Below are 144,179 nucleotides of genomic sequence, written 5' to 3' on the forward strand. Positions count from 1 at the left end.
GCTTGTTTCTTATAGAACGCAGGACCACCAGCTCAGGGATGGCACCACCCACAATGGACTAGGCCCTTGCCCATCAATAATTTATTAAGACAATACTCTCCAGGCTGCATTCAGCCCTGACTTATGGTGGCATTTTCATAGTTGATGCTCCCTCCTCTCTGATGACTTTAGTTTGTGTCAGGTTGACATAAAGGCAGCTAGCACTCCTACTGCAGGGGCTTGTTTTGCTGCAATCCGGCTATTTGATGTACAAACCAATGTTTTTAAAAGCATTTTGATTTATGGTTTTGTTCTGTTACTATAAAAAGTTCATAAAATTGTTACCTCATTGGAACATGGTAATTGGAGCAACCTGAATCTGTATTCCCAAGCAAGGGCCTCTTATATTTGGTTCCAGAATAAAGTGTCTCTTACTCCCTTTGAGTTGACAACTGTTATTTATTTACTTCATCACCTTTTATTTCTGAGATTCTTTGGTCTCCAGACCAAAGTTTGGGGTTAAGAAATGATTTACGCTGCTTAAAGTTTTTGTTGTTGTTTTGTTTTGTTTTTGTTTTTTTTTAATGAATATTTGTATTGATCTGGGCCTGAAAAAGTTTCATCTGAAATAAAAACAAAGCTGTAAGTATATATAAATTTTTAAAAATGTAAATGTTTGGATTTTTTAATGAAAATAAAAGGGGCCTGGAGGTGTAGCTCAGTGGCTACATGTGTGATAATAACTGATTTGGTCAGATTGCTCTAGGCATGCAAACTTGTTGGCTGCTAAGGTCACCTTGAAGGTGAAGTTCCTGTACTTACAGGCCAGAGAGCGGTTGCCCTCTCCTGAGACTCGACATGAACTCCAAACTCCTTTTTCTTTTCACTTCAGCTAGGATGCTTTGAAAACACAAAGTATTCATGACCTTCCTTTATGAAGATGTTATGGCGGCAGGGTAGACAATAGAAAGCAATCAAGATTAGCCTATGAGAGAAGCCAGTTGGCAAAAACTGGGGAGCCATTCCCTGCCGAGCTTCATACAGCCAGTGGTGCGTGCCCAAGAGAAGCCTGAGATTGACAGATGTTTGGGAGCTGGGCGTCGTGAAGGTGACCTATAAACGACTGTTGGCTCATGGCCCAGTGCTCTTAGGGTAAATGTCTTTCCTTCAGCTCATTAGCTTTAAGGCTGGAGAGGTATCTCAGTGGTTATAGTGTGCAGCGCTTGCAGGGGACCTAAGGGGTTCTAACACTAATGGGGGGGGGGCGAATGGCGTCATTGTGACTGCCCATGTCCAGTTCCAGAGGATCTGATACCTTCTTCTGGACTTTGTGGATACCTACACTCAGGTGTGCACATACTAATACTCAGACATAAACATGTACACATAATTTAGCTGTTCTTACTGGATTTACACTTTTGGAAGAGAGAGATCCCATTTCATACAGTTACTAGGGAAGTATCATATTGTCCAATGCCAAGATTCGCTTTGAAGAGGATTTAGAATACTGTACATAACCATTTCAAGCCTTGCAGTGTCCGGAGAAGAGAATTATAAGTCCTAATGACGGTGACTACTCCCAGTTTAGGAAGCTAAAACTCTGGGTGCCAACTCCACCCCAGTCTCCAGTTCAGCTCTCCTTTCAGACACCAACTCTTTCCTTACAGCTGCCTGTGTAGAGCAATGGCCTTTTCCCCTTCAAAACAGACTATGTGCTGTTTTAAAGATATAGCCTCACTAGTGTGGGAGTCTAGCAGCAAGCAGTTGTAAAACTGCTTTATAACGGGACCCTCACTGGGCTCAACACTTTAGATCACAGTAGACAAGCCTCCGTGAGGCAGCTTTGAAATCCCAGGGCTGTGGTCAAAGTCCCGACCTCCTGGAAGGACAAAGTGTTCTGTGTCTGTACTACAAGGGTGTGGCGTTTGTAGCTAGTAAAATAATCTGAACACAAAGACCTCTCGGTCCTGCGGGGCTCACTGCTGGACTGAGTCAGCGGAAAGCGGTGGGAAAGGAAAGTGGCTCTTAGATTTCGGAACCTCTAACGCTGCACCACCCCTCTCAGTTCCGTTCCAGCAGACAGGAAGGGGCTCTCAGCAACTAACACGTACGCACGCTCACACACTCACACTAAACAGAAGATAAGATGAGGAACACGAGCCTCCTCTTCACCTCTGACTAGACTCCTGCTTTATCTCCGAATCCTCCTTTCCAGTAAAACCACCCATCTGTCACAAACAGGGATACGAAGCCTGCTATAAATAATGGTCAACACCAGAGCCTCTGCTCTTAACAGGACTGCAAAAATCCATGGTCCTCTTTAACACAGGCTAGGTTTCTGTATATCACGAAATAATCAGATGTTCAGGTTGCTAATGTCCAACTGAAGGCTAATGTTTTGGAAACAATATATTGCTTTGTTAGACATTTTATGTGTACAAATTAATTGGAGAATTAAAAAGCTACCAGAAATGACAACCACATCCCTAACACATTCTTCCACCACAATTTAAGCTTCTAAAAAGTGTACATTCTACAAACTGTTATTCTAAATACTCTGATTTCTGCAATTAAAAGCCTCAAAGGTATGGATTTTTCACAAACTGTCCACAATATTTATATCTCTTTCATAATTATGTGTGAGAGGTGGGGTTGTTGTCACTTCTGATAGCTTTTTAATTCTCCAATTAATTTGAACACATGAAATGTCTAACAAGGCATTGTTTTGTTTCTAAAACCTTAGCCTTCCGTTGGACATTAGCAACCTAAACATCTGATTATTTCACTTAGATAATTGTTTCCAAAGAATGTGTGGAAACATTTTAACAAGGTAAAAAAAAAAGATTCTATATAAATTTATGCTCTCTCATAAATCCGTGAGGTATGGAATTCAAATCCCAAGGATTCATAGTCAGGGAAATCAATGACCAGGACGAATCAGAAACACTGTATTGATTGCCTTCCTTTAAAATATCAGCAAGCCTAGGGTTACAGGCACACTCCTTTGTTTTCACTGTGTGTCCGATTGTACACAGCACTGTGTCACACAGGACATTTTCACAGCAGAGCAGACTTCTGCTCAGCCCGTTCAACACCATCCCTTCTACCTTCCCTCCCTCCTCTCCCTCCTCCCTCTCCCTCCTCCATCTCCCTCCTCCCTCATCTTCCTGTCCTCATCATTCCCCCCTGGGCAGTTTTGCTTTCAGTTTCATGTTGTATGCACATCCGTGGTTTTATGTAGTATATAAAATCTAGGAATCACAACTGAAAGCGCAATATTGGTCATTCTGAAACTAAACACACATAATTATCTCTAGTTGCATCCATATTTCACAAATATAATTTCATTCATTTTTATGGTTTTAAACATTTCTATCACATCTATGTAGCATATTTTCTTTATCCTTCTTCACTTGGGTTGTTCCCATAATAGCAATGACGACCACTACTGTGGTAAATACTGCTATGCATGCATCTCTGTGACCTGTCATCATGGAGTCCTTAAGTAAACACTAAGGAGTGTTGTAGGTGGCTCAGAGAGTAGATCCAGTTTTAGTTTAGAACGTTTCTTCAATTAATGAATTAATGAATAATGGAAAAACAGTTCAAAAACGTGTGGATAGTTAAAAAAAAAAGCTTTATTATGAGACTCTTTTCGAGAGTCTATGTTCTTAGATGATTTTATGTAATCTTTGGAAATGCTTAAAATATACTTAGCAAGATTAATGTTCCCAGAGTGATTCTGCTTAGTTTGCTTCATTTTTAATAATTTCAAAGCCTTGTTTTTACAACTGTATCACATGACACACTTCCCATTCTAAAGGGCTGCAAAGAAGCCAGGCATGGTAATTCAGGTGTATAATCCCAGTCCTTGGGAGGCAAGGCAGGAGAACAGCCAAGAGTTGTTTTCAGAGTTTCAGGTTAGCTTGAACTAACCTGCAGGACCGTTTCTTTTTCTGTTGCTTCCATGTCACAAAGTTGATGTGTTGTGGAAGAAAGGGTTTCTTTGAGCTCACAGTCCATCCTGACCTGGAAGCAACTGGTCACCCCAGCTCCACAATCTAACACAGAGCGGTGAGTGGTAGTGCCCAGCTTACCTTTTCTCTTTACACAGTCCAGGGTACTGCCCACAGTTAACACAGGGCTTCCCACATCAATCAACCTTGTGGAAGCAATAGTCCACAGACATCCCAAAAGCTAATACAATCTAGATAACCCCTCATGGGGTGCCCTGAGGCTTGTTTCAAGGTGAAACCAGCTGACACCACCAACCATCACAGGAACCTTGACTGGAAAATGCATATGCTCTCTCTCTCTCTCTCTCTCTCTCTCTCTCTCTCTCTCTCTGTGTGTGTGTGTGTGTGTGTGTGTGTGTGTGTGTGTGTGTGTGTGTGTGTGTGTGTGTGTTCTGAAGGACCTACCTTGGAGCAGGGAAGAGTGAGCTTTGCTGTCTGAGATTACATGATAAGAGGATGCCATGGAAGGCAAGACATCTACTCTGTCTTTCAGAAACTATGGGTTGGGGTGAGCTATTCTCAAGATCTTCAGTAATACATCAACAAATCCTCTGGTGGCCCTAGAATGTATGCTCTAGGAAATTCTCTAAATTTCTTAAGTGATAGAATCAAGTCTTCATGTGAGGGGGTTTAGATAAATGTATTTAAAGTATGGGTAAAAAGTAAAAACTCATTTTTCACTTGTAATTCATTTGTTTTTAAAAAATACAGCTTTATTGGGATAGAGCTTTATTAAGATGTAATTCATATCACTGTTTTTTTTTTTTTCAAAATAGAGTCCTCTATGTAGTCCTGGCTGTCCTAGAACTTGCTCTGTAGACCAGGCTGGCATCTATAGATCCAACTGCCTCTGCCTCCCAAGTGTTGGGGAAAAAAGGTGTGTGCTATTGAGTCCAGCTTCATGCTGCTAATTTCGAGTGTCCAACTCATTGGGTTTTGGTATAGATGTGGTCGCTGAATTACCATCATTCAACTTAGCCAAACTGTGAGCTGACCAGTGAGAATCCTCGGAGAGTGAATATACCTGCATAGCCATTCTATTTTCTATCTTTAAGTTACACAAAGCATCTGATACTTTACAGTAAAATAGATCTTGGGTTAGATGGTGTCTCAACTACTAGAAGTCACTGTCAGTGTTCTGAGTCAGCTTACCAGAGGCCAGGTTGAGCTATGGTGAAAGTGGACAACAGGCTGGATGAATTCAATATGCTGTGTACGCTGGGTACTGAACCCAGGGCTAGGGTCTAGCATATAAGTATATATAGTGTACCTTCTGCCTTGTTGCCACATCTCTGTCTCCTAATGCATTTTCTGAGCCAGCCTAATAGGTCAGGAAAGGAAAGAAAAAGGAATGCTTTCTCTGTGTGTGTGTGCATCTTAAGTTATTTTAGCATGAAATTTTTCTCAATATTTATTTGTATTCATTTCTATTTTAGACAAATATGACCTTCAAAGTAGGCTTAATCTTGTAGGATAATAGTTGCTAAAAGAACATTACAGATTTTTGCATATATTTTATATGTAATAAATTTAAAATAAAATATACTTGCTTATATAAATATCTCTGACAAGTGTCTTCAAATTTTTATCTGTACATTTTTAGTTCTACTAGAGAAATTCTTTCATGTGTGTGTGCATGTGTGTGTGTGTTTGTGCTATATGTATGTGTATATGTATATATGTGTGTGTGTACATTCATGTATGTGCTCGTGTGTGGAGGGCAGAGATCAATGTCAAGTCCTCTGTTGTGGTCCACCTTATTTTTTTGAGACATGGTCACTCACTGAACCTTGAGCTCACTGATCTAGCCTGACAGGATGGCCAGCAAGTCCCCAAGATCCTCCTGGCTCTACCTTACTAGAATTAGGATTTGTGGGAACATGCCACCAAGTGTGTGTGTGTGTGTGTGTGGGTGTGTGTGTGTGTGTGTGTGTGTGTGTTGGAGTTCCAGAAGAAGCTATGTGGTGGAAGGTATGTTTGTGATATGTTCACATATGTGTACATTTATACTCAAGTGTATATGGGTGAAGACATTAGAAAATAAGAATTTCTCATCCTCTGACTTGAAACTCATGATTCACACACAGCAGCAACAACTCCTAGCACATGATTGTGGCCCTGGCATTCCACCATGGATAAAGGAAGGGCCCACATAAGGCATCTCCTTGAGATGTAGCCACTGAGGAGGAAGATTTACACCACTCGATGGGCTATATGAATGACTTCTGCCCATTTGACCTTGAATAGGTGTCTCCCCTCTCTCTCCCTCTCCCCCTCCCCCTCCCTCTCTGTCTCCAATGCAGCCACTTGGAGACAGGAAGAAGACAAGGGAAATGAAGGGATGGATGAGAGTAATGAGGGTGAGTACAGAGCAATGTGAAGAAATCATGTATGAAACTGTCAAAAGCTAAAAAGGAAAAAAGGCCTCAGAATTCTCCTGCTGCTCCCAAGACCCGGATTACAGGAATACACAAACACAGCTAACTTCGTATGGATGAAATTCACATGCTTTTGCAACTTTTCTTTGAAGATTTCCAGTTTTCACCAATGTCTTAAAGCTGGTCCTAGGTCTGTGCATATCAGATCTATTGTATTCTTTGTAACTCCTTCCCAGTAAAACATCATACAGACTTGCTACCATTTAAACACTTCCCAATTCATGAACGTTTAAGTCAGTGCCAGCATTGTGCTTTGAGTGTTGTGAGGCTCAGAGTTCCTGTGATAGCTGGTTTCAGTTGTCAAGGTGGCTGAATTGAAGGATGCCCTGAGAACTGGTAAAGCAGACCTCTGGCTGTGTCTGTAAGGGTGTTACTACAGAAGATTGACATGTGGGTCAGCAAACTGAGTGAGGAACAATGCTGGCTAGGGGCCTGGATGGGAAGAAAAGGGGAAGACCCCTCCACTCACCTTCACTCCCTCAGCAGGTCTGGAGTCCTCTGCAGTGTTCTGGGGATATCAGACCCATGACTTAAAACCTTCCACTGGATGGGCAGTTGTGGCGCAGCTGTAATCCCAGCACTTGGGAGGTAGAGGCAGGTGGATCTATGAGCTCTAGGCCAGCCTGGTCTAAAGAACAGTTCCAGGACAACTAGTGCCACACAAAGAAATCCTGTCTCAAAACAACAACCACCACAACAACAAAAACAAAAAAAGAAACAAAACCACCACCACAACAACAAAACCCAACTGATAGACTTTCAATGTCTTTCTTCAGGGCTGGGAATCGAATTCAAAGTTCTCTGTGTATCACCTAAGCTCTGGGTCACTGTGCTTACTTTGTATGCTGAGCCCTTGTATGCTTGCTTTCTTACAAATTTCACAAGTGTCTCAGCAAGTCCTCAGAGAAACATACAGCCGTTAGCATTCATATGTACTGTCGCTATGACAATGCATCTCACAGAACTCCTCCTCCTCCAGCTTCTATGCCTTAGAGGGCTTGCTAGTTACTCTGCTCTCAGATAGACCACACACTGCTTTTGTTCTTGTTTTGAGACAAGGTCTTGTTACAGCTCAGGTTGGCCTGGAATTTACTATGTTGTCCCAGCTGTCTCAGTCACTGTTCATCCTAACTCAGCTTTCTAGATACTGGAACAACAGGTATACTACCATACCCAACTCATATTTTCACTTAAAAGTACATTTACTTCAGCTATTTCCTGACATAAAGAAATATTAAACACCTTTTATGTTTCTTGAGTGATGATGATTGATTAATTGATTGATTGATTTTTTTTTTTTTGAGACAGGAGTTCTGCTGTCCTGGAACTTACTTGTAGATCAGGTTGGCCTTGAACTCACAGAGATCCACCTGCTTCTGCTGCCTGAGTGCTGGGACTAAAGGTGTTTGCCACCACTGCCCAGCTGTTTCTTGATTTTTGTGTTTCAAGAAGTCAAGTAAATGGACTGACTTACCAACAACCCTCAACCTTGTTTCTACTATTCAGTATTTATGCCAGTAAAGTTTAGCAATTATTAACATATTTCAGTAGATAAGTTTGTGCAATTGCTGGATTTCAAAATAAAAGTCTGTTCTGGCATTTAATGTTATCTACTAAGAGACAGACCCACAGAGTGTCCCATTGTCAATAAAAATAGACTGGGAGTTTAGAAAAAAGATACTAGCTCTCAGTCTTCCATGAGGTTTCATAGCTTTACTGCATAGTCCCAAACATTTTAAAAACAATGATTCAATTGTCTGCCCAATAATTACAGAATCCATTAGTGAATAAACCTGAGGACAAAGGTCTCCTAAACCATGTTACAAGATATTCCTCTGTGGTTTCGGTGGTTTCTTAATTATGTCTTACACAAGAGTCATGAGCATTAGAGGCGAGGCCACTGCCATCCTATTATTGCTGTCATTGCACTCAGAGACTTTCAATGCATGTTTATCAAGTGGCTAGGTTAGCCATAGAGTAGTCATGGTTTGAAGCACTTCGGGTCACCAGCCCTGATATTTCCATCACTAAATATAAGTGTGTACCACTTACTGCCTATTTTCTGAGACCCTTAAAACAAACAGTATAATTTGACAGGTATTATATTTGGTGAAATGATTGTAAAATATATCACTTCAAGCATCTTGTTAGCATAATCCAGAAGATAAATCTCTGAGGACTGTCTTCTTTAGCATCTTCAAAACCAATTTTTCAAAAATTCTCATCTGCTCATGTGTCAGTTATGGTTTGAGCTAGAATTGTGGGTGAAAACAACTGGAAGAGAATAAATGATCTAAAACCACCGAGCAGGAGGTTTTAACTCCTGTCAGTGCCTTTTAGTTTTAAATTGTTAGTGGAGATATATCTCAAACAAAAGGAATGATAAGTAATTGTACTTTCTTAAGAATCCAGGGGGCTGACAGGGGTGGGGTTTCTAGATAACAAAGTGTTCAGCAGACATGACACCTACAAGTCGCCAAAGTGCAAATAGCTTTTTATGTGGCTACTTGAACATTTGAACTCTATGAACTCATAAAAGATAAGGGAAGTGTGACTATGTTCTTCATGTAGACTTTGCCCTAAGCTGTAGTCACCTTTCAATAGGCCTGAGAGTCCTGTCAAGAAAAGACCCAGTATCCATGTTTCTTATTCAATAAGGGGTTTCAGTGGGAACTAACAGTGGTGCCGAGTTTAAGGGGTATCTTTAAAAATGTAAAATATGCAACTAGGGGAGAGTGGTAAGCGCTTTAATATTTGAAGACTCACAACTATAATGAAGAAAGGTAGCTTATATGGATTTTGTGTTATATCTCTATTGCCTTCTTTACAATCTCAAATGGTATGTGTGTGTATTAAATTTGTCTTTGAAAACTGAACATCTAAAGTGTCGAGAGCTAAGGATAAGAAAATATGGCTTACTGAACTAGAATCTCAAACTCAGGCAATTTAGTGTGGCAGCCATGATGAGATTCATCAATGTGGAATTTATTTATTCTACTTACACTATGCAGTATGGGATCAGATTCTCCACGTGTCCTAACTTCCTTCCTTAAGCCATGAAGCAATAGCTTGTGATTGAAGAATGATAAACCCAGCCTACATTTTTGTATCATTGAGACACTTAATAAGCATACTTTAAAAACACTTTGCACAATGGAGAGTCTTTAACAAAAAGAGGGGCGTGTGTTTGAAATGAAATCATCCTCCTATTAAGCCCTTGGAGTATGCATAACTGACCTTAAAAAGATTCTAGAATATTAGCATTACTTGGTAATGTAACCATTTTATAAAATTCATTGAAAACATACAACAAAACTTCACACTCGCTGCACTTCCTGCACTTAGGACCGCTGCCTTCTCCTGTGCTGACCTTCCCCAGCCTACTACAGGAAGAGTCCCACAGAAAACCATTCAGAAAAAGGCAGGATTTGGGAAATGAAGCCTTTAGCCAGTCACACTCTCCAGCTGCCTATGTCAAAGCATTCGTTTTCCTTGCTCCTGAAACTCTTTGTGTTTTTCTTTGACTCTTTCTATGTGGTTAAAGAAGCTAGTGTATCTGTCTGCGTTATTATAGTCGGGTCTTTTTGTAGACTATATCTCATGCCTCTTCATACATCTAACTTCTGTGAGTGATAAAGTATTATAAATGAGTAAATAAAAAATGTTAGACTATAGATTCAAGATTTGAAAAAAGAAAAGGTGAACTTGGTTGAGCTTGCTCTGGTAGTACACACCTGTACTTCTAGCATTTGGAAGGTAAAGGCAGGACCAGGTCATCAGCTGTGCAGAGTTTAAATCCAGCATGGATACAGGGATCCTGCTGAATGAATGAATGAATGAATGAATGAATGAATGAATGAATACTTGATTCCTAGAATTTTAGTTTTATAATACCTACACATAGAAACATCTGTAAAAATCTATGAATTCTAACTCACATTTAAAATAATATGTTCCTTCCTTCTGTCTCCTTCCTAGTTCTATGTTCCTTACTATTTACTGAAAAGCAACGTACAGGTGCAAATGGATAGGAAGGGAGTCTGGCAAGACTGACAGATGGCCACATGTAGGGGAAATGAGCAATTAAATAGCAGGGGCCATTATCTCCTTACAGTCAGGGCAGGAGGACACTTTGACAAAGAGTGACACTATTATAAGTCATGAAGAGAAGACGCAGGAACCACGGATCTAGATATGTACTCATGGTCATACATAGATGTATATAGTGACACACACACATGTACATATAGAGAGAACATGTATGTAGGAGCAGTGTGTGTATAAATCAGTTTCTTCACTGAGAAATGCCTGAAGCAGCACTATCCAGCACGCAGCAGCTGGTTTCTAATGCCACTCTCCTCAAAGAAACAACTTCTTAGAGAAATGGCTAGTTTTAGTATAGGGACAAGGAAGTGAACCTGGATCATGCAACTGTGCTAGAAACTGAGGAGGCACTGAAAGAATGCTAGGGACACGTCAAAGGGACACAGAAGTCAACCTGAGCATGTCCCTCATGTCTGCAGTATCAACACTTAAGGGGCTGAGCAAGGCAAGTGACAGGCCGGCCTAGGCCTGTCTCAACCAAAATGCTAGCACTCAGAACACACAAGCAGAAGGTTCAAGAGACTCAAGGTTACCTCAGCAACACAGTGAGTTCCAATCAGCCCGCAGTCAGAGCTTCATGAGAGCCTACCTCAAAAATAAAATAAATAAGTTCAGTGGAGGTGCACACACCCACCTTTAGTCCTAGCACTCGGGTAGCATAGGCAGGTTGATCTCTGAGTTCGAGGCCAGCCTGGTCTACGGAGTTTCAGAACAACATGGCTACACAGAGAAACCATGTCTTTAAACAAACAAACAAACAAAATAAAAAACAAATAAATAAGAAAAGGAAAAACAAAAAATACACATAGCATCTACCTTGACAGAGCTCATTCCCACTACTCAAATCTCAATTTGACCACCAAAGTAAACCATGATAAACTAAATTAGAGCTTACTAGGCAATATATAATTTCAGGAAATCATAATGACATAAATAAATCAATTGATAATGACATAAGTAACATAAATAAGTGGGAGTTTAATATTAAGTAATATAGAAAGAACAAAAGCATTAAAAATTAGAATGTTTTTAACCAATATAATACTTAATCAGGTAATACACGCTAATAGTAATAGACAAAAGCAGGTTTAGCAGAAGGGTATTTTAGTCTCAAGATTTCTCTTTACAGAGTAATTCCTAACTACAAGTTGTTACAAAATAGCATGCTTCCAATGGAGGTACTTTGCAAACACAACCTGGTTTTATTTGTTTGTTGTTTTTGAGGTAGGGTCTTATGTAGCCTTGGAAACCCTAAACTCACAAAGATCCTCCTGCCTCTGCCTCTCCAGGTTCAGGGATTAAAGTGCCACTATGCCTAAACCACTAAAATAACTAATCCAGACATCACCAACACTGACACTGCCTGCCAATGATTGGATCTAAGAAAAATAGTGTAATTGTGAAAGTGTTGCCACAAAGGGGATTGGCTGGACAGAATTATGAAGAAACTATTAGATAAAGCCAAATTTAGTTCAAAGGCTATTTGTGTAACACCTGACCTGTAATATTCATAAACAATGTGGCATCAAAGTCAAGGAAGGGAGGAGGAACAGTCCTGAGGAAAATGACATTAGCTACCCCCTGAGCCTGGGCTGCATCCTTGTGTCATAAAGGACATTGTTGAACTGACTGGCCAGGAAGGTGCCTCTGGGTGAAAGGTTGCAGATATTTTTGTGTTACATTTGTAACTCTTAACCAAGTTTGAAACTGTTCCAAACTCAAAAGTGAAGGATACAGTCGCAACCACTCTGTCAACTCTCTGTGACTGTGACTCCAGTGAATGGGTAGCCATACTAAGAATACCGTCTTAACCTGTTAGCCTATGACTATGACTCCCACAGACAAACGTGCATTAAGAAAAGTGGTGTATTTGTAGATCCAAGTTTACTCACCAAGAAAACACAGTAAATGCCGAATCACCAGAGACCTGACCAGGGGATTAGCAGTTGTTGTTATCAGTGTTGAACAGTCATGCAGCACTCATGTTGTTATTCATAATTCAGCAAAAGTAATGGCCCCTTCAACTTACCCTTCAAAAAGACCAAAACTAACATATGTATCACATACATCCTAGCACCATGTTACATATGCTTACAAAGATAAGGAAACCTCTAGAGGGCAAATGCCAAGAAGGAAAAGAAAGTAAGAAAAAACTAGACTCACTATTCTTCTCCCTTTTATTTCAGGTTAGAGGCGGCACAAATCCAGGTGTGTACACATTACCAAATTACTGTTCCGTAGTCTGACAGGAATGACAATGACATCCTGTTTGTGCATGGCCAATTAAGTCACCTTAGAAACCCCAGGCCACTCACACTTCCACAAGGCTGTGCAATCAAAGTGATGATACTCATTACAGAGAATATTGGTGTCCTCCTGGGGACAATGCATAAGCTCTCTGTCCCTACTCTGGTTGGCTCACTTCTTCTCCCTTCACATCAGAGCCCTCTGAACATTCATGTTTGTGACCAAAAAAAAAAAAAAGATTTCTTTTTAATGCTTCTTCTTTAAAATCACTTTCCTCCTCCAGTGGTTCTTTATCCCAGCATCTCTGCGTCTCTCTTCAACACTGGGTTTGACATAAGCAATTGTTTGTTTCTATCCAGTATCATCCCAACCACATTTGCTACATAAAGAAATGACAATTCAGTCTCTTTTATGAAATGACAATACAAACAGTATCTCATTGAGAGAGGGAGCCATCCATATAGCTCATGTGCACTGGGAACAAACTCTGAAACTGGCATTACATGACAGAATGCCAGGGACTTCAGATAATGTACTCAAACCCACGGTGTCTATGGTACATCAGATAAAATTTCATTTGTAAGCTAAGAGTGATGCACTGAATGTAGAGTGGGAATACTTGACTACTAAACAGCATCAATTGACCCTGTAATTTTAACTTAATCCAGTATATGAGTATCCCATGCTGCAGTTGAGAGTAGTGTGGTCCAGAGAGGTTTAGTATGTTATTCAAAGTGGCTGGTAAGTAGCAATTATAAATAAATAGCATTTTTAGCATTCTAGCTTGAGAAACCAAGTCTTACTAATTAAAAACCTTTTCTCTCTCCATGAGGTCTTCTATGTCGTTGCCAACACTTGTGTTGCAAACTTTTTCCAACTTACATAGCAGCTCTCAAGTTACAGCACGTCAAATCTAAAATTTCTAGATAATCACTCCAGTAGACACAAGCTATTTACTGGCGAAAATTTATTAGGTAGCTCAGGAAAAGAACACTTGCCTACCATGCACAAACCTCTAAACTCAATTGCCAGCACCTGAAAAAAAATCCTACTAAGTACAAATCATATAAAAAAATGTAAGGTATACTTAAAATGGAACTTCCTAATTTAATAAGACAAGAGTCAACAACAGATACGGGGGCTTAGACTAATGGGTAAAATTAAGAGCAACTTTTAAATTTTATATATTATTTATTGTGGTGCTGGAGATTGACATGTATAATTCTATAGCTATTCTGTCAAAAGAATACAAAGAAAGGTATCCCTAGACTCACAATGCCAAAAAACAAAGACAACTATCACAAGTGGCCAGAGAATAAAAGAAAACCTACTTTTACCACAGCATATTCTTTTAGTAGCTCCCTTGCCAGCAAAAAGTATGGGAGCAAAAAGACAAACAGAATCACATGGTTTAGAGAGCTAATCAGGGCTCAGGCTGCTCGTGGCTGAAGATCATTCCCAGCCTGTGTCAGTTGGGTGACTCACATCCACTTGTAACTCTAGCTCCAAGAGACCTAACTCCTCCTATTGCCCTCCATGGGTATCCAAGTGCCCATATTTGAGTGGCGTCCACTCACACAAACACCAACACATACATATAAACAGAAATCTAAGCTGGGCAGTGCTGGTGCACGCCTTTAATCCCAGCACTTGGGAGGCAGAGGCAGGCGGTTTTCTGAATTCAAGGCCAGCCTGGCCTACAGAATGAGTTCCAGGACAGCCAGGGCTACACAGAGAAACCCTGTCTCAAAAAAACAAAAAATAAAAACAAAACAAAAAAATCTAGGAAAGATAAATCTTAAAATAGTACCAGACATAATGGTTCACACTTACAACCCTATAATTTAAGCACCTAGAAAGCAGACACAGAAAGTGCCCTGAAAATTTAAGGCTTGCTTAGACTAAGTAGTAAGTCTGAGTTCAGAAAGGAACATACAGAATTTTATTACACACTCAAATAGTACTAAAAGCCTCATAATAACTTTTGCAAAATATTACTGAATGCGCAGACTTGCTAGCCCTATCTAGTTTAGTGTTCTTTAGCCAAATGTGTTGTTACATGAATTTCTGTATAAATTTAAGCCATAATTTCTCACATATACAAGTCATATTTTCAGTACTGATTAGCTATACAAGGTTACAATATTTGACCATATAGAGAGTATATTCAGCACCATAAGCAGTTCCATTAACGTCATTAAAATCTGGACAACCTATAACTTAACATTACAAAGAGAACCAGGAAACTGAAAGTACAAACAAACCTGTTATTAATACACAGCACGACTGAGATGTGTTCAGCAAGGTCTAGAGCAAATAGCTCTGAAATGAGTTATTTTGAGTGTTAGTCATTGCTTTGGTTTAGACATGGAATAAAGACTCAGAGGCAGGACAGTGGGAAGGTGGTAGAGGTAAAGAGACCTCTTCCTCCTCTACATGTTCCTGGCATGATCAACGATGCCATCACAGGACCAGTGCAAGAGAGACAAGGATCATGGACCCAAAGCTCTGAAACCGTGAGCCAAAACAACAAACCTTTTGTCTCTTTTAAAGTTATCCCAAGTATTTTGTCACAGTACTGGAAAGCTGTCCAACACAATTATGCTGGTCTAACTTCTGAGTTTTATATTTGACATAAGATTCTACTATAAAATCTTACAATGGCATGTTTTAAATGAGTCTGCTTGAACATCCCCACCACCCATGCTATGCACACCTTAAGACACTCAGCTAGTTCAAAGGCAAAGCTGCTTCTTTTACATGTATGAATAAAGAGTAATTTATTGGATTTGACACTTAACAAAAGACTTGGTACTGATTCACTCAGGGTTTTGCTAAATGCTTACTATAAAGCAACCACTGTGTAGACGGGATGCTAACTCAAGTTCTTTAACCCTAAGAACTCAGAAAGCTGAGGCAGGAGGATCACCTGGGTTCAAAACCATCCTGAACTAACACAGCAAGTTCCGGTTCACCCCTGCAGAGTGGAACTCTGTCTCAAGAAATAATAAAATGAAGGCAAGCACTGTGCTCCTATAAAAATACTTTTTAAAAGGTCTGTAGAGGCTCATGCCTGGAACCCTAGTACTCAGTAAGGTGAGGCAAGATTGAGAGTTCAAGACCAACCTGGGCTAGAGAATTTTAGTCCAGCTTAGGCAACTGTCTTCAAAACCAAACAAAAATAAAAAAGGTCTAAATTATATAGTACTAACCTTTTTTTTTTTTTTGGTATTACAGTTTCTTCCAATGTTCTTTCCAATATTGGAGATTAAATGAAAGTCCTCAAATAGATACTCTACCAGAGTCATCTCCCCAGTGTCACTTTCTATCACAACTGGATTTTATGTTAATGCAATGGTTAACTTTAATGAGTACCAGAATCACCTAGATGTTGTAAGCACCAAGATTGCTGGGCCCAACCCTAGAGTTTCAAATTCCTAGGTATGGAGTGGAGGCTGAGGTTTTGTGCTTCTAATAGGTTCCTAGCTAATAATGCTTCCAGTCCATCACTGTGTTAGCCCAGTTGCTGTCATTTAGAAGCAGTATCACAGTAGTCTATTCATAGTCGCACCGTATGGGACAATCCTCTAGATAATTGTTTCAGTAACGCTTTAAACATTTTTTAATTTTTTAAATTATGTGTATGTGTGAGGGCAGATGCACAAGAATTCAGATACCTAAGGAGACCACAGATCCCCCAGAACTGGAGTTACAGGCAGCAATGAGCCTCCCAATGTGGGTGCTGGGAATTGAACTCTGGTCCTCCACAAGAGAACGAGTGCTTTTAACCGATAAGCCATCTCTCCAGACTTTCAGCAATGCTTTAATTCTCCCTTATAAAACTGGGGTAAAGATCCACCTCCCCCAAAATAGGGCTTACTCAGACAAATAATTTGAGATTTTTTTTAGCCCAACTTGCACATTATGGGTAAAACCAATTGCTACAAAAGAAACGGGAAAAAAAGCATGGCCAGAAGAGGTAGGGAGATAGCTCAGTGGTTGCATGAAAAGCTCTGGTTTCAATCTCCAGTATGGGATGGGAGGTAGAAAAGAACTCCAAATTGAAAGTAACTTAAAACCAAAAAGCATTTTGAAGATCTACATTTAGTTTGGGATTTTTAATTTCTGTGAAGCAAAGTAGTATTTTATCACTACCTAGAAAATAACCCAAACTTTTACTTTTGTTTCTGGGAAAAGTTAAGACTTTTATTATCCCCAAACGCTGTAAAAATGACTGAAACCTCAAAGAACTGGGGATGTTTAAACTCTCAGAAGTTCTATCACGCTGCCATTTTGTTCTATGGCACACAGATTCTAAGAAAATCATACTGTGAGCTTTCATCATTCCCATTCCATAATGTCTTTTCTTCAAATATATATGTGAGGAACATATTCTAACTAATGCACTCAATGTTTACTGTGTGCCAAGTCCCCTAACTACCAAAGTATTCAGTCCTTTTATTCAACAAAGCAATCCCCTACAGTAGATATGATCCTCAGCCTACAAACGAAGGAACTAAGAACGGATATTAAACTGACCCAGACAAGTCTAGTAAGCAGGTTCCATTATCAAGCAGGGGCTTGTGTGGCCATTATCAATGATACCATACTGCATCTGAACAAATCCCTACTCAGTAAGGACTTAAACACACCATTCCCCTTCTCAGGCTACGTGAGTCTACATGTCACTTAACATTAATGTCACTTAAACATTGGCAAGTTTCAAAGGATTTGCTCAAAGAGCTAATTGTCTAACAAAAATGCCAAGGTTTAGCACTAACTCTGAACCTCAAGAGTTATTTATTGATTGATTGATTGATTGGTTTTGAGACAGGTTTCTCTGTGTAGCCCTGGCTGTCCCGGAACTCACTTTGTAGACAAGGCTGGCCTTGAACTCAGAAATCTGCCTGCCTCTGCCTCCCAAGTGCTGGGATTAAAGGCACGTGTGCCACCACTGCCCTGCTGAATCTCATGTTTTTAGTAGTATGATTATTCTTCTCCAAATCTATCCTCTCCTTAAATACCTCTGTATTTTGAATTTGCACAAAATTGAAACATTCCCTGGCTGCAGTCTATTGGAAAAATCTTTGGTCTCCGAGTACTTTAATATTAATTTGTGAATTTTTGGTATCATTTGCTCATATGGAAGTCTCAGCTAAAAAAGAACTTGACTATTTTACATCAATACTATCCATTTCCAGAATGTCCTGCAAGAATGAAATTTTAATATGAAATCTTAATCTAAGTGTGATAGTATATGCTGATAATCTGAGGCAGCACCCAGAAGATGACATACATAGACCTTATTTCAGAAAAACAATAATAAAAAATTGAACTTCAAATGATAGTCTAACGCAAGACTCCAAGTTGCATTAATTTATTTTGAAGAAACATTTTGTGTTTTGTTACCGCTAAAATCATCGTTTATATGATAAAACCATTACATTAAATAGAACACTGATACACTATACCAGATTTCTCTCATGGCCACTATAAACAATTAAACTCTTCTAAACAAGCCATTCTGGTAAGTGATTTATTTTTCCTTTGCAGTGCTAGCACTCAAACCCAGAGCCCTGTACCTGATAGGCAAGCACCCATTGTACCCATAATCCCAACTCGTACCAAAACATTCTAATTATGTGCCCTTTACTCTCATTCTTAAGCTATCATCCAGTTACCTACAGACTAGTAGTCATTGACTTCCATCTACATATCCTAACACTGCAGTTTTTAGCTTCCTGTAAGGATTTTATGATTATTAATGAATTTATCTAGGCTAAACCATAACATTTATAATCTATTTTAGCATAAGTTTGGATATATGACTCTTTAAGTATCAAAGGATATTTTAAAACTTTGCTTGCTAGTAGTAATTTTAAATTAGAATGTTTAACCCAATTAATACTTTGTATAAACCAACTCATTTCCAATACAGTTAACTATTTTAGAAATACACTTTAGGTGTTGGGAGATGTAGTTCATTGATGACTGCTTCACATACAGGAGGCCCAGAGTTTGATCCCTGACACTTTAAAAAGACAAATATACTTTGAAAAAGGATACTTTTTAACTTAAAATTAAAAACCTACATAGATTCATTAGCTTATGTGATTAATAGCTTTAATAGGTGATATACATTTTGAACTTAAATTTTTAATTGAAGTGGCTCACATAAATACAATTTATGCAATGGCCATTTTGCTGTTCTATAAATAAGAACAACATGGACTTGATGGTCCAATTCTAAGGTACAGAACAAGGGTCAAGAGCTAGTGAACACAAACTTTTGTTTTGTTTTGTTTTGTTTGAGACAGGGTCTCTTTATGTATCCCTGGCTGTCCTTGAACTCAGAGATCTGCCTCCCAGTTAAAAGCAGAGTGAAAATTTACACTGATTTAGAATTGAGGAAAACCAGCTTTATGATCCCATCAAGACTAGGGATTTGGGGGAGAATACTGAACTCAGTAAAGGGTGGGGTGGGGGTGGGGTGAACCCCCAGAAACTAGCCTTCTGTGGAAACCTCACCAGAGAAAATCCACACTAGTATAAAACTAAACATTCCAGCTGATAAACGTTCTTCTTACACATCTAATTAAAAGCTACAGAAGTGGAAATACATATAAACTCCAAGTGAGATTGTTATCCTAATGCCTCCAGCTGTTTATTGGTAACTATTCTCCACAGCTCTACTCCTAACACAGGCACATTTGACATGGACGCTCCACTGGGTGCTACGTCATTTTGTAACAAGAATCAAAGTTCCAAAAATTCACCTGTGTCACTGAAAAGAAAAAAAAAAGTAAAAGCTCAAAAATCAAACCGAGTCCTGTTAGCAAAGTGCACTTCCTTTGGTGATTTCAGTACAAACAGCTGTTGGCTTCAAACATAGGAAACATGCTGATTTGCTGTATGTGATTTCTGGAAATAAGTCTTCCTGGAGAGAAAAATGAAAGCTCTCCCCTCCTTGTAATTTCATTTTGTTTTTATTACAGAAGAAACAGCACCAGTTAATTGTCTTAAAATGGCTTTGCTACTTCTCCCGTTCATTTTCTAGGCTCCTAATTGCTATCTGCACTACTGTACCATTTCTTCCTACAACCAGAGCTAGGAAGCTCTGGAAATACTGTTCAGCCAATTAACAAAAAAAATTAAAGCTCAGAGCACATACTGAAAGGTACCTTACATTTTCATTCCACGGTGTATCAAGTAATTATAAAGCTTTCATTTCTCCCAAAATGCTACAAAAATATATGAAAAAAATCCGTTTCCATCCGGTAAATAGTAACAAAACAAGTATCTTTTAACTAGATCATTTAGAGACTATGTATTACAGTAATTCCCTCTAACTGAATTCACCACCACTTTCTCTATAAATCCATTCATGTATTCAAGCATATGTATTTAGTCAACATACTCATATTTACATCAGTCATTTTTTAGGTTCAAGTAATAGTGCGCTTCTGACAATGAACTATTTCTACAATAGCTCCAAGACCCCAAAATGTTGTTTTAAACCTGTGTAGACAGATGCATAGCTATTTCTAAAAACTATACACCAAAACATGCTTGTCAGGAAAACTAACCCATGCACTTGAATATACCCCAAATATTTTAATTAATGCTAGACCAACTAAATTAAACATTTTCTAGAATTAAAGAGATAGCATTAAATTGTTTCCAGAATAACGTTAAAAACCACCTTGTCAAAACCTCCAGAAAAAATACTTCCTTCTTATCGCAGCGTGTTCAACTTAGCTGTGTGTGCATGTGTACACACTGATCTCCCTTAACATTTCCATTCATTAGCATTTTGTGTTTACAAAGCCTCGTTTGCAATTTCTTGGCAAAGGCTTCCCCCCAAAAGATACAAGCACAAAACACTAGGGCATACACTCTTCAAAGTTTTATTTCACTAACTTCAGGTCAAATTTCCACAAAATTGTTTTCTGGTCAATTACTAGCCTTTTTTGACTTCCCAAAATGGTAGTACCAAAAGATTTGTGGGTCAGGGAGAAGAGACCACTTTAAGAAGCATTGCATTGACTCATCTTCCACAAGGCAACAGAGTTGGGTATCTGACTGTTCAACAAAACAAAGCTTTAATAGCATCCATGAGGGCAGACAGGCAAACCAGGCTGTAGACACTCTTCAGCTTGTCAGAAATCAGACCCAGGAAAACCTATTCCACACCAATATAAAAGGTACTGCCATTCATCTCTTCTTTTTCTGTTGCCGCAACATTTTTCTCCTTTTAATTATCATATCATGTAGTTTCTCGAGTCCTTCCTTTAGCCCATCTCCTATGATTGCACAGGTGGGCTGCAAATGCCAAGGAGTCGATGAGCTCAGTTCCCCCATTGCTAACAACTTCTCAATCTCTGAGAGAGAGAGCGAGTTCCTCAGGTCTTGTTTATTAGCAACTATAAGCACAGGGACTCCCTGATTTTCGGATATCCTAGTTATTTTATGAAGTTCAGTTTTGGCTTCTTCCATTCTCTCAACATCGACAGAGTCCACCACAAACACAATACCATCTGTGCATCGGGTGTATGACTTCCACAGTGGTCTTAACTTCTCTTGACCACCTACATCCCAGAAGTGAAAAGTGACTGTTTTGGAATTGCCCAAGGTTACCTTAATTTTCTCAGTGTTAAATCCTTTGGTAGGTACGGTATTTACAAATTCGTTGAACTGCAGCCTGTATAAAACTGTTGTCTTTCCAGCACAGTCCAAACCCAGAATAACAATGTGAAAGGACTGAAAGGACGGCAGGCTGGACAGGATGGAAGTCTGGTCTGACAGTCCATTCCCCATTTCCAGCTGCAAATGGTGTCTCAAACTGAACGCGTTCTTCTTATCTGCTTACAATTTCTCTTCCTGGGTGATCGGGCTACGCGATTGCTGGGGAGGAAATGAGTAAGTTATTACTGTGAGCACATTAAAAATGGGGTTTCTCTACTTTCGCCAAAAATAAGCACATGAGGGACTTAATAAAACTTGCTGTGAGTAAACACACCAGATGAGGTAGTAGATGTATTCAATCCAAAACAAACGATGCCTAACTGTCACCCAAAGGCTTTCTTCGATCCACTCTAACTGCAGTAACGTGTACTTTTCTCTATTCTCTACGATCCCCGAACCTCAAAAGCTCATTCTGAAGACAACCCAGGCGCCACTATCTGGTGCCGGTCACCGTATCCACCACTAAAGTGCCTTTTCTTAGCAGAAAACTCAAAAAAAGCAGCCCTATCTGGGAGATCTAACCAGGCACGTCTCACCCGGCACCCAGGCTCACTTTCCTGGCTCCGTCCCCGCTACCAAAGCTCTCACCTCCCGGGCTGGAGTCGGGATTCCAATGGAGGGACATTGGCTGATGTGTCTCTCTCTCTCTCCCCGCGAGGAACACGCCACAGCTCCTCTCAACCGAGACCTCCGCGCCGCTCTGGCGGACGCCCCACAGGGAAGCCCAGACTCGGCCTCTGGCCACGCCCACCCTCACGGCCCACCCAGGCCCCGCGATCCCATTGGTCAGCGCGTCAGGGCCGCCCTGCCACTCCCGCCCCGGCGCCCTAATTGGCAAGGGTGCCTGCCACTCCCAGGGCGGCAGCGCCAGGGCTCGCTCTCGGCCCTCCGGCACCACCTGTTGCCCTGAGTGGGAAACGAGCAGGCATCGCAAAGGACGCCGAGCCCCTGCTGCAGGTCCGGTCGCTCGGCCGCCTCGCGCACCTGCAGCATGGGCCACGGTGACGCGGCCCTACGCGGCGGGAGCGGCCCACCGCGCCTCAGCTCGCCGTGCGCCCAGGCTCGCTGGGCCGCGCCAGCCCCTCTACACACCGAACGCCTCCGGCAATACTGCCTCCGCCCCGCCGCAGGCCTCTTCTCCAACATGACCCCGCGCCACTCACCTGGCTGACGGTCCTCCGTCGTCCCGCCTCCGCGGCTGTCAGCCGCCGGGGAGTCTGTCCCCGGGCAGCGGCGAGGCCTGACGGCGGCCGGGCCGACGCCGCGCGCCAGCCGGGCTAACGGTGCTCGCCAGCCTCGCTCCGGGCCGCGGCTCCGCCCCTCGCGCCGCGCCTGCCCGCGGGGGTCGCGCGCGCGCGTGCTGGCCGCGTCTCCTAGCAACGCCCAAACAAGGTCACGTTCCAACCCTTTCGGCGCCCGCCGCCGGCGCAGACGGGCGGGGCTTCGGCCGCGGGTTCTCGGTCTTTCTGCCGCCCCAGGCTGGGTGCGGGAGGGCGTCGCCGGTACCGCCCCTCTTCCTGTCACCCTAGGGCGGCCTCTGGGCGACCGCGGTGTTGATTCAGGGTCCTTGATGTTGGAGGACACTGGCCGGGTGGGTCCCTTACGTCACGTCACAAGGCAGCCTGGGGGAGTCTGCGCTGCCGCCCTCCCTAGCATGTGCTGGCTAGGATGGTAGCCTACCTTTTGTAAGCCAAGCGCTACCTCCTAAGTGAGTCTACGCCCCACAAGTTGGAACAGGAACCAATGCCCCTATTAAGGAGGAAGAAACGCACTTTGGAAACGCTAAATATTTCCAGTAGCCCAAGAAGAACGGGTGATGAAGCTGCAGCTGGTAACTTATGACTAGTGGTAAAGCACATTGGGCTCCATAGTGTAATTGTGTACCACTATGTTTGGCCTTAGGAGGCAAACTGTCGTTTTTGTGAATATTCCAGTCTTTGTAAAAACAGAATGAACCAAATTGGTCATGAACCAATTATAAAACGTGACCAGCAATCTTTTAAAGATGTTTAGAAAAACAAACAAAGGGCATTTTAAAGCTTGGTAGAACCTACAAGAAATTTTTATCTGGAAGGCTATAATAATAGTGCAATTTAAAAGTGTATTTTAAACTAGATTCTGGCCAAGCACTTGAGAGGCAGAGGCAGGCAGATCTGGATGCTTCAGGGCCAGCCTGGTCTACATAGAGAGTTGCAGGCCAGCCAAGGCTACGTAGTAAACCGTGACTCAATAGATACATAGATAGATAGATAGATAGATAGATAGATAGATAGATAGATAGATAGATTGTAACTTTCCTAAGAAATTTCCTGATCTTAAAATTACCATAGCCAGTAGTATTTATTTTATGAATAGTAGAAAGGATTGGGCTTCTTTCTGTTGTTTTTGTTTCTTTGTGGTTTAGTTTTTCTGTTGTTTTGTTGTTTTGGTTTTCGGGGCTTGTTTGTTTGGGTTTGGGGTTTTTTGTTTTGTTTTGGTTTGGTTTTTGGTTTTGTTTGTTTGATTTTTGGTTTTGGTTTTCAAGATAGGGTTTCTCTATGTAGCCCTGGACCAGGCTGGAATCAAACTCAGAAATTTGCCTGCCTCTGCCTCCCAAGTGCTGGGATTAAAGGCATGCACCACCCTCACCACTGCTCACCTTATTTCCATTGTTTTTAATAGCTGATATAAAAATCTAAGGAATAATAAGCACAGTGCCTAGCTTTAAGACAGCATCATTAATTTAGGAAGAAAAATCTCAAATGGCATATTCTATAAAGTTATTGAATGTAATCTGAACTAAAGATTGTAACTAAGTATGGGCTCTCATTAGCCAGTTACAGTTATTAACATAAAAAGGGAGAAAAGCTTTTGTTCAAGAACTGCTCTCCTTGGGAATTTTAACAGAGATTCTTTATTAAGCTTGAATTGCTTGCAAATCTCCTTAAATAATTTAAGGTAAAACTGCACCATTTATAGTATTTTTGAGATCAAGATCCTACAGGTATTTCATGCTCGGTTCCATTTTTGCAGTCATAGACACAAAGCAGGTGAGATCTGACAACAGTGAGACTCCATCCAGCCTTGCAGAAAACATCTTGCTGAGCTGCACTTCAGTGTGTTACTCTGAGCTTTTGACTAGAACGGCCACTAGCAGCCTGCAGCCTGTGAGTTCAATTTGAGAGATAAGTATTTTTCACGTGTCTTTAAGAACTCCAACGGAAAGAAAGACTATTTAATATAGACAGACCATCTGTGCCCCTAAAAAGCTTCAATTATTTGGCATCTACTGCTATACAGAAAAGTGTTTTGTATGCTTTATCTATAAGCAATAATATCCATATAAAAACAGCAGCAAATGATTAAAAAGCCACAAAATTTCTGAATCCCACTCTTCATTTTGCTGCACGGAGCCCATGTAGGTGTTTTACTTAGGTGCTCTTTGTTCCAGAAGGAGTTACCTTTGTGCTGCAGTTGAAGACCTGCACTGCTGCATCCTGAGGTGTCCTGGAGAACATCTGGAGGGTCTGTGGGAGATTTTATTTTTTGAGGGCAGCACTGCCATCTGTTGTAATGTGTTTGAAACTACAGCTGTTAAGTTTGCATCTACCTAAATATGGGCAAGTTTGAAACTCTCCTGAGACACTGACAAGGTTAGGCAGACACTAGGGCCTGACAACTTTCACTTTTTAGTTTCAGTTCTCCAGACTCAGCTCAAGACCTCTCCTGTCAGAACCATCAAAAGAGGAAGCAGGGATTGATGATCATATTTAAGAAGGTGTTCTGATTAACTAATGACAAGCCATCTTGAGCAACTATTTTTAAAATGTATAAGTTTTCCTTTCCAATAACTATGCTGGTGAACTGACACTGTTTCCATTTTTAACCACATCTCCAATATCAGAACAGTTCTGATGTTTGTTCTCCCTCTAAGACAGAAAGCGTGAGGGTCCATTGCTGTTGTTCTCAAAATTTCTCAATGTACCCCAAGATTTCCCCTCTCGTTCTGACAGAGCTAAGGAGAAGGTCAGTGTGCCTGCTGGATACTGGTAGGTTAAAAAGATCATAATGCAAGAAGACTCTCACCCTTCAGTTTCTCTGAATCTTGTTCTATATTTTCTCTCCAGGAAACCTGCTCCAAATTCTGGTGCAGATCTCAGTAAAAAGGTTTTTATTAACAGGCTGAAGTGTTTCAATTCACTGGAATTGGCACACTACACATTGGAGCCAAACTACCATGGTTCAAGTCATGCTCTGTCAATGTTGACTAGTCTCTGATCTCTATTATATTAAGAAAGGTGAGGGCTGGAGAGATGGCTCAGCAGTTAAGAACACTAACTGCTCTTTCAAAGGCCCTGAGTTCAATTCCCAGCAACCACATGGTGGCTCACAACCACCCATAATGAGATCTGACATCCTCTTCTGGTGGGTCTGAATTCAACTACAGTGTACTTATGTATAATAAATACATCTTTGGATCAGAGTGAGCAGGGACTGAGAAAGCAGAGTTGACTGGAGCAAGCTGGGCCAATCAGAGTGAGCAGAGGTCCTAAAAATTTCATTCCCAACAACCATATGAAGGCTCACAACCATCTGTACAGCTACATTGTACTCACATACATAAAATAAAAAAATAAATATTGAAGAAGAAAGAAAAGAAAGACAGACAGAAAGAGAAAAGGAAAGAAAGGTGACCTTTCTCAATGTAGTCCTAATTTTTTTTTTGCCCTACACAGTTTTGCAGAGAAATATGAGTCACAGTATTAATGTGTATTTAATTTCTTATTTTACTTTATTGTAGCACAATAATATATAGAAAAATACAGATATGCAATTATATGTAAGTGAATATGCTCTGGACTTGCTTGTGCTGTGTACTCAATGCTTAGTCTTCAGTGTGTTGGTGTGGAGACGATGAAAACCATAAGAGATTTACCTAATGAAGGTAATTAGATCATGATGGTACTGCCCTCAGACAGGACCATGTTGGCATCAAATAGCTAATCACTAGAGTGGGCTATTAGAAAGAAGGATGAGCTTGGTTTGTCCTCTATCTCTTACTTTCTCTTTCTCCATGTTTCCCCTTTTCTGAAGACCTCTGCCCTGAAGCCCTCCACCACAGCTGACGACATCTGCACCATACTCTTGAACTTCCAAGGCTATGAAGTACTTGAAACTCTTGTGTTTATAAATTACCTATTTTAAGCTGGGTGGTGGTAGTAGCACATGCCACTTTAATCTCAGCACTCAGGTAGCAGAGGCAGGTGGATCTATGAGTTTGAGGCCAGCCTGGTCTACAGGGTGAGTTCCAGAGCAGCTACACAAGACAGCTACACGCACACACTAAGGCTTGTGCTTGACTCAGTGCAGTAGGTCTATAAATGGCTCTTCAAGACACAGATAAGAGGATTTCCATCTGACTAAGCTAAGCATTCTCCATTGGAGTCAAGAGAAAGGAGGTTGACCCCTCCTGAGAGTGAGCTGCTGGGTCTTTCTGCCCTTCCTGTGTAAATATTGCACAGATATGCCAAAATGCTTTGAAAGAATGCCAGTGTGTCAGCTTGGGAATGCATTACCTTGTTTGAGAAGAGCCTTCTTCGCCTCTCTTGGTATTCACTCTAATACCTTTCACTTTAGATTATTACTTGTGTTTGACAGTTTAATGTTTTGTGTGTGTGTTTAAACAGAGACCACTCTGCAAGGATCAAAACCACCCCAGGATTCTTTAAAGAGTGGGCTGATAAATCTGAAACCACCCCTTAATGAGTCCTAATGCTTTTACATTTTAAAATTTGCCTTTTTCACAAATAGACAAAAAGATTCTTCTGCTATATGAATCTAATTAGGAGAAACTAATATTTCGTTATTTGTGTGGTCCTTTATTTATTGTGAATTATTTATATCCCTGTGCACATTATTTAATATGTCCCCGTGCACATAATTTAAATCATACTTTTATTTTAAGAATTTTGAAAATTGGATGTCAAAGAACTTAATAAATGCCTCATAGTATCTTAAAAACCAGACATAATCATGTCTAGGTGAGATGAAAAGGGTCTACTTATTGGCATAAAATCTTGATCCTGATCTGATCTCTTCTCTTCCCTTGTTGGGAAAGGGAAAAGCATAGATTCTCTTCACAGAACACTGCAGAAGCATGACGGCTAATTCATGTGACAAGCAGACAGGTGAGTTCACTGAGTGCCCTGACTGTAGTGACAAGAAAGCTGAATTGGGTATATGTTTTTGACCCACCTTTGTTTGACATTTTCCCAGTTTGGACAAGCTAAGCTGCCTTGCTTCAAGCTTTTTAAACCTTATAGAACCTAGAACAGTAGAGACCCTGTAATCTGACTTAGAAAGATTAGTCACAAGAAAGAATTATAGTGATTCTTCTCCTTCCCTCATTGTGACCAGTTATTCTAACTCAATCTTGGACTGGTCTAGTAATAATTCCAGTATTAGAGATTCCTAGAGAAGACAGCTAAAATCTTAATTACCTAGCAAAGTTAATTTGGAGCACAGCCTCCACTCCCATAGAAGCTGCAGCCACCTCCCCCACACCGGGAGCTCTAAGTCTAAGCTTGATCATTGCTAAATTGCTATTGAATGGAGTACCTGGACTTCCAAAGTACCAAAGAAGCTTTCATACTGTTACTTTTCACGGTCTTGACTTTGTCTTTCAAGCAGGTCGGTCAATGCCCTTCAACCTGACTGCAGCAGGTGTACAGCCTCACCTCCAACAGCGCAGGTGGCAGTTATTAATCTTCATCAAGAAGCATTCTAGTACATAGTGTGGCTTTGGTCTGAGTTGGGAATAAGGTGTGCTAATGAGGGCTGGACAGTCAATGACGGGCACTCAGATCTCGGAACCATACCAGTCTAAGACAGAGGTACATGCTGTGGCTGTTGATAACACACCACAGAGCCAAGTTTTGTGTCTAATATAACACAAACTAGCTGCACGTAGCCTCCAAGATGGAATTGCATGGTTTGGGAAGATCTAAGATTTCCTAAGACAGGCGCGGCCGCCAGCCACCATAACTCCCAGGCAGGACTATAGAGCATAAATAAATTTTATGCCTTAGTCCAGCTTTTTAAAAAAATATTAATAACAGGGAGGAAAATGTAACCTCCTCCAGCCTAGGCAGGCTGGTTCAGACCTTATACCCCTGAGGTGGGGCCACCTTCAGTGCAGCTCCTCAGACTCAGCTAGTTTCCTTTGATGCCTACCACCTGCCATGAGGCCAAACTGTTTTTCCTAGATTTTCTTGAGTTAACTGCAACCTGTGAATTTGGCAACTTACTGCTAAAAGGCTGTCCTGACAACTTGGCATCATGACAGCCAGAAACTTGGCATGGCAGGGAATGGGTTTCCCCCTTTATAAGCGCAGACTTTTATTAAACATTTGAGCCTTTGCCACGCATGCTCCAGTGAAGTCTGCTTGACAGGCTGAGAAGCCTGGGAGCACTTATGAGGCATAGATTTCAAAAGGAACTCACCTCTTGGAGTTTTGACGTTCTCATTAACCCATATACTCACACCCTATCCCCGAGTTAGTCTAGTATATGAATCCACGTGCTCTCTTTTAGTATTATTTTATTATAAGTGTCTTTTAAGGTTGAATTCTGACATAGCTAAGCCTCCCACCAGTGTTCCAATGTTCCAGAAGCCGATGAGCTTGGAATCCGCTAGGAATGCAGTAATGAAGTTACCTATTCAGTAACTAATTAAGCATTACAAAGGACGGAGCCAGCAGCTCAGGCCTGGTCTGCTGAGTGTTTACTAAGGACAGTAGCCAGTCTCATCCAAACAAGAGAATACCATGAAAGAGCTAGGGAATCCTACTGAGATAGAAATCTTCAGTACAGGCTACATTGCATATTAGAAGTAAGTTGGTGAAATCTTCTGACAAATGGAGATTCTCCACAGATACTTAAAAGTTACACTCATACAGAAATTTATCAAGGCCTAGGAAAGAGGGAGGTTGTGGTAATGGATTATTAGTGAGAAGGTCTGCTAGATCAGAGCCCTTGGTGGTGGGCTTAACAATAGACTAGCTTTACACCTGGCTCCCTTCCTAGTGGCAGCAGCCTGGTCCCTGCCTTCTTTTGATGTATGCATTCCTTTTGTATTGTGTCACTGTAATTTGGTGGATTGTATCTCGCCTGGTTTCTAGTTATTCTTCTGTATAAAAAGTTTGATGCTAGACCTGACAAAATACATTCAGATTCTACACAGTCTCCTGTGTACATCTGTCTGTCATTCTCACTGACTCCTTGCCCATCTGCACCCAGAGACCCGTCAACGCAGACAAAGGGACCCAGAGGGTCTGCGGCAAGCCTTGATCAGGAACCTTGTCTTGGCTCCATTTCTCTCTTGTCTGCCTAGTTTCCCTCTCTTTTCAGCCCCGTTTTGCCTCCCAGGTGAAACCCAGTTCATGTGAGCCACAGGCTGGCTTCCAACAAATTATATGCAAATTACTAGTTGGAAAAGAACAATGGTAAATATTCAGAGCCATTTGTCAAAATGCTGAAACCATTCTGAGTAAAAATTCCACAGTTTCTTCTCTGATAATTGGTAAGTTCATTGATAAATTTGTCCCTGTTACAGAAGAAAATGGCCTTGTCTTTCTACCCTTCTTTCTGATTTTTTGTTTCCCAGATTTTGTCCTTTGGTAAGTTATTCCCTTCCCATCATGCTCTGGGTCCCATCTGCATCATATTGGGAAGCAAACATCTCTTCTTCAGTAGATGTGGGGGGTGGAACAAGAATCTTGGGTTTTGAGCTCAATACAGCATGAGTTTCTCAGGTGATACAGAAGTTGGCTCTCAAAAGGTATTTAGTGGTCCAATAATCACAGGCATTTGTGGACCAAGCATTTCAATTTTTGGCAAAATAATTTGCTCAAAGACAGAAGACATTTGGTCTACTTGGTTCCAGAGTTGCATGTGACAGAAGCCATAGCCAAAGGTTTTGTCCGAATAGTATCCTGACTGTTATTAGCCCTTTCTGTTTTGAGTTAATAGCAGCTACATTCAACATGAAAACACCACCCTTAATCTGATTTTGTATCTGGCTTGGCTCACATTTCCGGAAAGCCCTTGAGCAAGGTCTGAGTGACATCCTTATCTACAGTTATTTTGTTTATAGACACTGGTGGCTTTTCCAAAATACTAATCCCCAGTCAATCCCGATTGTGTGCCACCTGATGACAGGAGAATGGTGTGGACCTCTCTTCATTTGTGTTCACCTCCTTAATCCTGCTCTTAAACCAGCAGCCCCTGATTTGGAACCTAAGGCTAAAGGCAGGAAAGAGCTGTTCATTCTCATTAGTATCCTAAATTTTCCTTTAGTCTCAGTCTTTTCCCAGGAGGAACATAACCTACCTTCTTAGTCACTGCTGGTAAAAGTTTTACTGAATGTTTTTAAACTCCCAGCCTATGACACGTTTCTGACCTCACAGTGGGTCCACCATTAAAAAGAGCCAAACACCATTTATAGCAAAACCCCACTTCTGACACCAGAGTTTTTGTTTTTGTTTTGTTTTTGTTTTTGTTTTTGTTTTGTTTTATTACAGTGTAAGATGGCCTGCTTTAGAAAGAGAGGGACTTCCAAATGCTATGGTTCAAATACCATGGGATCTTCTTTCTGTTTACCTGTCTTAAAATGAACAGAAGCTCTGCCATTTGCTACTGGCTTCTGTCTCTGACCTCAACAGGGGTATCCAAGTGTTCATCATTTGCCAGATGACGAAGAATGGAACAGAAGAATGGATGGCTAGAAGCTTTCTTTTGACGAGAGCATCAAGAAACATGCCCTCTTAGCTCAAAAAGCAGCATATTTTCCAGAACTGTCAAGTGACCACAATTTTGACTGGTAGAGGATCAGAAGATGAACACTACAAAAATATGCAAGTGGGGTTTCCGCTGTTGAATGGCAAGATAGAATACAAAATGAAGATATCAAACTAATCATATATTTTGTTGTCCTTTCGATTTTTATATCACTTTGGAGGGGAATAGCATGACTATTTAGTGTCTTAATTTGCCTTCTGTTGTTTCCATAAAGACTATAACTAAAAGTAACTTGAGGAGGAAAGGGTTTGTTGGTTTATATATTCCAAATCATAATCCATTCATTTGAAGCTCAAGGCAGGAACTAGAGGCAAGACTGAAACAGAGACCAAGAAGAAGTAACAGCATGCTTCTGATGGGTTAATCAGCCTGCATTCTTTGACTACCTAGGACTTCCTGCCCAGGGGAGTCCCCACTCATAATGGGGTAGGCCCTCCTACATCAGTCCTTACCTAAGAAAAATGCCCCTAAAGATTGTGTTACAGGTCAGTTTGATGGAGGCATTTTCTCAGCTGAGAAATGCCTTCTCAAACGAGCATAGCTTGTGTCAAGTTGGCAAAACTAACCAGAAAATTTAGAAACAATGTTTTTAGCTTTGTGAGTGACTCACAAAGTTATATATTTTCAGCAGAGATATGATTTTAAAAATTCAGACTTAATCAGCCCTAAGTTAGCAATCAGTAGGAACATTATAGCACATTTTGTTTCATTCTCTGTACCATTGACATTACTCTTGGGTATATTTTCAGTGCTGTGGAGAATACTCTAAATTTCTACCTTGTACTTCCTGAAGTGTTCCATAAAATTTGAATTTCCTACTAATGTGTCTGATGGTAGGAACTGTTTGTGGAAGATATAAAAAGTGGAATGGGAATGTAGCTAAGGTGGTAGCTTGCAGAACATTTGTAGAGCCCTGGGTTTGAGTCTCAGCTCTGTGTGTACCAGGTATAGTGTTATAAACACCAAGTCATCTTAGCACTATGGAGGTGAAGGCATGAGAAGTTCAAGGTCATCAGGTTACAGCATGGGATATTTAAGACACTTCAAAGAAATGAGAAAATAGTAAACAAGATAGTTAAATGTTTTTATAAAGTGGAGTTTTAGGGGAAAGGAGTGTGGTGTTTTGAATAGGAATGGCTCCCATAGGCTCATTTGAATACTTAGTCATCAGGGAATGGTGCTAAGGATTAGAAAGCATCATCTTATTGGAGGAATTATGTCAGTGGAAGTGGGCTTTGGGGTTTCAGAAAAAGCCTGAACCACCCAGAGGCGCTCTCATTTCCTGCTGAAATTTGGATCCATATATGGATCTCTCAGGTCCCATGTCTGCCTGCATGCCATCAAGGTCCCCACCATGAAGGTAAAGAACTAAATAAACCTCTGAAGCTATAAGCAAGCCCCAGGTAAGTGTTGCCTCTTACAAGAATTGCCATGGTCATGGTGTCTTCACAGCAATAGAACACTGGCGTAGACAAGGAGTTTTTCTTAACATCTACATGGGTGTTTTTCTCCTTAGTTTTTACTTCTCACCTCTGTGAATATATATCGCAAATGTTGCTAATCACCACTTAGTTGAGATTATAATAGCAATAGTTTCTGGCTTCAGCTTCTCCCTTCCCTGACTACCACACTTTTATTCATTCACTCAGTTACTGACCTTTTCCTAAGTTCACTTTTTTTCCCCTAAAAGCTTCTGAATAGTGAAATACGTGTATACCCAGTGGTGCGTCTCTGTGAGTGTGTGTGTGTGTGTGTGTGTGTGTGTGCATGTGGCTAAGGATGAAATGTGGAACACTGCCCTTCTACATACATGCTCTAACACTGAATTAATTTGGTCTTGTTCACTGAGGTCCTCTTATTTATTCCTTCTTTTCAATTGCCTTCCACCAAGTTCTGCTCCCCACACTTGTAGCAGATGCCGATATTTTCCCAATTTATACTCACCACTGAAAGTCTGTGATGTAAATAAGGAGGTAAAAACAAACTACACTATATATAAGCTGAAGCTGAAAAATCAATGTCATGATTTACCACGTGTACTCAGCCTAGCTAATGAGAGTATTAAGGTTTCCCTGAGGTCTTTTGAAGGACCTATCAAGATACGAGGCACTGTTCTATGCTGTTGCATTACCTCTGGAATCAACCACACTGCTTTCAGACCAACCAAAAGAAGCTGAGAAGCAGCAATCCTTAGTTAATTATATGTTGCAATTGTGTAATATGCTTGCTGACTTTACAGGGGATTACAAATAGATTGCCTGAGTTTCAAAAGATAGTTTGAACTTTTAAACTGTTGAGACTATAAAAGACTATAGGGATTTTTGAATTTGGACTCTTTATGTTTTGCACATAACAGTAAGTTACATGATTTACATCCTTTGGGTACCAGGGAGTGGAATATGATTGTTTAAGTAAGAATGCCCCCCCATGTATATATTTGCATGCTTGGTCCTAGTTGTTAGACTATTTAGGAAGGATGAGAAGGTAGGTCACCAGGGTTAGGCTTTGAGGTTTGTAAAGCCCACATCAGTCCCAGTCCTGCCTTCTCTGCCTCCTGCTTGTGGATCAGATGTAACTCCAAGGTCTTTTGAAGAACCTATCAAGATCCTACTCTTTGGCTACTATTCTGGCACCATGCTTACCTGCCTGACGGCACACAATCTACCATGATGGAAATGGACTAACCCACTGTAAGCAAGCCCCCCCCCACCCCCCAGTTGAATGCTCTTATAAGTTATCTTGGTCATTGTGTCTCTTCACAGCAACAGAATAGTAAAGATGAATATTACAAAGGAAACCAGTTCTACTAAGACTTAACTAGAATTGCTTATTTATCTGGTAGGAAAAGTGATTCCTAGATAATTGAAGGAAATTATACTCTTATGTTGGATAGCATTATGTCAACTTGACACAATTAAAAGTCATCTGAGAGGAAGGAACCTCAGTTTAGAAAATGTATCAGAAGATGGCCTAGTCGGCCATCAGTGGAAAGAGAGGCCCATTGGTCCTGCAAACTTTATCTGCCTCAGTACAGAGGAACGCCAGGGCCAAGAAGTGGGAGTGGGTGGGGGAGCGGGTGGGGGACTTTTGGGATAGCATTGGAAATGTAAATGAAATAAATACCTAATTAAAAACAAAATAAAAAAAAGGAAAATGTATTTATAAGACTGGGCTATACACAGGCCTGTAGGGCATCTTCTTAATTATTGATTGATGGAGAAGAGCCCAGTCCATTGTGGGTGGTATCACCTTGAGCTGGTAGTCCTGGGCTCTATAAGAAAGTAGGCTGAGCCAGCCATGTAAGCAACATTCCTCCATGGTTTCTGCATCAGCTCCTGCCTCCAGGTTCCTGCCCTGTTTGAGTTCCTGTCTTAACTTTCTTCAGCGATGAACAGTGATGTGGAAGTATGTCCCCAAGTTTCTTTGGTCATGCTGCTTCAGTTGTTGTAATAGCAACCCTAACTATGTAATCAAACCCTAATTAAAGTACCTTTAATTCTCATTAGGAAATTGGACATAATTCTATGTTTTTGTTATCAGCTTTTTCATTTAAATCTGAGGAATCGTTATTTTGTGGCCATCACTACCTATGTTCTTTCTTAGCTTAGAGCAGTTTTGGTTCTGGAATACAAAGTGGTGTCCCTGGGTTATTTATGCAGCTCATAAATGAGAAGTACTTGACTGCTGTGTTTGGCAGAAACTGTTCATATGAGGGAGAATTGTCATGAGTTTATTAAGAGGTAATGTGGATTCCCAAGGGCTATGCCCAGGTCAGCAATTCAGATTCACTCAGGAATTCATTCATTCATTCATTCATTCTCTCTCTCTCTCTCTCTCTCTCTCTCTCTCTCTCTCTCTCTCTCTCTCTCTCTCATGTGTGTGTGGGTATGTGTTTCATCTGATGCTCATGTAACTTCATATAAACCAAAATTTGCCCTTATAAAGCATACTTGGCCTTTTGTAAGCAATATTATATTTGGAAGTCAGCATCTCAGCACAATAGTTTTTCTTGTTTGAACCTGTACCATTAGAAGTCCATTGTCTACCTGAGGAACTGCTGATAACATTATTCTAGTAATGTCCTTACTGGATGTCTAAATTCAGAAAATCCTATGATCAAGAATAAGAAAATGCCACTCCAAAGCTAAGAGGAAATTGTGGGGGTTGGGAGAGTGGTGGCAGGTGTTTCAGCATTTTCTTATTAAATGAGATCATTAGTTTAAAGTATTTCTACTTTGGTTAAATACAGATGAAATCCCCCAACTCTCTGGTGTCCACAGATGCTCCCTTGTGCTCCCGATTTTCCTTCAGTGTTCCCAGAGTTCTTCAATCAGTAGGAGATGTCTGTGACCCCAGCAGAAGACGTTTCTTTTTACCTGGGTTTGTGAATTTCCAACTTGGAACAACAACAGCAGTTTCATAAGGATTGGGACAGAGGAGAAACACTATCCACATTCTCTCTTCCCCTAGTCACCATCTTTTTTTTTTTTTCTATTTTAGAAATAAATCTGTAGGTCAAGGTATGTTTAACAGAATATAGAAAAGTCTATCAGTTTTTCACTGCGTTTGCTCTTAATCAATACTCACTACTTAGAACACTAGCTTTATTGCATACCTTTCTATCAAGGCTGACTAATAAATTTCCCCATGCTCTAAAGCTATTCATAGACCATAGCAAAGATGTGTAGATTTTGTGTGTTTCCTCACACAATGAAAGAGGCTTCAGTGTGATTAAGAACCCTGAGATAAGAATACTCTCTTGGATCATTCTAGGACTGAATAATCCACTAGACCTAAACTAAACAAAAGGGTCCTTATCAATGAAGGACAGGGACAGGAGAATCAGAGTTTTAAAAAAGATATAACCAATAACAAAGAAGAGGAGGACAGATATGTGAGAGGTACCCAGGAAGAGCTGGATACAGAAAAAAGAATGGAGGTAAATGATGCAATTATATTTTAATAACAAAATAAAGACAGGACCAATAGAGAAAGAGGCTAGACAGAGACACAGATTTTTTAAAATACTATTTTGGTTGTTGGTAAGGTAAGAAAATAGCCACAAACCAACGACTGCAGATCACCTATAGAATCACAAAAATGAAGGAAATGGATTCTTTCCTAGAACTCCAGAATGCAACTCTGTTCACCTATTTTAGAATTCCTAATATCAAAAGTATTCCACAGTCTATGTGTATTGCTTTAGTTCACTGAGGTTCAAGTGGTTCTTATATGGCATTAGAAAAGAGATTCAATATGGGCATCACTAATTGAACTTAGGGGTTATTGATAACCCCATAACCAAAGGATGTTAATAATAACAAAAGACATGTGAGGTTGGGGGAAGTTGGAGAGATGTCATAAGTACATACCAATATACATTGTATAAATCTATGAAATGTCCAAAGAATAAATAAAAATGTTTTTAATGAAAAAGCTAAGATATCCAATTAGAAATTTGAATAGCTAATAAATAATGTCATATATAGAAGCATCAAATTTATAATGTTTGAAATCATTTTAAAGATAACCTAATGTATATAGCTCTATACATACACACAGGTCTTGGATGGAATATCTAATGAAGCTGGGATATGATAAGTTTAGCCAACTCTGTTTCTTATTTGGTCTTTTTTATGAGACACTATATTTTTAAACATGAAAACTGACACTTCATTTTAGCTTGTTTTCTTTAAAAATCCACTATAGTAACAGAATGTTGTGCTTCAACTTTAAGTCTAGAATTGTGGCTCTCAACCTTCCTAATGCTGCCACCATTTAATGCCACCTCATGATGTGGTGACCCCCAACCATAAAATTATTTCATTCCTACTTCATAACTACAATTTTGTTACTGTAATGAATTATAATGTAAATATCTGATGTGCAAGATATATAAGATCCCCAAATGGGTTGTAACCCAAAGGTTGAGAAGTACTGGTCCAGAGTATCATTTACAGATTCTTAGCTCTGTCACTGTTGGCATAATTCTTTGCTGTGGTGGGTGACAGTTATCTTGGGCATCAAAAGATGTTTAGAGTATCATCAGGCTCTGCTTATATGCCAGCAGCATTAGATGCTCACAGTTGTGAAAATCAAAAGTGGCACTAGGTACTTACAATTGTCTATTGGGAAACAAACAACCCTGTGGTGAAACCTAGTACCACAATTTGGTGGAAACCCTTTTACCATCAACAGGGATATTTAGATGTTTTGGGTAGGCAGATTATCAAAACAGCACAGATGGGTGTTTCCACGAAATTCACATTTATGTATAAAGAAAGTCAACAACTGTGGGCTGGAGAGATGGCTTAGCAGTAAAGAGCACTGACTGCTCTTGCAGAGGTCCCGAGTTCAATTCCCAGCAACCACATGGTGGCTCCCAAACATCTGTAATGGTATCTGATACCTTTTGGTGTGTCTGAAGACAGCAACAGTGTACTTATATAAATAAAATAAGTAAATAAATCTTAAAAAGATTTAAAATAAGTTGACAATCACATGAAAGCATTCTCTAGGATAACTGTTCTTCCTGCTGCTTCTTTGAGATTGCCGTCTAATTGATGGAACATTCCCAGGCTCAGCCCATGATTTATCATCTTTGGCTACATTCATTTCCCAGACTACCCACTTATGAATTGTTTGTGAGGCTTTCTTATTTGTTAGATATATTTCCTCTTCAAGAACTTTGTGTTTGTCACTCCTGCCTGAGTCTAACCGCCTGCATTCTTGCCTGAGTCTAACTGCCTGCACTCCTGCCTGAGTCTAACCACTTGGTTTTGATTTTCTCTCTAGTCTCTATTAAAATACCATCCAACCAACCATACCTACTCAAACTACTCTGGTAAAGCTACAGCCAAACTTTTCTGCCAAAGTCTGTCTACTGTCTATGTTACTGCAGTTCTAGATTGTTCCTCAAATTCTGGCTTCTGGAACCTGTGTTTTCTTTTTTTTTTTTTATACACTCTTGATATTTAAAATATGTTATAGCCCACAGTCTCCAGAGGAATCTCCACCCCACAGGTGCCCTAGCACAGCCAGGATCTTAGGATCACTGGTGAATGGAACACATCTGTTCCAACAGAAGCAAGGGTGCCCGGGGACAGCAGGCATACAGAAACAAGAACCCTGCCTGACCAGTAGATTGAGTTCCTTCCAGTTGGCGCTGGTCAACTTGATTTCAAACTTAGCAGACAGTCCAACGGCCCCCATAGGAGGTACCACTCCCAGGTGCTCTAACATGCCCACTATCTTAAGATCCCAGGATCCTGGGAAGGAGCTTGGTCACACCAGGATCTCAGGGTCTCAGAGGAAACTTGATTGCCAAGAACTCTAATGCATCCAGAATCTCATCATCACATCATCACAGGATCACAAAGAAAGTTGAACTCTGAGAAGTTCTGACTCAAATGGGATTACATGAAGGACAGGCTCCAATCAGGAGCAGGGCAGAGAACACTTGAGATAATCAGATGGTGGGAAGCAAGCATAAGTACAGAAGCAACAGAAACCAAGGTTACTTGCTTGGCATCATCAGAACACAACTCTCCCACCATAGCAAGTCCTGGATACACCATCACATCAGAAAAGCAAGATATGGATCTAAAGTCACTTCTCATGATGATGATGGAGGACTATAAGAAGGACATAAAGAAATACAGGAGAACACATCCAAACAGGTGAAAGAATTGAACAAAACCATCCAAGTTCTAAAAATGGAAGTAACAATAAAGAAATCACAAAGAGAAAACTCTGGAAATAGAAAACCTAGGAAAGAAGTCAGGACCCAATGATGCAATCATAACCAACAGAATACAAGAGATAGAAGAGAGAATCTCAGGTGCAGAAGATACCATAGAAAATGTTGACACAACAATCAAAACGCAATATGCAAAAAGATATCCGAAACATCCAGGAAATCCAGGACACAATGAGAAGACCAAACCTAAGGACAATAGGTTTAGACAAGAAGGAAGATTTCCAACTTAAAAGCCCAGCAAATATCTTCAACAAAATTACAGAAGAAAACTTCCCCAACCTAAAGAAAGAGATGCCCATGAACATACAAGAAGCCTATACAACTCCAAATAGTTTGAACCAGAAAAGAAATTCCTCTCGTCACATAATAATGAAAACTCCAAATGCAAAAAAACAAAAAAGAAAGAAAGAGAAAAGGAGATAGAAAGGAAGGAAGGAAGGAAGGAAGGAAAGAAGGAAGGAAGGAAGGAAGGAAGAATACAAAAGCAGCAATTGAAAAGGTCAAATAGCATACAAAGGCAGACCTATCAGAATTATAACTGACTTCTCCCCAGAGACTATGAAACCCAGAAAATCCTGGGCAGATGTCATACAAACCCTAAGAGAACACAAATGCCAGTCCAGGCTTCTATAACCAGCAAAACTTTCAGTTACCATAGATGGAGAAACCAAGATTTTCAATGAAAAAAACAAATTTACACAGTATCTTTCTACAAATCCAACCCTTCAAAGGATAACAAAGAAAACTCCAACACAAGGAGGGAAACTACGCTCTAGAAAAAGCAAGAAAGTAATCTTTCAACAAACCTAAAAGAAGATAGTCACATGAACAAAATTCCAACTCTAACAAAAAAATAACAGGAAGCAACAATGACTTTTCTTTAATATCTCTTAGTGTCAATGGACTCAATTCCCCAATAAAAAGACATTGACTTAACAGACTGGTTACAAAAACAGGACCCAACATTTTGCTGCATACAGGAAACCCACCTCAGGGACAAAGAAAGACAATACCTCAGAGTAAAAGGCTGGAAAATAATTTCTAAGCAAATGGTCCGAAGAAACAAGCTGGAGTGGCCATTCTAATATTGTATAAAATCAACTTCCAACCCAAAGTTATCAAAACAGATAAGGAGGAACACTTCATACACATCAAAGGTAAAATTTACCACAATGAACTCTCAATTCTGAACATCTATGCTCCAACTGCAAGGGCATCCGCATCCATTAAAGAAACTGTAGTAAAGCTCAAAATACACATTGCACCACACACAATAATAGTGGGAGACTTCAACACCCCACTCTCATCAATAGACAGATCCTGGAAACAGAAACTAAACAGAGACAAAGTGAAACTAACAGAAGTTATGAAACAAATGGATTTAACTGATATCTATAGAACATTTTATCCTAAAACAAAAGAATATACCTTTTTCTCAGCGCCTCATGATACCTTCTCCAAACTTACCATATAATCAGTCACCAAACAGGCCTCAACAGATAGAAAAATATTGAAGTAAGCCCATGCATCTTATCAGATCAACTCGGGCAAAGGCTGATCTTCAATAACAACACAAATAGTAGAAAGCCCACATACACGTGAAAGCCGAACAACACTCTACTCAACGATAACTTGGTCAAGGAGGAAATAAAGACTTTTTAGAGTTTAATGAAAATGAAGCCAAAGCATATCCAAACGTATGGAACATAATGAAAGCAGTTCTAAGAGGAAAACTTAGCTCTGCGTGCCTCCAAAAAGAATCTGGAGAGAGCATACACTAGCAGCTTGACAGCACACCTAAAAGCTCTAGAACAAAAGGAAGCAAATTCACCCAAGAGGAGTAGACATCATCAAACTCAGGGCTGAAAAAAACAAATAGAAAAAAAAAAAAAAAACTATACAAAGAGTCAACCAAACCAGGAGCTGGTTCTTTGAGAAAGTCAACAAGATAGATAAACCCTTAGCCAGACTAACTAGAGGGCACAGAGACAGTATCCTAATTAACAAAATCGGAAATGAAAAGGGAGGCATAACAACAGATTCTGAGGAAATCCAAAAAAAATCATCAGATCCTACTACAAAAGCCTATACTCAACACAACTGGAAAACCTTGATGAAATGAACAATTTTCTAGACAGAAACTAGGTACCAAAGTTAAATCAGGATCAGATTAACGATTTAGACAGTCCCATATCCTGTAAAGAAATAGAAACAGTCATTAATAATCTCCCAACCAAAAAAAGCCCAGGACCTTCAAAGAGCACCTAGTTCCAAAACTGTTCAAAATATTCCACAAAATAGAAACAGAAAGTACTCGACCCAATTCATTCTATGAAGCCACAATTACTCTGATACTTAAATCACAGAAAGACCCAACAAAGAAATAGAACTTTGGATGAATTTCCCTTATGAATATCAATGCAAAAATACTCAATAAAATTCTCGCAAACCGAATCCAAGAACACATCAAAACTATCATCCATCATGATCAAGTAGGCTTCATCCTAGGGATGCAGGGATGGTTGAATATGTGGAAATCCATCAACGTAATCCACTATATAAACAAACTCAAAAACAAAAACCACACGATCATCTCATTAGATGCTGAGAAAGCATTTGACAAAACCCAACACCCATTCATGATAAAAGTCTTGGAAAGATTAGGAATTCAAGGCTCATACCTAAACATAATAAAAGCAATATTTCCACAAACCAGTAGCCAACATCAAACTAAATGGAGAGAAACTTGAAGCAATAAAAAAAAAAAAAATCAGGGACTAGACAAGGCTGTCCACTCTCTATCTCGCTATTCAATGTAGTACTTTAAGTCCTAACCAGTGCAATTAGACAACAAAATGAGATCAAAGGAATACAAATTGGAAAGGAAGAAGTCAAAATATCACTATTTGCAGATGAAAATTCCACCAAAGAACTCCTAAACCTGATAACTTCAGTGAAGTAGCTGGATATGGAATTAACTCAAACAAATCCGTAGCCTTTCTCTACACAAAGAATAAACAAGCTGAGAAAGAAATTAGGGAAACAACAACCTTCACAATAGTCACAAATAATATAAAATACTTTGGGTGACTCTAACCAAACTAGTGAAAGATCTGTAGGACAAGAACTTCAAGTCTCTGAAGAAAGAAATTGAAGAAGATCTCAGAAGATGGAAAGATCTCCCATTATGGATTGGCAGGATTAATATAATAAAAATGGCTATCTTGCCAAAAGCAATCTACAGATTCAATGCAATTCCCATCAAAATTCCAACTCTATTCTTCACTGAGTTAGAAAGGGCAATTTTCAAATTCATCTGGAATAACAAAAAACCTAGGATAGCAAAAACTCTTCTCAATGATAAAAGAATCTCTGCTGGGATCACCATACCTGACCTAAAGCTTTACTACAGAGCAATTGTGATAAAAACTGCATGGTACTGGTATAATGACAGACAAGTAGACCAATGGAATAGAATTGAAGACCCAGAAATGAACCCACACACCTATGGTCACTTGATCTTTGACAAGGGAGCTAAAACCATCCAGTGGAAAAAAGAGCATTTTCAACAAATGACTCTGACTCAACTGGAGGTTATCATGTGGAAGAATGCGAATTGATCCATTCCTATCTCTTTGTACTAAGGTCAAATCTAAGTGGATCAAGGAACTCCACATAAAAGCAGAGACAGTGAAACTTATAGAGGAGAAAGTGGGGAAGAGCCTCGAAGAGATGGGCACAGGGGAAAAATTCCTGAACAGAACACCAATGGCTCATGCTGTAAGATCAAGAATCGACAAACAGGACCTCATAAAATTGCAAAGCTTCTGTAAGGCAAAAGACACCGTCAACAAGACAAAACGGCAACCAACTGACTGGGAAAAGATCTTTACCAATCCTAAATTAGATAGGGAACTAATATCCAATATATACAAAGATCTCAAGAAGTTGGACTCCAGAAAACCAAATAACCCTATTTTAAAATGGGGTACAGAGCTAAACAAAGAATTCTCAACTGAGCAATACTGAATTGCTGAGAAGCACCTAAAAAAATGTTCAACATCCTTAATCATCAGGGAAATGCAAATCAAAACAACCCTGAGATTCCACCTCACACCAGCCAGAATGGCTAAGATCAAAAACTAAGGTAACAGCAGATGCCAGCAAGGATGTGGAGAAAGAGGGATACTCCTCTACTGTTGGTGGGATTGCAAGCTCGTACAACCACTCTGGAAATCAGTTTGGCGGTTCCTCAGAAAATTGGACATAGTACTACTGGAAGATCCAGCAATACCACTCCTGTGCATATAACCAGAAGATGCTCCAACTTGTAATAAGGATGCATACTCCACTATGTTCATAACAGCCTTATTTATAATAGCCAGGAGCTGGAAAGAACCCAGATGTCCTTCAACAGAGAAATGGATACAGAAAATGTGGTACATTTACACAATGGAGTACTACTCAGCTATTAAAAACAATGAATTCATGAAATTCTTAGACAATGGATGGATCTGGAGCATATGATCCTAAGTGAAGTAACCCAGTCACAAAAGAACACACATGATATGCACTCACTGATAAGTGGATATTAGCCCAAATGCTCAGAATACCCAAGATACAATTTGCAAAACACAAGAAACTCAAGAAGGAAGACCAAAATTTGGACACTTTGATCCTTCTTATAAGGGGGAACAAAATACCTATGGATGGAGTTACAGAGACAAAGTTCGGAGCAGAGACTGAAGGCATGACCATCCAGAAACTGCCCCACCTGGGGATCCATCCCATAAACAACCACCAAACCCAGACACTATTGCAGATGCCAACAAGAGCTTGCTGTCAGGAGACTGATAAAGCTGTCTCCTGAGAGGCTCTACCAGCTCCTGACAAATGAGAAGTGGATGCTCATAGTCATCCATTAGACAGAGCACATTGTCCCCACTGAAGGAGCTAGAGAAAGTACCCAAGGAGCAGAAGAGGTTTGCAGCCCCCTAGGAGAAACAACAATGTGAACTAGGCAGTAACCCTTGAGCTCCCTGGGACTAAACCACCAATCAAAGAAAACACACAGAGTGACTCATGGCTCTAGCTGCATATGTAGCAGAGGATGGCCTAGTTGGTCATCAATGGGAGGAGAGACCCTTGGTCCTGTGAAGGTTCTATGCCCCAATGTAGGGGAATGTCTAGGCCAGGAAGTAGGAGTGGGTGGGTTGGGGAACAGGGTGAAGCGGGACAGGATAGGGGATTTTCAGAGGGGAAAATAGGAAAGGGAATAACATTTGAAATATAAATAAAGAAAATAATAAAAAAAGAAAAAGAAAGAAGAAGATGTCCATAAAATAATAAGATAAAATACATTATAATCTAACTATAGAAAAGTCATTTGACTACTAAATAGGAGTTAAGAAATATAAATGCATATCTACTTATACATAAAAATATCAAACTATAAAATTAACCCATCAAATTTGGCTAAAAAGTTACAATACAAGACATTTTCCAAAAGGATATATTTTAATTATGAAAAACATCATTCAATGCATATTCTTTATGCTATTGAGCATGTGCTATCAAATATATAAAGTTAAACTTATAGAAATAAAATGTGTTTTATCATAAAAGACATGATTTTAGTTTTCTAAAAAAGCTAAAGAAGTTCATCCTATGTAAGGACACTTGGGAGTGAATGGCATCCAAGTGGCATTGACTTGAGATGGGAAACAGCAAGGCATTGTTAAAGCCATACATAAAGTAAAGCTCACTGCAAACAGAGTAGCAGACGGGGAAATGCTTAGAAGCACTGTGGCTCTCCTTCCTCTCTATGGGAAAAGACAAGTTTGGCTAGCAGTGGCTGAATGACAAAATTACTTCCTCAGAGGTCCCCAGATTGCAAAATTGCTCGAAAACAAATGGTTGCTTTAGGTTATTTCAGTATAGTAACATACAGCAATTCCCTTTGAAAGAGAAGGAAAAGAGGAGCATATAGATAGATAGATAGATAGATAGATAGATAGATAGATAGATAGATAGATAGATAGATATAGATTAGATATAGATAGATATAGATATAGATATAGATATAGATATAGATATAGATATAGATATAGATATAGATATATATCCATTTGGCAGGAGTTTATCTTCAAAAGCCAATAACAAAAAGTAAACAATTCCCCAACAACAAAGTGGGGCAGCTGCCCCAATGCAGCCAGGATAGTTGCTGGTTTTACCACCTGCTGGAGTCCCAGCCCAGAAACCAGCCTGTGAATGTGGGGGGCTCGTGCCCTTGCTTGATGATGACAATCGGTGTCCTCTTGTCTCTTCCAGAAGGGTCTGTCTCCAGGTACATTTTGGCTAAAAAGAATTGAAAAGACAAAAAAAAGTTCAGCTAGTTTCAGTTTAACTGAAATAAATATACAATGAAAAAATTTTGGATACAAGTAAAAAATGAAATTCTTTTTGCCCCAAGTATTCAAATATGAAAAGTCTCCAGGTATTTCTCTCACCTGCCATGGAAGGTACCATTAAAAGTGTCATTGTTGCCTGAAAGAATTCTAAATTTAATGGAATTATCCTTGTGATATAGTTATTGTGACACTTCTGTAAATAGGAGAACCATGCTAAAAAGGACACAATGCTCAAACATTTCCAAAAATAAGCATATTGTGAATTTTATAGAGACTTATATTCTAAGACAACAGAACAATTTTCTTGTATCATGAAACTCTTTTGCTTTAAAAGATACCTTTATTCAAGTTCAGATGGACAGCTGGACATTTAAGATTTGATGTGTATTTTTTTGGAAGACAGGCTAAGAAAGGATAGCCAGGCTGGCCGGGTAACGCTGCTGAGTTACTGCTACAGTCCTCCCAGGACTACTTACCAGACTTCACTGATTCCTTTTTCTCAACTTCATTGGCATCTTTGCCAATCCAAATAAAGATCTGAAGTAAAAAATAAACCCTCAATGAGAGCAAGCACTGTATAGGGACAGCTGGCCTGGTGCTCCGCCCACACACCCACCTTCACCCCACACAGGGAGTGGGTAAAGGTGAGGCCTGTGGAAACGCTGTGGCTTTCTTAAGGCTCCCTCTCACCAGAAGATCCTTGTATTCATACCCAGCCTTTCTGACTACAGTTTACACTTGAGCATGTTTGCAGAGGGTATGCTAGTTACAAAGTGGTCTTGCTTTCTTTCTCTCACAAGATCAACAGCTTCTTGACTGCTTTTCCGTCCATCTGCTGAGCCTGCATGGCAGTCATCTCCATCCCAAGCTGTAGGTCTAAGCAGTAAAGCACTGCATGTGGGTGCAGGATTTGTTTGTGTATGTCTTCTTGAATCCCTGGATTCCATCTAATTCTTTCTTAGTGTCCTATAAGACTTTGACAAAATACTTTTAATATTCAGTATTTAAATATCAAGAGTTCGAAATTGTATTTAAAATGTTACATGTACAATCTTTATAAAATAAATATGTGAACCTGTGATCTGTATACATCCATTCCTTTACCAAATGTGTAATGCTGAAGGACTCCCCTGAATCACTTTAGACTTAAGTTATCCTATAGTCACTTGTCAGAGCAACTTTGGTCAAATTAAGTTTCCCTTGTGTTCTGACACACAATGTGTTGGAGCACAGGAGACACCGCAGCAGCATAGTATCTTGGATAAAAGATATAATTTATAAAGAAATGAAATGATGTTCTGGGAAGATATAGAATTGAATCCCCAATTCAAATATGCTCCTTAAAGACCCAAGGCCAGGGTATGATTTTCCTGAGAGCCTTAGCTGCCAGAAACCAATCTAAAGGCTTATGGGTTAAGAGCAGCTGTTCATGCAGACTATCTGAGTTTGGTTTCCAGCACCCACGTGGTGGTTCATGACCATTCATTAATTCAGTTCCAGAGGATCCAGTGTCCCATTATGACCTCTACAGACAAAACACTCATGCACATAAAATATAAACTTCTTTTAAAATATTTTCTATTCTTCTATTTATTTTTATTATTTATGTGTTTGAGTGTTTTCCCTTTGTATGCATCTCTGTATCACATGGCACACTTGGTGCCCAAGGAGATGGTGAGCCTCTGTGTGAGTAGTGAGTAGTGGGAATCAAACTGTGGTCCTTTAAAACAACAAGTGCCTTTAACCATTGAGCCAGTTCTGCAGCCCAAAATAATTTGTTTTAAAAAAAAAAAAAAAAAAAGGAAGGAAGGAAAGGAAAGAAGGAAAGGAGAGAGAGAGAGAGGGGTTTTGTAAATAAGTTTCTGGATTATTTTATAAGCGTAGGCCTTATTCAGTGTTTCACACATTCTTGTATATAATTTGATTCTTAACATATATGTTTGTCCTTTTCATGGTTGTTAATTTATGTAAAGATTTTAAAAGACTACCATGTGTATATGCGTGCGCGCGCACGTGTATATGTGTGTGTGTGTGTGCGCGCGCGCGTGCGTGTGTGTATCACCTAACAAGTCACCACTGATTTTCTTCTAAATTAAGACCTATAAAAGTAACATATTTTGCTATGTAGTTTCGAAACTATTGTGTGCCTGATATTTTTCACCAAGGAATGGGTTCCTCCTTGGGAATTTTGTTGAAATTCTCAATATTTTGGTCTATCCCACAGCATTGCACATATTCATGCACTTGTTAATGTAATGAATGCACAAATTAACAATGAGTATATATAGTTTATAAACAAATGAAAAGTTGAGGTGTTTGTCTAAAGCTATAAAAGGTGAAAGCTATAGAATGATTTGCATAGTAAGAAGTCAACTTACCCTATATACCGGTTTTATTGCTTAACTCTGTGAAATTTCTCTTGAGTACAGTCTAGTACAGCCCAGACCTATTTATTATTTGAATTGCCATTTCTCAAAGCAAGTACTGTCAGTTCCCAACAGTCTCCTGTTATAGACAAAATATAGCTGTACCTGTTCCCACGCATCAAGTAGCATGACATCATCTTCTGCCAGGTCATCCTGGGTGAACTCTCCCGGAACTTCTTCAATCTGAAATGTTTGAAGAGCTTTATGACCAAACAATACAGCAAGAAGTTTATAATACACAGGAGACAAGTCCTGTCCAGTACTGTGGATGACAGCAAAAAGCTTGATTGTCTTTTCTTTTTCTTAGTTAGGGTAAACAGATTTATCTTTGTGGTTGAGTATTACAAAATGATGGTAGAGTCTGGATAGGATAGTATTTAATATAAACATAGAATCTGAACACATTTAGAACAGACATGTACAGTCAGTGTGAACACAGCTCCTCTGGACTTGTAGTCTCTAATGACAAAAACTTTACAGGTTTTCTTGCCTGCCTAATCTCGAGATATTTGATAGAATGGTCCATGGTATGGGTATGGAGTTATCTTTCTTTTATAAGTCAAGACCGTTTTAGTTAAGAGTCAGTTAATCTGGTTATTCTAATAAATCAGCAAATTTATTTAGGCAGCATAATATATATGCAGTTTTGATTGTTTTTATTTCTAATAGAATAAATTTTGTTTTCTGCCATTAGATGGTAATTGAGTTACTCATTACCAATACAAGTAGACCATATTAACCTGAAGCTCAAAGTTTTAGAGATTTCTGCAATTCTTTCTGATTCTTAGGGATGTTTGACAGTTTAGATTTTGGTTCCTAATTCCTTTTACTTTCCCTTTAAGCAGTCACATGAATGGCATAGACCTTGGATTCTGCCAGTTTATATTAGCAAATGTGACTTGTCAAGGATTCCCTGTGCTCCTGACTCTGTCATGGGAAAATAGGCAGAAGCTCCAGACTAGAACAAGCTAACCAGACAGCTTCACCATCTTGCATGTTTTCTGTGCCCTAAGGAGATTCTAAAATCCTTAAAACAACAAAAACAGCAAAAGCAAAGCAAACCAGAAAGCAACATGATCAGAGAGGAAGAAATTGCTTCCTATTGTCATTTTGTCTTAAAGACTTGTCAGAAGCAATCTAGGAAAGGCTAAAGGCAAGCAAGGGAGTTTTCTGGAGCTGGCCCATCATTTTTCATGGCTTGCAATGGGTGAGCTCTAAGAATGCAGGGTCCTTAGAGACTATGTCCCAGGATTGCTTCTTTCTGTGGACATGCCTTTCCTGTCACTATTATCTAGCCTAGTGATTCCTAGGCATCAGCCCACCTTATTGGACGAATTCCCTGCAGATCAACATGAAGATGAACTTTCATAAATTAATGCTTTTTAGGTGAATTAATTACTTTATAGAATTCCTAACTTGATTTAAATACTTATAAGAAAAAGTTTAAGGAGATGGTGTTAGTTGTTTCAGAAAGACAAAATAAAGTTATAATCAAGAATAGAATGTGCCCCTTCCTCATAGAATAGTAAGTAAAGGCTGCATAATAAGGAGGAAAATGAGCTGTCACAATTACACTAAGAAGAGAAATAGGCTTGGGACAAATTTGTGATCAAGAGAAAACATTCATTCTAGGTCAGGTCCAAGGGTGAAGCCACAGGTGTGCACTATGATAAAGCAAGGCCATGGGGAACTGTTGCTTTGAATTTATAATAAACTTATAGAATGAAACACTGCTTTGAACTTACTATCACCATCCTTCTGCAACTCCCCTTTTGTGTAGCATTTTTATCCTTGTGGTATTTTTTTAAAAAACTTTTATCTAAGAAGGTATAAAAAGGCCAAAGAGAAGAAATTAAGTGGTAGCTTGTGGGGCTGTGACCAATCCACCAAACGTATATAAGTACATGTTTGTTTGTCTATGTGTATGTATATACATATGTATGTAGGTATATGTGTATGTATGTAGTATGAGTGAACACGTGTAGAGTTGATGAGACTGGAGGTTGGGCCGACTGGAATGTGTATATGTAGTTAAGCCTTTTTTCTTCTTAATCCCCTGAAGCTGCCAGCAAGAATTAATTACCAAACACCAGCAATGGTTGGCCTTAGAGTACCAAATAGTTAGAAACAGAATTGCCAAAAATAAAAACATTTGACCACAATCACTGACTCAATACCTCATTGCTGCCTTCTTCAGAGATCTGATGCCAGGCTGGTCACCATCAAAGATTATCTTTAAACATGTATATATGTGTCAGGGGTGTGTGTACTTGATGCATAAGGTCCTTGAAAGCCAAAAGAGAATGTCTTGGATTCTTTGCACCTGGAGTAACAAGTGGTTGCAAGCAAACCTACAAGAATGCTGGGAACTGAACTTGGGTCCTCTACAAGCTCAGTATATGCTTTTAACCACTGAGCCCTCTCCCCAATCCTGTACTGCCATCTTTCAGAATTTTTACCAATCATCTGATCATTTAAAAGACAAAACTTTAAATATCACTTCTCTGCTCTGTTTTGTTTTAATTTTTTTTTACGCAAATCACTAACTCAACAACCATATGAAGTAAATACTGACCTTTCCCACATTTAAAAAATGGGAGCATGTACACAGAGAGAGCAAAGAGACTGCTTAAGGTCACGGATCCAGCATGTAACATCATCAAGTGGGTGATGTTACATAGGAAGACTGTTTCTAAAAGCTATGTTTTCAGCAGTGGGCTCTGCTGCAATGTATATGCCTAAATCTATTTCCAGATGGTTATTGTAAACATCAAATGCATATTGGTAATAATTCTTTTTTTTTAACTGTGGAAGGAACAATAAAATTCCAAATATCACATAAGAGAAAGAGTAAATACAGAAGAAATGTGTATTTCTGATAATGGATAATATGAGCACGACCATGCCCCCCCCCAAAAAAAAATTTAAAAACTAATAGATACCAACAGATGGTTTTAAAATCTGACTGGGGATAAAGCCAGAGTACCTGCTTTCACAAAATATATCTTCCTGAGACTGTGGGGGTACCCAACTACAATTGTTAACCTACAATGCAACCTCTAAAAACTTAAGGTTCAGAGAACAGCACAAAAGAGAAGACAGAAATATTGTAAAAAGTCAGGTGACCAGGACCCCTGTGGTACCCTATAGGGTACTACAGACTAGTGGAAAATCACCTGCCAAGCCTTTCCCCAAACATAGGACTTAACCCTCCCCCCCCCAGTCCCATGACTCAGGGACTGTCATTCTGTGTTTGCCCCCCACTAAATCTCTTGTGTGAGGTGTGTTGCATGGTGTGACTTTGAAGTATTCCTTGACTCCTAATTGCCAAGATACCCTTGCATTGGAAAATTATTTCAGCCCCAACTTCTAGGTAGTGTCTTTTAGCTGAACCCATAAAATCTCACCAATATGGTTTCCTGAATGAGACCTGAGTAAGGACAGTACCATTCAACATGCCAACATGGATGGGGACATTTCAGAAGGCCTTGCCCCTATATGAAGAGCAACAGAAAACCAATGGCTGCTGGGAGATGGAAAATAGGATTTCTCCAAGGATGAGCCCCTTCATATCCAATCCCAAGCTGTCCAACTATAATACATGTACATAGGCCTAAATGTACAGCAATAAATGAACTGAATAGGGTGTGTGTGTGAGTATGTACATCCAAGAAGTGTTCATGAACTTGAGAGCGTGCGGGGAGAACATGAATGGCATTGGATGGGGAAGAGGGATAGATAGAAATGACATAGTACTTATGTATGAAAGTTATAAAATGAAATTCTTAAGAATCTAATTTACAGCAATATTAGCAAATAAAACAAATTACATAAGCATGTGTGAACCATGTGCAAAAGAGAAGCTGTTTGGATATGATATAATATTAATAATCAACAAAAGAGACTTTTCATATAGTAAACATAAAGTACAGCAAGTTCAAGGATTCTCTATGGTAGATGGGAAACTGTGGTCCCCAAAATTAATATTTATCACTACCCATCATTATATCTTAAAATTTCAAGTCAAATCATTTGTAAGCTCCAAGTATGTTTTTAATAAATGGACAGTTCCTTTAGCACTTTATTTCTAGTAATGAATCTGGTGAGCACTTAGTTTTGTGTGATGAAAATTAAGTTTTTATTTGCCAGGATGAGAAAGATCTCTCCTTCAACATTCTTCACACAAAAGTCTAGCATGTCTAAGATGGTCAGACTTTTCTGAATAAGTTGAGGTAAATGGCTGGAGCCCAGGATGAAATTTCAGAACCCATTACAAAATCATGTACTGATACAAACTGCATGTTTTTGTTCAGAATCAGGGGGTGGATGGAGGCTGATGCTCACAATGAGGTCACAAGGATAAGGCCCATTGACAACAGCAGTGTACTCAGAAGAGATATAGCAGCTCACTGGGCTATGTAAAGATGCTAGCTAGAAAGGCCCTCTCTAGACAACAGATATGCTGGTGCCTTGAACCTCCCAGGTTCAAGGATGTGAGAAAGCTGTGCTTACTGTTTAAACACTCCAGTCTGCTACATTCATGTAACAACAGCTTAAACTAAGACTTTGTTGTGCAACAATTTCCTCCAGATGAAACATCTCATCTCATTATGGGATGCTCATTATGACTCTGGATGTTGTAAAGGGAGGTGAAACAACCTCTCCTGCATTACATCCATGAAGTAAACATCTGAAAAGCTTCAGGAAGTCCTGAAACTGATTAGATGTGTTAGGCTCCCTCCCTCCCAAAGCATATCTAATCATAATGACTGCTGAGAAATACTCTCAGACTAAGACAAGCTGCTTGGAAGAGACAGTCTCCAATCCACTAAGCCACCTATAGGTTGTGCAGTGACGTCCAGGTTTCCAGTTTTCATGAGACATCACCCATGTAGGAGATGGCTTTTGATGATGCAGCTGCCTTTGAGTCATTCCTATTCCTGAAAGGAACACTAATAAAACTCATTGGTTCACCAAGTTGGACTTTGGTGGTTTCTGTTCATTGGCCTGTCATTGGTTTCCTATCTGGGGCAAGTAGACAGGTTATTCACATCTCCCTAGGAATGGTGTCACACAATAGATATTCACAGTCTCCTACTGTTACTTTTAATTGCCTGAACTATAAAGGACTAGAAAACAAAACATTACAGGCTGGGCTGTGGTGGCGCATGCCTTTAATCCCAGCACTTGGGAGGCAGAGGCAGGTGGCCAGCCTGGTCTACAGAGTGAGTTCCAGAAGAGCCAGGGCTACACAGAGAAACCCTGTCTCAAAAAAAAAAAAAATTACTCTTGGTGTTAGGTAATTTTCAGAGGTGCACAAAGTTCTCTGTGGCTTTGTTCAATGACCTTAATAACCCCGTGTGTGTGTGTGTGTGTGTGTGTGTGTGTGTGTGTGTGTGTGTGTGTGTGTTTATTTGTTTGTTTCATTCAGTCAGCCTGGGAAAAAATCTATTCTTCTGTTTACACTTAGATGAGAAATGATGGCTCTACTCCCCCCGCAACCGCCGCCCCCCCCCCCAGAAACTAAGTACTAAATGAGCAGAACCAGCCATCCGCATTTCACAAAGAAACACTAAATGCTGATACAGATGTGAGATAGATATTTTTAAGGACATTTTGATTTATATACTATAGAGTTTTCTAGATGTTTCTGCATCTGCCATATCATTAGGCCTTAAACTACTTGCACAGAGTAAAGATTGTCACCTACAGTATACAGAGAAGCCAAACCCAGTTGTCCCACATTTGAAAGTTCTTCAAACCAGGACAGGATGCTGTCATTAGGCTCTGTCTAGCTAAGACACTTACAATGAATCTTCCAGTTTTGTTGGAGCAACCATAAAGCCGAGGTGGATGGTCTTCAGCCCGAGTTTCTAGCAATGGTGAAGTCTGGTAGTCTCCCCTCCCTCCAAGAGAGTTCCAGAATTCCTCTACGGAATGCACAATGAGTTACTTAGTACATATTCAGGAGCATATATACTTCATAGGATTTCACATCAATGACAATATTATTTCATCCTAACTAAATGATACCAGATGCCATCAACACTTGCAATTAACAGAAGCATCCTTACACAACTCTAATGATAAGAAAAATGATTTTTTATTGAATGAAGTCAATTAGAACTATGAAAGTGGTGACCTTGGGCCCACAGCACACACCTGGTTCCTTGCCTTCTTGAATTCTTGAAGCTTTGCACTTGAGGACATCAGCCACATACTCTGCTCCTTTCTCCTCCTCCTGGCTAGCACCTTTTCCTATCCAGATGAAGCCATTGTTTCGTGGCAGTTTTAGGACAAAAGTGTCATTAGAATTTAATGAATTTGCATCAACGTCAACCTAGGGTATGAGGGAAAACAATACAATGATTCAAATTTACTACTGAGGCTGTGGGGAGCCATCCAGAGCCTTCTGCCTGGCCCTAATTCAAGGCATAGGTGCAATAGATGCCTAAAACATGTGAGTAAGCATGCCTTGGTCCATGACACATGTTCAGCTGCCCTCGGACAATAAAACACGGCTTTAAAATGTCACTAGTTTGGCAGCATGTGTTATCCCAAGCCATTAATCCTAGCACTCAAGAGACAGAAGCAGCCAGATCTCTGTGAATTTAAAGCCAGACTGGGCTACATAGAAATTTCAGGGCAGCAAAGACTGCATGGAGAGACTGTCTCAAAATTAATTAAAATAGCCAAGCAATTGGTCAAGAATTGAGGGTTTTGTCCAGGAGACCAGGAGATAGTTCACTCTTATAATTCTACCACTTGGGGGTTGAAACAGAAGATAGTAAAAAGTCCAGTCTATGTTATACAGATGACTCCATCTCAAAAACAAGACTGCTAAAGTGACAGCCCTCTTAAGAGCACACACTGGTCTTCTGGAGGACTTGAGTTGGGTCACCAGCACCTGCATCAGGCAGCTGTAAATGCTCTAACTCCATAGAGCTCCAGGAGATCCAACACCCTCTTGTAGTTCCCAAACATGGCAGGGAAACATGGCTGCCAACATAGTAGATCCTCACATGAACATACACTCACAAAAATGGGGGGGGGGAACAAAACCACCCAATTGATGACTTGACAAAGTGATAAAAATAATATTTAGAGATATTACATAGGCGCAAGACAAGCCACACCTGATGCCTGAACAAAGGGTACAGTATCAAATAGCAAACACAAAGATGGCACCTTTTTTTCCCCCACTAAAGAGAATGTGGTACTAATTAGAAGGAGCCCTGAAATCCATAAAACAGAGAGGGCAAAGAGATGACTTTCAGTTCACTACCAGTGTTTTCTAACTCAGATAAATGCCAGATTCAATTACAGATCTGTGTCTAGGATGAGAAACAGCTCCGGCACACACTCTTCTTGCAGCCAGGAGCTAGATACACAGCCTGGGGTCTGCCAACTGCAATTTGAGTTCTTGGGTCCACAGAGGAAAGAGCCCAGATGGGTTAGACACTGAGCTGTGAGTGTGGCCTATGGCAACATCAGGCATGGACAGGATCTTTGAAGTCTCTGGCCTGGTCATGATCATGAGCATCCTAGGATGGGCTTAGCCTAGGATTCTGTGGTTTGGTGACATCATACCACATCTGTGAAAACTGGTCTGAACACACAATCACATTATTGTGGAACTTAGTGTGAAATAATTCCCAGGGAGACCAGGAACAACCAGTAAGCCAGACCAAAACAACAACCAAGAGGAAAACAGGAGTGTGGCCAATCTGAGACTACAGAGAGAAAACATGTTTTAAAGACTGGCATGATCCTTTGTTCCAAATGATGTTGCTTAGCCCACTTCAACCGACTACCCAATTCAAAGCATCTGCTGCAGAAAAGATGGATCTTGCCAGTTTTTAAGGGCCTGACCCTGGAAAGAAAAATTAGAGGAAAAAAGAATGGCTGTTGGAGTTTAAAAGACAGTATCTGGGGATTGGTAGTATTTAGGAAAGTTATAATTGTCTTCTCTCACCAGGAATGAGGCCTCCTGGACCAAGTCCAAGGAAATCATTGTTTAATATGGTGAAGAATGCCAGTAGCCAGGTCTGATTTCAGAACTTCTGATTTCCAATCTGTATCTCTTTTATTGTAGAAGCATCATCCAAGAATATGAGCAAAGGTAACAAGAGGCCAGTGCTCAGATTAGGGTGAGCTTGGGAAAGGAGAACTGTCTGTTTACGAAGACCAGCTTGCTGGGAAACAAGACAGAAGGCCACGTAGAATCATCATAATTGATGTGTCAGAGAAAGTAAAGAAGGAAAGGCCAATTTGGGATGTTGGGTGATGCACTGAATTCAACTGATGACACCCCTAAAGAAATGTCAACTATGGGCGAGGTCAGGAATTCAACAGTGGAGCCTTGTGATTGACTCTTCCATATGAACTCAAATGAGTGTCCACAGGTAAAGACTCCACTGTTGATTTAATGGATTAAAAAAATTAGTTACAATTAAACACATGAGAATCTGTGCCTAGAATGTTATAAGATCAATATGGAGACCAGATTTAAATGATAAGACCACATGAGATCACCTTGGCCTGGAATACTCCAGTGCTTAGAGGCCAAGCAGAGTAAAGCCCTAACCTCTCTGGGAATGTGGAGACATCTAGCTCATCAGAAAAATATGCTCAACAAACAGTACAAGTTGACTGTGGTAAATGCCTGCCTGTGGCTGGTTAAGAAAAACAAGATCAGAGAAGTGATCTTTGAAAGCACTGTGCTCATTCACCCCGCTTACCATATTTAGGCTCACAAGAACATATGCTCTCAGAAGGACAGAAATGTGAAAACCCAGGAGAAGGCAAGACACAGTGTCTACAGAATTTGTTTTCAAGCACATCTCCTGGTTTCATATCTCCTGGTAAATGATCCAGGATACAAGAATAAATTTGTCATGTATATGAGGAAAAAGGAGATTACAGCCTGCAGTCAGAACAAACAGCGAGTATTGGAAGAACTGTGAGTCTATACAAGGGGATCTGAAACCAAAGAAAGTCTAAGCAAAACCAGAGAGGGGACCATGGGCAGAGGGGTAGACTGGGGGATGGAGCAATTTGGCTTTAGATAAGAGCCATACATTTTTATTCTATGTAATAAGTATTTATTATCAACTTAACAGATCACTACAAAATATATAATTTATGGGTGACATTGATATTAATTGATAAAACACCTCATCACTTTTGTATAAGTTACTAATATATGGATTATTCTTAAAAATATGAATCAGTTTATCTTTTTAAATTATTTCATAAGTCAGAGGAGAGGATAATATCTATGTACAGATGTAGCTAGTGAAATTACAGGAGTGCAGATGTGGTGATCTGTATGTGATTACATTTATGTTCTCTCTGAGAGAAGGAGGAGGTTGTTGAAAGGAACAGGGATAGAAGTGACAGAGATCATGGCTGTGGCCATCACAATGACAAGGCAGATGACAACAGAAGAGGGCTGTGGGTGGAGGGACTGCAGCAGGAAGGGGCAGCATTGGTGAGGAAGAGGCAGGGATGAACCATATAAAAAGAGAAGGCAGAGAGGCCTGGGTGAGCAAGGACAGCCCCATCCAGGGGGCCCCAGTGAAAGGAAACTGAGGAATTACAGCTCCACCAGGAGGCAGTCAGTCTTCAGAGGACAAGCAGAGATGAGGCAGGAGGAGACTCAGAGAGATTACTGGTAGATCAAGGCAAGACTGGTTGACATTTCAGATCTGGGCTGAGTGTCTCCTAAAATATAAATAGGTTTGGAAGCAGCTCCAGATCTGGAGAAACAGAGGGCAATGGAGTGGTGTAAGAGGCCTGGATTTCAGTGGTGGCTAGAACTCAAGGTGGGACAGATTACTCCAGTGTGGGCAGATGTTCGTACAAAGGCCTCCTTCTTAGATCTCCCCAGGTTTCACGATCATCTGATCACACCTCACAGTCTTTCTAGCCCAGACCTTTCAAGGTAGGGCTGTAGCAGCTTCCTGCCTCTTGCCAGTTTCACTGGAAATGATATTCTCAAAACTCATTTGTTTGGGTTCCGTGCAGTTGAAAAACCTGAGCTGCCCTCTCATTCAATGTTTCCTCTTCTAGTGTTTTACATTGTCGAAGTCCAGGGCATCTACTTGCCAGTATGTAGAGGCTAACATTGCTGATAGCCAGGCAAATTAGAAAATCCATGCCCAGGGCATATTCATGGAATGCATAGCCTTACCTCCACAATTCTGGTGATAGATGCCAGGTTCCTCCGGACTTGAAAAAGGCGTGTAGGGGGAGCCGGTGCCTGCCCTTCTTTCTTGGATGTCCCATTCTTATAAATAATGAGTGGTTTGTCTTTGAACAAACTCAGCAGGTGAGCAGGCTCTTTGCCTTGAGAGACACGGACCTGGGTGCACAGGGCAGGGAGACAGAAGTTTGAATTTGAGTTTCCAGAGGCCAGGCAAATGGGAACTCAGGGGCATTCTCAGCTATAGGGGCTTGGGGAATACTGAAAATGACTGACTTTATAAGCGTGGTTCAACAATTACACATCCAAATGGGTGAGCGGCTACCTGAGAAGTATCTTCTGGCATGGTAGCACAGTTTGGGAAGTGTAGGAAGGAGTGCTGAAAACAACCAATATGCTACATAACCTTCAAAAAAGGGCAATTGCCTATGAGAGGCTCAGGGGCACGTCTTAAGGTCGGTACTTTACTCCAAAGGAGAGTAGAGTGGAAAACGGGTGGATTGAATTGCTTAATAATTTGCTTAAGTGCTTCTAAGTTACTTCACCAAAAACACTTACAAGAGCAATGCGATTTAAAAATAATTATTGTGAACCACTGCCATCTAGTGATTCACAAAGAAACTAATATTTCATCAACTTTAGGATTCAGCTGGCTAATTCCTAGAAATTCGTTAGTTGTACATTATCTATCTGTGAAATTTCAAAACACAATGTATAGCTGTCAAAGATTTTGAATCATTTGTGAGGAACAGCTTTAAGCTCAACTACATAGGCTCTTCTTAGCTAATTAATATTCTATCCCAACAACTGAAATATTTGATTAGGAATGGAGTTGTGTGTACCCGAAGAACCCAACCATTTTATTAATCGAGTTCGTTTATCAGCATGGTTGATGACGCATATGTATCTATTAATGTATGTATCTGTGTGTATCTATGAATTCATACCAAGATGGAAAGAAGCCAGCTGGAGACCAAGTTCAGCCTCCACATCATCAATCTTACGTTGTAAAGTATCTGCCTCGCCTTTCTGCTTAATCATTACACTTGAAATCCAGAGCTCACATTTATAAAGGTTTGAAAACCAAACATCTTTTAGGTCATACAGAACCTGGGTTCACTTGACATCACACATGAGGTAGCTAAGCGACACCTCCTTGTGAAGAGAAAACTTCACACTTCATGATGCTGAATCAGAACTGTCATAAGCAGGCCAAGGCAGCTGTCTAGAAGGTGGGTTTTCTTAGCACAAGGGAACAAATGTCATTCCCCCCCAAGCCAGCCAGAGAATGCAGGTAGGTAGTAAGGCAACCAACCCCATTTATAACCCAGTTATAAAGTGAGAGGACATACAAAAGAGAGACAGAGACAGAGATCTCTAGCTAGGTGTAAGGCCAAGGAACACCTACCTCTCTGCCAATAGTAAGAGCAGACAGACATGCTGCAGATAGAGAGGAAGGAATTAAATAGGCAAAAAACATACATTTCTCGGAGATACTAGTAGCGGTCATGAAATGTGGTGGACACTCCAGCATAAGAGGAAAAGCTGACTTAAAGAAAGAATGTTGACACTGAAACTCACTGGAATTGGCCCCTTAGACACAGCGTAGACATGCCAACCTACTACTTATACTGTCTGCATATTGTCAAACATTCGTTGCTGTCCCCTCTCATAGAAACAAACTGTGTGCTTCTTGCCTACGCAGAAAATGCTCTGCCAATAAACGTGTTGCAGAAGGAAAAAAAAAAAGAAACTGTGTGTATGTGTGTACATGTGTGTGCACATGTGAGTGTGTGTATATGTGTGTGTACATATGTGTACATGTGGGTGTGTGCGTGTGTGTATATATATATATGTATATATACACACACATGTGTGTATGTGTGTGCATATGAATATATACACGTGTGTATGAATATATATGTGTGTATGCCTGCGTATGTACATGTGTGTGTGCATGCATGTGTGCATGTGTGTATGTGTATGTATGTATGTATGTATGTATGTATGTGAGTGTGTGATTTTTGACACAGGGTTCAGTCATTCTCAAGATTTGTTTTGATTTTTTTTAATTTTAGAAATACCAACTGATCCACTCCTTCCCCCGGCCCCCCTCACTGCACTTCTCTTCCTTTGTGTCTCTTTTCCTCTCCCCTGTGCCTCCCTTTCCTTCCTTCCTTTGTTCTATCCCCTCCCTGCTCACTTTTGTTTTCTTTTTCCTGCCTGATATTTCCATCACTTTTGGCCAATGGATTTTGTTTCAAGCAAGATTCTGATCCCTACGAGGGAAAATATGGATTCACGTGTCTATCAAGGTTGATTTTTTGGCTTGCCCATGTGAACCATAACTTAGGGATTTCTATGACTGGAAATGTATAAAATATTGTTCTATGTTTTTACTTATGTTTTACAGTTACCTATTGTTGTAGATGGCTGAAAATTGTCCAGTTGTGCTTGCTTTGTACTGTTGCTACTGTAGTAATTAGCATACAAAAATTCATCTTCTTACACTTCATAGTATTACCCTAATTTAGTCACTGGTTAAATCTACAGGAGTTCCCTCTCTGGGTTAGAAGCTGCTGAGCGCAGCATGATGACTGGAATGAGAGGGGGTCCCATACGCTTACATCTTTAAATGCTTGGCCCCCTGCTAGTGAAACTGTTTGGAAAGAATTAGGAGTTGTGGCCTAGTTAGAGAAGATAAGTTGGAAGGGGTCTTTGAGCTTTCAAAAGCCCATGCCAGGTCCAGTCTCACTCTCTCTGACTACTACCAGTGGATTAGGATGTTAACTCTTCACCCCTTCTCCAGCACCAAGCCTGCCTGCCTGCTACCATGCTTTCCATCATGATGGTCATGCCCTCATTCTTTGAACCTGTAAGCAAACATCTAGTTAAATGCTTCCTTTTATAAGTCACCTTGGTCATGCTGTCTCTTCCTCAACAAACTAACAGAACAGTAACTAAGATGCAGGGACTCACTGATGTATTCTTTCCCTTGCCGTTTTCAGCTCATCAAGGTTGCCTATATTCTTTTTTGCGTCCCTTTTTCCCCTAAAGCCAGCAGTGGTCCATGGAGTCTTCATCACCTTACATCACTCTCATTCTGCCCCTCTCCCTAGTTGACTCCTAAGGACACTGTTGAGTGCTTTGCATCACCCAGTAATCCCAGATCATCTCCCTAACTTGAGGTCAGCTGAGGAGCAACTACGGTTCTGTCTTCAATTTTCATTCTCCTTTGTTTTGTAATATAACATTTTCAAAGGGTCTCTGGGTAAGGATGTTCTCATATCAACACACAAGTCTGTCTATTAAAACCGTTCGCAGCTGGAAATGTCCAATAACTGTGGCTTATGGTGGGTTCTAAAGAGAAGAGCTCTCTTTGCTTTCTCCTTGGACTCTTCAATTATTAGTTTATTTATGTTTTTATTCTATTTTTCAGAGGCTTCCTCTTCTCCAGAATCTTGATGACGAGTGTGTTATAGAATATTGAATTTCGAAATAAAAAGAAATCAACCTTAAAATTCCAAGATCCCTTCTGGATGTGGGAAGTATGCTTTCATCAGGAAGAGGGCTGGGAAGATGGGGACCTGCATGAGTTGGGAAAGTAAGTAAAGTATACCCACCTGCACAGCCTGCCCTCCAAGGGACCGGTCCAACTGGACAGTCAGAAACGCGGACATGGTCAGTTCATCTCTGGTAGCATTTGCTCCTTGCCTAGAGGAGTGTCAACAAATCACACCGGCTTGTAGTTAAGTTTTAATACCCTCTCATGCAGCCATTTCAAAAAGAGACTTGATATTGTAATATAGCAAAAAGAAGCCAACAGTTCAGCATGACCAGAGCAATCAAAGCTACTGCTGTTTTCTAAATACTAATCCTGGACTGCCCTGTGTATTTTGAGAAATGCAGACATTGTACAGAACCTTTTCATCTCCATTTTAAAGAAACTGCGCCTTGGCTCCTTATATGACTTTGCTAAATAATCCATGTCTGTCTGATGCCTGCTGTTTTGGGAAATTCATCCCCACAGTGCACAGAATCTGAGTACTATCTGCACGCTGTACAGATAATCAAAGGATGGTTCCCCCTCACGCTGCATACAGTACAGTCATTTGTATGTGCATGGTCCATGGCACTTGTGCCCTGGAAAGACTCACCATGTGTAGATGATCTGTCCTCTGGGATAAGTGTAGAGGATAATGTAGCAGTCACCGCCATAGAACTCGCCATAGGAGCTTGGGTCAATCTGGACTCTACCACTGTTCTCTACACGCCAGATCTGAAAGAGACAGAGTAGACATAACCTGTTAAAAGTTCACTGACCGAAAATACTATTCACAAACTGTAGGTCATTTCCACTTTAGATTCATTATCCAACAATGTTTTAGTTATTTTTCTAAACAGTTTTTAATTGTAAAAAAGCAAGAAGGTTAACAAATTTCTTGACTTTTGAAATCTCTTTCTTTTGTTTCCTCCACAATATCTCATCAGTTCTGAGAATGTTGTTGATGGTTTTGTCCTTAAATTTTGTTGTTATTCTGTCTTGAGACAGGATTTCCCTATGTACTCCAGGCTGATCTTGAACCCATGATCCTTCTGCCTTAGTCTGTGAAGTGCTGAGAAGATGGGCATGTGCCATCTTGCCCAATAGTTTTGATACTATTGATGTGTGTATATCTGACTGTGTGGTTGTGTGTGTGCGCACGTGTGCACATGCACATGAGCACAAACACATGTGTATGAATTAATGAAAAGAATATGGTACTACTACAATAAAACTACAACAACTCAGCTCAGAAATATGCTTCAAATTTTTAGGAAAAACTGTTCATCATTTGTGAAGTGGCCAGTGAGCCACCAGGCACTGCAGTGTGTCCCTGTAAATGGCACCATTCCTCCCATATGGGTGCTGGGGGAAAGCAGGTCAGTATATGGCTTTGGAATTTGGAGTGAGCAATCCAGAGAACAGTGCAGGCTGTCTTGGGATAAGCATCCCTTCACCGTACCTTCTAGAGAACAGAGGGCTCAGCAACAGAGTCTCACCAACCTCAAGAGCCTAAACACAGACACCAGGTATTAGCAGTGCTGGTGTGCCCCAGGATGCCTTCTCAGAGAAGCTGTGGTCAGAAGCTAAGCCTGTGATGAGCTCAGTCTGCTCAGAATGTACTTTACAACACTTCATGTGCTGAGCTGCAGTGAGGATACTCAAGCAGGATAGGGATGCAGACCCAGAGGTTGATCCCCATCTGATGGTGGCATCTCAAAGCTGATGACCTTGTTCCCACATGCCAACAACTATGCCGCCTAGCATCATACTTCCAATATTTGAAAAGAAGAAAAATTATTCCCTAAATTTATCAATTATGCTTGGTTCTAGCATTGTGACAAAACCTAGAAATAAATATAGATGTAAAGGATTTAACTCTTGTCCTCAAGGACCTGATAAAAGATCTAGGAGAAATTCATGAATAAATAACAGGTTGTGGTACATTTGATAACAATTGTGTGATACATTTGGGGAAATCATCACCTATACATACATCACCAAGAAGACCCTTTTCAGGGCTGAGGGACAGCTCCTCAGAGAAGGATGTACCTGCTATTGGACTGAGTTGCTAGGAATGGAAACTGTTTGACATAGTGCATGGAGGAGTGGGAATACTTCAGATGTCAAGAGGAGACCAAGAGTCAAATCCTGAAGTTCCAGCAGGAGAGGAGCTTGAGGAAGGCTGGAGGGCCGTGCAGATATTTTAGAGGAAAGATGCTATTAACCAGTCCTCACTAAAACAGATGCCTGGAGAGTGGACTGGATCTGAAGCGGTTTGTGTTTAAGACAATTAAGGGACATTTAGCAATTTTGATCTAAACTGGAATAATAAATACACTCAAGTTGAACACTCAGGAAAAATCTGCTTTTAGCTCATTTTTCTTCATGAATGCTTTGGATATGTGTTGGGGAGGCAGTAGGTGGTAGGTGGCATGTTCTGAGTATATCCCTATACAACCACACACATAGTCTTTCTGATAGAAAAAGCTGCTGTGCCCACCACACCTTAAAGAGAATCAACACACACATACAAATGGACCTACGCCCAGCAGCAGCTCTTAACAGCAGCTGTAACTCCCATGACTCAGAATATAGTTTTAGGCATCTTTTCTTACTAAGTAAAACTCACCTTTTTAAAAGGTTTAAAGTTTGCCAAGGTGGTATTCCCCCCTCTCAGATACCACGGAGACGCCTGATAAAAACAAAAACAGCAAGAGAGAGAGATGGAAAAGTACCTCCACCCCGCCAGAGCCATCGTCCACCATGTTGTGCTGGGCTGCCATCTGCGGAGAACTGTGCAGTTTTGAGGCATCAAACGGAATCTGCTTTATCTGAGCCACTTTCTCCGTGATGTACACCTTCCCAAAGCCATCACTCTGGTCTTTATCCTTCCAGTCCTTAAAGAACTGTTTGAAAATTGGTGTTTCACCGCCTTCCGGAAGAACCTGAATCTGTAATTTAAAAACAAAAAAATTGTCAATGGGAAAGTAAGAGACCAAGAAGAATTGCTACAGTAGGGGAAAGAATGAGGTAATGAAATACAGCAATTCAACCTAAGTTTTTCTCACAGCTGAAGTCATTGCTGCTGAATTTGAATGATAAAGATGAGAAAAAGGTTTCGTGTGTTACCTCTGCATAAATATTTCTCTATGTTAGATTCACAAGAGACCAGGAAGAAATGATCCCACTGTATTATTTGTGCCAGAATACACACGCACACGCACACGCACACGCACACGCACACACAGAGGGCATCAATGAAATAAGAAATTCACAGAGAAAAAGAGTAGCTATTTGAGGCTGGAGAGATGGCTCAATGGTCAAGAGCACTGACTGCTCTTTCAGAGGTCCAGAATTCAAATCCCAGCAACCACATGGTGGCTCACAACCATCTGTAATGAGATCTGATGCCCTCTTCTGGTGTGTCTGAAGACAGCTACACTGTACTTATAATTAATTAATTAACTAGTTATTTAATTAATTATTTTTTTTAAAAAGTAGCTAGTCAATGACTGACTCGATTTGGAGGAAACCAAACATTGTAATGTTGTTGCTCGGGTTTTCATAATAGTCTAAAGCGTAGCTGATAGTCTTTATGGAAGTTATAAAACTTTTTGAGACAGGGTTTCATGCAATGCAGGCTAACTTCAAAGCTTCTAGGCTCCTGAGAATGGCCTTGAACCGATCCCGCTATTCACACCTACCAAGTGCTGGGATTACATGTGTGCACCACCACACACCCAGTTTTATGCAGTCTTTGAGATGGAGTCCGGGGCTTTATACATTCTAGACAAGCATTCTACCAAGGGCATGCTCAGCTCTGTGTAGCCCTATACACTGACCTCCACTTTTTGCAAAACTTTGTGTTTTCTCTCTCTCTCTCTCTCTCTCTCTCTCTCTCACACACACACACACACACACACACACACACACACACACACGCTATTATGGATTCTTGTGGAGAGAGAGAGAGAGAGAGAGCACTTTGAAGCAAACTTTTTGTGAGCTTTGTGGAGACTTCCTGACTCTCATGTTTTAATGATTCATCTAGTGACTTCTTTTCACACATACTTGAGTATTAGTAGAATACTTCATTTTCTGTAAAAACTCCTCAGCTGTCTTCATGGCAGTCTTCCTCTCCTGTGGGTTAGCATTTTTACCTGAAGAAAGATAAAGGTACATATAATTACAGAAGGGGATATACTGCATTGTATGTGGCCACACCACCCTGAGCATGCTTAAGCCTCGTCTAATCTCAGAATCTAAGTAAGGCCTAGATGGTTAGTCCCTGCATACCGAAATAATTTAATTTGAATATAGCAATGGGAGAATGGCAACATTCCCTGACATATTAAATGCATTTACTATCACAGTAATTGACAGTATATTTGACAATGTATATTTCTGATGCTCGAATACTTCCCCCCCCCACCCCCCACCCTGAGACAGGGTTTTCTCTGTGTAGCCCTGGCTGTCCTAGCACTCACTTTGTAGACCAGGTTTGCCCCAAACTCAGAAATCCACCTGCCTCTGTCTCCCAAGTGCTGGGATTAAAGGCGTGCGCCATGACCCACCACCGCCCTGCTTCAAATGCTTTCCTTAGCTCCCTAACCCTTGCTGAATGGTTCCAAACATTCGCCTACCAGCTGCACCAGCTGAGAGACTTACAAACCATTTCTCAGGAGAGATGCTTTTCTTTAAAATCAGGATGTTTTCTTTCACCTCCTAGGAAGAGAACATCAGATCTGAAATACCTCAACCATAGAAATGGCATCTCTTACCTTTCCATACAAAAATTTGTTTTGCAGCACCATGGTCCAAAATGAAGCATTCTTCAGAAAGCAACATTCCCATGGAGAACGGGTTTTCTTCAGCCACCAGTGTTACTTTCATGGACCCACTTGCATCTGAAACCTAACAGAAAAGACTTGAACTCCATGATTTCATTTTGGGAAGAATCACTCTAAAATTGCGTTACAGTGTTAGTTACACACTCTGCAGATGTAGGGAGACTATGCTTCGAGAACATGAGCCTCACAGAGTTTATATAGCAGAGCTGATTCAAGACAGAGGCAAAGCATCCCTGGGCCCAATTGCACCCCAAGCACTTTTGTAGAAAGATCTTTAAAGGCAGAAAACTGCTAATGGAAGGTTAAACTTTGACACTGTCTGTAATACATCAGAAAATCATGGTTATAATCGTACTGTGTAAGGGCTATCACAATGCTACTGTTTACTAAATTCTTTGAGTTCTTTATTCCATAATCATTTATTTTAAAATTTAGAGCAAACTTTTCAAGCAGGTGACAATCCTACACTCCTTATATGCACACAAAAGGCTGAGTGTAAGTTTGTTTAACTTCAGTCACTGGGTCCTTATCAAACGGCAGTCAGTACCCTGGAGAAAGCGTCTGTACAGTGTAGCTAATGGCTGCAAATAGTTTTCAATCTAAGTCCAGAAATTTAGCTCTATGTTGATCGACTATCAAGGTCAATTGTTTTCCGTCACAATGGAGATGGAGCTTTTAAGGAAATTTTGAAGGTGGTCATACAAAGTTGAAGGTGATTTTTATGCACCATCTCAATGCACTGGTTTCCAAAGGTCAGCTTGTGGGTTGCCAGCGGATCAGCTGCTTATTTGTTAAATATGAAGGTTCCAGACCCAACTCCAATCAGTAGCCCAGTTTTGCATCAACAAGGGAAGTTTGCACTCTATATATTCAGAAAGTGCCCACAGTGATTTGGCTTTCCAATCTTATTGGCCCCACATTGTACACTATACTACATCTCCACTAGAGGGAGCTGTGGTTTAAGATTAATATTTCCCTATGTTAAACTATTTCTTTCATACATAATGCTGTCCGAGAGAGAAAAGAGGTTTGATTGATTGTGGGGAATAAGTGACATTTGTTAGACTGTAAAGAGTAATGAAACCACACTATTTAGTTAACAATCTCTGGGAGAATTGTGTTAAAATTATCAGTATTTAGCAGATATGATAATCACATTTTCCTTTATCACCTAAGAAGAAAAGAAGCCACGTCATCATTATAAAAAGGAAGTTAATGTTACACAAATTAATAATCTATCTTCATTCAGAGCAATGAACTTGGTTCCTGAAAGGAGCCAGGTGTGGTGGTGCATGCCTTTAATCCTGGCACTCAGGAGGCAGTCAGGAAACTCTCTAAGTTCAAAGTCACTCTGGCCTGCGTAGTGAGTGTCAGGATATCCAGGACGACATAGACCATAGAGAAACCCTGTCTCAAAAGAAGAAGAGGCGGAGGAGGAGGAGGAGGAGGAGAAGGAGGAGGAGGAGGAGGAGGAGGAGGAGGAGGAGGAGGAGGAGGAGGAGGAGGAAGAGAAGGAGGGGAAGGGGGAGGAGAAAGAGGAAAAGGAGAAGGAAGTTCCCTAAAAGCCACCAAGTACAGTTTCTTCCTGTTGAAAAGAAGAAAGTCACTAAGTTGTTCAGGTAGATACTATCTGCTCCAAATCACTTCCTTAGAAAGTTGTAAGAGAAAGAGAAAGACATTTGGAGACTCTTGCCTTCAGTTTCCTCTGCTGTGTTGTGTGACTTTTGTTGCTTTCATGAGAGTAAATTCAAAATTCTGTCGCTGGAAGAAACTTGAATAATCACCTTGAATAAAACCACTTCCTCCCGTGTCTTTCCATACCTTCTTCCCTCCCTTTCAGAAAACAACGCCTCAGAGAAATGCACCATACCCAGTCATTCACAGCAGGAGCCACTGGGCGCTAGGTCAGCCAGCACCTGACCCAAGGCTGGCTCTACCCTGTTTCCTTCAAGCTGACTGATTTGAGAGTTCACCTTCCTGGAACAAAGAAAGCCCTTTTTGCACTAAAAGGATATTCTAAGGAAGATGAAGATTTTACAATCTTACCAAGAATTTATAAGAAAAAGCCCACAAAATGTTTTATTCCACAAAGGAAACGTTTTTATCAGGTGTACTATATCAAAATATAACAAACAGTAACTTTGTTTTTGTTTTTGCTTGATTTTTGGGGGGGGGGGGTTTGGTTTGTTGTTTTGTTTTGTTTTGTTTTTGTTTTTTGGGTTTTTTGGTTTTTTTGTTTTTGTTTTTTTTTTTGTTTTTTGGTTTTTTTCAAGACAGGGTTTCTCTGTATAGCCCTGGCTGTCCTGGAACTTACTTTTTAGACCAGGCTGGCCTTGAACTCAGAAATCCACCTGCCTCTACCTCCCAAGTGCTAGGATTAAAGGCCACCACCGCCCGGCAACAGTAACTTTGTAATCATTAATGAAAAGAATGAAAAGTTACAGACATGATTATTTTAATACATACATGTGAAAACTCACCTGCACATTTCTCTACAAGGGCAAGGAGAGCTCCCTCCTACAGTAAAGACAGTCCCTGCAGTGCCAAACTCAAAATTCCACCCCAGGAACTCACCATGTAGAGCTTCGCCATCTTCCTGTTACTTATGTCTGCTACGACATCGTCATCATTGTCCCCATCTGGAAGCTCAGGCTTTCTCCCTAAAACCTGGGAAAAGGGGAAGAGAGAATAAGAGTTGTGCAGAATCTTAAAAACGATGAACCATCTTACATTTATAAAGATATCAATTATAAAACCCATGCAATTAAAGGAGCAGAGTCATGAATTTCTCATCAATTCCTATATCACAGGCCTCTTCTCATAGGTCAAAGCAGCTGGTGGCATGAAGTAAACAAACCCTGTGCCTGTTGCTGACGCGCACTTCCAGGAAAGCCCATGAGAAAACCCAGGGGCCCCCACTTTTTTTTAGGCTAACAGGGATTGAGTAAAATGAGTTCTTCAGCTCAACTCCAAAGCAGGCAGGATTTCTTCTGAGGCCCATGCTTATAGAAATACTCTAATTTCTACTAATTTCATTCCTTAAATTAGGTTATTGTTTTGAGGTAAAATATGATGAGGGTTAATTAATCTTAGCCATCAACTTGATAGAATCTAAGGTATTCCCATAGATTCAGTAAATGGCTAAGGACAAGATGTGAGCTCTCAGCTGTTCCTCTCAACATGCCTTTACTGCACCAGCATGGACTCTAATCTTCTGAAGCCGTAAGCTCAATTTAAATACATTCTCCTATAAGATTCCTTGGCCATGGTGTTTCTGTTGCAGCAAAAGAAAAGCAGCTATGACACTGGTGTTGCAGGAAAATATCCACTACTGAATGTCAAATAATGAAAGTGTACATAAACCGTTTGTGAGCATGTGTACAATCTCATGTTTGGAAATTTACCTGCAGATGAATGCTCAGGGAACGTGACATCTTTTATTTACACAGTGAACAATAAAACATTTTAAATTATTAGTAATTATAAAATCGAAAAGGTTGCAATGGAGGGTTTTTGTTTGTTTGTTTTGCTAAAAGTTAAATTGTATCCCAAATTAAAATACTTGAAACCAAAAGCTCTCTTAAAAGGCATTTGTAGTTTATTAAAAGCAAGTGTGTCCGGGAAGGATCACCCAGCCTCCTCCTGAAGCCTCGGCAATTCTACCCCAACCGACATACAGTTGGGAAGAAACAGTTCTGATTAAGGGTATAACTAATCCTGGCAAGTCTCCCCTTGGGCCAACTGAGTCTGGGAACTGGGGTGTACTTTAAGTTTTAATTTCCAGACAGCAATTCTCATGTTAGCCAGGTGTCTTAATCAGCCTCTTGAAGGATGCTAGCACAGTTGGAAATTGAACCAACACAACTTACTGAGACCAGGCTAACTCCAGGATAGAGGTGGCATATGCTCGCATCTCTCTAAGGGTCACCTTCAATCTCAGTTCAACAACTAAGCATTTACCAAGCACCTCCCTGGGGAATGTAAGTAGGTTTCCAAACACCTTGAGTGTCCCTTAAGACTTCTACGCCCTGCCTAGAAAGAACAAAATAATTAAGTTACAGCAGTTTGTAGCTATCCCACACATTTTCGTCTTTGAAATACACTGCTCCTGCATCTTTTCTCTAGCTCCAGGCAAGATTGAACATTAAGTGTAAAGTGTCTTTCTTTTCAGTTCTGTGTGGCTGGCATCTGGCCCATGCGGCTTCTGTGTGTGGAATGATGTGTTCTGACAGCCATGAAACTCTCCTTGTTCCCACTCAGATCTGTCACTCAAGCTTCGAGCTTGCTTGTCTTTCTGCTCCTGAAAGCATCAGTTTGGAATATCTTCATCTTGCAAATTCCTGACTAGCCGTTCTCCATTCCCTTATTTGCATCAGGATATCTCCAACCCTCTCTTCTTGAGCTTTAAAAAGCCTGCTCTCTGCTGAGTCACTAAATTCTTCCCCTTATGGTCATGGTAAACTGTCCTTCATGTGGACTTAGTGAAGGCCCCATCCCTCCTGCATTGGTCACAGTTATGTTGCCAACTCCCTCCTGCCTTCCCCTTCCCCTCATTTTTTCCCCATAGGTGCCTAGCACATTAGCAACTGATCCTATTTTATACTCTCCCATGTTTTAAGAATATAACTTGGCTGGGGAAATCCTGTCATTTGAAACATTTATGAACCTGGAGGGCATTCTGCTAAGTGAAATAAGCCAGACATAGGAGGACAGCTATGGCAGGCCCTCACTCATATGTGGAACCTGAAGTATTTGAACTCATAGAAGCAGGAGTAGATAGTGGATTCCTAAGAGCAGGGCACGGCAGAAATAAAACTTTGGTCTTAGGGACCAAATTTCAGTAATAAGATAAAAAAAAAATCTAGAAACCTAATGAACATTACAGTAACTAGTTAAAGGGCTGCATACTTAACATTTTTCCAAGAGAGTGGATCCTAATTTTATACACATATGCACACTTACACACGCACACACACACACGAAAGAGAGAGAGAGAGCACAGTGATATTCTATTCTAATCATTTGATTATGATAGGTATTTCACAAACATACATGGATACCAAAACTAAATGCCACTTTGTCTACCTTCAATATGTATAACTACTTTTAGTCATACCACAAACGATGGAAAATTAAAAACAAGAGTATTTTTACTTATCCTGTAGCAATCATTTTAAAACCTGGGTGAGTTGACAAATACAGGCAGTCAACTGCCAGTAGCTAAGTCAACAGGTTCAGGCTAGAGCCTCTGGACCTGCACTTCAGCCCATTCAGACTTGGGTACTTAGTCTGTCAATCCAAGACTCTTCAGTAGGGATGTTGGAACTCTTGCAGATACTATGTGTGCATTACCAGCCTGGTGCTGTTTCTCAGTGCTCTCTCTCTAGCTCTTTTCTCTAATCAGGATGATATCCTCTGTGTCCCCTGTGGGAGTCATGCTCCACCCTTCCCCTGGGCTTTTCTTCTTGCTGGATGTAGCTTCTACCTGGGGCAATGGTGTGGCACTGAGCAATTACTCCTTACCTGGCTCAGTTAGATATAATTAAGTCCATAATAGTCCCTGTTCGTTGAATGGCTTTGAGTCACATCAGGAACTTTAGTCCTGTCATTTCATCCTTGTTAGAGCTCTGTTATCCTAATTCCACAGAAAAATGCAGATTCTCAAAGAACAGTTTCATAAGGTTAACTGATAAGTGTTGAGGCTAAGATTCCCACTCATGCTCTCTTAATGCCTTAGTTAATTTGAAATAATTTCTTACATGTTTCCTCTAAATCAGGGGAAACTTTTCAAGTTTTGAATGAGACACTAAGAATTACTTCACAGATAACGTTCAGGGACACATCGAGCAATCTGATGCTCCAGATGTCTGCGTCTTTCCTTTGATTTACGATTGAGTGCTGTAGAAAACAGAGGACATCAAGTGATTTTTGTTCACAGAGAAGCACAGAATTTTTGTCTGGTAGAAATAAAGATCAACTCTACACTGCACAAGAGGCCAGCATTGCACCTATGCAGAAGTTCACTTCCACACACATGCACACATCTGTCCTCTGAGGGTTTCCTTGTTATAATGTTTTTGCTTCTCTGATTAAGAAATGAGTTAAACACAATCTTTGACCTTAGTCTGTAGTCTTAATGAGAACGGCACATATATTTGAATACTTGATCAACAGTTGATGAAAATGTTTGGGATGGATTAGGAGGTGTGGCTTTGTTGGGGGTGTGGCTTTGTTGGGGGTGTGGGTTTGTTGGGGGAGGTGTGTCATAGCAGGTAGACGGTCAGGTTTCAAAATCCATGCCATTCCAGTTGGCTTTCTCTCTTTCTCATGGTTGTTTTCTCAACATTTCAGCTACTGATCCAGCACCATGCCTGCCTGCCTGTTGCTACACTCCCTGTCATAACGGTCTTAGACTCTAAGCTTCAAAAAACAGAGGTTCTCAACCTATGGTTTGGAACCCATATGGGGGCTGCATATCAGATACTTACATTATAATTTATAATAGTAGAAAAATTATAGTTATGAAGTAGCAATAAAATAATTTATGGTTGAGGTCACTACAACATGAAGAACTGTGTTTAAGCATCAGAACATGAGAAAGGTTGGGAACCACTGCTCTACAACCACAGTCCCCCAGCTAAAAGCTATCTTTTATAAGTTGCCTTTATTATGGTCTTTTGTCACTTCCACAGAAAGTAACTCAGTCATTGGACATTGCTATAAGACTTCATTCATTTGGTCTTACTTCTTTGAAAATTACTCTTAAACATCAGCACTCAACTTGCCTAAAGCACATGTATTAGACAGGGTCTGTGTATGTATGTTTCCCCTTACTAGTCATTATGTGTCTCAGACAGTACTTCTGAGTGTCATTGTATGCAATGCCAGATACTTTTAAAGGCTTGTTTAACAGATGCACCAGACACCTCTCTAAGCACTCTACTAAGTCACTTCACGTCACACCCTAGAAGCTAGCCCTGTTATTTATCCTTTTTTACAAGTGCACATTTATAAAAATGAGCAGAGGAAAGGCTGGGTACCTGGTTCGAGGTTACAGTGCTTTAAACAACAAATCAGTTTGAACTCTGGCTTCAAACTATGTATTCTTAACTAATGGACCACTCCTGCTTTGTGGATTCTTCCAAAGTTTCATCTCTGCACAGAGTGCACAGGAAGTGCTATTGGTTCTCCCATTGGGATTAGTCCATGGTGGTGGTGACACTCCAGCATACTCTCTATTCATGGGGGTTAGAGTGTGTAACTCCCTACTCTACAGAACTTGTTTCCACCTTTCTCCAATACCCGCCGTCTCTTTTCTTTCATCTTCTTGGGTCTGCCTATGCTGTGGCCATTAAATTCTGAAACAGAGAAACTCTTTCATCATATCAGAGTGTTGTATGGGTGAACAGAAGAACTTAAGAGAAGAAGTAGTGGGCAGGAATGGAGCTCAGTTGGTAAAGTGCTCGCCCAGGATGCATGAAACCCCAAGTTGGATCCGACATAAAGCTGGGCATGGTAGCACACACCTGTAATCCCAGAACTCAGGAGGTAGAGACAGGAGGTTTATAAATCCAAGGCCATCCTTGAGTTTGGGGGAAGTCTGGGACACCAGAGACCATTCCCCAAAATAAAAATAAGTAAAAATACTGCATAGCAAAGATCAACAATCTATGATGTGAAGGAAATGTGACCAACAGTCACTGTCTGACATGAAGGAAAATTTTAGAAGTGATCTGTAAGTAACTGAAAACACACCAATTACTTAGCTCAATCGTGTTATTGTGGCAGTTTACGAAAAAGAAAAAAATTAAGCCTGGCAATGCTGGCATTCACCTTAATGCCAGTGCTTGAGGCAGAAGTAGGCAGATCTCTGTGAGTTTGAGGCCAGTCTGGTCTACAGAGCAGGTTCTGGGAGAGCCAAAGCTACACAGAGAAATCCTATCTCAGAAGGAGAGAGATAAATAAAATATACATAAAAATAACTTGAATTTTTATTACAATGTTTTATATTAAAAAGAACAAACTATTGAATGCCTAATATGCAAGAGATTGAATACATTAAGGTGACTATAATCAAGTGGTAGAAAATTATGCAGACCCTAAAACTTATAGAACAGTTTATGGGAAGGAAAATATTATTATTTCAATTAAAGTTTTAAGCTATATTTCTTTAACAAATAAGACAGTAAAAAATTGTACTACACACACACACACACACACAATACTTCTTGCTTTGTTTTGTGTTTTTTTCTTCCTTCCAGAACAGAATATCTATGTCTGTACTTCACATACAGTAATTATCATTTCCTGTTTATTGAAGTCTTCTAGATTCATCACAGGCCACTCAAGTCATCAAAGCATAGGAAGTGTTCCCAACTCTCCTAAAGCATTGTATCACAGATGCAATACCCCAAAGATCTAGATGTGACCATGAGGACTCTCATGTCTTCAGGAAGAGTTAACTAGCACCTAAAAGAAAGGCTTTGAACAGGAAGTGGGTTAGCTTGCATTCTTCTCAGCTGTGTCATTAAACGTGCTGGAAACAATCTACAACCTGAGGTTCCTTTCTACATTCAAGAGGTTGACAATCTATGTAAATCTAGTTGGTTTTGTCGTTGTTGTTGGTTTGCTTTGCATTGCTTTTGGTTTTGTCCTCTATCAAAATTAACCGTTCTTTCTGCTGCTCTTCTATCTTCTGAAAGAACTCAGTTGTAAGTAAGTCAGATTTTGACATTACTTGATGGAGTAAATGAACCATCTCTGCTTCAGACACAGTCTCCTGCCTCAGACCTTCTGGTTATCATTGCCAGCACCATGACCACCACTGAAGGCCCGTGCATCATAAATGAGGCAGCCCACTCAGGTATTTGTCACTTTAATATGCATGGCTATCCTTCTGTTTCAACAATAAGCAGAGAAAGCTCCAAGGTTTCATGGGGGAACATTTTAATCCTCATTTAATTTTGAATCCATGTTCGTTTCCCCAAATGAAAATCAAGCACACAGAACATAGAAATCCATAATAAAAATGAAAGCAGGTTCTCTAATATATTCACTTGCTGCAGAGCACTTTGTGCCTTAGGTAAAACAAATATTTGATAATAGGGAAGATGCTGATAGAAATAAACACAAGGACTTCTGAGGAAGGGCTGTGACCTCCCATAGCAGCTGCCACTCCCTGGACATGAGAACCCAACACTTGCTCTCTAGTACGAGCTTTCCAGCTTCTTAAATACATGTATTGCCCCACTTTCTTATCAGATACAGGGGGATTAGCTGTATTGGGTTGTGAGTAGGGATGTTTCAGAGTACAGAAAGCCTGGAACATGTATTGACAAAAGGCAGGGGTCAGTGAAGCACCTGTGAGATGATCTAGCACAGGGCCAGCCACTAGCACTCACCACAGTGATGAAATGCCCCACAGCAGTGTTGCTGAACACAGGGCTCACTAGCCATTTGTCACTACTGATCCCAAGGAGTGTGGTTACTGTAACTAATTGAATAAAATATTATTTCATCTTAATGTTTTGATGTAATTAAAGGTAAATGATGCCATACATCCTGAAAAAAAAAAAACCCATACAGATATTAAGGCCTAGGTAAATTGTTAAGGCTTAGGTAACTGTTACCTCACCAGCCTACCATTGTATGCTGTTCCTAACGGTATAAGGAAAAATTTTCAAGTGCTATTACTAGGGTACTTTCTCATGCTTTAGTTGACTGTAGATTCTGTTATGCTCTGTGCTTTGGTGTTCTTGGAAACTGGTTACAACACAGGTCAGTTACAAGTGCTTTGTATAGTTATTCAGAATAAACTTGGATCTGAACTAACCACCTGTCAACACTTCTGAGCCTATGTATAAGCTTTTATGGTTTCTTACCTTTTCAAGTTGCTCCATGGATGGACCCCAACATAAGAGAGACAATTGCACCAACATAAGAAGCCATTTGGAATAAGACTTCCATTTTGAGGAGGGATCAAATAAAGTTTAAGTGCCCAAGACCTCCCTGGGAACCTATATCTTGCTTGGCAAAAAGAGACATGTATGTGTGTAACTGACATCTTGGTTAGTGAGTTAAGATATAAATGTTAGACAAGGCAAGACCCTCGCCATACTTGAATACCCCAACCAATGAAGACAAGGAAGGTGTACAACAAAGCTATGTTCCTAAGGAAATCCCCTATCTTTAAATCCTGATTGATGAAATAACTTGACACAGATGTTTGTGGTTTTCAAGACTTAAAAGATCTAGAGGATCCTGGCTTGGAGTCACAACCAGCTCCCAAGTTTGATCTGCAACCATGATCAATCAGTCCTGGGTGAATGTCCGATAAACTATCTGTCTGACCGAGATCGGTCTTTGAAAATAGATTCAGTTACTAAATGCTAACGAAAGTTAATACAGGAGCTACTATAATATAGAAAATACACTCATAGACTGTTACGATGTATAAGACAAAAATTGTACTTGCTGGCTTTATGTCAATTTGACACAACAAGCTGGAGTCATCGGAAAGAAGAAAGCCAACATTATTAGCTTTTGGCTTTCATATGTGTTCCCTTCTTGCCTTTTGAATGATCTTTCATTCAGCAGGATCAGGCAGGAAGGAGCTCTTGTAAGTTTCCCTGAACGTGCTTCAAATGGTGTGGTGATGGATGTCACTTAATTAATGTGATTAATCAAAAAGTGTATATGAAGTGATTGCTAATATTACTAGCACATTATGAGAGCAGAAGCTAAGTCCTCCGAAGGTGAACTGTTAACCTGGCCAAAGCATTTCTCTTTTAAAAGGTCCTGCATAGTCCTACTTGACAGTGTCTTCTTAATACAGGGTCTTCACCGTGTGGCACTGAATAACTTACAGTTATGCGCAGGCCTTAATGTCCCAAGTACTGGTGTCCCACGTACTCAGTGTCCCAATTGCCACAGCCACCTGGAACCCTTTTCATAATGGTTTAATAATGAGCTTATATCTCCTTGTGAACTTATACTTTATTGTTTTTTCATATCTTCGTTTAATGATTTTGCCAAGAAGACTATGTCAAGACAATATATCTTGTTGATTTATAAATTAATTAAAGACAAGGTCTCTTTCATATATCCCAGGCTGGTCTCAAATTCACTATTTAGCAGAAAATGAGCTTTGAGCTTCTGATTCTTTTCCTTCTGCCTTCTAAGAGCTGGAATTACAAGTGTGCACCACTATGTTCAGTTTATATGATGTTGGGGGCTCAAACTCAAGGCTTTGAGAACACTAGGAAAGCACTCTACCAACTTAGCTATATCCTAACACATGCATGCCTGTGTGTGTGTGTGTGTGTGTGTGTGTGTGTGTGTGTGTGTGTGTGTGTGAGAGAGAGAGAGAGAGAGAGAGAGAGAGAGAGAGAGAGAGACCTAGTCAAATCTTCTATTTTAGACTTAGACTACAAAGTGAAGATGGACCTGTTTATATCCGCTCTAAGCAAAACAGAGAACCTGTGTGGTCACCATGGCAGTGGTTGGCAGTGGTTGGCAGTGGTTGGCAGTGGTTGGCAATGCCCCAAAGAAAGGACAGAACAGTCACTTTTTCTTGTTTGTTTGTTTTTGGTTTTTTTGAGACAGGGTTTCTCTGTGTAGCCCTGGCTATCCTGGACCTCACTCTGTAGACCAGGCTGGCCTCAAACTCAGAAATCCACCTGCCTCTGCTTTCCAAGTGCTGGGATTAAAGACATTAAATCGTATGTCCTCCAATAGTCTTGCACATAGGACTTTATTTTAGTGAGGCAAGAGATATGAGTTAGGCAAGATTTGCTCCAGGAGTGTCTGAGGTGTACCAATACCATGGAAGACAGCAGGGGCTATAACCCTTAACAAGTTAGCTTTTGGCCTATGTTCAGTTAGCTTTCAATCCAGGGATGTATGTGGGCTTCCCTGGTCCTTGACAAGTATCTGTGTGGGCAGGGACCACTAGATGAATCTGCAGAAGACAATTAACATGGTCAGGCAGTTACTTCACATCTGAGCAAATAGGAGAAAGGAATGAACACACGTCTGCTTATTGTCAGTGTTTTGAGTTACACAGATGAAAGAGAGAGACACTGCAGGATGTGTTAAGTGGGCAGCAGGGCAGCCCAGTCTCTGATGGACTGAACTCTGGACCACCTTGCAGAAGCACTTTTATTATCGTTGCACAAAAGGCCTTCCAGCAAGTCAATTACAGTATACCCAAATCTCTCCTGACCTAGGTTCTTAGGGAACCACTACGTAAGCAAGCACAGCCATTTTAAGAATTCTAGGTTTGCCAGGAAAGTCTTAATGACTGGGATCATACTAAGGTTCTGAAATTCCCAAAGAAAAACAACCCCATATGTTAAGAAAACAATCACAGAATATTTGCAAGATATTACTTCAGGCTGAGTGACCATCACTCCAGAGTAAATACCAGGTGCAATTGCTCTTCTCAAAATCTGCTACAACTTATTTTTATGTCCAGATATATTTAAAGAGCCTATGAGGGTTCTGAGATTCAGTTTCTGTTGTTGTTGTTGTTGTTGTTGGTGGTGGTGGTGGTGGTGGTGGTGGTGGTGGTGGTGGTGGTGGTGTTTAAGACAGAGTTTCTCTGTGTAGCCCTGGCTGTCCTGGAGCTCACTGTAGACCAGGCTTACATGGAACTCACAGAGATCCACTGCCCCGGCTTAAAGGTGTGTGCTACCACCACCCAGCTACATAATTTCTTTTTTTAAAAAAGCATCTGGTCTTCAAAAGACCAATGGCCTATCCATCCCCAAACTGTTTTTCTCTTTCATAACATCTCTGAGCCTCTTCCCCCAGTAACTAACCTCTTTTTTATTTTCACCACACTCGGAGAAGGTTTCCAGAGGAGAACCATCAAGCTTGATGAGGAGGGGTGCAGAAGAGACCATCTTTTCCCTCCACTTTCTTTCTATGAGACAGAGAAAAATCTACACACGTCTCCCTCAGGAGAATCATCAGTTATGCCTCCATGGCCATTGCTTTATCTCGTTTCATGTATGTAAGTAGTTTCATCCTCCACACACCCCCTTCAAAAGAAGGCAAAGAACCCCAGCTTACAAGTCATATTTAGCTACATTGGGCCAGCTTCAGTTTTAATGACAAAACCTCCTTTATTGACATCATCCAGAAAAATTCTAAGCACCAAAATTTAACTTAGCACACTGGACATACCTTCCATATACTCAGATAGGTTGGAAAGCATCTGCACACCTTTTGCATTAGACTAAAAAGAATGTATTTTTTCCCTAAAACAATGCCTTCCGCAGTGACCCTAAATCTAATGCCTCAAGGGAGAAGGAACAGCTGGACACTGATGAAGGATGCAGCTTTTCCACCAACGGCAAGCATCCTGCTAGTGAGACTGCAAATGATGATAGAGAAGATACAAAACGCGGCAAACTTATCCAAGCTGTCTAGCAAAGTACTTCAGGTTATAGGACACCCTAGGTGTTCTGAGGTCCTGGACAGTGAAGAACATAGCCCTACGCTGGGCACAGGGATCTCAGGTCTCTAGCATTTGAGAGGCTAGGGCAAGAGGACTGCTGCCAAGTTTGAGGCCAGTCTGAGTACTGTGTCAGCCTGAAGTCTTACCAGAAACTAATAAGTTAATTAAACAGGGAAGAATGCTTGCTATGGAAGGATACCCCAGTGCCTTATTCTCGTTCTCATACAGGCTAGTCCCAAAGCCTCTTGAGGACTCGTTTTTTTCTCATCTAAAAGAGAAGACATGGCAGGAGCGCCTGTGACTCTGCCATCCTTGTCCTGCCTCAGGAGATTGTACCTGAAATGTGAAAGAAAGCCTTCTCTCTTCCAAATCAGCAGCTACAGAGCTGTACATGTTCACACATAAGCTTGCTGGTGGTTCCCAGCAATGAACCTCCACAGAGTGACCCTGAATTCCTGAGACATAGGCTTGCAGGTCGAACCTTGTAGTCACCTCAGCCTTCCATGGGCCAGCTCCCAAACATGTTCTGCAACACCTCTGGAACTGAGGCCCAGCAACTGCTCCATGAATCACTAACATGTGGCTGTCACATTTGACCCTTACCTATGTTATCAGGAGCATCTTCCAGATCACAACAGTCCTGTCTCTGAGTCAGGTTTCGGGGGGGACACAGTCCAAAGGAGAGGGTAATAAATGGATCCATGTCATAGAAGCAGCTCCTTCTATAAAGCCCATGGAAGGTGCCACTCACAGGGAAAGAGCTACCATGATGGCAGTTATTATTCTTTCAGAGCAAATAAAATAATCTATTTAATTATGTAGTTTCTAAATAAATAAAAATTTATGCTACCAAGATAATTGCATTGAGGATGATTGAGAACTAAGAGGAAAGTTCATCCTATGATGAGCAGGCTCTGCCTTACAGACCATTGTCTGCAGAGTTCCAAGGCAGACAGTGAGCATTGCAAGTCAACTGTAGGGCACTGGCTACTCTCTTCAGTCCCAAAGTATCATATTTTACTCACATACATGCATGCTACCATCAAAATTTTTATTTTCATTAGTAGTAAACATTTTAGTTTATTCAGGATAACAAACACTAGTATTTAATTTCTAGAGTATCAACAGCCTAGAACTTTTAACAGTGTATATGGACAGAGCTTGTCCTCTACAGATATGAGCACATTTTCATTTTCATTTATGGTAGTATCTTTTTCATGATTAATAGAAAATATGGGCTCTCTAAAGCCTGAGTAATCTTAATTGCACTCCCTCCCTTTATAGATGGCATAATATTCTGTTAACATGAAAAGTGATTTCTTTATAAGGTCAATTAAAATTTTACTTTTATAAATATTTATAATTTTTCAAACAACATAACTCTAAATTTGAGGTGCATTAGATACCCATGTGACCGTGACTACAATAACACCGAGCTGTACAAATCCTGTTAACATAACCCAGATATGACTCATTGGGATGGTTAGCTCTGCATCAAGTGTTAACTCCATAGTTCAGACATCTTCCTCTTCAGGGATATCTTTATGCTACAGAAGCAGATTTCTTCACGGCATTAAACAAATGCTACTCATAAAATAAATGCTACAGGGATATGAGTTGATGGATCATGGGACTTTTTTTTTACTATCCAGGCTCAGAACATTCTTAGCACAAGATATAACAGGAAGCTGACATAAACTTACTGTTACTGTTCATTGTTTTATACTTCAAAATTATGTTATTTATAAAACCAATGGAAAGGAGCATAAACAAATAAATAAGAAATTTGATCATTAATATCTGGGGTTGGTTAATCTTTAGCACAAGAGACTAAAGAGGAATTGGCTTCCTATTAGTTCTTTATTAGTGTTGATAACATATAATCAGTGTTGCGATAACATAAGGAACACTAAGCTGACAGAGCTAAAGCCCAGCATTCTAGTTCAGTATTTACAGTAGTTTATCTAGACTAATATTTACATGAGCTTATTGGCTCAACTGTATCATCCAGAGGTCATGTTTCACCGGTCCCCGAGCTACTCACTGAGTCTACTTGTCTTGGAATGGTATCATCCCATTGGCAGGCTCTACTGTTAGTCTCTCACTTCCAGGGCAAAATAAAGAGAAAAGTTTCTCATTCAGAAGTGATTGCCAGGTGGTATCAGGTCACGCTGACCTTATAAAAGCGATATCTTATCAGCAAGGTCACAAGTCTCCATACTGAACTTTGGTGAGACAACAATTACCTATGATATTGTCACTTTATTGCAGCATATGGTTGACTATGCTATTACCTCTACATCCCTTATCTTGGTTCAGAATATTGAAATTCCTCCCATCAGAAGAATTTGATAAGGAGTAAAATGCATATCTGACTTAAATAAATAACAAAAATTCAAATAACAGATTCACCGAATTAGCCGACTGAGTCAAGTCTGATGGTGCGGGCCTGTAATCCCAGGTACTCTGAAGACTAAGGCAGGAAGATTGAATGCTGAAAGCTTGACTGGGCTACAGAGTGATGTCAATGTCAGCCTGGGCAACTTCATAAGGCCCAGGGGGAAAAAAGAGGGAAGGGGTATAATGCAGTGGGAGATCGATGGTTTAATATGATTAAGACCCTGGATTTAATCCTCAATACTGACAAAAGTAAAACAATTAAGTTAATGTTGCTTTGAACAGTGCTTGGCCATAAATTCCATGTAAATAGCTACAACAGCTATTATGTAAAGTTTGCCACTGCGCTTGGCTTGGCTATCGATTATTCAGAGTATCATTGCTTTAAGGGAAAATGGGAGAAAATATCTCCTCACAATGGGCCAGTGAGGAGAAAGGGGAAGGCACTTGTTTTCTGGTACCTTTAGCACTCCATTTATTCTATACATGTAATGAAACCTCAAAAGCCATCCAGACAGAGTGACAAATATTTGATCCCTTTAACTAAACTATTTTGAACAATAAACTGTAAATGAGAAAGTCCTCTCCCACCCAACTCTCATAATAACATCAGTTCAATCAGATAATAAACTCTGGTGACCATGGACCAGGTCCCATGCTATAGAAATGGAAGATTTCAAAATATTTAATACTCTGCTCAGTTTCTCAAGGACTTACAAAAAAGTCCCAGAGAGTAGAGGAAGAATCAACGCAGAGCACAGCACTACTACAACAGCACACAAAAAACAACATAGCTGTGCCTGTTGGCCACATAAAACTTCTCAGGCAACTCACATTTCTATTCCTACAAAGCACAGTTTTAACTAACAATGAAATAAATGAGATAGCTACAGAAAACAGTTTAAGGAGTGTGGGTTTTTGATTCTTCTCTTACACAATGCATATTTACTGCATTCTCCCCTCCCTCCACTCAGCCTTCCCTCCCTCCACTCAGCCTCCTCTCCCTCCTCTTGTGATTTTTCTCACATGTGTCTTATAGACACAGAACAGACTTAGGTCTTTCTTATATTTATGAAACTCAAAACGCCCATGTTTGTTCTCTGATGAAAAGAAGCAATATGGCTTCTCTTCTTATTAGTAGTATTTACCCAGGAAGCTTTCAAGAGTTTTTTAAAAACTGTATACATTGTTGCAAAATGATTGCAAAAACTTTCACACCAGCACCCTGGTTTTATTATTACACTTCTTTGGTTGACTTCATTCTGACTCTACAAAGAAAAATGGTTCATCTAATTGAAAGTATTCCCTAGGAAATAATGCCCCATCTCTATAGAGGACATTTAAGAAACTATCTGTTTGAGTTAAGTGAATAGTTATGTTTTAGTTAAAAGATTAAAACCTAAATCCTGGGGCCAGAAGGATGGGTAAGTGGTTAAGAGCACATACTGCTCTTGCAGAGAACCGAGTTTGGTTCCCGGCACCTATGTCAGGTTTGACCATATCCTACACCTCCATATTGCAGTCTGATCTTTCCTAGTACCTTATATGCGGAAATGTGCAGTACAGATGGACGATATATACAACTGTCCCAAAACTGCAATCATCAAGTTCAAAATCGTCCCAACTTCTATCAACTGAAGCTATGTGAGACCCGCAGAGAGACCAAAAATGTACGTAGACCTTTACTGTTTAGTTGGAAGAAGGACAAGACATAAACTAGATGATTGAAAAAAGCAAACTGAAGCTCTAGAGCTGTGCAGTTCTGTGGGGTTCTAGCATTCTGCTTAAGTCAGAGTGGTAGGCAGTATACTAACAGATCTTGAAGGAGTCATACTAGAGCAATAGCCAGGCCAAGTGGCCAAGACCAGTGGACAGCAGTGTTGTAGCTTATAGAAAGAGGTAAATCAGACTATTATGGCTGATGAACAATATAGAGGAAACTGACCTGACCTAAGAAGGAAATTTTTACAGAAGGGGAACTATGCCTTGTTATCAAAGGAACAGCCAGCTTTAGACAGCAGCTGTATACACTCCAGCACTCAGGACTTCATCTAGGACGCATGCTGTTTTCTGGGAGTGTAGATTGCTCTATCAGTCACAATGATTATCTCGTTACTTTCTGTAACCATCTACCCAAAAAAAACCACTAGCCAACTATGTAAAGTGTTCTCATCAAAATGCTAGTTACTCCTATATAAATGTAGTTGATCTTACAATGTATTTCAATCAAGAATATGGCTTTGTTCATATATTTGCCAACACTGTCATCTCAACCTTAGAAGAAGGGAAAACTGACTCGGTCTCTGGTATATGTGCTTCATACTATCACAACATTAATAAGCAATACATTAGAGCTGTGAGAGGTACTCACATATGATAGCAATGCCTGACCTCAAGGAATGCAAAGTGGCATGCATAAGATACACATTTAATTTGACAGTATACTTTGGGTAAATACCACTAAAATTTTGCTCTTTGCCTAAATAGGAAAGTTGGGAAAATTGACTTTAAAACCATCTAAACTAGTCAACTCCCGTCTTTAGTTACCAGATTCCCAGATCTGTACATATTAAATATCCAATCAGCTTACAAAGAGACTGGATAAGCTATTTTATTAGTATTATTTGTGCTAAGAAAAACAATAGCACCCCAATTCACTGACTTGGAGAGGCTTTAAGGTTGATATAAACTATGTGTGACTATCAGAGATCCTGAAATACGAAACTCATAAGCCTTCCAACAGACATGACACCCTGCCCTGGGAAGTGTGTGATCCTTACACCCATCCTTACCTTTCCCTTTTTTGGTGCTTACCTCCTCTGCTAGACAATAGAATAAGCTTTATTGGGAACAACAAGGCTTTGGTGGTTTGAATGAGCATGGCCCCCATAGGTTTATGTATTTGAAGGTTTAGTTTCCAGCGGATGAACTGTTTAGGAAAGATTAGGAAGTGTGGCCATGTTGGAGGAGATGTGTCACTGGGCATAGGCTTTAAGGTTTCAAAAGCCCAAAACAGGCCCAGTCTCCACCTCTCTCTGCCTCCAATTTGAGGATCAGATGTAATCTCTCAGCTACTTCCCTAGTACCAGGTCTGCCTGCCTGTCTGCCAGCCACCATGTTTCCCACTGTGATGATCATGGACTAAACCTCTGAAACCATAAGCAGGCCTCCAATTAAATGGTTTCTTTTGTAAGTTGCCTTGGTCATGGTGTCTTGTCATAGCAATAGAACCGTAACTAAGATAAAGCCCTAATGCTCAACAAACACCGTGAGACACAACAGGGTTTTCCTCCCCAATTTTCTTTTTCTATATAGAGAATCCAAAACAATGTTTGAACATGTAACTTTGTAAAGAGCTTTCCAGTTAATTTTATAAAAACAAGAGGGGAGCCAGCTCCGTCCCTCAGCAGCTACCTGCATCTCCTGTACTGTTTGTTTTTACAGCTAATATTTGCCATGAGTATTTATAATGATTATATAGTCAAGTTTATTACACTATATTTACATAGAATCTTTCTGAAATAGAAAACAATTTGCCCCACCTTTAGTCTCTCATCCTACCAGATACTGTCTTTAAAAAAAAAAAAAAAGTACATAATCAGATAGAGAAATTATCTTCTCCTTGGGCCATCTTTCAGCTTCCTTCCTAATGTTTAAAGAAGAATACAGACAAGGAATAACTGTTGGGGCCTTAGAGCTAGTGAGATATTTAATTTCCCTTCATGTTCGTTGGTTATTTTAAATATGAAAAGAAGAAAGACCAAGAAGAACCTTTACATAATTTATGTGCAGCTTTTTATGATAAATACTGGAAGGTGAGGGGCGAGCACAGAGCAAAATGTGAGTAGCAAGAGTTTTAGTGGCTTCCTCACATAGGATTGCTCTGACCATTAGGCATATGGGATGTTAGACATGCTAAACACAGCAGAGAATAGAATAACCACACATCCTGTATCCCCAGACAGTTTTGTGACTTTACCATGTCCTTCCTGCCCTGTAATTTTGTTCTAGAAGGTGCTTTGGTCTGAAATAAGGCATATTTAAATTGTGTGAAATAATGGACCAACAGACAAATAACCCAGTGGCTATTGGCATGTTCCGAACATGCCCAAGCCCTGAGCGTTAAGTACATAGTCATGAACACTGGGTCATTCAGTGATTGGAAAAGCCTTGATTTTGAGGCTTTCTCGTGTAGACATTTAAAGTTTCCAGAGTTAAGTAACTTAAAACACCCTCTGCACACATGAATGAGGGTGAAATGTAAAGGGTATTTTGATAGATGTTTAGATTTTTCAGACCCCTTCTAAAAAGATCACTACTGCATTAGAGTCCCAGAAGAAGAAATGACATTAAATTGACTTACACTAGGAGACTAGGGTACAAACTATGAACCATTTCTGGGTTGTATGTCATAGAGAACTTGGGATCCCTCTAAGAAAATTTATTTTAATGCATAAAATAAGATACAAAAAATTACAATAAAAACAATTATATTGTAATACAACTATCAATCAATCTATCATGTACCTACTGGTCATGTTGTTTTGTTTTGAGACAGAGTGTCACATGGCCCAGGGTGGACTTGAACTTGACATGTGACCAAGAACACCCTTGAGTTCTTGATCTCTTCCCTTCATCTCCCAAGAGCAGAGATTCAATTTACTGTGCTATTCCTAGGTCATAAATATATTTTTAAGAAGCCAGTTAATATATGAGCTTCTTCCGATGTAATGGAGCACACCCACAATCCTAGCATATGGGGGGGGCAGAGGCAGGATGATCTCTGTGAGTTGGAGGCCAACCTGGTCTACATGGTAAAAACCAAGGCTGCCAGGGATAGGTAGAAAGACTCTGTCTCAAAAGAAAAACACAAAACAAAAGAAAAAAAAAATCCACCATCTTCTCCATTAGCTCATTAAACAACATTACTGAACAACAGATATCAAAAATAACCACCAAATTGTGATGAAGCTAACTGCTATTTTGAGGTTATCCACAATAACTGAATTGTGGTCTGAACAGACACAGGAACAGTCACGCTACTCTGGCTTGCCGCATTCACAATTTGAGGAAATGCCATATTCACAAGTGCATGAAAATAAAGTTGTAAGTTTTCCAACCAAGTTGAGGGCTTAGATTCAATTGTCACAATTATCAACTCTCAAAACTCTAGGAGTTAAACTAGTTTCACATAGGTATGTAGTCAGTTCATCTAACGAGCCCTACTGTAATCAGGCTGCAAAGCAGCCATGACAGAAAGCCCACTGTCTGCTTCCTTTTACTTAAGGAAGGCCCTTACTGAAGGTTCACTTCCATTCACTGTGCCCTTATGAGTTGTGAGAGAGGTTGCAGCATGAACAGTGACCATACCGGGTAGAGCCACAGTGCACATATTTTTAGAAATTAAAAAACAAAAAACAAAAAACCAAGAAGTCTCTGAAATGCAAACAGCATCTTGGGAGTTGGAACTCTTTTTCTGTTCTCTAGGATTTCAAAATTCAATTTGTATTTTTAGGTTTTATTTGCCTTCCATTGGCATTTTCATATTTTAACAGTACAATGTAATGTATTGAAAGTTCACATTTTCTTCTTCAGTTTTTTTGAAAGAAACACAATAAGCAAAGACCCCAAGTGTGAGCATGCCCAGCTGTGCCACTGTGACACAGTAATTGTCAGAGGTTACTGTGATAGTAAAGTACATTGTCTCAGTTGGGGTTTCTATTGTCTTGATAAAACACCATGGCTAAAAGCAACTTGGGAAGGAAAGGGTTTCTTTCAGCACACATGTTCTAATCCCAATCCATCATGAAAGGGAGTCAGGGCAGAAATGCAAGGCAGGAACCTGAAGGCAGGAACTGAAGCAACAATTGTGGAGAATCATTCCATGTGAGCTTGCTCCCCATGGCCTGCTTTTTCATATCATCCAGGACCACCTACCCAGGTGTGATACCTCCCGCTGTGGGATGGGCTTGCCCACATCAACCATCAATTAAGAATATATGCATCACAGACTTGCCCATAGGCTGCTACCCTGATAGGACCATTTTCTCAGCTGAGGTTCCTTTTTCCCAAATGATTCTTACTTGTGTTATTTTGACATAAAAACTGGCACATAAAGGGTTAGTTCTGTAGAGCTATGGATATTTAACTTCCATATTCACTTAAAAACTACAGTAAAATAAAAATTACTCTATTTATAAGACAAGGTTTTTTAGCTTGGTTAAAATATATAAAAAATTTGAGATATTTAACAGTTTGGCACAAGAGTTTCCATCCTTTTTAAAACTTATTTTGAGGGTTGAAGAGATGGCTCAGTGGTTAAGAGCCCTGATTGTTCTTCCAGAGGTCCTGAGTTAATTTATAGCAACCACATATGGTGGCTCACAACCATTTGTAATAGGATTCAACTCCCTCTTCCATTGTGTTTGAAGATAGCTACAATGTACTCATATACATTAAAAAATAAAGTTGTCCTCCTGTGTCCCCCCACACAAATAATAAATTAAAATGTAAACTTATTATTATTTTATTATTTTTGTCTGTTTCCGTGTTTTACCTGCCTGTATGTCTGTGTATCACATGCATGCCTGGCCTGGAGAGGCTACAAAAGCTCATTGGATCTACTGAACTGCCATTCCCAGTCATGTATCTTGGGAATTGAACCTGAGTCCCCTAGAAGAGCAGCCAGTGCTCTTAACTGGTGAGCTATTTGTCCAGACCCAGATTTTTCATTCTTTAATGAAGTAGTTATAACATTTTATATTAAAGAAAATCAGTACAACTAAAAAAGGAATTAAATCTAGATGATTAAACTATTGGAAATGTCAAAATATATAATGACGAGCTGCTCAGTGGCTGACAACTTATTTGCCTGACACACTCTGGGCACCAATATTGATAAAAGGAAAAAGAAAGATACGTATGATCAACAGAACCTTGAGAGAAAGGAGGAGAGACTGAATTCCCATGGCACCATGACTTGTATAACATCGGTGCTTTTAAAAAACTAATTATAACCCAAGCTCATTTGATAATATGTTTGATCCCACCCCCTTCCCCTAGCCCACCCACCCCCTCTCTCTTTCTTTCTCTCTCTCTCTCTCTCTCTCTCTCTCTCTCTCTCTCTCTCTCTCTCTCTCTCTCCTGTAACTTGGTCTCTCTCTGTCTCTCTTCTCAGTCTCTCTGTCTGTCTCTGTCTTTCTCTCTGTGTGTCTCTCTAACTTTGTGTGTGTGTGTGTGTGTGTGTGTGTCTTAGTGCCTTATCTCTCACACACACATACACACACACACACACACACACACACACACACACACACACTTGTGTATGACTCAGACTTTAACAGACAAATGCCAATACCTTCATGAGCTCTGATGGTTCACTTCCTTCTTCCACCACAATGAGTTGAGATCTTCCTTTCCTCTCATTGTCCCGGATGCCAATGGCCACCTGGCTTGCTTTCAGACGCTCATATTTGTTGCAGGAGGAACCACACCACTGGTAAATTTCCTAAAAGAAAGCAGGCAGATCACTTAACCTGAAATATACACAGAGGACTTTCAGCCTTAGTATGAACCTTCTGGTGATTAATATTGTTTCATAAAGATACAGAGGCTTAATAATAATATAAAATATACACTGAAACTTATAGAGCAGAAAGTGGGGAAAAAGCCTCAAAGATATGGGCACATGGGGAAAATTCCTGAATAGAACAGCAATGGCTTGTGTTGTAAGATCGAGAATGGACAATGGGACCTCATAAAATTGGAAAGTTTCTGTAAGGCATAAGACACTGTCAATAAGACAAAAAGGCCACCAACAGACTGGGAAAGGATTTTTATCAATCCTAAATCAGATAGGGAACTAATATCCAATATATATAAAGAACTGAAGAAGGTGAACTCCAGAATATCAAATAACCCCATTAAAAATGGGGCACAGAGCTAAACAAAGAATTCTCAACTGAGGAATACCAAATGGCTAAGAAGCACCTGAAAAAAATGGTCAACATCCTTAATCATCAGGGAAATGCAAATCAAAACAACCCTGAGATTCTACCTCACATCAGTCAGAGTGGCTAAGATCAAAAATTCAGGTGACAGCAGATGCTGGCAAGGATATGGAGAAAGAGGAACACTCCTCCATTGTTGGTGGGATTGCAAGCTTGTACAACCACTCTGGAAGTCAGTCTGGTGGTTCCTCAGAAAATTGGACATAGTACTCCTGGAGGATCCAGCAATACCTCTCCTGAGAATATATCCAGAAGATGTCCCAACTGGTAAGAAGGACACATGCTCCACTATGTTCATAGCAGCCTTATTTATAATAGCCAGAAGCTGGAAAGAACCCAGATGCCCCTCAACAGAGGAATGGATACAGAAAATGTGGTACATTTACACAATGGAGTACTACTCAGCTATTAAAAACAATGAATTTATGAAATTCCTAGGCAAATCGATAGATCTGGAGGGCATCCTGAGTGAGTTAACCCAATCACAAAGGAACTCACATGATATGCACTCACTGATAAGTGGATATTAGCCCAGAAACTTATATTACCCAAGATACAATTTGCAAAACACATGAAACTCAAGAAGACTGAAGACCAAAGTGTGGACACTTTGCCCCTTCTTAGAATAGGGAACAAAACACCCATGGAAGGAGTTACAGAGACAAAGTTTGGAGCTGAGATGAAAGGATGGACCATCCAGAAATCCATCCCATAATCAGCCATCAAACCCAGACACCATTGCATATGCCAGCAAGATTTTGCTGAAAGGATCCTCATATAGCTGTCTCTTGTGAGGCTATGCTGGTGCCTGGCAAACACAGAAGTGGATGCTCACAGTCAGCTATTGGATGGAACACAGGGCCCCCAATGGAGGAGCTAGAGAAAGTACCCAAGGAGCCGAAGGGGTCTGCAACCCTATAGGTGGAACAACAATATGAACTAACCAATACCCCCAGAGCTTGTGTCTCTAACTGCATATGTAGCAGAAGATGGCCTAGTCGGCCATCATTGGGAAGAGAGGCCCCTTGGTCTTGAAAACTTTATATGCCCCAGTACAGGGGAACACCAGGGTGAAGAAGCGGGAGTGGGTGGGTGGGTATAGGGGACTTTCGGGATAGCATTTGAAATGTAAATGAAGAAAATATCTAATAAAAAATTGGAAAAGGAAACAAAATAATATAAAATATATATAATAAAATAAACAAAGGATGATAGTAGAAACTCAAAGTACAAAGAATAAGTGTCTTCAGAATTCTCAACCCTGAATCAAACACCAATATCACACACCCTTTGCCACAGCTCAGAGAACATCAAGGAAGAAGGGGGTGGAAAGAACTTGAGAGCCAGAGGTCAGGGAGAGCTGGGGGTCAGGGAGAGCTGGGGTGAAACTGTCCGCTGGACACGTGGGAAGACTAAACGCATGAACTCACAGCCGCTGTGCTTATTTACACAAGGTCTGCACAAGATAACACAGTCAAAACTCCAGCATGGACTCAGGAGGGCTGCCCAGCCCCACACCTCACTAAGGAATCACTGACAGTTGGTAGCTGTGAGCAGAGAAATCAGTTTTCTTTAGGGGTGTGCCCACTGGGTGGCCCCACACCCATGTGTATAAGAGCAGCACTAATTAGATTCAGTGAAATTGGGAGGGGACCATGGGAGTGGTCCAGGAGCAGTTCGGGGAGGAAAATGAGAATGGTCAAAGTGCCTTGGGTTATGTATGGAACTCTAAAAGAGTAAATATAAAGATTATATCGTTTAAGAAGAAAATTAAAATCAGATACTATTAAGGTATGCAAATTTTTATATACTTATCTACATCTTACTGACTTGATAGCATTATAAAGAAAGCATTAAAATGAAAAATATATATCATCACTCTTTGTGTGTATCTATTAACTATAGTTCATGAAAGTAAATGTACATAGATTACCTAAATTAAAATTTATGAGTACCTTATTTCAGAAGCATGGTCAAAATCTGTTAAAGTATTAACATTCTCATAAAATAATTTATTTATCTGTTTATTTTTAAAATTAGCCAATACAATTTATATAGAACAACACAGTTAAATAGTCAAAAAGATGCATACAACATGAAACCTTAATATATATGCACATACATACATATATATATATATATATATATATGTATTATTAAATAATTAAATTTAAGAAACTAAGATAACTAAAATCACCCAACAGTTTTATCAAGAACCATAAAAGGAGTTAATGACCTTTGACTCGGTAGTGATTCATTTTAATAATTATTCACAAAAAGAAGAAAAACCTACATGCACATGAATTGTAATTATTATGTGATCTTAGTGAGGCATAACAAAGCTATTAAATACTCAATTATAGGAAAAGCTGTTTAAATTAAGATGCATAGAAAGAAATGGAACTACTAAAATTACTCTTAACAGAAAAACAGGAAAAGTCATTTGTAATAACACAGAGATTATATTATGTGTCATCTGGGTTGAAACATTACCAATTGAACTTTGGTAACAGCAATCATAATATATACAGCTGCAATCATAAAATAAAGACATTTGAAAATTATATTTTGTGATTGTAATATAATTGCTTCAAGTTTCTCCTGCCCTTTCCTCCCTCCAAGTCCTCCCATAAGTCCATGCTCTCTAAGAAGATATTTTATCAAAAAGAATGTGGTTTAACAAATGAAAGAAGTTAGTTTTTTCCCAGGCACCCAGCCAAACACAGGGGTCTGAATTATCTACCACACACCATCTGAGTGGTAGAAACTTCCTGTGTGGGAAGCAGCAGACCAAATCACGAAGAATGCTTCTAATATCAAGAGGCCCCATGGTTCTGTACTACAGAAAGGTCAGAGCATGAGTTACAATAGGAAAGAAAGAGCATCAACAGAAGGATGGCTATGCAACTGGTGTACAGGATGCTCAGAGATGAAACAGAGGTACGTGTTCTAATATGGTGTGGAAACCATTCAGACAAACTATGAAGAATAAAACAAAGCCACAGAGCAACACAGTTAAGTATGGCCAAAAACATTCTTTGGCTACAAAGAAAGGTATTTGAGGAGGCATAGCTTTAATTATAGAGGCATGACTAGTTAGAGAGAATCCATTCACTGCCCCATTCATTTATACAGAACTCTCTGAGAGGGCAATTCTGGAGAAAGGGAGTTAAATATGACAAAGCCACTGGGAGATTCTACATAGAGAGACAGCTGCTCTAACATTTGCACCAGGGTTGTTTTACAACTTCCATGAATCTCACCTGGTGAGCTGTGGAGACTAGGTAGCATGGCAGCTAAATGTGAGGGAGAGGATGTGTGAGCGAGGAGGGCCGGGGCAGCCACTGCTTGGTAGGACAATGTATTTGCATGTTTTGAATGTGTTCAAGCATATAATATCTAATATGTTGTGCATAGTATATTACACATAATATGTATTAAAATCAAAATGAAAGTACACTCACTGAAAGATATCTTCATCCCAGAGTCATTTCATCACTCAAAGGCAATGCACAAAAATGGAACAAGCTTTCTTGGGGGTACTGGGGCAAGCTTTGAACAACAGAGGCTTGCAATTGTTCTTCAAGCCTTCCTCTTTCTCATGGTCCCACCTGACTTAACCTGAAGTCCTCTTTAAGAACAAAGTATATCTATTGGTAAACTCAAACTTTGGTAAGAAATACTAAGAACTGTCTTGGATTCCATTTTATTCTGTAGTATGATGTCATTCCTCAGGATCATCAAGGCACATCTCTTTCCTGTTTCTAACAGAGTATATTCCTACTGTTTCCTTTCTAGCCCCATTTCTGAATCTGCACATTGGAATTTGAGGCACACATGTAGAACCACTTGAATTCCACTCCAAGGTCAGCAATTACAATGCATGAAAACACATGGTTTCCAATGACTGTTAGTCACTGAGACTTAAGATCAATGGAGCAGAAAGGGCATTTAAAAAAAAAATACAGCGATATATACACAGATGGAAGTTTCTGTTGCTATCACACTTCATGTTCAAACCATTCTGTAGTACAAAAACACAGAAATCCTGATATGAGAGAAGCATGTTTAATTATTTGGCCTGCCACAAGACTGCCTTCACAAAAAGCCCTAATCTGAGAGACTTCCTGAGAAACTGCGTATTGAAGTTCTCTGGGAGATTCCAGCACTCACTAGCATCAAAACCATTGCCAGTCACCTTGGGCACACAGTTCTTACATGGAGCCCAGGTCACCCTTCAGGCAAAATCAGCACAGAGTCTTAGCACATAATCCTTTCCCTACCCCAGTTAATGACAGTTTGCAAATAATTCCCTTCATAGTAGATGCAAGAAAGTAAACTTTAGTGTTGATATTTTATATTACAGAAAATAGAGAACGTAGATCAGAATTAACTATCTAGGTTCCTCAGATTAATTAGTAACTCTCATAACAGATTTTCTCCAGTTACATAATCATCTAACTTATGTTTATATTGCATATCAAATTAATTATATTAAACAGGCTAAGCTTTAATTAAGATGACTCTTCAAACTCTTCTGACATTTGACTTTTTACCATTGAAAACCAAGTCTAGTAAGAAAATACATCACTTGTCTATCAATAACATATGATGAAAAGAATACATATATATATATATATATATATATACACACACATATATATGTATGTATATGTATGTGTGTGTGTGTTGTGTGTCATTATATATCTCCTTTGTATAAATGGCCTCTCATCTATTTCAGAGAGTTATATAAAATCAGAATTGTATTATCATCTCTAGAGCCTTATGGAAACTTAGTAAAATGTATGTAGATTGTCTGATAGATAATGATAATTTCACAAACATTATTTATAATAAAATTTTATAATAGTCTACAGATTCCAAAATCTTTTTATACATTATTATTAGATATTTTCTTCATTTACATTTTAAATGTTATTCCCAAAGTCCCCTATACCCTCCCCCTGCCCTGCTCCCCAACCCACCCACTCCCACTTCCTAGCCCTGGCATTCCCCTGTATATGCATCCAAAATCTTAATTATATTTTTAGATGAAGCTTTTAATGTGTGTACCAATTTACAAATAAAATCAGTTATCAGTTGTATAAAATATTACTCACTATTGCTTAAAGGGAAAGACTAGTTTCTATTTAGTTCCAATAATAAAAAAAAAAGAACCAACTCCTCGTTTGGTTGATTCTTTGAATAGTTCTTCTTGTTTCCACTTGGTTGATTTCACCCCTGAGTTTGATTATTTCCTGCCTTCTACTCCTCTTGGGTGAATTTGCTTCCTTTTCTTCTAGACATTTTAGGTGTGTTGTCAAGCTGCTAATGTGTGCTCTCTCTAGTTTCTTTTTGGAGGCACTCAGAGCTATGAGTTTTCCTCTTAGGAATGCTTTCATTGTGTCCCATAAGTTTGGGTATGTTGTGGCTTCATTTTCATTAAACTCCAAAAAGTCCTTAATTTCTTTCTTTATTCCTTCCTTGACCAAGGTATCATTGAGAAGAGTGTTGTTCAGTTTCCACGTGAATGTTGGCTTTCTATTATTTATTTTGTTATTGAAGATCAGCCTTAGTCCATGGTGATCTGATAGGATGCATGGGACAATTTCAATATTTTTGTATATGTTGAGGCTTGTTTTGTGACCAATTATGTGGTCAATTTTAGAGAAGGTACCATGAGGTGCTGAGAAGAAGGTATATCCTTTTGTTTGGGAAAGGATCTTTACCTATCCCAAATTGGATAGGGGACTAATATCCAATATATATAAAGAACTCAAGAAGGTGGACTCCAGAAAATCAAATAACCCCATTAAAAAATGGGGCTCAGAGCTGAACAAAGAATTCTCACCTGAGGAATACCGAATGGCAGAGAAGCACCTGAAAAAATGTTCAACGTCCTTAATCATCAGGGAAATGCAAATCAACACAACCCTGAGATTCTACCTCACATCAGTCAGAATGGCTAAGATCAAAAATTCAGGTGACAGCAGATGCTGGCAAGGATATGGAGAAAGAGGAACACTCCTCCATTGTTGGTGGGATTGCAAGCTTGTACAACCACTCTGGAAATCAGTCTGGCGGTTCCTCAGAAAATTGGACATAGTACTACCGGAGGATCCAGCAATACCTCTCCTGGGCATATATCCAGAAGATGTCCCAACCAGTAAGAAGAACACATGCTCCACTATGTTCATAGCAGCCTTGTTTATAATAGCCAGAAGCTGGAAAGAACCCAGATGCCCCTCAACAGAGGAATGGATACAGAAAATGTGGTACATTTACACAATGGAGTACTACTCAGCTATTAAAAAAAAATGAATTTATGAAATTCCTAGGCAAATGGATGGACCTGGAGGGTATCATCCTGAGTGAAGTAACCCAATCACAAAGGAACTCGCACAATATGTACTCACTGATAAGTGGATAATAGCCCAGAAACTTAGGATACCCAAGATATAAGATACAACTTGCCAAACGCATGAAATTCAAGAAGAACGAAGACCAAAGTGTGGACACTTTACCCTTTCTTAGAAATGGGAACAAAACACCCATAGAAGGAGTTACAGAGACAAAATTTGGAGCTGTGACGAAAGGATGGACCATCTAGTGATTGCCATATGCAGGGATCCATCCCATAATCAGCTTCCAAATGCTGACACCATTGCATACACTAGCAAGATTTTGCTGAAAGGACCCAGATATAGCTCTCTCTTGTGAGACTTTGCCGGGGCCTAGCAAACACAGAAGTGGATGCTCACAGTCAGCTATTGGATGGGTCACACGGCCCCTAATGGAGGAGCTAGAGAAATTACCCAAGGAGCTAAAGAGAACTGCAACCCTATAGGTGGAACAACAATATGAACTAACCAGTACCCGGGAGCTCTTGTCTTTAGCTGCATATGTATCAAAAGATGGCCTAGTTGGCCATCACTGCAAAGAGAGGCCCATTGGACTTGCAAACTTTATATGCCCCAGTACAGGGAAACGCCAGGGCCAAAAAGGGGGAGTGGGTGGGTAGGGGAGTGGGGGGTGGGTATGGGGGACCTTTGGGATAGCATTGAAAATGTAAACAAGGAAAATACCTAATTAAAAAATAAATAAATAAAATAAAAAAAACAGGTAAGAATTACTCATGTTTAAAACAGTAAAAGTTTTAAGTGAAATTTTCCTTTGAACTTCAAGATGACTAAACAACTACAGTTTTAAAAAATAACAGTCTTATTTTTGCATGTATGTGTATGACTCATGTTTTGCTTACTATGTATTCTTTTCATCATATTTATAGACAATTACTAGATTTGGTTTTCAGTGGTAAAAAGTCAAAAGTAAAATTCACAAGAGTTTGAAGAGTCATTTTAATTAAAGCTTAGTCTGTTTAATCTAGTTAATTTGATATGCAAATAGCTGACTGACTTCTGGCAGTAATGTATAAAAGCTTGCTTTAGCAGTATAAACAGAATTGTAGCAATCTCTTCCATTTACACAGTTTATACTTCACTACATGACGCTGTGTCTATGGTGTTTTCATTTTAACAGAGCTCTGCTTTGTGAAAACAGTGTAGACGGTGCTATTAATAAACTACACTGCCCAACACTCATTCTATTCAGAGGTAGATGGTAAGACTGCTTAGCCTTTCCACACAAGGACACTTTGTATTCAATTGGCACCATGCTTTAATAAACTCTCCTATAACTCAACTTGGTCTGTTTTCTAGATTTTCTTTAAAAAGCAATTCTGTGTAGAACTATAATAAAAAACAAGAGCAGTCTGGATGGACATGATAGTTTAGAAAAAGTGCCATTATAGAAAAAGTTCTGCTATAATCTTTATTACTTTGTTTATAATACTACCAGATAATTTAACTGAAAAACTTCCATCAGTCTGGGTATATGAGGCACTCAAAATTATAAAGTAAACATGGTTTCAGAGGCATCTCTTTTACCTTCTAAGCTACTAAGGCATTTAGCAAATACTACATGTGGTATTTGTTTGGGCACAGAATATTAAAAAAAGAAACTGTAAATCTGGACACATCCACACAGTTTGGGATGAAGTTTACTTACCTCTTTGGCTGTTGATATATATATGTGTGTGTGTGTATATGCATATACTAACAAAGTGTTTGGCAAATCAAAGAAGGTTTACAGTCAGGCTTTATCAAAAGCCTTTTCCAGTATCCATATACGTGGTGACTCAGCCATTCAAATGACTTGCACAGTCTTCCTGCCTACAACCCTGAACTGTCCAACACTGTTAGATAGCCCCTATCCTGAAGTGGTTGTCAACATGCACAATACCTCAGAAGAAACAACCCAGGGAGAAGGAGCTTAAAACACGCCAAGGTGTCACCCCAAGCTTTAAATTCAAAATCCTTTGGGATCTAGTGATAAGTTCAGCATTTAAAAAAAAAAATTCCAAAATAAACAGAAAGGCACAAGTAAGACTTAAATTAGAAATTCTACCATCCTCAGTCTTTCTTAGGGCCCTTACCCATTCATCAGCTCTAATGAGTCTGTACCTTGTCCAGCGTGCTCTCCTTCCATTCTGTCACACTGCACACCTCATAGCTAGAGGTCAAAAGTTACCTGCTCCTTGCCCTTCCTCCACTCACTATGTGCATATGCAATATCATTGGCCCCTGCTTTCACTGCAGAGCGTTGCGTAAGGATTTAGAATGACTTAATGTTTCTTCTTATCTTTTCTTCTTCCCACAAGGCTCTCCTCTTATGAAACTTAGTCTTAGGCATTACAGTGGAGAAAGGACAAATCTATTCAGAACAAAGAACACTTGTTTGTCCTGTCTATTTTATTTTTAAACCAAGATTTTTTTTTATATAAAGCAAAGATAAAATTCTAAAAACTCACTTTTAATTTTTAAAATATTTGATTTTTTTCCAGAAAACAAAAACCCTCCTTTTTTGTCAACAGATAGGTTGAATGTAGGGCATCATGTGTAAGAGGCAGGTCCTCTCCCACCAAACCACAGCCTCCACTGACGGAGTCCTTCTTCAGAGAAGAGAATGATGGTTGGAAAGATGGTTTGTATACCAAGAAGCGTGGTCTTCCCCTTAAGTGCTAGAATGTACTAGGAACCACAGTTTGTAATTCTTCGGCAGGAGTATAATATGACATATATATATATATATATATATATATATATCAAGTATATAACATGGCATAATGGAAGTAAAAGAAGAAGAAACTGGACAGGAAGCAATGACCCAGGACACTTGCCCTCAGTGCACTTGACATCAGCATGGTTTAGATAAGTACCACAGCCCAGGATGCAATTGGGAAGTACCAGGGCCTTTAAGAGATGGGCCCTACCTAGGAGTCTAGAGGTGAGAGGCATATGCCCTTAAAGCCCATTGAGATCCCAGCCCCTCTTCTTCCACTCTGCTTTTCAGATGTAAGAGGTAAGTTATCCCTCCCCAAGACATTCTCACTGTGATACTCTCAAAGAGGACCCAAAGCAATGGGGTCGAGCAACCAGGAACTGAAACCACAAGCCAAAACAGGCCTTTACTCCTCTCAAGTTAACTACCTGAGGTACTTTTGTTAAAAGTACACAAAGATGACTAAATCCATCAGTCGCATAGCCATTCATCCTTGAGCCTGATTATCAGAGCAGAAATGACCGTGGGACACAGTCCAGACAATCAGGCCACCGGTGGAATGTGGGCAGAGTGGCTCAGCCCTCTATCATGGCATAGAACTAACTAAGCAGCAATCCTGTGATGAGTGAAGCAGTAGCTGAAAGAGGCAGGGAAAGTCTTACAGCTGAGGTGAGAACAAGGTATCAGGTGGCCAAGTTGAGCCCACTACATAGCAAAAGTTATAAGAAAAGAAGCCAAACCACAGAGCTGGGCACAGGGGTACCCAACCATAATTCCAGCATTGGAAGGTGAAGGAAAGAGGATCGGAAATTCAAGGTCAACCTTGGCTTCATGAGTTTGAGTCCAGTGTGAGTTACAATAAGATCATGTCTCAAAGATTTTTTTTTTCCAAAAAAAAATAGTAGAAAATCACATACTAACTTTTCCCCAACATTTGGGGTGAGAGCTTGAGGTAAACCTGAGCTACACAGATAAATTCCAGGTCAACTTAAACTACAGAAATAGCCCATGACTGAAAAATAGAGACAGACAAACATATATACACATGGAGAGAGAGAGAGAGAGAGAGAGAGAGAGAGAGAGAGAGAGAGAGAGAGAGAGACCAAAATGATAAATAGAACCACACTGCTACAGTGAAGCTTCTATGTAAGTTAAGGTTGGTTAGTCTCATACTACCAGGCCCAACCTCACCCCTACCCAAGGCCACAATATCGTGTGTGTGTGTGTGTGTGTGTGTGTGTGTGTGTGTGTGTGTTATTTAGATTTTAGATCCTCCCATGAGAAGAGAAGTCAGACTGAGTTGTAGTCAGAAGTGAACAAGCTCCCATAGATACGTATTTGTAGCAGTTTCTGCTGAATGGCTGTAAGTCCCGGGTTTTATGCTAAGAACAAATCAATCCAGTGAATCCGGTGAGTGAGTGGAGAGGAACTGTGAGAACTGCCTTGAGAGGCAAGTTCTGTGTGGTGACAAGAGAGGGATAAACAAAGACCTGACACTCCACGTGAGACAGGGAAGCAGAAAAGAAGGATGTCGGAGGGCAACCGGTGAAGAAGGCCACATCTGGGCTATGAACATGAATCTGGTGGGTGTTTGCTGGAGAAAGGTGTCACCGAAGAGGAAAATATTCTAGGCCATCTGGAAGTATTCAGGAAGGTGTCTGGAGGGGGCGTGTCACACAGTGTCTTGTACACACACAGTAGCAATGGTGATATAAGGATGGCAGTACTAGAATAGACCTGGAGAATGATTAACTGTAAGGGGCACCATGGGCGAAGTTATCAGCATGGCTCCTGGCTTTGGAGTTTGGCAGCCCAGGTGCAAAGTGGCTCCATTCTTAAGGACAAAAAGGAGAAGAAATTATTTGAAATGAGGGTGAAGTTGATGGCCTTCTTTTCTTATTTAATTAATTAATTTAATTTGTTTATTTACATGTTTTTAACTTATTTAGTTTAAGGGTCCTTATATGATACATATAAGAACCTTATAAGGTCCATCTACGTTTAGTTTCAACTTATATGATACATATAAGTTGAAATTGAAATATCTAGGCAAGTTGAACATACCTGGAGCTCAGGGCTAGACTATGAAATTTGGAATTGCCAGTGTATGACAGTTAAATTACCATGGGAGTGAGTGTGATCCAAATGAATGTGTGATAACAATAAAATAATTAAAAGTGGTGTCACTTTTTGAAATGCCCGGTGGTAGGTGGACACACAGATCATGCAACAAGAGATGAGAAAGGGTAGCCTGAAAGGAAGATGAGCAAGCCAGGCAAGGAGGGGAGCCAAAGGCAAGAGAAATGCACAGTGCCCACCTCAGCCCAGAGACGGAGGGAAAAGTTGATGGTGGATGCTCAAAGGCCATGCAAGAAATGATGGGATTATAAATCCGATACTGTGCACAGTGACTGGTGAATATGGAAGTAGAGACTGCTCTTTCAAAGCCAGGTGGCTGGATGTTGGGGGAGGGTGACAGGTCACAGTCAGCAGAGTAGGGCAAAGCTCTGTAGCTGATCCAGTGAGTTAGCAGGGAAATAGAAAAGGCAGAATGACAAGGTTAGTAACTCAGCACAGGAATTCCCCTCCGGTGCGGCTTCATTCTCCACCTGTGGCTGACTCGGAGGTATTTGTGAAAGTCAGCCTCATATCCCGAACCTTGAGAACACCGACCCTCAAAGCATGTTTGCATTCCATAGTTACTGGTGCTTTGCTGTGATGGTTGCTTGTTTGGTTTTGACACAGGGTCTCTTGTAGCTAACTTTGAACTTACTATGTAATTAAGTGTGGCTTCAAACCCCTGACCCTCATGCCTCTATCTCTCATGTATTGGATCTGGTGAAGATCCAACCACATCTCATTTTATTTTCCAATGGCATACCACGATAACACAAATATAATATACCATTCTCTAAAATATTCATGATTTTCTTTACTTTCATACTGACTGACTAAACTTATTACCTTACAATCTCTTGTCTCATGCTCAGCAATTGACATGATAAGCCTAGGAAATGACTCCACAGCCCAAACACTATAAAAGAGCAAGTGTTGCTAAGGCACATAGAATTCATGTTAGTAATTTGGCTTATCACAAAAACTGCATTTCTCAAACACTATTAAAAACAGGATTTGGGTTGCACATATAAGGTAAGTTTTGTCCAGCTGGCTCTGGTTCAGTGACAGCTGTGGGTATTTAACTGGAGTTTGTCATACATGGGTGGTAAAACAAACCTAAGCTGCAATGGCTTTGTGTCTGTACCCTCTAATGAAGATACTGGTCTGAATAGTTAGCTACCATTGAAATATTCATATGATATTTTGAAATATATGGTTCAGAAAAATTTTGTCCAATCTTCTTCTTTGTTCACTACGTCATACCCCACAATAAAGTTATCAAGATAATCACAAGAGCTTATCACAATGAGAAACGTTTAGCAACGTCAACGGGATTAAGGTTAGTAACTCAGACATTGATCTTCTGAGTATTTTCTCTAGAGTCTGGAGGATTCCTGCCTTAGTATTCCTTCACAGTGTAGGAAAGGTCCATGCTATGAAAAATAGCTAAGCACACTGCCTTCACACGGTATCTATGAGGCCCTGAGGCAGGAAAACTTGAAGATGATTAACTAATAAGGCTAATTTGAGAGTTGGAGAAATTGCTAACAGTTAATACAGTTCCCAACACCCATATTGGGTGGCCCATAATCAACTGTAACTATAGTTCTAGGGGACTCAATACCTCCTGATCTCAATACCTGTGCACATACTCACATATAAACATACAATTAAAAGCAAAAGTGTGTCTCCAAAATAAAGATAATTTATTGCTAAACAGACATATATCTTTGAGCTATGCATACCCTAATCCTTTGAGGTTTTATGGGTCTGGCATTGCCTATGAGAAAAAACATATGTCACTGGGACCTCAACCTGTCTACCTCATGTAACTATCTAGCCCATTGTAGAACTTGATGATTGTTCTATAAAATAATAATTTCATAAAACCAACTTTCAGGAGAACCCCAGTCAGATAGACTTGGGTGTTTTTTTGTTTTGGTTTGGTTTGGTTTGGGTTTTTTTTTGTTTTGTTTTGGGTTTTTTTTTTTTTTTGGCTTTTTGAGTCAGGGTTTCTCTGTGTAGCCCTGGCTGTCCTGGAACTCACTTTGTAGACCAGGCTGGCCTCGAACTCAGAAATCCACCTGCCTCTGCCTCCCAAGTGCTGGGATTAAAGGTGTGCACCACCATGTCTGGCCAGATAGACTTGTTTTATCAGCTCTGAACTCAGCAGACTCAAATGTTTCAAGCCATTTAGCCCTATGCTATCTCACTCAACACATTAGCTTTGGCAAGTGACAAGACTGTGATGTAGAGATAGAAGCCCCAAGTCCCCTCTGTGGTCATCATGCACACACATTCGAGGACTTTTGTTCCTTCAGAGAACTAAAATGTTGACAGCTATTTCTCAGCTGTAAGTCTGACAGGTAGGAGTGAACCCCTGTCAGCTAACCTAGAGAGGGGACCAGAAGCCTGGTCAGGATGTGGGAATAAGAGAAAACCAAGGTTCCAGAGGTTAATTGTTTACCAAAGGTCAAAGAGCAGATAGTCAGAAAGCTGAATTGGAAGCTATTCATGATAATTAAATGGATCACAGCATTTGTGCAATTGCATAATACATCAAATTTAGAAAACAAAAACTTGTGAACATGATGAAGCATAGCTCTGGTGGGTGCCTCTTGTTTAAGGTCTCAATACATCCCCTAATCAAAAACCGACCTTCACAGATGAGAACCTGAGATCATCAAAACCCAAACTAGAACTGAGACCTTTTCTTTTTGGTGGGGGAGGGGGGGTGGATATTCTCTTTATTTACATTTCAAATGTTATCCCCCTTCCTAGTTCCCCTCCCCTCTTAGGAAACTCCCATCCATCTGCTCTCCCCTGTTTCTATGAGGGTATTTCCACATCCACCCACCCACTCTCACCTCCTTACCCTGCCTGGCATTCCCCTACACTGGGGCATCAAGCCTTCCCAGGACTAACGGTCTCTCCTCCCACTGATGCCCGACAAGGCCATCCTCTGCTACATATGCGGCTGGAGCCATGGGACCCTCTTTATGTCTTTAAATTATCATATGCAAAACACTTGTAAAGGACTTTTAAAATATGTGTTAGAAAGCTAAGTGCTGTTAAAACAACATCGAACAAGTTTGAGGGCCATTGCAGGTGGCTTTTGGGACTGTGTGGCTTAATAATGCCCCTGGGCTTTTACTCCCAATAAGTGTTTGTTTATTTTTGGTGATAATAAAGGTATGGTCATCCTACTCAAAGCAATCTACAGATTCAATGCAATCCCCACAAAAGTTTCCACACAATTCTTTACAAAGATTAAAAGGACAATTTTCAACTTCATATGGAAACACACACACACATAACCCACCGCCAACAACAAGAACAAAACCAGGATAGTTAAAACAAACATGAAAAATAAAAGAACTTCTGGAGGTATCACATAAATTCACACATCTACTGGTGCCTGATTTTTTGACAAAGCAGCCAGAAATATACACTGGAAAGAAGAAAGCATCTTCAAAAAATGGTGCTGGTCTAACTGGATGTCTGTACGTAGAAGAATACAAATAAATGCATTCTTATCATCCTGCACAAAACTCAAGTCCAAGTGGATCAAAGACCTCAACATAACCCTATAGGCAGAACAACAATATGAACTAAGCAGTACCCCGGAGCTCTGGACTCTAGCTGCATATGTATCAAAAGATGGCCTAGTCGGCCATCACTGCAAAGAGAGGCCCATTGGACTTGCAAACTTTATATGCCCCAGTACAGGGGAATGCCAGGGCCAAAAAGGGGGAGTGGGTGGGTAGGGGAGTGGGGGGGGGGTATGGGGGACTTTTGGTATAGCATTGGAAATGTAAATGAGCTAAATACCTAATAAAAAATGGAAAAAAAAAAGCTCACTTTGAGAAAGGCTTGCAGCTACACTGGGATTCTGAACACCCAGTATAGTTGCTGGCCAGTTTAAACCCATGTCCAAGTAGTCTTTGGTGGATACTTCAAAGCACTCAAGGCAATCCTTTCAGCTACTCTTTCTCATTTAAGAAAAAAAAAAAAAACCAGACACACTGAATCTGATGGACGAGAAAGTGGGGAATAATCTTCAACTCATTGGTATAGAAGACTTTCTGAACAGGGCACGATTAGCATAGACACTAAGATCAATAATTAATAAATGAGGCTCATTAAACTAAAGAGCTTATTAAAGTACCGGATACTACCCTCCAGACAAAGTAACAGCCTACAGAACAGAAAAAATATAATTACCAACTCTACATCTGATAGAGAATTAATATCCAAAATATATAAAGAACTCAAGAAACTAAATATCAAAAAACTAAATAAACCAATTTTAAAATGAGGCACAGATCTAAACAAAGACTTCTCAATAGAGGAAATTCAAATGGCACAAAAACAAAGAAATGTTCTGCATCCTGAGTCATCAGGGAAATGCAAAATGAAACTACTTACATATGTCAGAATGGCTAAGTTCAATAATATAAGTGATAGCTCATGCTGGCAAGGATATGGAATAAAGAGAACACTCATCCATTGCTGGTGGGATTGTAAACTTGTACAGCCAATATGGAAATCAGTGTTGCAGTTCCTCAGAAAACTACCTCAAGATCCAGCTATACCACTCTTGGGCATATACCCAAAGGATGCTATCCTACAACAGGGATACTTGCTCAAACATGTTCATTGCTGATCTATTTAAAATTGCCAGAAGCACACTATATGTCCCTCCGTTGAAGAACAGATAAATACAATGCAGTACATTTACTCAGTGGATTATTACTCGGCTGTTTTTTTAAGAATGGCATCATGAAAATTGCAGGAAAATGGATAGGACTAGAAAAAAATTATCCTGAGTCAGGTAACCCAGACTCAAAAGTATAAATATGGTATGTATTTACTTGTATGGATATTAGTCATTAAGTAAATCATAACCATGCTACAATCCCTAGACACAGAGAAATTAGGAATAGAGGAAGGGACTGGGGGTGGGGGGACACATGTATCTTCCAAGGAGAGAGAAATAGAGTAGATATTTTGTGGATGGACTGGGGAGGAGGGACAAGAATGGGAGAATTGGGTAGTGAGGGAAAAAGGAGATAGAGAGGAAATAAAGGGAGAAATAGCTAGAATTGAGAGGCATATGAAGGGTGATATAAAAACCTAGTGTGGTGGAAACTTCCTTAAATATATGAAGTCAATACTAATGAAGTCTCCAAATAATGAAGAAGATGGAGTCCCAGCTGGCCATGTCTTGTCACCAAGTGTCCAAGCGTCCAGTACTAGGACTAGGTTACATCCAGTTGAGTTGTTGGCCATAGGGGCCTCATGAAAATCCCCAAACAACCCAAGTTGTTGTCAAGAGATGGGTTGTTCTCCACAAACTGACAGCAAGGCCCCACTGCTGAAGACAACTCCCAAACAACCCATGGAACACAGATAGGTTAAGATCATCCTTACATAGAACCTTTGCTCCTATGTTCTAGTGTCTAGGTACAGGAAGATGCTCAGCAGGCTACCAAAGGAGAAAGATAAACACCAACTGAGCCACAAACCCTTTGATCTACAATGCTGTACTGCCTTCAAAATAAACTACAGCAGTGGTGGCCCAAAGCTTGTGAGAGTATCCAACCAATATCTGATTTGACTCAAGGCCCACCCCACAAGATGGAAACCATTCCTGCCACTGCTTAGATGATCAAGAACCAGAAACCCAAGGTAAAAACTGGTCTTTAAAAACCAGAAGAAGTAGTGATAAAATCACTCCTAATGATATCCTGTTGTACTTCTTCAGTCATCAGAGAAACTTCCTCCTGCAGCAGATGGGAACAAATACAGAGATCTATAGACAGACATCAGAGGGGGGCAGTGAGGATGACAGACAGAACTTAGAACACCCAGCTATAAATGTGATGTCTACATCAAATCCTTCTCTTCAGATCTCAGGAAACCCTTGAGGGTACATACAGAGTGAAAGAGCCAGTGGGGATACAGGCTCCCAGGAGAACAAGGCCTCCAAATCAACAGATCAATGTTTATATAAACTCATAGAAACTTCACAGGTCTGCACCAGGTCCTCTGCATATATATTATAGCTTTGAGTTTAGCATGTTTATGGGACTCCTGAATGAGTTGCCCTGTGATTTTTGTGCTTTCTCTTGGGCTTTTTTCCTTCTGTTGGTTTGCCCTGTTCAACTTTGATATGATGGGTTTTGTTCTATCTTATTATACTTTATTTTGTTATGTTTCAAAAAAGGAAAATATGGTTAAAATTAAAGCTGAGACAAATAATTGTGCACAGGCCTTGAGAGACAGTTGCAGTTGATTTTTAGAACTGTGTGACTTAAATATGCCTCTGGGCTTTTATTTCCAATACATATTTCTTTATTTTGGGTCTAGGATAATGATGGAGTGGTCTCATAGTTGGTTTGTGCCTAGATGTGGAGGCCAGATCTCAAATCTGGTTAGCAGAGTGGATTGGGTTTTGAAGTTGGAAGGGATTGCTCATGAAAGTGACCATGAGACTCAAAATAAGAGAATGGGACTGGGAACTGTATTTTAAGTATTGGTATTGTTTGAATCTCAGTTGTACATCCTAGCTGCTATGAACCAAAACAATCAAATACAGACTAACTGTATTGAAGCGATAGACACACGCTGACTTAGAGGAACTGGTAGCACTTATGTTTTCAGGCCATTCTTTAACCCTTAACACATTTCATGCCTTTGTTGTTGCCAAATTAATATTACTCAGACACAACTAACCACATAGCTCCACGTTTAGAACCCTACTGCTCCCTTCTCTGTGAATGAAGAATAAACCCTTCTGGAATCTCTCTGATGCTTTATCTCAAAATGCTGAGAGGAGAATCACATAAACTTGGAGTCTAACTCTGGCTTCACCATTTATTGGCTATGCTTCTTTGAACGGGGTCTAGGCAACTCAAACCGCATTCTACCTGAAGCAATGGACTCTGCATAAAAAATAACTATCAGAACATGGCTATGAAACACATGGTAAGAGTGAGGGTCATGAGGAAGAGCGGAAAAGAAAACCTGATCAAGAGCCATCTTGCCTGTCTTTTTATACTATGGCACATGGTTCTTCAATAGCTCTCTGCTTTGACTTTGAAAGTCTAGAAGACACAATATCAACCCTACCTATGAGGTTGTAACATAGGCCTTACAAGTCTTTGTCTTAATGATAATGATTAAGAAATGTGTGCCTGATATCAGAGGAGCCTATTTCTTGAGAAAAAAAAAGTAAGTTAGATACAATATGCCACACCCCACTAAGATGATATATAATATTTGTATTTCTGTTTCTCTATCTAATAACCCTAAGATCATTGAAAAACATGAAGTGTTAAGGTATGTGCACACATACACACACACACACATTTATGTATGCTTATGTGTTAAAATATTTTCTTCTTTAGACAAATATACCCAGCTTAAATTCTGGAAACTTTGGTTGCCTGGAGAATCACTTCCCTGCTCCAAGCCCCATTTTCTCACATACAACCAAAGATAAAAAATAATCAGCGGAAACTCTGTCCAGAGTCATGAGGAAATCCACTGAAAAGTGTTCAATTTCTGTTCTATGGTAGGAAGAACTAAATCACTCTTCTATTCTAAACCTATCAAAGAACAAAGAACCTTTGAAGTAGTCCCATTTTATGTGTCATTTAAATAACTGTCAAGTGTGTGGAAGTGCTGTGCATATCTTATTTGATGCAGCAAATTCCACAGATCTCCATGTGCCTATGAAACTTACGGTGCCAAGGTCAATGATGAAGCAGTCGCCCTTGTTGAAGCTCTCCCAGCTGAGGGGAACTTCAGTGGCTCTGACCACTCTCCGACCCTTCACGTGCAGAAGTCTTTTCGCAGTCAGATCATTGGTGAGGACATGGTTTAGTCCAGAAGCCACACCTCCAGCCTGGCCAGGGGGAGCAAAACACAACACAAAACAGAGAGAGGTGAGACTGCTACCCAGACACAAGGCACAAGCTGCAAGGCTCAGGATAAACTCACCACCTCAGCACAGGTGGAAAGTGAACTGAGGAATGAGTAAATGGTAAAATCAACAGGTGAGTTGGTTACTCTTTTTTCCCCATCATAAAAATTTAATAGAAAATTAAAAATATTTCCCAAGGCCCCTCAGCAAGGAATACCCTGCTGCATAAAAAGAAAAGTCAATATTGATTCGATCGCCCATATGTTTCCCAGATGACTCATGTCTTACAGATGGTTGGCAAGAACACAACTGGAGGCTGGAAAAACTGGACATGAGGAAGCTCAACTACAGTAGTTCAGAGTTGGTACCCAATCTCTCCATTGTTACTCACAGAAAAGAGGACCCCCAACCTTCCCACTGTCACCATAGAGACAAGATTCCTAACCTTCCCTCTGTCACAGAGCAGAGAAGGAAATAGGGGAAAGGTGAGCCGTTCCTATGAAGAGTACAAAAACAAAAAAGCTAGGGCTAAGTATTAAGTACTTTTACCTTAAGTTAAGCATCATACAGAATCTTTATTCTACATGCCCAAGCACAACAAAACAAAGAGCACTGATTGAGTTTCTAAAGAGAAAACTATGACTGTACTGGCTGGTTTTGTGTATCAACTTGACGCAAGCTGGAGTTATCACAGAGAAAGGAGCCTTCCTTGAGGAAGTGCCTCCATGAGATCCAGCTGGGGGGCATTTTCTCAATTAATGATCAAGGATGGGAGGGCCCATTGTGGGTGGTGCCATCCCTAGGGTGGTGGTCCTGGGTTCTATAAGAAAGCAAGCTGAGCAAGCCAGGGGAAGCAAGCCAGTAAGTAAAACCCCTTTGTGGCCTCTGCATCAGCTCCTGCTTCCTGACCTGCTTGAGTTCCAGTCCTGACTTCCTTTGGTGATGAACAGCAATAGGAAAGTGTAAGCTGAATAAACCCATCCCTCCCCAATTTGCTTCTTGGTCATGATATTTTGTTCAGGAACAGAAACCCTGACTAAGACAGACTGATACCTACTACATCTTCTTGTAGTACTGCAATCATCTTTTCCATTTCCTCTTTTCCTAATTAAATTAGGAACTGTATCTATCCTCATAATCATCAAGAAGATAATTTTGACAGACTTGCCGATGATAGGCACTGTCAAAATGAACTGCTTCCCAGTTTATTTTGTCTTGACATATGAATCACTTATTTAAGTAAAGAGAAGCAGGAAGTGGTAATTACCAGCTTCACCCCTGGGGTGAGACAGTCACACAGTCACTTCTATGAGAGACCCATCAAAAATCGCATAGACTCAGTCTTGTTTTATTCATCTGAACAGAGCAGTAACCGTGGAAAAATGCACCAATTGGGGGTTTATACTAAGTGAGGTTGTGTATATGCCATGATTATCATAATCTATAAAAGTGGGTGAAAGGGCATCGCATGGTCATCTAGGCCATTCTTGGTGACTAGTGATCTCTGAAGCCATTCACACCAGCATTGTGACGCTGATTAGGGAGTCTTGATGATCTATAGGACCTCCATTTACAAAACATCCCCTTTGTGAAAAACGCTGATTTGTGCCAGCATAAATGTTGGTAGTTATAAGACTACAACAACTACGTTACTTTTTATTATGTCCACTTTTGCATATGTATCCAAGATTTTGGTTCCCAAGAGTCTGTTAATAGACAAGTTAATCCTGAGTATTTAGTATATTAGAATTTTATTGTTTACCACCACCCCTCCCCCCCCCCGAGCTCGTGTCTCTAGCTGCATATGAATCAGAAGACGGCCTAGTCAGTCATCAGTGGAAAGAGAGGCCCATTGGTCGTGCAAACTTTATATGCCTCAGTACATGGGACCGCCAGGGCCAAGAAGTGGGAGTGGGAGGGTGGGGGAGTGGGTGGGGGAGCGTGTGGGGGACTTTGGGGATAGCATTGGAAATGTAAAAGAAATAAATACCCCCCCTCAAAAAATAAAAATAAAATACCTAGAAAAAAAAAGAATTTTATTGTTTATTGTAATGCTTAATCCCCATACTATACCTGTATGGGGAAATTGTGTAAACTACATTGTACACTCCAGAAAACCAAGGGTTTCAAAAAGCTTATGCACTTCCCTGAGGCAAGCCAGTCATCTGTGGATAAAATGGTTACTAACAAGGTGACTTTACCTCACTTGCTTTGAACAATGAAAGCTTAAAGTTCTTCAAACTTAGCTTCATTGACATGAAGGAAACTTCAGGATCTTTTGACACAAACCAGAGGAACTCATGGGAATTCAACAAAACAAGAGGTAGCAGTCTCATGTTTGAAGTGGTTTGCATCCTAGTGTGAAATAATGATTTCAAGAGATAGATGAAAATTCGTGATTCTTTTACTCTGATCTCATAGTATTGCATATATTCATCCAAGGATATAATCAGATAAAAAAAGACATAAACCTGATGCCTTTTGGTCATTATTTTGGTATTTGTTTGTTTGGTTGGTTGGTTAGTTTTTGTTTGTTTTCAACTTTGATATAGAGTGTGACTCTACAGCTCACACTATGGCCTTGAACCCATGATCCTATTGCCTCAACCTTCCAAATATTGGGAATATGTGTATGCACCCCCCAAGCCTGACTTAAATCTGCCATTTTAAAGGGCAAATTAGTATAAAATCAGGAATCTTAGTTAGCTCTAAAGTCTTAGGCACACAGCAGAAGAGAGGCAGTGGCTGTGCAGGGTTTCTGAGGCACATGTCTTCTTCCTTCCTTCATGTTTTAACTGAATATGTGGACAGGGAGGCAAGGGGTAGGAAAGGATGATCCAACTAAAAAGCTCCCGGAAGAATTAGGGTGAGGGACAAGGTCTAGCTGGTACTATGCATTGCCTTGGACAAGGTCTATCCTTTACTGTGTACTGTCTAACTAGTAACACATACACTTTTTTATTATAAAGGAGCTGAGAATGCATCTCAGTTGGTAGAGTGCTAGTTCGGCATTTGGACATCTCTGGGCTCCATCCCGAATACAGCATGAACCAGGTGTGGCAGCACATACCATGATCTGGAAGAGAAACTGGCTGAAAATGTCACAATGGAAAGTGCCGATGAGAAGTGCTTACCTTGTACTTCAGACCGCCTTTGAAATAGCCCACAAAATCAGTCGACTCATAGCCTTGAAGCTCTCTGCTCTGGACTGGCTTGCCACCCAAATAGTCGTCCATCTGGACCGTAAAGATGGCAGCCGCTGTGCTCTCATCCTGGGAACACTCCTTTCCTGAAACCAACACAGACCCTCAGCTGCTTGGGGAAAACAACAGGGCAGACAAGCTGAGGAGAAGGACACTAGAAGCTCTCTTTTCTTTTAATTTTTTTATTAATTTATTAATAAACTTTAATTAAAGTGTAATCATACTACTTCCTCCTTTCCTTTCCCTTCTCAAACTGATAAATATGTATATATTCATATATGTTAAAAGAATTTGAATGTGTATGAATATGCATATACATGCATACATATATGCATATCCCATATATATATATACATATACATATATATATATATATGTGTGTGTGTGTGTGTGTGTGTGTGTGTATACATGCATATGTATAGGCATATGTATGGGATATGTACAAATACATTGATACAACCTACTGAGTCCATTTTTGTTATTTGTGTATCTCTGTATTGGGTAAGCAGTTAGGGAGCGCATCCCTAAGAGAGGCTAACTCTCCCTCTGCCAGCCGAGCATGTCAGTGTCCATGGGTGTTTAACATGGAGAAGGTTTTGTTTTGTTTTGTTTTGTTTTGTTTTGTTTTGTTTTGTTTTGTTTTGTTTTGTTTTGTTTTTCACTGATGTTTCAGGACAGGAGTCTGAGCTGAAAGATCCCTTATCAAAAGCCACACATGACATGTTGTTCATCTCAGAACCAAAAGCTTTTCATGTTCCTGCTTTTTCTGGTTCCTTTAAAAATATTTTAAAAGAAACACGGCCACGCAGATCTGCTTGTGGAAAAATCAATATATTCTTGCAAGACTGGGGTGAGTACTCCATGTAGTTAATAAGATCCTGCCAGGAAAATGTTTCAGAAGTGCCTTATCGTCACCCTGCAGGCTTACAGGGTGCCAGTGAGGAATACTAACTTCGTGGGCCACAATTAAATAACTGCATCATTTTTAAGACAGAAAAATGAATAAAACTGCACCTGTCCCCTACTTTTGAAGCTGTTTCCCCGATTCACCATCCACTTCCTCTTGTTGTATTAAACAATCACTGATAGGAAGGCAGTAAAGGAAATAAGGTGCTGACATGTCTTTAATGCTACATATCTTATAGAATTTGAGACAGTATATAAGTAATTCTCACGGTTACGAAGTAAAATCAACCCAAGCAGAAGTCAAGTTCCTGAGCATCAATTTCTACAGGCTTGAGGAAGACTCACAGTTCATTAAAAAAAAAGTTGCAACCATAAGCCTTCAAAACCCTCACTACATCTGAGATGTACAAAAAAATTATAATTGCTAATAATGCAAATTCCAACACATTTATACTACTTTTGCCATAGGCCACATGGTACTAGTATTTTGTACGAATGGCATCCCAGTAGCCCCAGGACAGGCCTGTTTTATACTGTGGTACTGTGGAGGTCATGAATACACTGAGGGAGACTGAGTAATTCTTGAGGTTATAAAAGACTTTCAAAACAAGTTTATAGACCTCTAAAGGGTAGGCTCTTAGGAAGGACAATACATGTGTTTTTAAAGAGACTTCTTAAAACTACGTATATGCTTGTCTGTGTCCTGGGAGCCAGAAGGAGGCATGGAACCCTCTGAGTTGGAGTTACAGGCAGTGTGAGCCACCCAGTGTGGGTTCTGGGAGCCGAATTCATGTCCTCTGCAAGAACAGTAAGCACTCCCAACCACTGAGCCATCTCTCCAGCCCCTCATGAATTTATTACAATTCTTATTAGTAGTAAATTCTTAGGTGATCCCAATATGTAGCTTTCCCCTAATGAGCCATAAGTTTAGAAGCAGTAGCAGTACTTCCCTGAATGATACCAGTTGAAACTTATCAAAATTGAGGAAAGGAAAACAGTTACCTAGACTAGGGAAACAGCCAACTTCCTTTACAGTTCCCCATCCCTGTTCACGGGTGACCGTACATAGCAAAGATCTTCTCCAACAAAATTTCAGTAGCCAGAACAGTACTTGATCCTGTGAGTTTTATAAACTTTCTATGGCCAAATGTATTTGCACATCGAATTCTGCAACGTGAAAAGATGCTGGTGCCATTCTTTGCCTGTTTTCCCAACGCTCACAATAGCAGAACTTGATGTCAATTTCATGCAAAGATGCTTTAAGAGAGACTCTTAAGTCAAGGTTGGTATCAAAGATATTAAAGATAATGTATTTGGCAGAAACCTTGTTATCTGACAAGTTAAAGCATGACTCTTTCGAGGTAGGTATGAATGGTGGGCATGAAGTTAATGAATGAGGTGGAAACAAGTGAATTAGGTCATGATGTTTATGTACTGTGCTGGGCCAGACAAGATCAGAATAAATAAGCCAAAGTCCTTGCCTGCAAAAGTTGAAAAGACTTAATGAAGCTAATATAAACTTTTTAAATGTATTGTACTGAGTGAATGTCTACTGAATCATGATGAAATTCTAGCAGCTACTCAAAAATGTTTATGTACGAATTCTGCTTCTGACTCCATTTGATTTCCCATGGGAATTGTGCCTGTGACGTCATCCCTCGCTTTCCTAAACTAGTTCTTCTGACGCCTGCTAGGCTGCGCTGGGCTGAGCTGCTTTGCAGTCTGGTGTGTGGTGTTACACTTGCATGTATGATGTGGACCTCCTAGAACTAGGAGACGGGATGTTATAAACACAACACAGATTTAAAGAGAGGGCTCACAAATAGACTTATCTAGCGCTCGTTCCTGATTTTAGAATCGCATCCTCACCATGGTGAGAAGCATCTACTTCAAACACATAGAAGCTGAGAGCAGTTTTGTAAAACTTGAGCGCGGCTCCATATTGCATAATATTATGAAGTACAAGTGAGCACAGACTTTTGCAAGGGAGCGCACTGGGATCCCCACAGAGACACAGTCCACCTTATTGATTCAGCCTCAGGGTTACTAGTTCCCCACTGATGTATCTAAATGAAGTTAGTTTTATAACTGTGTAGTTTTATCACATATGTGAATTCACATGTCTGCCTTCAGAATCCAGATACCAAAAACCTCCGGTGCCAAAAAGGCCCTCATGTTGTTTTCCTTAAATTTTTTTTCTACATTGATTTACTTAGTTTAGGAAAGGCATGTTCATGCCATAGCACATGTGTGAAGATCAGAAAACAACATTCAGGGGTTTCTTCTCTCCTTCTAAAACCTAAGGATAGAACTTGGGTAGTAAGAGTCAGCCCTGGCAGAAAGCTCCTTTAAACATTAAGCCATCTTGTTGGCCCAGTGATCAGTTCCTTGGTATTGGCACTAGCCTTTTGTAAAATATGAGAGCTTTATATTGTATATTATATATTATATGTTATAATCTAATCCTGTAGTGTCCCAGTGCCCTGTGTAAGGCCACACAGACACAAGTTATGACATAAATGGTGTTTTTTTAAATGGACTGATCTAAAGCTGTCGAGAAGGAAGGCTGAGGGAAGGTGTTTATAATATAGGTTGGAGGCACAATAGCACCTTTAAACTAACTGCTGCCCACAGACTGGATGCTGTGAGAGACCAGAGGCAAAAGGTAGATACAGTTTAACTGCTAGGTATGAAACCAACCGAAACATTTGCTAAGAAGGAGCAATACAAAACATTTGAAGTTACATCAACAACTTCTTACTTTCCCTGCATCTAGACATGAAATATGACCACAGTTATCAGAGCTATGCCCTCGTGTCATAGAAACAGTGAGTGGACAGACCTAAATTATCCCCTCATCTGAGACCTGACTTCCTCCTGTTGGTTCTACCCCGCCCCCATCTGTAGACCGTGTACAGCCTTTCTCATGCAACCTCTCCTTAACTTCATCCCTGCACTTGGGGTCTTGCTCCTAGAACTTGCTTCAGTCATTCCCTCTAACTAATCCTCATGAACTCTACCCTATTCGGATCTCAGAATAAACCCTTTCAGACAGAGTTTCCTTTGCCTGAAGAACTGAAATAGCAAAGGCTGCTGGGAAACTCTGTAGGTGTCCTGACTCCTCTTCTGCTGTCGGTTATGCCTTGGCACAGGAACCTCTCCCTCTTACCTTCATTCCCTATGTCCACCAAGGCTACTTGCCCTTGTAGCAAATAACCTATAGAGCTCTCATGTCACAAATCACATTCTACCAATGTTTTATCTCTTTTATTCTTATTGCTTCTTTGGAGTGATAAATTCTCTGGATAGTTTCATAAATATCTATCTTAAGTGACTTACAGGTTCCTGGGCATCTTGAAAGGTTATAGGTGAATTAGATTTTAATTAATATACTATTAACTTTAGGGAGTTTTTTTTTCCAGATTTTTAAGATCATAGGATGTTTCTGCCCAGATTATATCCTATTATAATTGAGAAATTAGTTAGCACTAAATAGAAAATTAAGTTTAAGTGAGCCAGGCACTTAGGATCTGGAAGCAGGAGGAGAAAGAAAGAGGGGCCAATTTGGGCTACACTTAAGTTCCAGAGAGTTCTGGACCATCCTAACTATAAGCCCCTGTCTCTCTAAATCTGCCAAAGCACCATGCTTAAGGAACCTGCTTGGATGAGGAGAAATTTACTGAATTAAACAATTGGTCTTCTTTGAGCAGACTTCTAATGAAGGCAAATATAGCTGCTGTTAACCGCAAGCTGAATTTTCACCCATTTAAACTCACCCAACTGTCACCTGAGACATTCATCCTTTCTAGACCCCATATTTAGGGTGGGAATGCTGTTCTCCCCAGGGTCACTGTTCTATGAAGAGAGCATATATTACTGTCGTTTGTATTATGACTGCAATGGCATTACAAGGGGAAAAACAGCAATGGACACTCAACCACTGCAAGCAAGCACCCAGCACTGTAATTAAAGACACTACCTTTCCCTATGTGTCTTCTGTCTCAGGCGCCTGCTCCCGGTGTCTGCTAAGGCTTGGGAAATCACGTCTAAATGTTTTCACTTCTTTCTTAAATTTTTCAGATGTTAAATATTAAAATGCAATGGCAGCATTCAAAGTCTGTGGTTTTGAGTGTTTTCCCTCCTGAGCTCAAGAATAAATATACTGAAAGAAACACTGGTATAGGAGAGACGCTAGCTTGAAAAGGAGGCTCAGATAAAGCGCACGTTGTCAGACTGGGAGTGCCGACTGGCGCAAGACCTCACAGAGAAAGGTTCAACATTCACGATGTTTACGGGTAAAAGTAGAAGGTGGAGAAAGTGGAACACAGGGCCAGTGTCCTCCTGAAAGCCTGGCACCAAGGCAGCTCAAAATAATTACGACCGCTGAAGAAGCTGGTTCTGGTCCACACTGTGTCCTTCTTAAAACAGATGAATAATAAATGAATAATTTGAAACAAAGCAGCCTATCTAAACAAATACACCAGCCAGATAGAGCAATTGGAAAAAAAAAATGATTGCCGTATCTTTTCCCAAACAGGCAAGCCCTGTTGTGCGAGGATAATCTTGGTTTTGGAGCTACGTACGTAAGTAGTCACCGATAGCAGGGAAATCTAAGCCGGAGCCCCAAGGCAACAAATACAAATAAATAAAAGTTTGCTGCTGGGAGCGGGAGTTTTCGCTCCAAGCTGAGGCAGATATCCACAAACAAGTTTGATTTCATCCCCACCCTGCCTGAAAAACCAGGACTGAACTTGCCGGAGGGTGCTCAGTATTTGGCCAGCACCCGGGTTTCTCACAGGCAGGCAGTCGCCCAGGAACGCACTGGGGTTTGAGTTAAAGTGGAAAACCCCGGAGGAATGAGTATGACCCTCCAAGAAGTGGTTTGGTCAAGACTGATGAGTCCTGGATGACTCGCATCTCCGGAGTTTACAGCTCGCCAGGAGCTGACCTGGGGTTAGGAGAGGGTGCTGGCTGTGTGTCACCTAGCCCGCCCAGGTGACAGGATGGTGTACAGACCTTGGGCCCACCGCTGCCCTGTGCTGCTCACTGCTTACCCAGCCAGAAATGCAGGCGGTAGGAGAAGCCCCTGCTGGACTTGGTGGTGTGCAGCACCAGGTAGGCGTCTCCGACGTAAAAGTCACCATAGGCACCCTGGGGCACCGGTACCAGTTCCAGCTTCTCGACCCTCCACACCTGCAGCCCAGCCTGCTGGCCTGCGCGCGCGAACTCGGGGTGCTGCAGCTCCTGCGCCATGGTGCCGCGATGCTGGCCGAGCGAGCCGAGGACTTGATCCGTGCCCTGAGCCCAAGGAAGAGCCCGATGACCGGTGACCGCGAACCTGCTCTCCCGGCTTTAAAGCGGCTCGCCAGAAGCGGAGGCGGGGCTGGAAGGGAAGCCAACAGCCACGCCCGAACCCGGGCGGGAACCTGAATCCCAGTTTGGACCAAGTTAACCAAAACTCTAGTAAATGCCTCCCTCCAAAAAAAAAAAAAATGTAAATAAATATTATAATTGTTATTTTACGTTGCAACAGATAGATTTTGCTCGGATCAACTCGGGCGGGTCCACACTGGTCCCTGTCACCCCAGTTCCTTCCCTGCTGGTGTTCACCCTCTGATGCCAGGGTGAGGAGAAAGAGCATTAAGAACTAGAATCATCCACTCGCAAAACACGTCTGGCTTTGAGGACCACAGCACGTCGGAGTAACTGGCTGTATCACTTTCCCATGCGCGGTCCTCTAAAAGTCGAGCATAGTTGGCTTCCCTAACAGCCTCCCACTCCTGGTGGCCACAAGGTTTCTCTTTAGATAAGTTTGGAAACTCCATGTACAAAGGTACGTCAGGTTTTCTAGAAAAGATAAAAATCAGACAAATTCTCTGGCTACTAGCGTCAGAGATCGGCAAGTCCCCTGGCGCCTGGGAACTGTGGTAAGGTGCCACCTGCCTGCCTTAGCCAAGAAAATCTCTGCAAAAACACATCAGCCGCCCTCCAGGGACGCTCTGTACTGGGCTGTCCATGACTGTGATTTTAAACTGACCTGCATTTTTTTTTTTTAAAGATTTATTTATTTATTATATCTAAGTACACTGTAGCTGTCTTCAGACACTCCAGAAGAGGGCGCCAGATCTCGTTACGGATGGTTGTGAGCCACCATGTGGTTGCTGGGATTTGAACTCCAGACCTTCGGAAGAGCAGTCGGGTGCTCTTACCCACTGAGCCATCTCACCAGCCCCCTGACCTGCATTTTTAATTATCTGATTTTAAGGCACTCACTTCTCATTGGTTCACTCATATTTCTTTGTTTTGCTCACTAAAGAACGATTTGCATTCACTTCATTGCATTCAGAAACTGATGTGGTAAGGAGTTCTGTTATTGAAAACGCAAATCAGAAACTGCACATTAGAAACATTAGAGAGTTGTTCCACTTGGTCCCCAAATTGCAGAACTCCCTAGCAAGCCATTAATAGTAAAGGCACACTTAGATGCTCTCTTTAGTGACCTTTTTAAAATAAGCAATGCTTGAAGTGTTTAAAAATTTAGTGGCATAAAATCTGTTCAACAGTGCAGTGTGCTCGCCTGTAATCCCCGCTGAGGAAGGACGTACTTTGAGGGCTCTAGGCTGGCCAGTGCTACATTGTGACATTCTTTTTCAAGACCAAAACCAAGCCAAAACAAAACAAAATGACAATAGAAATTCCTTTACATTTCACACAACTACCCCACTCCCTTCCCCAAAGGTTGCCAGTTTGTAATTTTCCAAAAGACATTGTTAATCAACAAAAATATTCGTAATGTAGTATGGATAGATTTAAACACTAACCTGCATCTGTATTGTATACGTATATCTCATGAGGATTGATATTGCTGTGGGATTTGTTTTTGAGTTGTTGTTTGTTTGTTAGACAGGTTCGCATGTAGCACATGTAGCCCACACTCACCTTGAACTCAACATTTAGCTGAGGATGAGCTAGAACATTCTGCCTCTCAGATAATGAGTTACAAGGGTATACTACCACAGCCCAAGTTTATCTGGTGCTAGGGATCAAGCCCAGGACTTCAAGCAAGCTCTACTAACTGAGCCATACCCCAGCCCTATTGTATGCGTGTGTGTATCTTAAAATCAGGAGAGATTCATAAAGTCTCCAGGAAGTACTCCAGGGAAGTATGCCTCCTGATAACATTTTACCTGGCAACAGCACACACACATGCATGCACACAGACACACAGACACACACACACACACACACACACACACACACACACACATACACACACACAGAGTAAGTGTGTGAGAAAGAGAATATCAATACTCCATAGTCATAGACCTAGCTGCCTTGTTTATAGACTACATAATATTCTACATAATTAATGCCTTTATTTTCTCTGCTCCAGTTCACAGGCATTTATGGTACTAATATTTTGCAAATAACATCGTGACTCTCTTAAATAAACCTTACTATGAATGCCATTATAGTTGTGAAATAAAGTCTTAGAAATGTAATTGATTTTGGGATAGCATTGGAAATGTAAATGAAGAAAATACCTAATAAATTTTAAAAATGTTTTAAAAAGAAATGTAATTGGTAGCATCGTTGGTGTTACAGCTCAATGCAAAATGTCCCTGAAATGTTCATGAATGGAAGACTTGGTCCTTACTCAAAGAACCCTATCACTGGAAGAAATTGGATCATAAGGGCTCCCATCGAGTCAAAGCACTGATCCATCAATAAATTCAGAATGTGGTCACACAATTGGGAAGTGGTAGGAATCAGGAAGTGGGCTATGACTGGATGAAGTAAGTCAATGTAAGCTTCAATACTGGATAGCTTCTTCCTCCTTCCTGATTCCACTGACAGCTTGGGAAAGTTACTCAACATTGTCCAGTTCAGTTTTCTCATCTGAGGAATGAAAATACTGATAGAAATGGGTTGTTGTCTTAGTTACTTTTCTATTGTGATAAGATACTATGTCAAGGCAACTCAAGAAAAAGGAAGCATTTAATTTGGGGCTGGTGGGTCTAGAGGATTGGAGCCCATGACCACCATGGTGGGGAGCATTCTAAAGCAGTAGCTGAAAGCTCACAGCTCATCCACAGCAAATCTAAGGCAAAGAGAGACTGGGGAGGGTGTGGCTTTTGAAACCTCAAAGCCTGCCCCTGGGAATGCAACTCCTCCAACAAGGCCACACCTTCTAATCCTTTCCCAGTAGTTCCACCAACTAAGAACCACATATTCAAATGTGTGAAGCTATGAGGGCCATTCTCATTCTAACCACCACAGTTGTGAAGGGCAAACCTGAAACTGGTTCTGGCATACAGCATGCATCTGTGAAGTCAATTGAGACTGATTATTAATTATCTTCTCCTAATCTATTTTTATGGGAATAATGTTCCTAAAATCTAGCTTGGGTGAGGACTACCCATTCCCCAAACAATAAAGGTCTTCAAATCCTATTTCCTGTAGGCCTTTACATCACCTCCCCTCCCCTTCCCTCCCCTCCCCTCCCCTCCCCTCCCCTCTCCTCCCCTCCCCTTCCCTTTCCTTCTTTTCCCTTCCTTCCCCTTCTCATCTCTTCTCTTCTCCTCTTCTTTTTCTTCTTCCTCTTCTCTGCTCCACTTTCTGTCTCTTTGTTTCCCTGTTTGTCTCTCTTTTTTTCTCTGTCTCTCTCTGTCTCTTTGTCTGTGTGTGTGTCTGTATCTGGTTCCGCTTGATACGACATGATATATATGATATGATAATGAGAGGTTCCCGCCTTCGCTGTCATTACATAGCTCTCTGGCCCCAGTGAATCAGATCCTCACTTTGTGTTCCCATTCTCATGGTCTCACCTTCTGGCAGTCACAACACTCTGAACCAAGCTTCCTCTCATGAACTCATAGGCCATCCTAGGCCAGTCATAGGCCAATCTAGAGACTTACATCTCAGTATTCCCTAGCATTACTGTAACACATGTTGAGTAAGTATGGTTGAAATCTTGGTTTTATAGTATTCTGTATTCATTTTATATCAATCTATAAATTCCATCAACCCCTAGGGAAATAGCCAATGGAAACAAGTCATTTACCAAAGTCAAAGGCTTGGGATTTGGAACCTTGTGATGAATTCAAGTTTGGTGTTCTGGAGCACTGATGTCCAAATGGGGAAACACCACATTACCTAATCCTTGAAACAGTAACTATGTCAAATAATACAATTGAGTCTTTGTGATTCCTTAGGTCTGGAAAAACAATTGAGCTTGGGGCTCAATGGCTAAGAGCACTGACTGCTCTTTCAAAGGACCTGGATTCAATTCCAAGCACCCGCACAGCAACTTACAACCATCTGTAACTGTAGTTTCAGGAAATCCAATGGCCCATCTAGCCTCTGCAGACACCAGGCAGAAGTGTGGTCCACGGGTATGCATGCATACAAAATATTCACACACCTAAAATAAAATAATAACAACATTTTTAAAAACTTGGTTTCAAATGGTTGTCATTTCTTAAATATATTGTGATTCAAATGGCTTGGTTTTTGGCTTGGGTTTTGGTTTTATCATTGTTGTTTGTTGTTTGTTTTGTTTTTGTTTTGCCTTTTTTACTTTACTTTTATTTCTCTTCTTTTGGTTTTTTGAGACAGGATCATCTTTTAAAGCCTTGGTTGGTATGGAACTCACTATGCAGACCTGGCTGCCCTCAAACTCAGAGATCTGGCTGTCTCTCCCTCCCTAGTACTAGGATTAAGGGTGTGTGCCACAATGCTTGCCCCACCAGCTTTTAAGAACAATAAAATATTTAATGTCTTTAGTTTCTTTTATACAAAAATTGTAAAGCACTCAACTGCATATGCAAAGTATATTCTCTTGCAGGTCAGCAGCACCAGGGGGAAAAGAACAGCTAGACTATGCAAAAGTTTTCTTCTTGATTTGTTCATAATTTTAAAGGCATAACAGAGGAGACTAGGGAGATGGCTCAGGGGTTAAGAGAACCTGCTGCTTGCTCAGAGAACTCAAGTTCAATTCCCAGGACTCTCAATGGTTTGTTCACAACCACTTGGAACTCCAGCTCCCAGGGACAGGTTACCCTCTTCTGATGTCCAGCACCTGCACAAAGGTGGCATACACTCTCACAGACAGAAATACACACACACACACACACACACACACAAGACCTGAAAGATTTAATAATTCCAATCTTAATCATATAATTAAACCTCAATATTTATTTCATTATATCAATTCACAAAACAGCCAATTTGATTGCTGCAAGCATATTCATTAGTCTCTCTTTATGTGTTTATTCTTCCTCCAAAAAATGTTTTGATCCCCTATTGCATCTCAGAAATATACTAATAGCTGCTTTAGTAAAGCAAATTTTTTGAGCAAATGTTGGAAATTATCATTTCAAAATGAGATAAGGATTTCCCATAGGCTTTCCTTTTTGTTAACAGTCTGAACATGTTTATAGCACACTTGTAAGGCTGCTTGTGACATGTGGTGAGTGAGGGACAGTTACTGCATAATAGCCACAGTTGATAAAACTAAACGCATGTAAATGACAGGACGTTCATGGGGGGGGGGGTGCTTCACATGTGTTAGCTAGACTAACACATTTATTATAAATTATTTATTATAATTTATTATAAATTATAAAATGAATGCAATTAAAATACATTTATTTTACTGGCCCTTCCATTCAACTGTAACGATTTGTGTTTTATTGACCATGCCATTTGCAGGCATAAACCTGGGGAAAGAAGACTTGGAGGTTGCGAAGATTAAGAGATTATTCATGTCGAACCCCAAGCACACAGTCAATAAACATGGTTAATAATTAGCAAAGGCACTTTGCAATGCTTGGAGATTCAAGTGGGAATATACCCTGGACCGCTGGGGAGTAATTCAGCTTGCCCAAGGAGACAAATTACAAGGTTTGGGGGAGTATTCTTATCATTGTTATTATCATTGCTATTCAGAGCCAGGGCATGAGCACTACCGTGTGCATGTGGAGGTCAGAAGACAATATGAGGAGCCTCTTTTCTCCTTCCACCTTTGAACTTGGGTTCCGGGATCATGCTCACATGTCAAGCTTGTATGACCATGTGGCAAGCACTTTGCCTGCTGAGCCATCTCTCTGGCTCTTTTAAGCTTCAATAAAGGTTTTGAGCGCTGCGGCTTATCTACAGGATACTTTAACATGAATATAAAGCTGGTACTATGGAGATAGAGTTCCTGGCTCAGTACTAGGGTGAAAGTTTTATTGGTGCTGAAGGTCCACAGTCATGACATTCCTTTTAGACTCACTAGCAGCACCATGCATATATATTTCTGTTTGGCTCAACCTTTTTGATATTTTCAAAAGCAGCACAGCACAGAAGATTACAACTGTTTGGCAATTACATCTACATTTTGTCAAGTGTTTTCTTACTACCATTCAGTCAACTCCTGGCCCCTGAGAGGTGACATGGTGGTGACTTTCGAGGTTTAGAGATCAGAATAAGATGCTAATGATAGTAAAGTTTGAGAACCAGTTTCGTCCTCATGGAGATTTATGATTTAATATAATCATCTTTATTCTCTAGGTGTAAGTTTTTGGTAACTGGAGATAAGATGGTTGGAAAGGATCAGAAAGCTGGGTTTAAGCTGCTTGACCCTGTGGCAGCGTCCTGTTCTCTTTGTATGACTTTCCAGCTGCGTCTCCTTACCAATGATCACAGTTAACATGCAATGTCTGGTTGTAGTCCTGCCTTAATCAGCCCATGAGAAACCGCTTCAGCTTTTCAAGGAATCTGTCAGCCACATTTAAATCCCAGGCATGTGTGACTGCAGAAGAGGATGGAGGCCAAACGCAACCAGACAATCCTTTTCTTATGACAGCACTTACAAATTACGATGATTTGATTCACCTACACGAAAGCAAAGGCTGCCTTTCAAAGTTGTTTGAGGTTTACTTCTGCCAGCCAGAGGTCACTTCCTTTAGAAAGTTTCCTCTTTTCCTCTTTGTAGACATCTGCAGCCCTTCAGGTGAGTCTACACTGAGCAATACAGCTGGTAATCCAGTCACTCTTCACTTCCTCTTCTTTTGGTATTTTTGAGACTTCCTTAAAAATCACAGGCTTCTATGAGTCACTCAGGTCTGTAGTACGTCAGTTAGGTTTGTAGAACATATTTCAAGAAACACATTCGACAGCCCTCCCTAGACACCCCACACTCATGACAGAGGGCAGTATACTTTGCTAAAGGAGCTCTGGGTCGTTGGGATACTGTGACAGTTTTCTGTAGATGAGTAAGATTTTTTTTTTTAATTTCTGTGCAAATCTCATTGTGCATCTTTAACTACTACAGTGGCAGTTAACATTGATAGGATACAGAATAACATTGGAGAGGAATTCCTGGACGTGCTCATAAAAAGCTAGACTTCATTAATTAAGGTGTAAAGGTCCACCCTAAACAGGGGTGGCATTCTTCAGGGGCTGAGGTCCTGGACTGAATAGAACAGGAGAAAGCAGGTTGAGCACCAGTGTTCATCCCTGTGTGTGCTTCCTGATTGCAAATGCAGTGTGAGAAGTTGCCTCAAGCTCCTGCCGCCACCATGCCTTCCACCATGATGAGCTGTACCCTCGATGGGGCCAAAATAACACTCTCCTTTCTTCTTCTTTTTTAAATAATTTATTTTTATTTTATGAACATTGGTGTTTTGCCTGTATGTTTGTCTATGTCCAAGTGTCAGATTCCCTGGAATTGAAATTCTAGACCTGGCATACACAGAAGTGGATGCTCACAGTCAACTATTGGATGGAACACAGGGCCCCCAATTCAGGAGCTAGAGAAAGTACCCAAGGAGCTGAAGAGGTCTGCAACCCTGTAGGTGGAACAACAATATGAACTAACCAGTAACCCCAGAGCTCGTGTCTCTAGCTGCATATGTAGCAGAAGATGGCCTAGTCGGCCATCATTGAGAAGAAAGGCCCCCTGGTCTTGCAAACTTTATATGCCCCTGTACAGGGGAAGACCAGGGCCAAGAAGCAAGAGTGGGTGGGTAGGGGAGCAGGGTGGGAAAAGGGTATAGGGGACACTCAGGATAGCATTTGAAATGCAAATGAAGAAAGTACCTAATAAAAATTGGAAAAAGTTTAAAAAAAAAAAAAAGAAGAAAGAAAAGAAAAGAAATTCTAGACAGTTGTGAGCTGCTATGAACCCATGGCTGCGAATTGAACCCATGGTCTCTGGAAGAACAGCCAGTGCTCTTAACAGTTGAGTTGTCTCTCAACCCAACACTTTCCTTTCTTAAGGGCCTCTATTGGGTACTTTGTGACAAGAAACACACACACACACATGTTCACTGAAGTCAAACTCAAAATTACCAAATACAGGTAAAATCACGATAATATTTGGTTGCAAAACCTAGCATAAACATTGATCACATTCTTTTAAATTGAGGGCTTGAGATGACCCTATATGTGTTGATTGGTAATTAGTTTTATGGCTTGCAACACCTAGACATTTTAGGGTGTGTGTGGGGCTGAAAAACAATATAAGATTTTTTTTTAAGACCTCATCTTTCCTTTTTGGAAAGCCGAACAGTGTGCAGAGATGATTCTGTGTCATTTCGGAGTCAAAGAGTACTGTATTTTTAACCAAAAATTATTTTGACAAAGCTTTATGTAATTGTTTAGACTATGGTGTCCATACTCACTTCTTGCCTGCTCCTTTTTACTTCAGCAGATATATAAGAAGTAAGTGCTTATCTTTAGTCAACTGAATTCTATGGCTAAGAGACTATATCACTAAAAATTTGATGTGTTTTTTCAATAAATTGATACATATTTTTGAAATGTTTTGCAATGATTCAGACATACCCATGTACTGCTACCTGTCTGTCCACCTGTCTGTCTGCTCACACATCTGTCTTTCACTGCTGTGGTTGGAACACAGGCCCTGCCAGCAGCTATCTCGGCTCCCTGTTTTGCCAAATCCAGCTGTGTAGCTGCCAGAAAGTGGCTCTGAAACTCGATGTCCTGAGATCTAAACTGAGAGTACCATGCAATAGGATTGCTACAGGAATTAAACGAGTATACAGATTAAGTCCTTAAAATTGTTCTTGACAACAAATATAGCTCTCAATATGTTTTTTGGTACACATTAACAAGACTATCCACATCTACCACAGGAGTTTGAATAAAAATAAAGTGTGTGTTTGTAATCAGTCCTGGAGAGGCTGAGGCAGGAGGCTTCCATTATACACATAAGACATGAATGTTCTTTAATTATGGAGATCCTTTCAGGTATGTATGGAAGTAAATATTTATTTCACTGAAAATAATGACTTTGTATTTCACAATATACGATTTCCTTGCTTGTGTACTTCTAGTTGCCTCAAAATATATCTCCTTTAATAATATCTCAAGAAACAAATTTCCATGCATGCTGGTTTTGGCATGTGCGCAATAGTATTTCTATAAAGTAGACTCCTAAAAATAGAATTATTCAGCTAAATGACTTTAGTTGGTTGGTTTTGGGTTTTTTTGAGTCAGGGTCCTGCTCTGTAGCTGACCCTAAACTCCTAATCCTCCTGCCTCAGCCTCTCCAGTACTAATTAAAAACATGCTAGTTCTTCATTAAAAAAAAAAGTTTGGGGTTCCTTTGGGTTTTTTTTTTTTGAGACAAGATCTCTTGCAGTCCTCAGACTCACTATGTTGACCTCAAACTCACTGTGAGACCAAGAAAGTCCTTGAGCAATTCACCTTCTGCCTCCATTTCCTGAGCAGTAGAATAAATCTGAGGCAGGAGCTTGGCTGGAGTCTTAAGATACTCTCTAACTGCACTCATCACTATGCCCATTTTCCATACTTGATAACTACATTTTAAGAAGTTTTCATTTAAAAAAAAAAAACCTTTTCCAGTCTGATGCATAAAACAGCTACCTCAACCTTTAGAAGTTGACTCTCTGGCTACTGTGAAATCGAGCATCATTCTATGGAGTTGTTGCATAAGCTTATTTTGCCTAGAAACTCAATAGTATGCTATTTATATGTGTGTCTTCTAAGTGTTCTCATTGTAGTTATGTGTGATAAAAATTAAAATTTCCTGGGGGACTTTTGGGATAGCATTGGAAATGTAAATGAAATAAATACCTAATTAAAAAACAAAATACAAATATATATATATATACATATATATATATATAATTATAATTATATCCTAACCTCACTTCCTTTTTCCCCTCAAATCCTTCTGTGTAGCCCCCAACTTTTCTTTTCCACAAATTACTCTTACATAGTTTTAAAGATTAATTTTGTTTGGAATAAAATCTCATTCCTGGAAAAAAAATTAAAATTTCCATTCATGAGCCTTGCAGATATGTCATTTATTTTCCTCTTATGCTTCCCCTAGAAAGAGTTCCTGATCACATGTTCAATAGTGTTTCCACCTACTCTGTTATAAAAACGGTGGCTCTTTTTCCTCTTTGGACTTTTGCCCCATCTGGAATATATTTATGCTATCATGTAATATAGCAATTTAATCTTTGTCCAAAGTGATAATCACATTCCTCGGTATGACTTGTTTAATAATCCACATGTAGATACTAAGTTGAAGCACGGTATTCTGTACATAAAACTCTTACTTTGTATCTTTCTATATTAACTGTGGGCCATGTTTCCCTTTCATCTGACACATTAGCACTGGTCTGTCTGTTTGCTTGTTTGTTTTAGATTTTTATTTCACAAAACGTATCAATGCTCTTATATTTTTCCACGGAAGACTAAGAATGAATTAAACATCAAATTTTATCATTGATATTATCTACCCTCTGAGATGTGATATTGTCTCAGTATTTGTTCACATATTAGTTTATAGTTGGAAATCATATTTCAGATTATTATAAAAACTCTTAAGCACTTTATAATAGGACATCATACACAAACAAATAATTAATTATACATGGATGTAATCTCAGCACTCAAGAGGTAGAAGCAGGTGGATCTCTGTGAGTTTGAAGTAAGCCTGGTCTACCTAGAGTTCCAGGTTAGCCAGGGTTACATAATGAATCAACAAAAACAAGTAGTCATTAATGAAAGAAAGGATGTAAGAGGCAGTATCCATGAGCTTGACATGAGCAGGATCATTCTAAACCCTTTCAAGCACAGCTCTGACCCTTTGCACAACTCTGACCTGTGCGTTTGTCTATGTTACAAGCTACAGAACAGAAACAGAGTCCCACAAACACTAGATGTAGACCTAGAACCTGAATCTAAGCAGGTTGCTTAAGTCCAGACCCCAACAGTACAACTGCTGTGACTGACCTGCATCTGTGACTGAGAGGCCAAATCTTTTAAATTCAGACTCCATCTTAGAGAAACTAACCTAAGTTTGAACTCAGGAAAATTAACAGGCCAATACCTAGCATTAATTTCCAAGTTACCCCCCAACAAAGCCCAAACCTAGCTCCAGTCTCTAGGCTAACCCCCAACAGACAAGCTTCTCTAGGTTACACCCTCAATAAGACCAGCGTCTCCAGGTTACTCCCCCAACAAACATACAACCCCATGTTACAAGCCTGCCCCTGTCAAACAACCACCAATGCAGAGGGAAGCAGAAACTAAGTTTATGATATGACTCCCAATACCAGCCAAGTATATTAAAGGCCATAGTATCTTCCCACTTAGATGCTTACACACTCACCACCACACCACCACCTCCCTGCTTCCTGCTTTCTATAAAGCCTTACCCTGATAGATGTTCAGGGCTACTCATCACCAAAACTGTCCTACGTGATGGCAGCACACAGAGTGGCCTGAGCTAGCTCAAATTAAAAGGCCCTACTGTGATTGCATCTGATCAGCTGCTGTCTGGTTTTGCTTTTTGTTTTTTGGGGTTTTTTTTGGAGGGGGGGAGGGAGTTCAACCCTTCCCTGTCACTACATGACACTATTCTATTTTATAGCTATCAGTCTGTTTACAATTAGAAAGATTCCAGTTCTAGAACATCAGAGTCCAGTCAGAAGGTGGGAAAAGGAGGGACTTAGATCTGGCATGATGGAGACATTTGGGAAGCAGTCTGGTGATATTTAGTGAGGATTGCAGGCATATTCTAATATTTTAATTAATACGTGTGCTCTCAAGTTCTGTTTGTGTAGGAGTGTTTCCCAGATGCTCCTTGTAGATACATCAGGAACCGTGGACAATGACACTGGCTAGATCTTATTTGTAGAAAGAAGTGGAAAGCAGTGCCGGAGTATAGCTCTGATGATAGAATGTTTACCTAGCATGCATACAACCCTGGGGGTTCAATCCGCAGACTTCATAACTGTGGAGTGGGATACAGACCTAATTCTGGCACTTGGAAGGTGGGGGCAGAAGGATCAAGGCAATCTTCACTTACATAGTGAGTTTGAGCCTAATGCAAAGCTCTGTGAGAACTTGTCCCCCAAAGACAGACAAACAAACAAAGAAGCTGAATGCAACTAAGGAGAATAAGGAAACGTATAATTACAGTGTGGGAGGTAGATGCTTGTAAGAAGAAAGATGGACAGAGTCAGAGGAAAGAACAACATGGAAGGAAGGGCGGCATAGGCAGGTTTCAAACTTATAAAGTCAAGTAAAATAGAGCTGTGAGCTTATGCGATGAAGAAAGCATGCTTATATTAGTAAAAATGAATGTTATAGATTGATGTGTTTGCAATGACTATAATGTAACACATTGGAAATGTAATGTGGAAGGGCATACAGTAACTGAATGTGAGAGGGCACGTGGTAAAGACAGGAAGGGGAATGAAAATGGAGGAACAACCAAAGGAGCCGGGCAATAAAACGTGAGAGCAGGAAGAAGCCAGGTCAGTAGTAAATGTGATTCATGCTAAGCTGGAAGCCTGATGACTCAGACCTGTGGACCCCGGGGTTTATGACACAAAGGAAGGAAGACCAAAAGTTCAAGGCCAGTCTAGGCTACAGAGAGAGTTCAAGGACAGCCTGGGCATCTTGAGAGAGCCTGCCTCAAGATAAAAAGTAAAAAGACATGTGGTAGAGTACTGGACTAGCATATATGAGGGCTTAGGTTAAATCCTCAGGACGAAAACAAATAGCACTAATACGCCACTAGCCAAAGAAGCGTACCAATTCAGTTCTGCACATCTGATAGCCAAAATCATAACACAACACAAAATAAAATAGGAAGAAAGATTTTAAAACATGATAAGGGGATGGCACATATGATCCCTTCGCTGACAAGGCCACAGCTGAAGGAAGAAAGTTCCAGACTAACTGAGGTTACATAGTAAGACCCTATCTCAAAAAAAACAAAAAAAAAAAACAAAAAAACAACAACAACAACAACAAAAACAAAAACCAGAAGCTTTCACATTTTATTTAGGTATGTAAATGGCAGACTTTGAAATGTCTGTATGCCTGTTTGCAAATTTTACAGTTGCCACAATAAAAAAATAAATAAAAAAGAAAACTTCTTAGGGATGTAGGGAAAGTGTGAGGGCTTGTGAGCATTATTGAAGTTAAAAATAGTGGTTCCCGTCCTATTATTTCTTCTGTATACTTTTAGCTTCAGTGACAAAAGAAAAAAAAATCTTTAACTCAGGAAATGTTTCACATGGACTGTGAAACCCCAGTTACTCATTGACTATTTTATTACCATCCAGTTTAAGAACGTGTAGAGAAATACACATTGTATCTATGACCTAGATTCTTTATAGCCTAACAGCTTATCACCGTGAAAACATTCAAATGAGTGTTAAGAATAGTATACTTCCTATAGCATGGGTCTGGGAGCATCTTATCTGTTCATTGATACTCTAACAAGCCATGGAGTATATTTACTTATTGAGATAAGTACGCAACCCATAGAACATGGCTTGCTGAGTATTTGATTAGAAGCAAGCAAACAGAGCAAGCTTCCCTCTTTGCTGCAGCCAGTGGTCTCAGCTGCACTGATGTTTTTCTGGCTTCTTTTTTTCATATTTTTTTACCTTTTGAGATTATAATATAATTCCATCACTTCCCTCTTCTTTTTTTCTTCTTTCCAACTCCTCCTGCGTACATCCCTGTGTCAAATTCATGGTCTCTTTTCCTTTATCTGTTGTTCTTTATTGTTTAATATGAATATAACCTGATCCGTCTGTATAATGCTACTTGTATGTATGTTTTAAGACTGACCAATAGGTGTTGAATAACCAGTTGATGTGCCTGTCCCTGAGGAAGATGTTTTTTTCCTTCTCTCAGAGTTCCTTAGTTTGCCTGTAGTTCTTTGTGTAAGGCTGAGGCCTAATAAACCTTCCCCCTTTGCACTGACATTTTTATTATGACTTCAATACTGGATTAAATAATAGCAATGAAATATTGATACATGCATATTCATCAAAAATGATAAAATGATACAAACTCTTCATTCTCATTTAAAGATAGAGTGAACATATTTGTGAATAAAATGATTTATTTCCACATATTTCAAGAATAAACTTTGAAAGGGCAGGTGAAATAGAATTGTCCAAGTGATAATAATTATTATGCTGAGTGGCTAGCAGAGAGGTCACTTGGTCCTATGAGTTCTACAATGTTTAAAAATCTTGACTATATATTAAAATGCTAAACTTGAACATTATGTAGTTTCAAAAATCATTAAACTGTAATTTCCATGGGATGCACATAGGGCGACGTGGCTAGATTTATTTGTAGGCGTCTATGGTCCTGATTCTGAACCAACATTTTTGTGAGTGAGAATTCCTTGATAGAATCTATGTCTGCAAAGACTGAGTTGAACTGCAGTGATGTGGAGAGGTTGGAATGCTGCAGGTTCACAGGCTAATTTTTTTTATCTTGGGCCAGCATTAGTAGCCAACTGTGGATCCGTTCAGATATCAGCTGGTTCTCTCCCATAAAATTTGTGCCACTATTGTACAATTGGCGCATCTTCCCTCACCCGTTGTAATGTAGCATGCAAGATGCCCAGCTTGGGAAGGCGGTTGCTGATTTTTCTCCCCCAGTTGCCTATGCAGAACCTTGGAGCACTGTGGCACGTCTCAGCCATCTAGCAGATAGAAAGCTGGGAGTTCAGGTCTATTCTGGTTTGTTTATGTTCTCCAACTGAAATGTGTGTTTTCTTCATAATGGAGTCTTACCATCTAATTCTGAAGTCTGAATATTTTAATTTTATATGCAAATGTTTTAGTACTGTATTCAACCACAAAAGACAATACTTTGTAGACATGAAGAAACAGCAATTCGTTTTTAACTGTTTTTAAAGAAAAAGAATTCTTCAACTTAAAAGTCACTCTCTACATCACAATCTGTAGATATGTATCACAAATGGTCATGTATGCCCAGCGCCTGCTTAGAGAGGTAGGTTTCAGCAATGGAAAGACTCTCTGAAGCCTGTTTCTTACCTTTGCCTGCTCTGAATGCTCTCAGTAGAGTGAGGGGTTCAGAAACTAAACTTAGCAATAAAAATGAGTTCTACCCAGAATTCATCTCCAAGCAGTTTACTTATACAGCTCTGTGTCCACTGAAAATTAATAACTTTCTTCACACACCCTTCTATAAGATGATGGATATATGTATTACAAATATGATAATAATACATATATAGTTTCATCATATATAATGTGTGTATAAAATATCTAAATATTTATAAGTTATACATAATAAATATTTATAATGTTTACAGAAGGCACTCACTAAGAATTATGTATTCTTACTCTGGGATAATGTTCATACTTAATTGTAACAAATAGCAATGAATATGTATGTTTGACACAATAATTATTTTGAATTTTCCATATTTTTTATGCATACAGAGTCAAAAATGTAGTCCACGGCTGTGCACTTAAAGGATCTTAAAAATTGTCCCAAAGCCATTAGAGTTGTCATTGTCTGGTTAGCAACTATTTTTTGAGTTCTAACATGTATCTGACTGATACCAGCCTTGCAAATCCTAGGTCTCCTTTCTCTAAAAGAAATGCTTGATAATTCCCACATAACTTTAGCAATGACATACATCACTATTGAGGTAGTCCTTGTCAAAAAAAAAAAAAAAGTGCTCAAAGTTTTTAACTTTCTCTTAGAACTGTCCCAAAGGGCACTATAAGCTGCAAATCAGAACCTTTGTGGAAAAGTCAGTTCTCTGACAGTTCATTCAAGACCAGGTCATCCTTAGGACATGTTAATGTAGGTCATTGTGGTCACTGTCTCAATTTCTTCATTATGAATAGCTTTATCAAGCCCGGATTAAATCACTATCATTGTACACCTTTTTTTTTAAGGCACTTCTGTCAATATTTTCCCCCAAAGCTGAATTTCTTATCTAGTAGCATCTTGGTGTTCTTTCTCCATCTTATCCTACGTGGGCATTCATTTAGAGACCAAAGAAGTCAATTCAAGGGATGAGATATGCAATTCAACTACCTGCTCTTGGAAAAAGAAAAAGAGCTCAAGTTGTAAGCAAATGGATGAAGAAAGAGGAAGAGGAGGAGGAACCTCACAATGCTAAATGCTCACAAACTTGAGAGGCCAGTTAACTTCACTCTTCATAGATACTTTTGCTCAGTGTGTGGCACTCAGCTTTTCAAGTGGAGTCAGTCATTGAAGCACACTTTTTGGCTGTCCTTTAGTGCTTAATTTGGCACAGGGACTCCATAGGGAACACATGACAAAACTCCCTGAAGTACCTCTGTTAGAAAGAAGACATGGTGGTCAAAGGAAGTGGTCAAAGGAAGTGGTCAAAGGAAGTAAACACAGCACAGAGAAATAAGGACCAAGGACTACTAAAAGCCATTTTATGGTGTAGAAGCTGAAGGGTTTTAAGGAACGGAATAACATGACGTGAAATACATTTCAAACAAATCAAATAACCACTGTTGTTCTGAGACTAGATTTGTGCTGGGCCTGGGACTCCAGATGGGAGGCCACTTCAAAAATTCTGACAAAAGACAGTGGGATTTAGACCAGTATATTTACCAGGGGCTTTGAAAAGTGTTTCAGCTTGTGAGGCAACAGCTTATAGGGTTGGAAATAAAAGAGACAAGGCTACTATATGCTGAGATGAGAAAGAAGCCCATGAGAGGATGGAGAGGGAGATGAGAGGTGAATTTTGACTTTACAGAGCTAAGGATTATTAGGTTTCATAGAGAGGTTGTCATAGGCAGCCCATAATCCAAGAGACTACGTTTAGAAGTTATACCAAGGTGAACCATGTACATAGGAAATCATAAGAAGATAGCCCTAACAGCAGTAAGGATGGGTGGGGTTGCCTAGGGCATGTATGTAGATGAGAAAGAATGAGGCAGGCTAATTAAGTCCTGGGCATTTCAATCTCTCCACTAGCATTTCCAGAGTAACTTCACCATAGGAATGTACTGAAACCAGTATTTGCTACATTTCTGTATTTGTTTTTCTAAAGAATATAGTCCTGTCCACAGATCGTCTGTTAAAACTCTAAGGAACAGCCGGGCGTGGTGGCGCACGCCTTTAATCCCAGCACTCGGGAGGCAGAGGCAGGCAGATTTCTGAGTTCGAGGCTAGCCTGGTCTACAAAGTGAGTTCCAGGACAGCCAGGGCTACAGAGAGAAACCCTGTCTCGAAAAAACCTAAAAAAAAAAAAAAACTCTAAGGAACCTGAATGGGCAGAAAATCCTTTGTTAAATGGTAGAATTCACTGCCTCACCTTTCCAGAGAATGCTGTTTCAATACAGAGATACTGAGTCCAGTTTGACCATATTTTGGCTAATTTTCATAAAAAAATGAACCCTGAAGAAGATAAGATGACCCAGTCTGACCTTTCCTTTTCTCCTCTATGAAATGATTATCAAACCTGATCAGAAACAAAACAGAGCTGGCCAGTCATTTGTTGCCTTTTCCTGAGTGTTTCTAGTCAGCCTTTTAGAGGATGGTTCCTATGTTAAAGAGGAACGTTGTAGCACCTTGAAACTGTGGCCTGTCCAAGCCTGATTATCTTCAGGGCAGTCATTTAATGTCTTATTCTGGGATGTCTTCTATTTTTTTTAATGTATTTAAGAGGCTTGGACTAATGTATCAGGAAAACATAAAAACAAAAGATTCCACTGCTAATTTCACATGCCATAAATACAATAAAGTTTGTTCCAGTCCCTATGCAACTTATTGTGTCTCCCTTGGCTTTTTCCCCCATTCAAAATAAACACTACTATAAACTACCTGTCATTACCCTCCAATTCTCAAACAACATGTTTCTAGGAGCAATTATTTGCCTGTGCCATAAACAAAAACCTTACTACCCTTTCTCATTGGATGTTACCCACTAGGAAAGTACTCATTTGATTCTGAGCAGTTTCAGCTCTGGTCGCCACGCTGTCTTCTAGTTTTTAAATAAAATCCTTTTTATGTGTACCCAATAATTATGCCTCTGTACACAGTGGTGTGGTCATCCTTCAAGAGACTATGTAATACACAGATATCTTTTTCTCTGAAGGACTTGGACATTTAGTTACAGTATCTGCCATAGAGAAGCTGAGTGGTCAAAATTAATAAGCTTTTTTTTTCCTTGTCTGCCTCTCCTGAGGCAATCTCAGCCTAGAACATCTCCTGAACTCTGAGCAGCAACAGAACGGAAAACTTCTGCAGCCTCTCATTCGTAGTTGCAAGATCCAAACTTCAAAAATGAAACTAATACCCTGTGACAATCATCACATCCATGTTGCAACAAGAGAGTTTCAAGTTTCACAACTCTGCCTAAAAACATGTGTTGTTTTAGGAGTTTCTTGTGTCCCTGGGAGAGTGCAGATTTCTCTGGCATCCAGCTGGTGCCACAGCTCATCAGCATCCCCCTTAGAAGATGCTCTGATCATCTGAGGGGATTTCAGGACATCTTATGTTGTTTTTCTCCAGCAGCTTTCTGGAAGAGCAGCAAAGAAAGAAAGATGAGAACAGACTACAGAGCCGGCTTTGGAAAAGGCTGAGGCTTTGCTCTCAGGTCACTCATGAGTAGGATTGCAAGTCTGACTGCTAAATGTTATCCACGCCATCTCTACGCAGCAGTAGCTATCTGGAGCCAAACTCGGAAAGGCGTGGGGAAGCAAAGGCTGAGCATGACCACAGCTGTGATAAGAGATGAGAACTTCACTGACTGAGCTAGTAAGTTTGAGGTGGGGGTGGGGGGGTTGTTGTTACTGTAAAACACAGATCTCGCCTCAAAGCAAAGAGAGACTTTGCTCTATTTCAAATATGAGCATGACCTTAGAAATATGGATCCAGGTTGACACAAAAGTGGAAGCAGTTACATGAACTTTTTATAGTCACAGGACCAAAAACAACAACAACAAAAAACAAAACAAAACAAAACAAAACAAAACAAAAACAAAAATCACAGTATAGATGAAGGCCATGGCCAAATACTCAAAGGTGGACTTTAGGTGGGCATGTTATGAAGCAGGAAAAACCTCTGCTATAGGTTCCAGATGTTTTCTGATGACATACTTAGCTTTGGGGTTGGTGGAAGCTTAGTGGTCTATTAAGTTAATGTATTTCAGAAGCTTTATTTGATAGTAAGAAGGTTGTCAAATCAGACACAGAGATGGACAATAAGTAGCCATTAAGAAGTTAAAGATGACCCACCATAATTTTGGCTATGAATCTTCAATACTCCACCTTAACACAATCACAAAGTTCTAATCAGTCCCATCAGCCTTATAGAATATTTATCACAGGCGTACTTTTTTGCTGGGGTCGATGTACATGTAACTGAGAACTATGGCACAACATGAGTGTTCTGAAGTGTTGTCTTTTTTTTAATAATATGCATTTTTATTACTTATTTTCCTCAATTTGAAGTGTTGTCTTAAATAAACATTTTTAACATTCGGTCCCTAATAGGGGCTTTGGTTTCCTAGTCTAGAAATTTTAATAAAAGTGCTGGTAGTTGTAACACCTAACTCATCATGTGGTTTAATGGAATTAAGGGAAGTCATACAAACTTGACTGTGAGCTGGTCAATGTGCAAAAGTCATCAAAGAGTTCTAGTTTTCACACTTAGACACTCTCTTCTTTATCCACACCAGGGTGACACAGTAGTTGAATGGACACAGTCATGTTACCATGAGATTTCTTAGAGGCAAGAAGATTTTTTTAAACCCTCTTAGCTGAGATGCATAAGTGTTAAGAAGATGGAGACATGGGATATTTTCTGATTCTTCAAAAGAGTTTTTAACCTTATGTTAGTTAGGGGTACTATTGCTTTGCTACTCATCATGACCAAAAGCACCCTGGGAAGAAACGGTTTATTTCAGCCTACAGTTATTGTCCATCATGAAGGCAAATCAAGGCAGGAATTCTAACAGGTCTACGAAGACAGAAAAGAAGCAGAGGCCCTGGAAGAATGTTCCTTACTGGCTTGCTTCTCCTGGCTTGCTCATTTTGTTTTCTTATACACCCCATGAGTGCCTGACACCCCCAACAATGGGCTGGGCTCTCCCACATGAGTCATTAATCAAGAAAATGCCCCACAGGCTGTTCACAGGCCAATCTGAGGGTGGCGTGTCTCCAACTGTGGTTGGTTGTCTTTTCTCAGAAGAGTCTAGCCTGTGTCGGTCTGACACAAAACCAACCAAGACAAGCCCCGAAGTTCAAACTTAGAGATAAGCGCTTATGATTCATAAAGAAGCCACAGAAGGCACAAACCTATAGGGCGTTCTCAACGATGGATTTGGCCAGAGTGTCTACTCAAGTTCCATTCAAATTAACTATTGAAATTCTGAAAATGTTTGGGTTTCTGTTTTCATAGGTACTATTATCCCTGGAGGAAAGCCCTATGGAAGACCACTCTGATCCCTAGAAAGCCAATTTATGAGAGTCAGTAAAATATTTGTGAAGACTGTGACAGTCTGTAGATGAAGCAGGCAGCAGCCACATTCTGGATACATGTTTGTAGCACTACAGGAAATGCAGAGTCCATTCTGGTGCCCCCTCAGCGTGGTGTGGAACTTCCTGTGGAGAGGTGGTTCACTGTCAAAAAAAGGAGAAGCAAAAGGTGGGATCATTCATGCTTTTTCATCTCTAGCCTGCATGGAGCATCCATAAACATAGGAAATTGATGAGCAGCTGGGCTCTAGTAGTCCCATGAGTGCTCAAATCAAACGGGCTATTCCTAGGGCCTCTGAAGATACCAGTAAAAGGTATCCAGCCAAGGCTGGACTCAGGGTGAATTCTGGAGGCAGAGGCTCAAGCAGGGATTCAAGATGAGTTCTGAAGTCACTGTTCCTCAGATGACTTTAAAGAATATCCAGTACCAAGAAAAATGAACAAAAATGTCCTCTTGAAGCCAGTCACTGCTTAGACACCAGCAACATAGATGTGCCAGTGGCCAATAACAGATGTTTTCCCCTCTCAATCTCTCTCTCCCAGTTGCCAACAGCTTGTAGATAAGATGCAACCAGGAAGGGAGAGCATGTGGTGGAAAGAAATTGCAGAAAGAGAAGGACAACTTTCCCATGTTCTCCACCTGAGCTGCAGAGCAAGCTTCTGCTTAGGAGAGTGTAGCACATTGAACTGAACGTGAGACCCAAAGAGCTTTAAAATGCATGAGACCTCACTTAGTCTTCAAATGTAAGGCAATTATAGCAGAAGTTCTGATTCAAAGATTTATTAAGGTCTTTCATTGTGGAGCGCTTTTGGTGCCACTTCTAGGAACTCGGCATTTGTCACTGGGCTCGGACATGGAAGTAGGCTCGGATAAGAATATTAGAGACAGTGACCATGGGCTTTGCTTACTGCTTTCTTTTGCTTACTACCTTGTGTGATCTCTTTGCTTGCTACTTTATTTAGTTACTATCTTGTGTGATCTCCTTGTTTACTACTTCACTTGGTTACGCTGCCTTTGATCTAAGAGCTGACCATGTTTTTATTTTGTATATACCTGAAATGATATACAAGCAGGCTGGAGAGAAATAACACTGATTCAGTCTCTGAATGGAGTGGAGTCATGTTATAATTTTGTCTAACTGATTTTCTTCTTTTTCAGTCCTCACTCCCTCGCTTGAGACCCTGTTGACTGACTGAGCTGGCTTGGTCATTACATTTATATAGAATGGTATCCAGATAGATATTTGGTTCGTTTGGTTTTGGTTTTGACTGAGGCATTGTGTAAGCCAAGCTGACCTCCAGTACTTTGCATAGCTCAGACTGGCCTGTGGTCCTTCCTGCCCCCGCTTCCCCAGTGCTGGGATTACACCTGTGCACCACCCCACCCAGCTTGAAATAAATATAGTGCCACAATGTAACTAGATTCCCAGTCAGAAATAATACACTTCCAAGACTCAGGAAGTCCTCATTATGTTCATTCCCTTCAGATGAAGGGAGCCAGCTTCCTGATGCCCTACATGTGGGCAAATGATTTCCTGCATGTGAATAAAATCTTATACATATGAAATAATGTGTCTAATTGTTTTGTTTTCTTTTCTTTAGCATTCTTTTCTTTTGTTTGAGACGGGTCTCATTATGTGGCCCTGACTGGCCTGGAGCTTGCTATGTAGAGCTGCCTAACCTCAAACTCACAGAGATCTGCCTGCCTCTGCTTCTGCAGTACTGGAATTAAACACGTGCCTGACTGATTTTTTTTTCAGTTCAATTAGTATGTTTATGGACATTATATATGTTGAACTTATAGCAACAATTTTTTACTTTCCATCTCATGTTATAATCAATTGCATAACTAATACCACTTTATCCATTCTGTTACCCACTGACCTTGGATTTGTCTCTGCTTTAAAGGTTAACACAACAATTTCCTTATGGATATTCCTACATAAATATTGCAGTGCACATATGTGTGCGCATATCTTCCTTGTGTAGATTAGCTAAACATAACTACAATGAAATCCTGCATCATAAATTATATATATATATATATATATATATATATATATATACATATACATATACATATACATATACATATACATATACATATACATTTAACATTAGAGAAATTTGTCAAATAATTTTCCAAATTACATTCTTTGAATGTTCAGGCAGTGCACAGGCTTCTAGTTCATGTCTCACACCACCCGGTCCTTCACAGCATTTATCTCTTCCAGTTCAGCTCTGTGGGACAGAGTGTATTGCAGCCATTTCATACCTGATTGAACTTTCCTGATAAAGGTGAGCATAGTTTGATATCTTGTGTTGTTCACTTAAACTCTCTGGAATCCCTTTTATTCTGGTAGATTGTGCACCTATTTCTTTCACTGCTTACTCTACACCGATCACTCACAAATATAAATGAACTCTGGCAGACAACCCACTCTTCATATGTTCATCATACCCTCTTGGAAACAGCTGTCAGATGTCAGATGACTGCTCTTCTATGCTTCCCTCACACTATGGACTCATAGATTAACATTTCTAAATGAGTATTGAATTAGCACAAACTATAGCCCTCTCATCACCCAGAAAGTTTTTAGTTTGAACAGTCCTAGACATAATATATATTTTTTAACTTTACAAATTTAAGACACATTATTTTAAGTGTTCATTCATAAAATACGTGTATAGCAATTACTAAGTGCCTCTTGCCCTGCTCCAAATGTTTTATGAGCCGACTTTTCGGAGAAATCAAATTGTATCATATCATAAGAATCCTACAAACATCCTACAGATGAGAAAACTATGCCAGGCAGTGAGTAAGTTGCCCACAGTCACACAAAGCCTTATCACTGAACAGTTGTGTACCATCTGACATCTTGATAGTGGTTCCAAGGTGCTAAGAGCTCTTCTCTGGTGTTGCCTTAACCCTCAGTGTTCTTCTGCATGCATATTCCTGGGTGTAGAGTGATGCAGGTGTGAACAAGCCCGTTGTGCTGCTGGTCCTACAAAGAGTAGCACACATGATAGTATACACTTACCACAGAGTATAGCATACTTGATGCCAATGATAATTGCATATATTACTGTTCTATGCATTTGTATGCTTTTTTTAAGGCAGTCTCACTGTGTAGGCCAGGCTAGCTTAACTCATTATCTTCAGCCTTCCCAAGAAATAGAATTGTGGGAACATGCCAGCCTCCCAAAGAAGTGGATCGTTGGCACATGCCACCACCCTCGACCTTCTACTGCACTTTCTATTGTTGCTTCAGGTGCATCCTGCACTTAGGGCTTTTGTTCATTTGTTTGTTTTGTTTTATATTGTTGTTTTTCTACGTCTATTATTAAACAGTTGAGGGAGGCTGTAGGCAGGCTCTGGATACATGATTGCTGCAATGGAGAAAATGTGAAGCCTACAGGAATATGGACTCTGCTAGACATGAGTGACGTGTTCCAATGCAGAAGCAGTTCCATGAACTTTTACAGTCATGGAACAAAAAATAAAATAAAATAAAATCATAGATAAAGGCATTTTCCAAATACACTGTTGAGGACTTGAGGTAAGGAGGTTGCAGCAAAGCAGGAAACCCTCCACTAATGGTTTCAGATGTTCTCTGATGGTGTTCTTGGCCTTCGTTTATCTAATAGCTGCTTCCTGGGTTGTTCTGTTCATTGTGACTTTCTCAGTAGTGGCAGGGAGACATAACCCAGCACTGCTGCCAGTAGCCTACTGCGACCCACACTTAGGGATGCTATGCCACTAAAGCTGGGTCATGGACTCTGCCGTAGAGAGGAATTCCAGGAGCAGTGAGAATGAAGCAGGGTTTATTAAATAGATAGAAACGGGTTGGAGACATAGTCCAGCAGTTAAGAGCATTGGCTGCCCTTCCAGAGTTCAATTCCCAGCAACCACATGGTATCACACAAACATGTATAGTGGGTCCTGGGAGGGGTTGTCAGTCTTTTTTTTTTAACTGCTTTTCTTTGTTTTGCATCAAAGACCACACCAAGCCCCAAGTCTGTCTGTCTCTGTGTCTATCTCTGTCTAGCTCTCTGTCTCTCTCTGTCCCTGCCTCTCTCTCTCTCTCTCCTCTCAGAAGATCAAGATATAGACCTTTCAGCTACTTACCAGACCTTGTCTACCTGCATGCCGCCATGCTCCCTGCCATGATAACAATGGATTAAACCTCTGAAACATTAAATGTTTTCCTTTATAAGCGTTTCAGTACTCACGGTGCCTCTTCACAGCAGTAGAATGCAGACTAAGACAAACATCCTTCCTCAAGATCCTGTTGCCTTTCATGAAGACAGACTGACTCGGAGTTAAAGTCCAGAAGATAAAGCATGATAATTGCCACTGTTATATATTTATATTCACATCCACATGTTTACATATACAATCTTGTCTTGGATTTTTTTGTTGCTAGTACATTCAAAGGAAATGAAGTTTGATATTATATCAGCTTTGTAAATATTGAAAAGTGTTGGGGTTTTTCTTTTTTATCACTTTTCTTTGTTTTACACCAACAGCGCTGGTTACTTTAAGCAAGAATAAGTAAACAAATGTAAACATTTTCCATACCGGTTTTATTTGTCGGGGGGGGGGGGGGGATATCTCAAGACCGTAAACAGTTTGGCTCCAAATAAGCATATGTCACTT

The 144,179-nt window shown here is 40.2% G+C and overlaps 2 protein-coding genes and 1 long non-coding RNA gene across 6 annotated transcripts; 1 reads left to right on the forward strand and 2 right to left on the reverse strand.

Annotated features, from left to right (window-relative positions):
* Window positions 1-18,145: 18,145 nt before the first annotated feature.
* On the reverse strand, window positions 18,146-22,842 carry Arl4a (ADP-ribosylation factor-like 4A). 2 transcript variants are annotated; one of them, NM_001039515.1, is made up of 2 exons: window positions 22,693-22,842; window positions 18,146-21,688 (listed from the first exon to the last, which is right to left on the reverse strand). In NM_001039515.1, exon 2 carries the CDS (start codon window positions 21,599-21,601, stop codon window positions 20,999-21,001), a length of 603 nt encoding a protein of 200 aa, NP_001034604.1. In that variant the 5' UTR covers window positions 21,602-21,688; window positions 22,693-22,842; the 3' UTR covers window positions 18,146-20,998. The 2 variants fall into 2 exon arrangements, with proteins under 2 accessions (NP_001034604.1, NP_031513.1); NM_007487.3 differs by lacking the exon at window positions 22,693-22,842 and adding an exon at window positions 22,118-22,231.
* Window positions 22,843-22,931: 89 nt separating this feature from the next.
* On the forward strand, window positions 22,932-26,153 carry Arl4aos (ADP-ribosylation factor-like 4A, opposite strand). 2 transcript variants are annotated; one of them, NR_166749.1, is made up of 3 exons: window positions 22,932-23,360; window positions 24,542-24,675; window positions 24,960-26,153. It is a non-coding gene; the product is annotated as an ADP-ribosylation factor-like 4A, opposite strand (long non-coding RNA). The 2 variants fall into 2 exon arrangements; NR_166751.1 differs by lacking the exon at window positions 24,960-26,153 and having other exon boundaries at window positions 24,542-24,894.
* Window positions 26,154-44,623: 18,470 nt separating this feature from the next.
* Scin (scinderin) lies at window positions 44,624-119,083 on the reverse strand. Of its 2 annotated transcripts, NM_001146196.1 has the most exons (16): window positions 118,765-119,083; window positions 112,736-112,890; window positions 109,422-109,583; window positions 89,782-89,931; window positions 69,140-69,232; window positions 66,497-66,629; window positions 65,787-65,875; window positions 64,451-64,666; window positions 62,326-62,447; window positions 61,792-61,882; window positions 58,157-58,327; window positions 54,124-54,301; window positions 53,770-53,891; window positions 48,067-48,144; window positions 46,012-46,072; window positions 44,624-45,482 (listed from the first exon to the last, which is right to left on the reverse strand). In NM_001146196.1, the coding sequence occupies exons 1-16, from the start codon at window positions 118,961-118,963 to the stop codon at window positions 45,355-45,357; spliced, it is 2,148 nt and encodes a 715-aa protein (NP_001139668.1). In that variant the 5' UTR covers window positions 118,964-119,083; the 3' UTR covers window positions 44,624-45,354. The 2 variants fall into 2 exon arrangements, with proteins under 2 accessions (NP_001139668.1, NP_033158.2); NM_009132.2 differs by lacking the exons at window positions 53,770-53,891; window positions 54,124-54,301.
* Between the last annotated feature and the right edge of the window lie 25,096 nt (window positions 119,084-144,179).

Source organism: Mus musculus, chromosome 12 (genome assembly GCF_000001635.26).
Source record: "Mus musculus strain C57BL/6J chromosome 12, GRCm38.p6 C57BL/6J".
NCBI lineage: Eukaryota > Metazoa > Chordata > Mammalia > Rodentia > Muridae > Mus > Mus musculus.

Excerpts from the sequence above, each read along its gene's own strand:
- Arl4a (NM_001039515.1), bottom strand. The coding sequence starts at position 21,601 with ATGGGGAATGGACTGTCAGACCAGACTTCCATCCTGTCCAGCCTGCCG.
- Scin (NM_001146196.1), bottom strand. The coding sequence starts at position 118,963 with ATGGCGCAGGAGCTGCAGCACCCCGAGTTCGCGCGCGCAGGCCAGCAG. Across the intron at positions 112,891-118,764 it reads CCGCCTGCATTTCTGGCTGG|GAAAGGAGTGTTCCCAGGAT; the intron begins GTAAGCAGTGAG and ends TGTTGGTTTCAG. Across the intron at positions 58,328-61,791 it reads TTGGAGGGCAGGCTGTGCAG|GTCCGTGTCTCTCAAGGCAA; the intron begins GTGGGTATACTT and ends CTGTGCACCCAG.